This window comes from Podarcis tiliguerta (assembly GCF_965153285.1).
Source record: "Podarcis tiliguerta genome assembly, chromosome: 1".
In the NCBI taxonomy this organism is placed as follows: domain Eukaryota; kingdom Metazoa; phylum Chordata; class Lepidosauria; order Squamata; family Lacertidae; genus Podarcis; species Podarcis tiliguerta.
This window is the reverse complement of record NC_139534.1, coordinates 120,330,145-120,458,540: the sequence shown is the minus strand read 5'-3', so window position 1 is coordinate 120,458,540 and position 128,396 is coordinate 120,330,145. Positions and strand designations below refer to the sequence as shown.

At 46.9% G+C, this 128,396-nt stretch overlaps 1 protein-coding gene and 2 long non-coding RNA genes across 4 annotated transcripts; 1 reads left to right on the top strand and 2 right to left on the bottom strand.

Moving 5' to 3' along the window:
* Positions 1-25,310: 25,310 nt before the first annotated feature.
* Positions 25,311-26,668, bottom strand: LOC310672155. Its single transcript, XR_014508438.1, has 3 exons — positions 26,597-26,668; positions 25,971-26,037; positions 25,311-25,693 (listed from the first exon to the last, which is right to left on the bottom strand). It is a non-coding gene; the product is annotated as an uncharacterized lncRNA (long non-coding RNA).
* A 29,338-nt stretch (positions 26,669-56,006) lies between these two features.
* On the bottom strand, positions 56,007-109,310 carry LBHD2 (LBH domain containing 2). Of its 2 annotated transcripts, none has more exons than XM_083440671.1 (4): positions 109,063-109,310; positions 63,893-63,980; positions 59,687-59,876; positions 56,007-56,381 (listed from the first exon to the last, which is right to left on the bottom strand). In XM_083440671.1, the coding sequence occupies exons 2-4, from the start codon at positions 63,977-63,979 to the stop codon at positions 56,311-56,313; spliced, it is 348 nt and encodes a 115-aa protein (XP_083296797.1). In that variant the 5' UTR covers position 63,980; positions 109,063-109,310; the 3' UTR covers positions 56,007-56,310. The 2 variants fall into 2 exon arrangements, with proteins under 2 accessions (XP_083296797.1, XP_083296796.1); XM_083440670.1 differs by lacking the exon at positions 109,063-109,310 and adding an exon at positions 64,682-64,795.
* LOC310677732 lies at positions 64,889-65,666 on the top strand. The gene is made up of 2 exons (XR_014511387.1): positions 64,889-65,084; positions 65,202-65,666. It is a non-coding gene; the product is annotated as an uncharacterized lncRNA (long non-coding RNA).
* Positions 109,311-128,396: the final 19,086 nt, after the last annotated feature.

Genomic DNA, 128,396 nt, shown 5'->3' with positions numbered 1-128,396 from the left:
ACACGTGTGTGTGATGTCACACATGATGTCACACGTGTGTGACATCACACATGCATCCCGAAAGTTGGGCACAGGTTGGGCACCTGTGATACTGGATTTCAACACCAGGGATGCATATTTATTTTTTGTTTAATCGTTTTGACTGTGCTTGTAAGAGGAGTTGTCTTATATTCCTATTTCCTGTTTGGGTGGGGGGGGGGGAAGTATTAGTCGAAATCTGGAAATAAGAACTTATAGATATACCACACATGCTGTTATAGAATATATACGCTAAGGTTTATTTGATCTATTTGCTGATGGCAGGGTTGTAAAGAGGCAGCTGATGGAAAATATTATTGGCAATTACAGAGTAATATCAGCTAGAGATCAATTGAGAACTAACGCTACAACGGGGGTCTATCTTGGACATATCTTGTAAGGAGAGTGGGAAAGCGGTTTGGGAGATTGTATTAAATTGAATCAATTTGGTAACAATTTGTAATATTTTGGAAATTCAGTAAAATAATTGGCCAAAAAGAAAAAGAAACTATTAAACTTGGCCGCTGCCTTCTAGTAATAAGCAGCATTTGTTGCATATTGTAAGTTTCTTCACCATCTGTATCTGCTACCTATGTTGAGGATTATTAATATTAACATGGTGGCTTTTTAAAGTGCTTTCTGTTTGTTTATGCCTTTTGTTTGATACTTCACACTTAAGAGAAACTATGCCTTTCATCAGAATATAATTCTGAGACCTTATACTTTAGCCTTTCTGAATTAAAGAAACAGTAACCAAGTTAAGTTCAACATATACAGTGGTACCTCGGGTTACATACGCTTCAGGTTACATACTCCGCTAACCCAGAAATAGTACCTCGGGTTAAGAACTTTGCTTCAGGATGAGAACAGAAATTGCACGACGGTGGTGCGGTGGCAGCAGGAGGCCCCATTAGCTAAAGTGGTGCTTCAGGTTAAGAACAGACCTCCAGAACAAATTAAGTACTTAACCTGAGGTACCACTGTAGTAACCATGCAAGCTAGCATCACTATTTTAAAACAAAATATAATTAGGTTCCCCCTCCCTCCCCCTGCTATAAAAAGCCAGCCAGCCAAGATAATATGCAGTCTCCGAATTTTCTGACTAGCCCTGCTTTTGATGAAATGGCTGTGTTGTGTACATCAGTACACTTTGGTGCTATTCAATGAACTTCAGTGCACTTCTATTAAACCAACAGAGAAGGGCATGTTGATGGCTCTGGAGCATACGGGGAAAGTCCATAACTCATTGGTAGAACATCTGCTTTCTATGCAGAAGGCCAGAGGCTCGATCCTTGGTATCTCCAGGTAAGGCTGGGAATATCCCCTGGAGAGCTGCTGGCAGTCAGTGTAGACAATACTAAGCTAGATGGACAGGATACACCTTGCTTCCCCCCAACCCCTGTTTTCAGTTTAAATGAAAGTTTTAATGACCATGTCCCTTGGAATATGGGAGAAGCTCTCCCAGTCATGCTAAAGCTGTTTGCACACTGCTTAGCACACACATGAAGTTGGGGGCATTGTTGTTGTTGTTTAGTCATTTAGTCGTTTCCGATTCTTCGTGTCCCCATGGACCAGAGCACGCCAAGCACCCCTGTCTTCCACTGCCTCCCGCAGTTTGGTCAGACTCATGTTCGTATCTTCGAGGACACTGTCCAGCCATCTCGTCCTCTGTCGTCCCCTTCTCCTTGTGCCCTCAATCTTTCCCAACATCAGGGTCTTTTCCAGGCAGTCTTCTCTTCTCATGAGGTGGCCAAAGTATTGGAGCCTCAGCTTCAGGATCTGTCCTTCCAGTGAGCACTCAGGGCTGATTTCCTTAAGAATGGAGAGGTTTGATCTTCTTGCAGTCCATGGGACTCTCAAGAGTCTCCTCCAGCACCATAATTCAAAAGCATCAATTCTTCGGCGATCAGCCTTCTTTATGGTCCTGCTCTCACTTCCATACATCACTACTGGGAAAACCATGGCTTTAACTATACGGACCTTTGTTGGCAAGGTGATGTCTCTGCTTTTTAAGATGCTGTCTAGGTTTCTCATTGCTAGTTGGGGGCATGCTAGCAGATAAATAGAAATTTGCTCTTAAAGTATGATTCACAATCCGTGCATTGTTCATCAGACACATTTTATTTCTGTGGGGTTTTTCTCCAGTCTTCTCTCTCTTTTTTAAAAGAAATTATTGGAAATTTTATTTACAAAGTAGCATAAACCCCCCACACCCCAGTACAGAAATACACCCTCATTAAACATGAGCATAACATACAACAAGCATAGCATACAACAATACAAACAACCAAATAAAAGACTTCCTTTATCCTGTATCTGGCCTCCTTATTTACTTCTTATAAGCTGTTTCCTTTATGAATAATTATTAAGATTTTTCTAATTATAACTTAAATATCCACAAAGTCTCCCGCAGACATTAATCGAAACAAGTCCAGGTATGTATTTTAGGGCACTGTTTTGTGAAGTATTCTCTGCATTTCCCCCATACTTTTTGAAATTCTTGTCTAGTGTGATCTCTAATTGCCTCTGTTAATCTAGCCAGTTCAATTGTGCTGATCCTGGGGGCTAACCGAGAGGCGAGGTCCGAGTCCAGTCCGAGGTCGATGGTGCGGTATGGAGGCTGTCCGTCAAAGCTGTAGCAGGGCCCAAGGCGGGGAGTCGGGTGGGGTCAGAAACTCTGGCAGAAGAGCAGGACAGGGTGCAGACAGGAACAGGCTAGCAACAACGTTGCTCCCACAACCTGGGACTGGGGCTGGCTGGCTTTTATCTGCCCCGAGGCATAGGGCGGCCCCAGTCCACAGGTGACTCGCCTCTCCTGGCCTGGAGGTGAGCACTCCTCCTGCAGGAACTTAGTTCCCTCCGCCTCTCTGCCCTGAGCCTCTGCAGCTCAGGAGAGGCTGGAGGGTTACCGGACCCAGAAGCGACCTCCTCTTCCCCTGACGGGGCTGAGAATGGAGTACCTGCAGGCAATGGGTCCTCCATCACCTCAGGGACCAGAGCAGACTCAGCTGGTGCGTGCACCTGAGAATCCAGCACAGGTGAGGACCCTTCAGGCTCAAGCCCCAGCCCCGGCTCAGCTGGAGGCGGGGTATCCTGTGCAGGCTGGCATTCCTCAGGTTCAACCTCTGAGTCTGAATCCCAGGCCATCACACCAATATACTCTAACAGTATACTCTAACTGTTTCTCCAGACTTCTCATGGCCCTCCCTACCATAATGCACTTGACATAAACTAGTCGTCGTCGTAACTTTTGGCCAGCCTGACATTATTGATTTCTATTTTAAAAGGACAAAGCTCACTTCTGCAGCCAGTGAAGAAATCACCCACGAGGGTTATCTATATTGCCTTGTGTGTCATCCAGACAATAAAAACTAGCTATTTCCCTTCCTCCCCAAGCTAATCAATTATTGTCTAATCACCTTTAATTTAAGAACCCATCAGTACTCTGGAGGGAGCTGGTCAGGCTAACCTGGCGAGCTGGACTGACTAATAGCCCAGCGCAGAGAGTGCTTCATTTGACTCAGCCTACTTTAATAAGGAGAAGGGAAAGAGTAAGCTTTCTTGATTAGCTCATCAAGAGCCTACTTCTTGCAGTAGCTGGGGCAATTAAAGATATTGGAGGCGTTTCTATGACCGTCACTGCCATGCATTGTAAGAATGCACAAAGGAGTTTCCTGGCTGTCCCCCAGGAATGCTTGAGAAGGGGTACCACAGATGAGCAGAAAGCTCCTTTGAGGGAGAGGAACATGGGCCAATCAGGTTCTGCCCTTACATCAACAAACTCTGTGGGTTTTCTCAGTATGCATGCATAGCTCTTTTCAGGGGTGGGTGGTGTCCATTGGGACTGGCAGGGTGTAAGGCTGGAGGACAACAGTAGGTGGAGCCAGAGACAATGAACAGGCAGGCCCAGAGAATTCCGGTTTTGTCCCCTCCTACCCCTCCCTGCTGAGTCCTACATGGTCAACACTGAGTCTGAGGAGGTGCCAGGGGTGGGCGCCAAGAGCAGATCAGTAATAACTCATATGACATCAGTGACGTTGACAATTTATTTAAAGAAACAAACAGCCCGGGAGGCCAGGCCTAGTGAGCACAGCAACTCTCCCTGGTAGACCTTGCCCCAATGAGGCAGTTGAGAGGACTAAGCTTCCTCCTCCCCAGGGTCGTTCCCAAGGAATCTGAGACTCCATGAACACGTTTGTCTCTGCTCCACCCTCTTCATCCTGCTTCTGGACTTGGGAGGGGAAGGGCCAGGGGAGCTGGTCACCGCAGGCGGGGCAGACACCCTGGCTTCTTCAGCAGCCTGTCTCAGCTCAACCTCTTGGCCCTGCACCTCTCCAGCCTCTGCTTCAGCCTCTGGACTGCCCTCTGCCACAGCCTCTTCCTGCTCACTAAACCCTGTTTCCTCTTCAACTTCCAACACATCCTCCTCCTCTCAGTCTTCTCTCTCTTCTCCCTCTGACCACCAATCCCCTGGATCTAAGCCTTCTTTCTTTGGGGGTTCCCATGAGGGTTCCCCAGCTGGTGCCTCCCACTATTCCTCTTCATCCATCCAGTCTGTGACAGGAAGAGGAAGTGGGTGGCCAAGAACAACCCTCTGGACTAGATGTAAATAAGAAGGCAGGTCAGTGGTGGGTAGTTGAACGTAGACTGAGATTCGTAAGGCAGTGCCCCATTTTCTTGAAGGACCTGCCTCCAGTGGCTTCTTCTTGTGCATGCCAAATGTGTTGGGGAATGGCAGCTGGGTGCATGAGCAATGGAGAGTTCTCTGCTACCTCCTCGCGTGTCCTTTTAATGCTTGGGCAGGGTCATAGGGGGGCACCAATTCTCAGATATTGCTTGGTCCATGTCACAACCTATAGGTGCTGCAGTGTTCAGTAAAAAAGGTAAAGGTAAAGGACCCCTGGACAGTTAAGTCCAGTCAAAGGCGACTATGGGGTTGTGGTGCTCATCTTGCTTTCAGACCGAGGGAGCCAATGTTTATCCACAGACAGGTTTCCAGGTCATGTGGTCAGCATGACTAAACCACTTCTGAAACAATAGGACATTGTGATGGAAACCAGAGCACACGGAAACGCTGTTTATCCTCCCACCGCAGCCGTACCTATTTATCTACTTAGAATAGAATAGAATAGAATAGAATCATAGAGTTGGAAGAGACCACAAGGGTCATCGAGTCCAACCCCCTGCCAAGCAGGAAACACCATCAGAGCACTCCTGACATATGGCTGTCAAGCCTCTGCTTAAAGACCTCCAAAGAAGGAGACTCCACCACACTCCTTGGCAGCAAATTCCACTGTCGAACAGCTCTTACTGTCAGGAAGTTCTTCCTAATGTTTAGGTGGAATCTTCTTTCTTGTAGTTTGTATCCATTGCTCCGTGTCCGCTTCTCTGGAGCAGCAGAAAACAACCTTTCTCCCTCCTCTATGTGACATCCTTTTATATATTTGAACATGGCTATCATATCACCCCTTAACCTCCTCTTCTCCAGGCTAAACATGCCCAGCTCCCTTAGCCGATCCTCATAAGGCATTGTTTCCAGGCCTTTGACCATTTTGGTTGCCCTCCTCTGTACACGTTCTAGTTTGTCAGTGTCCTTCTTGAATTGTGGTGCCCAGAACTGGACACAGTACTCCAGGTGAGGTCTGACCAGAGCAGAATACAGTGGCACGATAACTTCCCTTGATCTAGATGCTATACTCCTATTGATGCAGCCCAGAATTGCATTGGCTTTTTTAGCTGCCGCGTCACACTGTTGGCTCATGTCAAGTTTGTGGTCAACCAAGACTCCTAGATCCTTTTCACATGTACTGCTCTCAAGCCAGGTGTCACCCATCTTGTATTTGTGCCTCTCATTTTTTTTGCCCAAGTGCAATACTTTACATTTCTCCCTGTTAAAATTCATCTTGTTTGTTTTGGCCCAGTTCTCTAATCTGTCAAGGTCGTTTTGAAGTGTGATCCTGTCTTCTGGGGTGTTAGCCACCCCTCCCAGTTTGGTGTCATCTGCAAATTTGATCAGGATGCCCTTGAGTCCATCATCCAAGTCGTTGATAAAGATGTTGAATAAGACCGGGCCCAAGACAGAACCCTGTGGCACCCCACTAGTCACTCTTCTCCAGGATGAAGAGGAACCATTGATGAGCACCCTTTGGGTCCGGTCAGTCAGCCAGTTACAAATCCGCTGAGTGGTAGCATAGTCAAGACCACATTTTACCAGCTTCTTTACAAGAATATCATGGGGCACCTTGTCAAATGCCTTGCTGAAATCAAGGTAGACTACATCCACTGCGTCAATACTTGCACTAGTATGCTTTTGAATTGCTAGGTTGGCAGGAGCTGGGACAGAGCAACGGGAGCTCACCCTGTTGCACAGATTCGAACCGCTGATCTTCCGATCGGCAAGCCCATGAGGCTCAGTGGTTTAGACCACAGCGTCACCCGCGTGTAGGGATAATGAAACTATGTGAGTGGGACCAGTGAGCTGAGGTAGTGGTAGGAATCCTCCCCACCAGATCGGTACCCTGTATCCCAGTGAGTGCCAGTCACATGGGAAAGACCAAAGTGATGGACTGCTACCCACAACACGGCCACAGTGTTGCCACAGAAGCTCTGCAACATGAGATTCCACCACCCAGAAGTGGCAGCGATGCGATGAGGTTCATCAGCATCTCAGCATAGGAAAGGACTTTTGCTTGCACACAGAAATAGTGGACTTAAAAAACCCTAAAAAAACCCTGCATTTCTGCTTCCCTTTGAGTTTGATTTGTTGCACTGGCACTGAAAGAAATGATTGACAAGTGGGAGATTACCTTTCCAGCACAGCGCACAGAAGTGTCAATCTTGTTCGTTTTCTCAGACCCATTTAACCTGCCATCAAATGGTTGAACTTCCTTCACTCTGCATCAATGGCTAAGGAGAGCAGGCCATTTTCATGCAAAGAAACATTCTTGGGGGTGGGGGGTGGGAATTATTTTTGGTTAAACAAACACACACCAGCTCTCACTTGCCATCCACTGCTAACAATCTGTTCGCATTTTTCTAAAGCTGTGATTACAGGCTTTGGGTTGTTGGGTACACAGTTCCAGAATTATTGCAAAGTACTTATCGTATGGTAGATCACAACATGACCAGGAACCTTGTCGGGATGGGAACAAAGCTTCTGCATCACTGCGCACAATTAATATAATTGCTTTGGCATAGGTGCAAAACCTGGCGGACTAAGCAGGGATTTGTAGAGCAACGCTGAATTTTCATATTTCAGGAGGGTAGGATGGTGCACCCACCAAAGTAACCCTCATGAAAAATCAAATCCCTCCCCAAGCAAAACACAGTGTCATCTTTCCCATTGGCAATTTGGCCAAGCAAGAGGAAAGGATTTAGCTATGTTTCATACTGGAGATTGCCTCTTTCGAAATTGCAGCTACCGTTTGAAGAAGGCAACCAGCAACAGGATCTTCCTGGTAAGATCTTGCCAACAGAGATGGAGAGCTACAGATGCTCCTGTGGTGAGAAGCAGCTCACCAGGTGGGGTGGAGCGGCTGTGCTGGCTTCCCAGCAAGTGGGTCTTGGTTGCCTGCTGGGAGGCGGGAAGGCAGTGGCAGGGGCTGGGAGGTCAGCATGGTGCAAATGCACCAGCAGGAGTGTTGGACTGACTCTGCTGATGTGTCCGCACCGCAGCAACCTTCCTTCCAACTGCCTTGCACCTCTCCTTTGTAGTAAGGTTACTTTATATCGGGGGGGGTCTACTCTGAGTCAAACCTAGTTGGAAACTGCCCCATGAGTCTGCTCTGAGGAGGACTAGTGTTGGATACAACCCTATATACTTAAAAAAGAAAAACAATCCTGAGATCCTTAGATCACCAAATACCTCATGGGCAGCTTTTGCAGCACCTGAGGCCTCTCTCTGTGTGCCCCTCTGAGAGGTTCAGAGGGTGGCAATGAGAAAACAGGCCTTTTCTGTGGCACAGAAGTCCACAAGGAAGTTTGCTTGATGCTGACCTCACCAGCCAAATTTTTTTTCTATTGAATGGGCAGCACTGATGGTCTCTACTGGTATCCATCCTATGTGGCAACTTTTTACTTTTAGAGGTTTCATATTTGTATTTTTGTTGATTTTTAAAAATGTATTTCATACTCTATTACTGTAATTCACTTTGGCATATCCTCATGGGCATAGCTGGGGATGGGAGGCAGCTGCCCCCCCCCCCCAATGCAGTAAATAAATAAAAATACTTAACTAAAAGTAGAAATTGTAGAAATGTTTTCTGAGCACTTGGGGTCAAAAGGAAGTAATTTAAAACAACAGTTGTTGAGACATTTCGTCCTGAATATGCTAGACCAGTGTTTCTCAAACTTGGTTCTCCAGGTGTTGTTGGACTACAACTCCCATCACCCCTAGATAGCAGGACCAGTGGTCAGGGATGATGGGAGTTGTAGTCCAACAACATCAACATTTGAGAAACACTGTGCTAGACAGAGCCAGACAGAGGATGATGACAGGTGGGGGGCCCTGCCCTGCTAACCAGCTAAATTCTGTGCTCTAATACCAAGTGGCAATAACAATAACAATTTATTATTTATGCCCCACCCATCTGGCTGGGTTTCCCCAGCCACTCTGTGCGGCTTCCAACAAAATATTAAAATACAATGGTCTGTTAAACATTATAAGCTTCCCTAAACAGGGCTGCCTTCAGATGTCTTCTAAAAGTCTGGTAGTTGTTCTTCTCTTTGACATCTGGTGGGAGGGCATTCCACAGGGCGGGTGCCACTACCGAGAAGGCCCTCTGCCGGGTTCCCTGTAACTTGGCCTCTCGCAGTGAGGGAACCGCCAGAAGGCCCTCGGAGCTGGACCTCAGTGTCCTGGCAGAACGATGGGGGTGGAGATGAGCCTTCAGATATACTGGACCGGGGCCGTTTAGGGCTTTAAAGGTCAGCACCAACACTTTGAATTGTGCTTGGAAACATACTGGGATCCAATGTAGATCTTTCAAGACCGGTGTTATGTGGTCTTGGCAGCCGCTCCCAGTCACCAGTCTAGCTGCCGCATTCTGGATTAGTTGTAATTTCCGGGTCACCTTCAAAGGTAGCCAAGGCTTTGTCTGCTTCCATTTCAGAAAACCACACCAATTAATAAAGATAACCAAGACCCAACAATCACCCCAAGGCAAAGCCAGCAAACCTGTTCCCAATCCCACCTTGCGTCGTAACCAAAACCTCTCTTGCCCTTGGGAACCGCAGAACAGAACATGCTGTTCCATTTACATGCAACTGCTAGAGACACCTTATAAATAAACAGCAATGTTGACACCATCTACTGTCCAGCATGGAGGCACAAACCACTTTGGCGGTATTCGGGCTTCACCGAGTGCCAAGAACTTCAGGATTGCTGCCAGAAAAGGGGCCATGCCAGCAGTTAATTGAATAGGCCTTCTATTTTGCAGTCTGCTAACAGCTACCCGTGCACACATAGGCAGGATTCAGGTTTTAAGCAGCGGGAAGCGTTATAGTGATTTGCCAAAATTCCCCAGGGACAAAACTCCACCACCTTATAGGTTATTTATAAGGAGTGAACAGTCCCTAGCTTCATCGTGGAATAAACATTTTTGCTCTGCTGTGGTGGGATGTGGTAAGAGATTGGAGCTCATCGTTCTGGAATGAAGGAGCTAAACAGAGAGCCGTTACCGTGTAGAGCAGGGTCGTGAATGGGGCACCTGCAGAGGCCCTCTCTGACACCCACACGGCCGCCTTCTCCAGCTGAAATTAAATTGTGCCAATAGGATAGGTTATGTGCTTCATTTCTCTCTCTGTCTTTCTCTTTGTGTGTGTGTGTGTGTGACAGAGAGCGAGAGAGCGAGAGAGCGAGAGAGAGAGCTTCTCTCATTTGCAAATCATAGATTATATTTATCTCTACTCTTCATCCTTGCCAAACTCTCAGAACTCTTGAATTAAGGAACTATGTGCCTGCATGTTGGGCGCTGAATAAAGGCAATGCTTGGAACTCCTTCGCTGTTTTTGCTTAATGAATACATGACAAAGGAATACAGTGGTGCCCCGCAAGACGAATGCCTCGCAAGACAGAAAACCCGCTAGACGAAAGGGTTTTCCGTTTTGGAGGTGCTTCGCAGGACGAATTTCTCTATGGGCTTGCTTCGCAAGACGAAAATGTCTTGTGATTCCTGGGGGTTTTTTTATGCTCCCCCCCTTTTTCTAAGGCACTAAGCTGCTAATAGCCTTTTAGCAGCTAATCCGCTAATCCCTTAAGCCTTTAATAGCCGCTAATAGCCGCTAAACCGCTAATAGCGCTAATCCGCTAATCCGCTAATGGGCTTGCTTCGCAAGACGAAAAAACCGCTAGACGAAGAGACTCACGGAACGGATTCTTTTCGTCTTGCGAGGCACCACTGTATTGCTTCCATTTCAGGTTTGCCTCGGTATGCGTTGCCCAGGTTTGCAGAGATGAAGGCAATCAGTAGTGATTTGCCCCTGCTAGAATGTTAGTATCGGTCATAGAAGATCATCGAGTTGGAAGGGACCCTGAGGGTCTTCTCGTCCAACCCCCTGCAATGCAGGAATATACAGCTATGGGGATCGAACCTGCAACCTTGGTGTTATCAACACCACACTCTAACCAACGGAGCTATCCACAGGTGCACATAGGACCAAGTAAAGGTTGGCAATCCCTGGTGTAGTGGATAGTATGCTGGTCTTCAGGGTAAGGTTTAAAATGACTGTTTCAAAGCTCCAAACTTCCTCTCGTCCTGCTGACCAGGGGAAACCAGCAAAAAATGTCTTGGACACCCAACTTGCCCCAGCCAGTGTGGCCAATGGCCAGGAATAATGGGAGCTGCAGCTCAGCAACATTTGGAGGGCTCCTGGTTTGAGGAAGGGCTACTGAACGCTGTAGTAAAGGCGAAATGCCAGCACCTGGCTAGCTTTCTAAAAGGGAGCAGATGGCACTGTGGACTAAACCACTGAGCCTCTTGGGCTTGCCGATCGGAAGGTTGGCGGTTCAAATCCGCATGATGGGCTGAGCTCCCCTTTGCTCTGTCCCAGCTTCTGCCAACCTTGCAGTTTGAAAGCACACCAATGCGAGTAGATAAATAGGTACCTCTTTGGCGGGAAGATAAACGGCATTTCTTTTTTTTAAAAAAAAGTAAAGGGACCCCTGACCATTAGGTCCAGTCATGGCTGACTCTGGGGTTGCGGCGCTCATCTCGCTTTATTGGCCGAGGGAGCCAGCGTACAGCTTCCGGGTCATGTGGCCAGCATGACTAAGCCGCTTCTGGCGAACCAGAGCAGCGCACGGAAACGCCGTTTACCTTCCCGCCGGAGCGGTACCTATTTACCTACTTGCACTTTGAGCAACGGGAGCTTACCCTTTCACGGGGATTCGAACTGCTGACCTTCTGATCGGGAAGCCCTGGACTCTGTGGTTGAACCCACAGCACCACCCGCGTCCCGCAAATGGCATTTCCATGCACTCTGGCTTCCGTCATGGTGTTCCGTTGTGCCAGAAGCGTTTAGTCATGCTGGCCGCATGACCCGGTAAGCTGTCTATGGACAAACACCGACTCCCTTGGCCTGAAAGCGAGATGAGCCCCGCAACCACATAGTCAAATTCAGCTGGACTTAACGGTCCAGGGGTCCTTTACCTTTCAGCTTAGCTTCCTAAAAATGAAGCTTTTTGTCCCCTGTAGCTAACGAACGAAGAGGGAGGAGCATTTAAGGTGGAGCTGCTTTTTCCTATCGCCTTTCATCAGATCTTGAGGGAACGTTGCCTACTCTTGTGTGTGTTCTTGCACACACACACACACGGTAGCCTGTGTGAGTTGGCATGGTAACTCCCTCTTGCTAAGTTACTAGCATATACAGTTCAGGTCCTGATCAGCAATTACAATGTCAAAAGCCTCCAGGAATGTGTGTGGAAAGTGCTGCTCGTTAAGTCGCTTAATCTCTTTAGAGGAGGGGGTAGGAATGGGTCTCATATCCCGGGAGCACCAAACAGTCCTCCATTGAAAGGAATCGCCTTTGTGAAGGACTCAGCAGGTGTGTGTGTGTGTTTGTGTGTGAAGTTATTAAGCCCCCATCGGGCCGCGCATTCATCGCTGAGAGGCGCAGGGAAAATATATCGTGAACTGCACGGCTGCGTGGGTTGCGGAGAGGCGCGCATTGCAGGCGTTTTCTGTGAACATTCACCACTGGATTCAGGCTCCTTGGGGCTTAGCCACTCTTCCTCTTGCCCAGAAGAATCACAGGAGTCGGTGGTCCTCAACTGTGGGTCAGCAGCCTGATTCTGCATGCAAACCAATGGATGGAAGAGTTTGACCTAACCATCGTACTAGGCTGTTCCTCCAATTCATACATTAGTATGGGAAAGGGTGGTGGGTGCTACAGAGATGTATGCAATCGAGTTTGTGTAGGCTTTGTCTCCTTGGAGAAAATGCTATAGATTTTTTTTTTTTTTTTGCAAAAATAAAAAAGCCCCGTTTATTTCCTTTCTCTCCCCCACCTTTTTTTTTTTTTTTTTTTTTTGCACGAACCCCGTCTCGTAATGCAAGGAGCAAGCTTAATTTCCCCCCGTGATTCATCTGATTAATGGTGCCTCCTCCTGCCAATTCTGAATGGTGAGTATTTAATCCTATTTAACTCCCGGGACTTGGTGTGTCATTAGAAGACTAAAAGGCATGATGCGCCAACCAGATGGTGATTCAAAGCGATCATGTGGGAGGCAAACAAAGGCACGCTTGCCTTTCTCTCTGCTTAATGATTATTCCATTTTCAAAGCGCCGGGGCCTCGTCCGCGCAAAGAACACGGGGCAAGGCCACCCTCCCACTGCACCGCCGTGCAGAAGCGGCGCTGGATCAAGGACGGCATGGCGTGCCTGAGGTGCGCCAAATGCAATTATCTGCTTTGCTGGCAAAGATGCTGTCCGCATCGCCAAAGGACAGAACAGCACAGAGGAGGAAATGAGACAACAAAGGCATCCCTGTTAAAATGTCCATCTGAGCACGGAAGTGTGGAGGCGGAAATCAAAAGATGAAACTCTTGCTTCTGGGCCTTTTGAATAAGAGTGTCCCAAAGCAGAAGGCTTCTGGGTTAAGAGCACAATGGTGTGGGGCAGGCGCCCCCAAACTCGGCCCTCCAGCTGTTTTGAGACTACAATTCCCATCATGCCTGACCACTGGTCCTGTTAGCTAGGGATGATGGGAGTTGTAGTCCCAAAACAGCTGGAGGGCTGAGTTTGGGGGCGCCCGGTGTGAGGATTCTCAGTGGCGTAGCAGCTCCTGCCGGAGCCCGGGGCAGACCAAAGTTGTTCAGCTCTTTGTAGGAAATAGAAGTTGTTCAGCTTTTTTTAGGGGAGCAACAAAAGTTATTGAGCTTTTCTGGGATAAATCACCAAAACTTCAGTAGCGGGCAGTGGCTCCACCCCTCTGCAAGCTGGCCAAGCTAAGGCCGTTAAGGAACAATACAGGGCCATTGAGGGCCATTGGCAATGCAAGAGAACAGCCCTTCCCCCACCCACCCCGCCCTGAGGTGTGAATAGAGAGGGGAGTGGTCTGGAAGTTTGCCAGGTAACTGGGTGTGAGGTGACATGAAAAGAGAGGCTTGTGCAAGGGTGACTGGGAAGAGGAAGGAAAGAAGGCCGGAATCCATCTTGGGCAGGTTGGCTGAAGGCTAACTGCACTGCTGTAGGGGACAAGCTCCTCTTGAAATGACCATGCTGAAAGATCTGGACTCCCTCCATGCAGACTGAAGGCGTAAATAGGTGAAGGAACCGTATTTCTTAAAGCTACGACAGTCTCTGCCGTGTCTCCATTCTCCAAAGGACCACAGACCCTGAGTGAGTGCCTGCGATCCCATGGGCTTTTGCCACTGCTCGGCTGAGAGAGGTGAAGGCACCCAACTTTTGTAACAAGACCATGTGGCCATGACTTCTCCCATCTCATTTTCCCATGGCATGTTTGCCTGTCCTGAAGCATCGCACCTGTGGGAGCTATTCTTTTGCCCCCACAACACGTGAGAAGAGTAAGTGGAGTGTTATGTACTGAGTTGAATAGGATCCAAACTGCAGCAGTCTGATTGGTCCTAGAACAATAGGATCCAAATGCAGCAGTCTGATTGGTCCTAGAACAATAGGATCCAAATGCAGCAGTCTGATTGGTCCTAGAACAATAGGATTCAGAATGCAGCAGTCTGATTGGTCCTAGAACAATGCAGCAGTATGATTGGTCGGCAGGAACCACCCAATCATGCTCCAGATAGAAGTGAATCCACAACCTGATTGGCTTACAGTAGAATTCTGGAATTAGCCAATCATGTGCAGCCCATTGTGTAAATAATGTATATAAGGCAGATACTTTGAGGGGACATTCATTCATTCCTCCTCACCACTATGAGCTGAATAAAGAACATGAAATCACTTTGCGACTCTGAAAATATTTCACTGGCGACGAATGTGAGATCCCACTGAGCTGACAGCCACACTCAGCACCGCAGCAACGCCACCTGCCACACCGCTGCCTCGCACCGTGTATCCAGGCTTCAGCTCCGGGACACAAGGAACTCAGAATGGCAACCGACAGCAGCTTCTCGCTGTTCAACCCAGCGTCTGGAGACTGGGAAGCGTACGCCTCCTGTTTCACCTTCCTCCTAGAAGCCAAAGGGGTCACCGACGAAGAAGATGCCAAGAAAAGGGCGATATTCTTCAGTGTCTGCGGAGAGGAGACATTTGAAATTGCCCGGGCTCACCTTGCACCTGAAGACGTCGCTACTGTTCCATACAAAACAATAATGGAACAGTTGAAGGGGCACTCCAGATGTTTTGGGACTACAATTCCCATCATCCCTGACCACTGGTTCTGCTAGCTAGGGATGATGGGATTTGTAGTCCCAAAAGATCTGGAGGGCCGAGTTTGCCTATGCCTGCTCTAGACAGTGGCAACTGGTGCCCTTTGGGCCTTGTGGGGCAGAATGCAGGCGCCCAAGCCAACACACCGGTGCTCACTGAACTTTCAACAGGATAATTTGGTGGTGAAATTCCACAGCCAGTTTTGTTCTGTGACTGTTGTGATAGTAGGACCTTCTGTGAAGGTTTTCTTGCCTCTCATGTGCAGCAGAGGGGTTTCTTTCCCACCTGAGATATTGAGGGAGATAGAGAAATTACCACACAGTTTGTTTTGCTGTTGTTTAGTCGTTTAGTCATGTCCGACTCTTCGTGAGCCCGTGGATCAGAGCACGCCAGGCACTCCTGTCTTCCACTGCCTCCCGCAGTTTGGTCAGACTCATGTTTGTAGCTTCGAGAACACTGTCCAACCATCTCATCCTCTGTTGTCCCCTTCTCCTTGTGAACTCAATCTTTCCCAGCATCAGGGTCTTTTCCAGGGAGTCTTCTCTTCCCGTGAGGTGGCCAAAGTATTGGAGCCTCAGCTTCGGGATCTGTCCTTCCAGTGAGCACTCAGGGCTGATTTCCTTCAGAATGGAGATATTTGATCTTCTTGCAGTCCACAGGACTCTCAAGAGTCTCCTCCAGCACCATAATTCAAAAGCATCAATTCTTCGGCGATCAGCCTTCTTTATGGTCCAGCTCTCACTTCCATACATCACTAACCACACAGTTAGCATTCATTAAACCAAACCGTCCACACAGTCCACCACTCCACCAACCGTCCTCTTCGGGCACAATCATCATGTCCTGCCCGCTCTTTTCGTGACCTCTGGTTGCCAAGGGAATATCGTGTTTCTGAGTCAAAATCTGAAGTTGTCTAGCGGCTTCAGAAATTCTCTGCTTGGAGCGATATCGCAATTTTTCAAATGAGCACCCTGCTGGCGATCTTTCCGGTGCCACATGGCTCGGGTGGCATTAATTTGGCCAAAGGACAGAAAAATGAAAGCGCTGCTATTTGCACTCTGGGCGCCCGATACTTATCTATCACAATTTGACAGCCAGGCTTCTATTTAAGGATCAGTGCTGAAGAGAACGGCATCTCTGGGGAGACTTTCTAAATGCTTGATCAAATATATATATATACGAGTTGTCACTGCAGTTTGACAAAACCTGGACCTCAAGCAGGATTTTAGGTGTTCAGCCAAGTCATGTGGCATTTCAGGGGGATCAATCCATGGCGCTTTCTCATTCTGGGAGGGTTCCTGCCACATAGATGTCTCAAGAGGGGCTTCACAGAGGCCTGTGAACATTCATCACCAGCATGTGCTAGTGCAGGATTTATCAATATGGCACCCTTCAGGTCTTCTGCTGCAGTGGCGTAGCTGGGGGGGTGCAGGGGGGGGCCGCCGCACCGGGCGCAACATCTGGGGGTTAGGGTTAGGGGGCGCAAATCCACGGGTTAGGGGGCACAAATTACTTGCCTTGCCCCAGGTGCTGACAACCCACGCTACGCCACTGTTCTGCTGGTACCTACAAAGCCTCTGAACACCCTCACAACTGCCCCCTTGGCAGGGGCGCCATCTCGTCCTCAGGATTGTGGGTGCCAGTTTAATACAGAAGGAGGAAGCTCCACAGAGGTCCATGGATTGCAGCCTGACTATATCTCACATCGGGTGGATCATGTCCATGTTAGAATATGATTTGATCATTAATAACAAAAGATTGGCAGTGGAAAAAGAACTGAGTGAGCTGGTTTGACCATGAAACCAATAATAATAATACAGTGGTACCTCGGGTTACGAACTTAATTTGTTCCGGAGCTCCGTCCTTAACCCGAAACCGTTCTTAACCTGAGGTACCACTTTAGCTAATGGGGCCTCCCGCTGCCACCATGCCGCCGCCGCGCGATTTCCATTCTCATCCTGGGGCAAAGTTCTTAACCTGAGGTACTACTTCTGGGTTAGCGGAGTTTGTAACCCGAAGTGTTTGTAACCTGAAGCGTTTGTAAGCCGAGGTACCACTGTAGTAGTAGTAGTAGTAGTAGTAATAATAATAATAATAATAATAATAATAATATCTTTTATACCCTGCCCATCTGGTTGGGTTTCCCTAGCCACTCTGGGCGGCTTACAAGATATCTAAAAACATAATAAAACATCAAACATTAAAAACTTCTCAATACAAGGCTGCCTTCAGATGTCTTCTAAAAGTCAGAAAGTTGTTTATTTCCTTGACATCTGATGGGAGGGTGTTCCACAGGGTGGCCGCCACTACCGAGAAGGCCCTCATTGTAACTTCACTTCTTGCAATGAGGGAACTAGCAAAAGACCGTTGGAGGAGGGCCTCAGTGTCCGGGCTGGGCGATGGGGGTGGATACGCTCCTTCAGGTATACTGAGCTGAGGCTACTATGATGAAACTGCTCAATTTCTCTCTTCTAGCTCACTCTTTTCTCCCTTACAATAACCTTTATTTGGTGCTTCTTTCCCCCCAACAGATGGCCGTTAATATATTTATATGCTACCCATCCCACCGGGTTGCCTCAGCCACTCCGGGAGGCTTTGAACAAATCATAAAACCACAGTAAAGCACCAAACATTTCCCTATACAGGGTTGCCTTCAGGAATGTCACCAACATTCAGGTATGATGGGAATTATAGTACAGCCCCATATGGAGGGCCACTGGCCCCCCATTCCGCTTCATCCAAGAGTGTGCCATGTTCTCTCACGACCCCCTCATAACTCTCCCACAGAAAACCTAGCACCTGAAAGTGAATGGTACCCTTTATATTTTCTTATGGCGCAATTCCAGTTACCTTCCAGGAGAATTCAGCTCTTTTGAAGCTCACACAATATGTACCACTCTGCCATTAGTGTTCCAGGAACATCTATCCGAGGTCAAGCACGGGGTGCAACATGAAGTCCTCCCCAAGGGGTATGTGTAGGATCAAACTGAAAAATCCCACTTTAGAAAACAAAACAGAAAGAGAATACAACGAAACTTGGTTCTTTTGAAATTGACATTTTAGTCACGAAGCCTGGGCAAGCAGTCAGGGTTTTAGAATGGGGGCGAGAGTGTGCAGGGGGCGACTCACGCATCAGCTCTGATGTGGTTCAAGAAGAAATGGAAAGGGATAAAAAGAGTTTTCACACACACACATCCAAAGCTTTTGTGCTGCTAGTGAGATGTTTCTAGAAGGAACTTGTGAATGGAGGGCATGCAGGCTGCAGATGTAACAGCAGCTTGCATTCTTCAGCATATTATGTCTTTGTATCTTTATTGGTATAATTTATTGTTAATTGTGAGGAGGTGTGTTAGAGGTATCGGTTTGTTGGTTGCTCGAGAGCAATCAGGCAATATGCCTCCAAAGCGTGTTCTAAGGCTTTCTTTTTTTATATATATATAATATTTATTAAATATTTTATGATTATGAAAAGAAAGACAATAAAGAAAAACAATACATAGATTCAACAAACAATTTGTCAACAGTAAAAAAGAATACAATACAACAATACAACATAAAAAACAAAAACATTTAAACACACATCCAAATGCCATATCTATATCTTTCATTTGCTTATTTCCTCGACTTCCTCGCACCTCCCTTTTTTGTATTCTAGTTCAAATTTGCTAATTCAACAAATCCTTTCCTTCTTCAATTTTTGTTCTATAATTTATCCTAAACCCGGAAGTCCTAAGGCTTTCTTATTAGTGATAAAATCTTTAGAATGCAGAGTGCCTGTATTCCGTGTCTTGCTCATTCACTGGCAGAATCTGAGAGTGGGCGGTTCTTAAACCTTCCCCGGCAGAGTAGTTTCTTGACGCCCAGTCTGCACCTCCCCTCTCTGCGCGGAGGTTTTCTGCGCAAGGAAGGCGTGGGTAACGGGGACCTCCGTCCTCCCCGCTTTGCTCCGGCAAGGTGTCCTGGCACTGCCTTGCCTCCTCTGCCTCCTGCCTCTCCTCTCCACTAGAAGTGTGGCTACCTTCCTCCGCTGAGGAAGTGCTGCTTCCCACGATCTTTGGGGGCTCTCTGTAATCATAGAATCATAGAGTTGGAAGAGACCACAAGGGCCATCGAGTCCAACCCCCTGCCAAGCAGGAAACACCAACAGAGCACTCCTGACATATGGTTGTCAAGCCTCTGCTTAAAGACCTCCAAAGAAGGAGACTCCACCACACTCCTTGGCAGCAAATTCCACTGTCGAACAGCTCTTACTGTCAGGAAGTTCTTCCTCATGTTTAGGTGGAATCTTCTTTCTTGTAGTTTGGATCCATTGCTCCGTGTCCGCTTCTCTGGAGCAGCAGAAAACAACCTTTCTCCCTCCTCTATGTGACATCCTTTTATATATTTGAACATGGCTATCATATCACCCCTTAACCTCCTCTTCTCCAGGCTAAACATGCCCAGCTCCCTTAGCCGTTCCTCATAAGGCATCGTTTCCAGGCCTTTGACCATTTTGGTTGCCCTCCTCTGGACACGTTCCAGTTTGTCAGTGTCCTTCTTGAACTGTGGTGCCCAGAACTGGACACAGTACTCCAGCTGAGGTCTGACCAGAGCAGAATACAGTGGCACTATTACTTCCCTTGATCTAGATGCTATACTCCTATTGATGCAGCCCAGAATTGCATTGGCTTTTTTAGCTGCCACGTCACACTGTTGGCTCATGTCAAGTTTGTGGTCAACCAAGACTCCTAGATCCTTTTCACATGTACTGCTCTCAAGCCAGGTGTCACCCATCTTGTATTTGTGCCTCTCATTTTTTTTGCCCAAGTGCAATACTTTACATTTCTCCCTGTTAAAGTTCATCTTGTTTGTTTTGGCCCAGTTCTCTAATCTGTCAAGGTCGTTTTGAAGTGTGATCCTGTCCTCTGGGGTGTTAGCCACCCCTCCCAGTTTGGTGTCATCTGCAAATTTGATCAGGATGCCCTTGAGTCCATCCTCCAAGTCGTTGATAAAGATGTTGAATAAGACCGGGCCCAAGACAGAACCCTGTGGCACCCCACTAGTCACTCTTCTCCAGGATGAAGAGGAACCATTGATAAGCACCCTTTGGGTTCGGTCAGTCAGCCAGTTACAAATCCACCCGGCCTTTCCCCTCTCGCCCCTGAGCCGATGGCAGTTCCCTGACAAGGTGGTTTAATGTTATTGTATACTAATGCTTTCAATTATTTTTTGTAACTATTCAAATGTTGTAATTTTTTCGTAATTAAATCACTCTCTTGATGTTGTAATGGTTTAACTGTGAGAAGGAAAACACACAAATAAATTCTGATCACTGTTGGTGGAAGCGACACATCTACCACCCCCCCACCCGAGTGTAAGAGTGGATTTTGACACTAGGAGAGGATATATTGTTTAGCTATTATCTTTCCTTGCTCACTTTAGTGAGATCAGCAGAGGACCATCCTTTGCAGCTCAAACTTTGAAGCTAAGTCCAGGTTGATTTAACCTTCTAGAAATAATAATCCAGGATGCTTTAAGGCAGACTGGATTTTCCTTGTATTAGCCCTTTCCATCCCCCTTAAAAACAATTGCACACAAATGGTTTTGTGAAAAAATAAAAGTAGTATTTACTTACATAAACTAGGTCTTGAAGAAGCAATCACAGTAGCAAAATGAAGGCAGGTTTAAAACTATTATCTAAGTTACAAAAGTACAAAATGTAAATTCGAAAATGGTGCCTGAGCTGCAGAGCTCAGACATGCACGTGTGGTCAGCTTGGAAGCATAATGAAGAAAAAGAAAGATGTCCAGGCAGGCAGGAAGTATGTAGGGCAGGCATAGGCAAACTCAGCCCTCCAGCTGTTTTGGGACTACAACTCTCATGATCCCTAGCTAACAGGACCAGTGGTCAGGGATGATGGGACTTGTAGTCCCAAAACATCTGGAGGGCCGAGTTTGCCTATGCCTGATGTAGTGTTACAGCCTCCTGCCAAGACAGGCAAGGGAAGTGATCTTACAGAGTTTTCTCTAGCAAATTTTGCAGGAAAGCTCTGTGAGCCTCAGCATCTCCATGCGCCTATATGACAAAACGTGACTTGTTAGTTTGACTGCAATAATGTCCCACACAATTTTTTTAAAATAATTTTTTATTAATTTTCAGCATATCATTTTCAACAGTAATTAAACATATTTTAACACCTTATACTATTTTTTGAGTTCCATCAATCTCATCTGTAAATTTTCCAATCTAATCACTACACACTTCCCACTTCTTAAATATTAATGTTTCAATATTTTAATGTTGTATTTTAATCTTGTTTTTAAGTTGTATTCATTCAACTTGTTTTTATTATTGCTTGTTAGCCTCCCTGAGCCTGGCCTTGGCTGGGGAGGGTGGGGTATAAATAAAAATTATTATTATTATTATTCAATTATTTTTAACTCATAACTAATATCACTATTCTTTCTCTAATTTGCAATGCTTCATACATTTTTCCTTACACAGCTTCTTGTAATCCTACTAGCGTAATTTGTTGGTTACAGTTGCTCTTCAAATAGTTCGTCTATTTCTTCCAATCTTCTGTAAATCTCTGGTCCCGCAGGTTTTGAATGCTTCCTGTTATTTTATCTAATTCTGCATAGTCCATTAATTTTGTTTGCCATTCTTCTTTCGTTGGAATCTCTTCTTGCTTCCATTTCTGGGCTAACAATACTCTTGCCGCTGTTGTTAATGTCCCACACAATTTTCAACAGGTATTGAAGCAAACTTTCAAGATGGAAAAGTTAAGCTTGCATGGCAAGAGAGGGGGTCAGATATCCTTAGCCAGTATGGCTAATGTTCAGGAATAATGGGAGTTGTAGTCCAACAGTACTTGAAAGGGCTGCATGCTCACTGCTCAACAAGGGACGCATTCACACCATAAAGTGCTATGATACCATTGTAAACAGACAAGGCGACCCCAAAGAAACCTGGGAGTGGTAGTTTGTTCAAGGTGTTGAGAGTTATTAGAAGTTCCTCATCCCCCTCCCAGAGCTACAATTCCCAGAGTTCCCTGGAAAGAGGGATTGATTGTTAAACCACTCTGGGAATTGTAGCACTGGGAAGGGACTAGGAGTTTCTTAACAACTCTCAGCACCCTCAACAAACTACAGCTCCCAGAATTCTTTGGGGGAAGCCATGACTGTTTAAAGTGGTATCATATTACAGTGGTGCCTCGCAAGACGAAATTAATTCGTTCTGTGAGTTTTTTCTTCTTGTGAATTTTTCGTCTTGCGAAGCACGGTTTCCCATAGGAAATGCATTGACGGTTTCCCATAGGAATGCATTGACGGTTTTAAGAAAAAGGCGCAAGACGTTTTCGTCTTGCGAAGCAAACCCATAGGGAAATTCGTCTTGCGAAGCAACTCAAAAAACAAAAAACTCTTTCGTCTTGCGAGGCATTCGTCTTGCGAGGCATTCGTCTTGTGAGGCACCACTGTACTTTCAAAGTGTTAATGCTGACCTTTAAAGCTCCGACTGGCCTCGGTACTGTATACATGAAGGAGCGTCTCCATCCCCATCATCCAGCCCGGACACTGAGGTCCAGCACGAATGGCCTTCTGGTGGTTCCCTCACTGCAAGAAGCAAAGCTACAGGGAACCAGGCAGAGGGCCTTCTCGGTAGTGGCACCCGCCCTGTGGAACGCCCTCCCAGCAGATGTCAAAGCGATAAACAACTATTTTACTTTTAAAAGACAACTGAAGGCAGCCCTGTTTAGGGAAGTTTTTAATGTCTGACACTGTATTGTTTTTAATATTCGGTTGGAAGCTGCCCAGAGTGGCTGGGGAAACCCAGCCAGGTGGGCAGGTTATAAAATAATAATAATAATAATAATAATAATAATAATAATAATAATAATAATATGCATGGTGTGGATGTGACCAAAGACAGGATGAAAGAAATCTGCTTTAAACATCTCTCCTTGTCAAGCAGATAGAAATTTATTTTTCTGGTGAACTTCTGAATTATGAGCAAGAATCTCCTCTACAGTAAAAATAGTTCTTATTTTCTGGGGCTGTGCTGCCTACCTACCACAGAGCAAATGCTTGGTGTTTGCCGAGTGGCAGCCAGGAAAAGGTCTGTCCTTTTTCTGAGCATGCAGAATGTAAATGTAAATAATGTCCTTTGGCAAGGAATATCTATGCAGTTTCCATTCAACATCTGTGGAGGACAGTGGTGGCGACTACTGGAAAGCACGACTGAGTGAAACGAAAGGCCACAGGCACGGACAAAGGCTTGCAAGGATCAGGCCCCGAGTAATTGGATGCATTAAAAAATAATGGTGTGCTCTGCTGAGCTGTCTTAATAGGGAACTGATGAGGGTGACATTTAGCAAAGAGACAAAAATTGATATAAAGCCTTGAATCACACAGAATATGTCTCTGTTGGAGTCCTCACCTGCTCCCCGTTTCATTCCCTAAAGCCAGCTACGCATGTGGCTTCTGTGGCTTCTATACTGACAGGTTCATTTTAAGAATCATAGAATTGTAGAGTTGGAAGGGACTTTCGAGGGTCATTTAGTCCAACGAGGGATGGCCCAAGATATGGCACCTGAGGCGGACCCCAAAATGGCGACAAGGAAGAAGGGTGAGGAAAGATCTACCTCAGGAACAAGGCGGGAAGAACAGTTTGACATCAAGATCTGCTGCCCTGGTGGATCCTGCCACCTGAGGCAGTCTCCTCACCTTGCCTCATGGTTGGACCGGCCCTGAGTCCAACGCCTGGCAATACAGGCAAGATGCAGTGTTGAATTCATGGAAGATACAGCACCATAGCCTGCCAACCAGGTACCAGCCAGATATTTTGGCCTGCAGTTTCTATCAGAGCCAGCCATCCTGTTCATGGTGCGAGCCAGCCATGCCCTTTCCCAAGCTGCACCATTTCATTCCCTTCCCCCTGTCAATAGCCAGGCATTGTTCTCTGTCCACTGAGCATGCGCAGTCTTCATTGGTCGGTCTTTGGCAGTGTCAGATTGGGGGCAGTCTGAGCAGTTCCTCACACAGGGTATCGAGCCGAGGGGGCGCAAAATTGAGAAGACCCATGATTGAGAAGATCCATTTTGGGGTGCCAAACCTTGGCCTTGCCCAGGGCGCAATACAGTGGTACCTCGGGTTACATATGCTTCAGGTTACAGACTCCGTTAACCCAGAAATAGTACCTCCAGTTAAGAACTTTGCTTCAGGATGAGAAATCGGGCTCCGGTGGTGCGGCAGCAGCTGGAGGCCCTATTAGCTAAAGTGGTGCTTCAGGTTAAGAACAGTTTCAGGTTAAGAACGGACCTCTGGAACGAATTAAGTACTTAACCTGAGGTACCACTGTATTATGTGAAAGATTACAAAACTCTGTCCCTGTTATTTGGTCCCGTCCTAGGTTTCCTTCTGCTAACCTTGTTTCTCCCTCAGATGTGGCGATGCCTTTCTTTCTAGTTCATGGATGGTGCTAATTTGATGAATAAAGGATCTTGCTATTCCTATACAGCAGAGAAGGGGAGTCTGGTCAAGTTGATGTGACTGAAGCAAAGATTCTGTTCTGAATCTGTGTATAGCATAGAGATGCATGTTATATGCTGTGCACACAACTAGATCTTTATAACACATTCCTTCCCTCAAAGAATTCTGGGTACTGTAGTTTATCCATCAGAGAGCTGCTGTTCCCAGAAAGGCTTAAAAAACTGCGGTGCCAAGAATTCTTTGAGGGGCGGGAATATGCTTATTGAAAAGCTTATTGAAAGTTGCTTGGAGTTGCTGCATGGCAAAAACGCGACCAATAAATTTAAATAATATCCCTATTGTAACTGAAGCCATGGCTGCTGCTGCTGTTGGTAGCCTTGAGGGCATTCACAGTGCGTGTATATTTGCAATTGAAATTACTGAACTGTACTTTTGCCCTTTTGTGCTGCAGGTTACGTTCCTGATTACATAATCCATACAAGTCAGGCAAACCCTTTCCCTGTTATCAGTGCTTCCATGTAGCCCTCCAGATGTCGTTCAGCTACAACCTTCCTGACCGCTGGGCCATACCCCATGGATCTGATCGGGTTACATATGCTTCAGGTTACATACGCTTCAGGTTACAGACTCCGCTAATCCAGAAATAGTACCTCGGGTTAAGAACTTTGCTTTCAGGATGAGAACAGAAATCGTGCTCCGGCGGTGGAGTGACAGCAGGAGGCCCCAGTAGCTAAAGTGGTGCTTCAGATTAAGAACAGTTTCAGGTTAAGAACAGACCTCCGGAACGAATTAAGTACTTAACCCGGGGTACCACTGTATATAGGATAGCCAAATAGAAGCTTCATGTTCAGATGCAGTCTACCTTTATTTATTTACTTCGTACAATTTATATACCTTTTGATTGTGAAAACCAACCAACCAGCCAACCAACCTACCTCAAAGTGGTTTACCACAAGAATAAAACAGTAAAAACAACAGCTACTGAAAACATTCAAATTATAATTAAAATCGGCAATGAGCTAAAAAAGACAGATGAAAGCACATGTAAAAATTATGCATAGCTGAAAAGCAGACACTATGAGCAAGTAGCAGAGAAAGTCACTAGCTTCACTTGCGAACTCCCAGAAACTTCTGAGTTTCAATTTAGGAATTGGAATAGCATAGATGAGGCCTTGGACTTCTCCAGCGAGGCTGTTCTAACGTTCTTGACATTTCCACATTGAAATTGCTCTGTCCCAGACTCTCCCCAGTCACCTTTCGGCAAGGCAACTTCTGTCTCCCCTCCAGACATTTCCAGCACTGTAATATCCTGTTGTCACGTAGCATCGGGTAGGTGTTCAAGCCCTTTAAGTGTGGGTTTCACTGACAATTTCTCAGGGTTAACAGCAGAGAAAATGAAAACAAATTCACCGTAAACCGGAGCAGTGCATGGAACTCACAGCCTCCAGATTCATCTCTGGCCAAGCAATCCCCTCGACTTGCGTGCCTCTCTCACTCCCAATTATCAGCAGGCAAAATCCCACCAGAATGTCAAGGCGGCCTTCAGCTTCAACTCCCACGTTCATTTACTAAAACACACACACTCTGCTGCCTTGCGAGATATCTTCAAGGGTGGAAAAGGCTCAAGAGTAAACCTTACACAAATCCAGAGTTCCTCAGATGGTTCGATGGCGCCTCGTAACCTTCCGGCAACTTCTGCAACCAAGCTGGTGGCAATAATAATAATAATAATAATAATAATAATAATAATAATAATAATAATAATTTATTTATATCCCACCCTCCCTGGCCAAAGCTGGGCTCATAGCGGCTAACAACAAGTAAAAATAGCACAGTGTACATAAAATCACACAGTCAATTAATTAAAATACGTTCTAAAATCAATTCAGAATCAAATTAATGGCAACCATTGGGCTAGAGTTCTGTGAGGATTGCCAAAGGAGGGGGTCAGACTGTGCCTTGGCCAAAGGCCTGGTGGAACAGCTCTGTCTTGCAGGCCCTGCAGAAAGATGTCAAGTCCCGCAGGGCCCTAGTCTCTTGCGACAGAGCGTTCCACCAGATTGGGGCTTTCCTTTAGACCACATCAGCCAGGCCAAGAGGGGAGTCTTGTCATCTGGGCAGCCCAGGACCACCGCTTGCAGTCCGGGGAGGTCACTTTGGTGCTGAAAATGCAGCAGAAACAAGGGTGGGAAAGGGAAAGGTTCAGTATCCCATCCTGCATGCAGTTGTACTTGTGGAAACCAGGCCCCTGTCCATTCTGCTAACCAAGGGGTGGGACGCTGCTGTAGTTTGGGGAAGAACTCTAGCTCATAGAGGCTTGGCCATTTGCTTAGCCTTCAGAAGGTTCAACCCCTTCCTGTTGAGAATTCCATTCCTCCTTAAAGAACAGATGTGTGGAATTGTTGCATGTCACATGTCTCTTTACATTCCAGCACAGCTTGCTGGGAACTTCAGTTTGTATGTATTGCTTTTGCTTTAGCTGTTTTCTCCAAGATGACATGAGAGAGAGGACACCATGTTTCTTTGTTCTGATTTATGTGTAATAAATCTGTAGCTGTAGCATGATTTACGCCTCACGCCTACTTCTGTGTGCGAACCACACTCTGCTAATTGCATGCCCTGGCTTTTGAACTTCGGATCGCTGATTTTACGTTGGAGCACGGACTGATGGAAGGAGACGTCCGAGCTGGGCTTGCCAGCTGGCCTCCTGGCCCCTCTGCATGTTGACACCTCCTACCTCCAGGTAGGGATGGGAACATTCCTAGCCTGCAAATTCTGGAGAGCTGATGCCAGTCTGTGTGGACAGTACTGAGCTAAATGAAGCAAGGGTTGGATTCAGGGGAAGGCCACTTCCTGTGCTCCTAATGACATTCTTAGCATCCCACACAGTTGGGCCGTTTGTTGCAGCAGGGCATGTGGACAGCATCGTGAGGTCACTGGGTCCCCTGAAAACCCTCGCTTCTCTCCACAGTCTCGAACATCCTTAGCGCCCATCATGACTTATGAAAACGTTTACCATGGTGTTTTTATCTTCACATTTGCCCTTTACAAATAATTGATATTAATCCAGCCTTTGCTGCTAGACTGCTGGCTCTGCCCAGGGATTTCTTTTCAAATTTAGCACCTGCGAGCGCCTCGGCAAGATGGGAAGAAAGTGGTGCTCTGGGGCGACCTGCCATCACCGCACCACGGAGACGGGAGATGTTTCTGTTCCTTTGATGGGACCAGAACTTCCTGCACTAATTGCTCGGCGTTTATTTCAGATGCTTTGCTCTATTGTGCCCATCTCCTATTTATACCCATCCTCTTCAATCCCTTCGTGAAGCACAATGAAAGGAGAGGTCGAGAGGACGCATTACATGAAAAGCTGTTTTCAATTGGCTTCCGCATCTCAGATGGATGAGGATAAAGGACTGCATTAAACGGGTGGGATAAATTCTGCAACTGTTATGGTGTAAGTGCGTAAGAAGAAACACAGCTGGATCAAGTCAAGGCCCATCTGGTCCAGCATTCTGTTCTCACAGTGGTCAACTCCATCCATCCATCCATCCATCCATCCATCCATCCATCCATCCTTTTGTTGGTATGCTGCCTTTCCATAGCTCAAACCATGCTCAAGGTGGCTTGTTGTTGTTTAGTTGTTTAGTCGTGTCCGACTCTTCGTGACCCCATGGACCAGAGCACGCCAGGCACTCCTGTCTTCCACTGCCTCCCGCAGTTTGGTCGAACTCATGCTGGTAGCTTTGAGAACACTGTCCAACCATCTCGTCCTCTGTTGTCCCCTTCCATTCTTAAGGAAATGAGCCCTGAGTGCTCACTGGAAGGACAGATCCTTAAGCTGAGGCTCCAATACTTTGGCTGCCTCATGAGAAGAGAAGACTCCCTGGAAAAGACCCTGATGTTGGGAAAGATGGAGGGCACAAGGAGAAGGGGACGACAGAGGATGAGATGGTTGGACAGTGTTCTCGAAGCTACCAGCATGAGTTTGACCAAACTGCGGGAGGCAGTGGGAGACAGGAGTGCCTGGCATGCTCTGGTCCTTGGGGTCATGAAGAGTCGGACACGACTAAACGACTAAATAACAACAACAGTGCCCTGAAACCCACGTTTTGTGCCACCCCACAAACTGAGTAACTGACACAGCAAACCAGGGTCACAAGTTAATGCCCCCCACCCAACTTCATACATTATTATGGTGCTGAAGTGTGAAGAGACGTGTGATGAAGAGAAAACGTGAATCACTGATATCTCCAGTTGCATCACCGCCATGATTTGTAACAGCTGGAGCTGTAACGGAAGAGGCAGGAAACCAGTGGCCATCCAGATGTTGGCGAACTCAACTCTCCCCAACCTCAGCCAGCATAGCCAGTGATTCTGGAATGATGTGAGTTGGAATCCAATAACACCCAGAGGGTCAAAGACTCTCTGCCCCTGAGCTACAGCTACTTGCAAGTAGCTGCTGTGTCACTTGAAATAATCTTGCTAGGCTGCTTGGAAATGATACACCATATATGAGATATGGAATCCTTTTGACTTACTGAGTGCGCTAGCTGTGTGTTTTTCTTAGAAATCTCTGAGGGTTCGTATAAACCCAAGCCCCTTCTCAGAACTGCGAGGCAGAGATAAAATTGAAGGAAGTAGGCTGGCAATGATATCTCTTGATTAAATGCTTGTTTGCACGATGCACCCTCAGCATTTGATCCTGGTATTCATGAGAGGTTGTTGCCATGGTGACACAAACCTGTCAATCTCGATTCATCTCCTTAACATCTTCTGTTTAAATATCACCTGTTTCAGCTGCAGTTTGCACAAGTGTCCCCCAAAGGCTCCGCTCATCAGCTTCCACAATCTCTATCTGAAATTATCTTGCTACTCAGAAAAGATTTGTAATAATAAAAAAAAGAGCTTAGATAGAAATATGCAACAGAGAGGCTGGCTGGATTCTAACTTGAAAAGGCTTTTACATATCTTTCAACAGTCATTTTAATCCTGCATTATCCTTTAAAGTAATTTCAGTTTGCCGTGAATATATGACAACAACATAACAATAAAATTATCACTAAAAAAAAAATTACAGTTAAAACCACATGTTTGTAGCTATTCTGACAAATATATGTATTTTTTGTGCACACTTTGAGCAGAAACTGCATCGCAATATTTGGAGAAGTGTGAATTTCAAAGGATGGCTGTGTTCCAATTCTTGTATTGTTTGAAAACCATGGATTAGGTAGATTCACCTTCAAATGTTAACTGAATCAATTTCTATCCCATACATCACAGGACACCTGAACTTCAGATCTCACAGCAGGAGAGGAAACTTGAGAGGTCAGAGATGGCTCATAGAATGGTAAAGGTAAAGGGACCCCTGACCATTAGGTCCAGTTGTGACCGACTCTGGGGTTGCGGCGCTCATCTCGCTTTATTGGCCGAGGGAGCCGGTGTACAGCCTCCGGGCCAGCATGACTAAGCCGCCTCTGGCGAACTAGAGCAGCACGGAAACACCGTTTACCTTCCAGCCAGAGCGGTACCTATTTATCTACTTGCACCTTGACGTGCTTTTGAACTGCTAGGTTGGCAGGAGCAGGGACTGAACAACGGGAGCTCACCCCATCGCAGGGATTCGAACCGCCGACCTTCTCATTGGCATGTCCTAAGCTCTGTGGTTTAACCCACAGCACAGTGATGAAAAAGCTTAGGATCTCTCTCTGGGAGCAGAGAGAAGAAAGTTTACTGAACTGCATAAATGAAAAAGCTGGGTATGTGTGATGGCCTGGGATTCCGATTCGGAGGATGAAACAGAGGAATCCCGGCCTGCACAGGAGTCCCCGCCTCCAGGGCCGGCTGAACTGGGGCAAGGCCTAGATGCTGAAGAGCCTGCACCTGTGGCAGTGCATCAGGAGCTGGCCCCAGGTGAAGCCCTTCTGGCCCCAGAGAGGCTTGACGACTCAGTGGCCACAGGTGAGCCTCCTCCAGGGCCCAGTAACCCTTCGGCCTCTCCTGATCTGCAGAGGTTTAGAGCAGAGAGGCGAAGGGAACTGGTTGCCCCCAGGAGGAGTGCTCGCCTTAAGGCCAGAGGAGGCGGGGCTCCTGGGGGCCGGGACCGCCCCTGGCCTTAGAAGAGGATAAAAGCCCAGTCAGCCCGGCCCCAGGTTGCGGGAGCAACGTCGTTGTTGGCTTCGGACCTTCCTGCGTTCCTGATCCCTGCTCGGCCTCCTGTTCCTGACTATCCGGTACTCCTGTTCCCTGCTCGGCCTCCTGTCCCCGACCATCCGGTGTTCCTGTTCCCCGCACAGCCTCCTGTTCCAGCGTTCCTGTTCACCGCCCGGCACTCTGCCTCGGACCTTGCCCCTCTTCGTGTGGACTCTGCTACACCCAAGGTACCTTACCCCCGGGACCAGCACAGTTTGCTCCCGCCACCTCCCGCACTCCCCCTTCGTAGGGGTGCGTTCGGGAAGAGCCAGAGGCCATGGCTGAACAGGCGGCTGCACTGGTGGCTTTGGCCCAGGAGAATCAGGCCTTGTCTCACACCGTGCAGCAGCTCAGTGCCGCGGTTGAGGCACTTCAGCAACGCTTGGAAGCCCTACCGGCTCCTGGGGCCGACGCCCCGGCTCCGGGCAAGTACCCAGTGGCTTTGCCTGAGAAATTTGATGGAGCCCCGGCCAGCTTTCCCATGTTCCTGGCCCAGGCCAAACTGTATATTCAGGGGCGAGCCCGGAACTTTCCTGACGACCGTACCAAGGTGCACTTTTTGATTAGCTTGTTAAAGGACCAGGCGGCCAAGTGGGCGTTGCCGCTACTCAGGCAAGACTCCCCCTTGCTGGCAGACTATACGGGGTTTTGCAATCGTTTGGAGGCCGCGTTCGGCAACCCCCAGAAAGAGAGTCAAGCCAACCGGGCGATTCGGCATTTGAAACAGGGCAAGTCCACGGTGGCCACATATACCACGGAGTTTCGGCTGTTGGCACAGGACTTGACCTGGAATGACTCGGCACTGCGGGACCAGTATCTCGAAGGGCTTTCGGACGAGGTACTGGACCAGTTGGCCACAATGGAACGCCCCACCACGCTGGACACTCTCATTCAACGGAGTCTACAAATAGACGACCGGTTGGAGGATCGTCGTCAGGCCCGGGGTCGCCGACACTTCCAGTTCACGGCACCAGCTTTTTCCGGCAGCCCCACGGTCACAACTGATTTAACGGAGGAGCCTATGCAGCTCGGGGCAGTGCGGCCACGCCTTTCCCCCGCAGAGAAGGCGCGGCGTCGGGATGGAAATCTCTGTCTTTACTGTGGCGGAAGTGGACACTTCGCTCGGTCCTGCCCTGAGAAACGCCAGCCGCAGGGAAACCGCCAACCCCAGTAGCTGATGGCCCTAGCTACCGGGGGTCCCAAACCGTACAGAATGGGCCCGCACCAATGGACTTGCAACATCTTATGGTTTCGGTACGTTTATACCCTCCAGGTGGGCCCTGGATCCTCACCCATGCTTTGGTAGATTCAGGGGCAACCCGCTCCTATATGGACGCTGCTTTTGCCGCCCATCATCAGGTGCCACTTCGGAACAAGCCAGTACCGGTCCAGGTGGAAGCGATTGACGGACGACTTCTGCGGTCAGGTGCCGTTACTCAGGAGACCCAGCCTCTGGTCCTGTGTCTCCAGCAGCACCGGGAGTTGCGAACTTTGGACATTGCCTCTATGCCCCGCTTCCCCCTGGTGCTAGGGATGGACTGGCTGGAAGCCCACAACGTTCAGATTGACTGGGTCAAACGGACCGTGCACTTCCCAGTCCCATGTTCCCATGCTCAATCCGGAACGCTGGCGTCCGCGCCCTCAGAGGAGGCAGCACCCACGCTCCCAGCCGTGTACCAGGACTACCAGGACGTGTTCGAGGAACGGGGGGCAGACCAGCTGCCGCCGCATCGGCCTTTTGACTGCGGCATAGACCTCCAACCCGGAGCGCCTTTACCAGTGAGTCGCTTATATTCCCTAACAGAGCCAGAGCGCGAGGCTTTGCAGGACTTCTTGCGCAAGAACCTGGAGCGTGGGTTCATTAGGCCTTCCACCTCGCCCACCGCGGCACCGGTGCTTTTTGTTAAGAAGAAATGTGGGGAACTCCGCCCTTGCCATGATTACCGAGCCCTGAACAAAATTACCGTCCCAGACCGGTACCCCTTGCCCCTTATCTCGGAGCTGCTGGAGCGGGTGCAAGGGGCACAGGTGTTCACCAAGCTGGACCTCCGGGGGGCCTACAACTTGATTCGGATCCGAGCCGGGGATGAGTGGAAGACAGCGTTTGGGACCCGGTACGGGCAGTTCGAATATTTGGTTATGCCTTTCGGTTTGTGCAACGCGCCTGCTGTGTTTCAACGCTACATCAACCACGTGTTTCAGGACTTGTTAGACAAGTACGTGGTGGTGTATTTGGATGACATACTGATTTACTCCCGTGACCCGGCCCGCCATGAGGGACATGTCCGGACCGTGCTGCAGCGCTTGCGTGAGCACCGTTTGTACGCAAAGCTCAGCAAGTGCGAGTTCCATCAGCGGACTGTGGACTTCCTTGGTCACCGGCTCTCTCCAGATGGGGTGCAAATGGACCCGGGGAAGGTGACAGCGGTTCAAGAATGGGCGGCACCCCGGAACCGCAAGGACCTACAGCGTTTCCTGGGGTTCGCCAATTACTACCGGACCTTCATCGCTGATTATGCTCATCGCACCACCCCGTTGACCCGGCTACTGCGCCCAAAGACGCCGTTTTCCTGGGACAAGGAGGCAGAGGAGGCGTTTCAGGGGTTGAAGGCCTGTTTCCAGAGGGCACCAATCTTACAACATCCTGACCCCTCTCGACCCTTTGTGGTGGAGACCGACGCTTCCAGTACGGCTCTCGGTGCCGTCTTGTCTCAACAGATTGGTCCTGAAGCGCCACTCTTACCCTGTGCCTTCTATTCCCGCCAGCTCCTACCAGCGGAGCGTAACTATACTGTGTGGGAGCGGGAACTACTGGCCATCAAGGTAGCCTTTGAGGTCTGGCGCCACCATCTTGAGGGGGCACGACATCCGGTGGAGGTGAGAACCGACCACCGGAACCTGGAGTACCTCCAGACCACCCGCAAGCTGAACCAAAGACAGATCCGGTGGGCGTTGTTCTTTTCCCGGTTCCAGTTCCGGATCCGCTACATCCCTAGCTCTCAGAATCAGAAGGCGGATGCCCTGTCCCGGAAACCTGAAGACAACGCAGACACGGTACAGCAAGCAGAACCCACCACGATCCTACCTCCGGCTGCATTCCTGGCCACCCAGGAGGCGCAGCCACTGCAGGTTCGGGTGCGGGAACAGCAGCGGGTCGACGCTTGGGCCCAGGAACGACTCCGGGAGCTGGCTGAAGGGTCCAGCCCACAGTATCCGGGGCTGGTCCTGCATCAGGGCCTTCTGCTGCACCACGGTCGTCTGTACATCCCGCCAGGGCCACTACGGCTGGAGGTTCTCCGGATGGCCCATGATGCCCCAGCAGCGGGGCACTTTGGACGGTATCGGACCACCCATCTGGTCAGTCGAGAGTTTTGGTGGCCCCGCCTGAAGGCTGACGTGGCTCGCTACGTTGCTGGTTGTGATGTCTGCCGGCGCGCTAAGGGACCTACCGGGCGACCCCCCGGCCTACTTCAGCCATTGCCAGTTCCACCGCACCCTTGGCACACGGTTTCGTTGGACTTTGTAGTGGACTTACCCTCGTCTCGTGGCTGTACCTGCCTTCTGGTTTTCTCCGACCATTTCACCAAGATGGTGCACTGCGCTCCCTGTCCATCTGTACCCACAGCCAAGGAAACTGCTCAGCTGTACCTGCAGCATGTCTTCCGCCTGCATGGCCTACCTGAGCGCGTGGTGTCCGACCGGGGCGTTCAGTTCACATCCCGGTTCTGGCAAGCACTACACCAGACCCTCGGGACGGAGGTCTGCCTCTCGTCAGCCTATCACCCACAGACCGATGGCCAGACGGAACGGGCGAACGCGGTGCTGGAGCAGTACCTCCGGTGTTACTGCAGCTACCAGCAGGATGACTGGGTCGACCACCTGGCATTGGCGGAGTTCGCCTACAATAACGCGGTGAATGCGTCCACCCAGCAGACCCCGTTCCAGGCCAGTTATGGTTATCATCCACGGCTGTTTCCAGAGGTGCTGCCGACATCCGCAGTCCCGGCGGTGACGGAGTGGCTTCAAGAGCTCCAGTCCCAGCAACAGCTTTTGGTGGAGCAACTGCACCAGGCCAAGGAAGCGTACAAGGCCCAGGCCGACCGCCACCGCCAGGTGGGGCCGGAACTTCGCGTCGGTGACCTGGTTTGGCTCTCCACTCGCCACCTCCACCCCTCTCGACCTTCGCGGAAGTTGGACGCCCGCTTCACCGGCCCGTTCCCTATCGTAGACCAAGTCTCTCCTGTGGCATTTCGTCTCCGGTTACCCGCAACCCTGAAGGTTCACCCGGTCTTCCACAGGTCCCTTTTGAGTCCGGTGGCCCCACCCGACGAGTTCCACCCGAACCGTCCCCGACCGCAGCCAGTGTTGGTTCGGGGAGAGCCTGAGTACGAGGTGGAACGCATCCTGGACTCCCGATACCGCAGGGGAAAGCTGCAGTATCTCATTGACTGGAAGGGGTACGGACCGGAGGACCGTTCCTGGGAACCTGCGGCCAACGTCCACGCACCTGCCTGCCTCCGAGAGTTCCATGCGACGTACCCCGGCAAGCCGGGTCCGGACCCTCGGTTGAGGGGGGGGCCTGGGAGGGGGGATGGTGTGATGGCCTGGGATTCCGATTCGGAGGATGAAACAGAGGAATCCCGGCCTGCACAGGAGTCCCCGCCTCCAGGGCCGGCTGAACTGGGGCAAGGCCTAGATGCTGAAGAGCCTGCACCTGTGGCAGTGCATCAGGAGCTGGCCCCAGGTGAAGCCCTTCTGGCCCCAGAGAGGCTTGACGACTCAGTGGCCACAGGTGAGCCTCCTCCAGGGCCCAGTAACCCTTCGGCCTCTCCTGATCTGCAGAGGTTTAGAGCAGAGAGGCGAAGGGAACTGGTTGCCCCCAGGAGGAGTGCTCGCCTTAAGGCCAGAGGAGGCGGGGCTCCTGGGGGCCGGGACCGCCCCTGGCCTTAGAAGAGGATAAAAGCCCAGTCAGCCCGGCCCCAGGTTGCGGGAGCAACGTCGTTGTTGGCTTCGGACCTTCCTGCGTTCCTGATCCCTGCTCGGCCTCCTGTTCCTGACTATCCGGTACTCCTGTTCCCTGCTCGGCCTCCTGTCCCCGACCATCCGGTGTTCCTGTTCCCCGCACAGCCTCCTGTTCCAGCGTTCCTGTTCACCGCCCGGCACTCTGCCTCGGACCTTGCCCCTCTTCGTGTGGACTCTGCTACACCCAAGGTACCTTACCCCCGGGACCAGCACAGTATGTTTAGCCTGGGAAAGAGGAGACTGAGAGAGAGGAGATATGATAGCTACCTTCAAATATCTGAAGGGCTGTCACATGGAAGATGGAGAAAGCTTGTTTTCTCCTGCTCTGGAGGATAGGACCAGAACCAATGGTTTCAAGTTACAAGAAAGGAGAGTCCAACTAAACATACAGAAAAACTTTCTGACAGTAAGAGCTGTTCGGCAGTGGAACAGACTCCCACAAGAGGTGGTGGACTCTCCTACCTTGGAGGTTTTTAAGCAGAGGTTGGATGGCCATCTGTCATGGATGCTTTAGCTGAGATTCCTGCATCACAGGGGGTTGGACTAGATGACCCTCAGGTCCCTTCCAACTCTTCAGTTCTATAATTCTGTGACATAGGACTGAACTGCATTGCTTGTTTGCAGTGCGTTACTTTGTTGTTTTGTTCATATACAGTGGTACCTCAGGTTAAGTACTTAATTCGTTCCGGAGGTCCGTACTTACCCTGAAACTGTTCTTAACCTGAAGCACCACTTTAGCTAATGGGGCCTCCTGCTGCTGCTGCGCTACCAGAGCCCAATTTCTGTTCTCATCCTGAAGCAAAGTTCTTAACCTGAAGCACTATTTCTGAGTTAGCGGAGTCTGTAAGCTGAAGCGTACGTAACCTGAGGTACCACTGTAATGCTTATATGTGTGTGTTTTAAGATTATCCTGCACTAAAGCTTTGAAACTCATTATTGGGGTGGAAAGCTCATTTATTCCTACACAAGATCAGGTTTAGGGATTCTGCTGAACAAGTCTAGCAATGTTAACGACTCATAGGCCACCAGAAGGCACTGCTGCGGCTGTTGCGTTCTCTGCATAGCAGGGTCTCTCTGCTAATGATTTCCACTTGGCCTGATTGAAAGGTCAGTGGCACCTCAGGCCACCTATCCTATAAGCTATCGATGGCTTCCCCCTTTTCTCTTCCGCTTATGTTTCACTCTCCTTTTCTGCAAACACCCCATTAGACACAAACAGCTATTTCTGTGCCATCAACACATCTCAGATGACTTTGCTCAGTGCAGTGTATAATTATCCAAACTGTGAAAAAGTAGGAAAAACTGATAACGGAACTCCTATGAATATGGCCGTGACAAAATGTGAGAAGGTATTTATAAACGTCGCTTGAAAAAGCAGATTTTTTTTTTAAGGTTTTGACTGGAGAGGTGAGGGAAGAAAACAGGTTCACAAGAGAGCTACTTCTCACCTGAGCACTGGCTGACCTCGAAGAGCAGCTTTTATTGATTTGTTCACCCTTCTGGACACAAACTGATGTTTCGTGAAATACATTTGGAAAGTGGACATTCTGTGCTGGTTTGTATATATATATATATATATGCTTTCGTATATATATAATATATATATAATATATATATATAATATTATATATAAAATATATAATATTTTATTAGGTTTTTTACACAAAAAAATAGAACAAAACTAAACTAAAAAAAAGTACAAAAAACATCACACAAAAAAACATTAATAAAAACAATTTCATCTTCGTAATATTTCTTTCATTTACTTATTTCCCGACTTCCCCAAACCTCCCTTCACTGTATTCCAAATCATATATTTAACCAGCAAATCCCTACCCTCTATCTTAATTAATCCTTATCTTAATTGTTACTATCTTGATATAACTTGGTCTCCTTTAAGTCTTAAAATATTAAATCTTTTAATTTTACAGCTTTTATACTAATAACCTTTTAGATTCAATCTGATGTCATTTTAACATTCATTAATCTTATAATATTTCTGTAGATAATCTTTGAATTTCTTCCAGTCTTCTTCCACCGTCTCTTCTCCCTGGTCTCTGATTCTGCCAGTCATTTCGGCCAATTCCATATAGTCCAATCTGTGCTGGTTTCACCATGCTAGAACTGTCCTTATTTACCTGGGTTGCTCCAGATTGCCAGGATACAAACCTGCTTTTGCTGGTCTGAGGTTGTCTTGTGAACATTCTTAGCATGAGTTGCGAGAATGATCATCCTTCAAGGGTTTACCTCCCTTCCCAGGATCTCTAGAGTGCATATATCAAAGGGGGGTGTGGGTGCCTCCTGTGGGCTAACACAACATCTTGCTGCTGCACCTGAAAGGGGACCGGCCTTCTCCAAATGTTGAAGTCACTTGCAAGGGCTGTGTTGTGTGTCAGGCTGTTAGGCAAGGCTTACCTTTCCCCCTTCTCTGTAGATACCAGCACAGAGCGAAAGTAGTCTTTTTCCAGCATCAGAAAGGTTTATTAAACACAGCACAAAATCCAGCATCCGTTCTTACTGTGCAGGTGCTCCCAATTGAGTTCCTCCCGCTTTCCTCTAGCTACTTCCACCTTCCTGTCTCCTAGCCACGTGATCTCTCCATCAATAAGCCTTCTGAGAGACCACCTAATCCAATCGTCTAGCTCTAAGGCTGATAGGCTGCGCACTTTCTAGTGAGGGAGAGTTAACCAGCTCTCTCCCCTCCCGTTCTTCTTCCCCTTGTTGTTCTCCTTCCGGTTCGGCCCAACTATCAGTCTCCGAACTGTGCCCCTCCACAAACCATTGCTCTAGGTCAATACTATCCTCCTGCTTGTGTGGAGCTTCAGGATCCCAGCCTTGCTCCCACCATTCCTCCTCAGAGCCAGTGTGGTGTAGTGGTTAAGAGTGGTAGTCTCGTAATCTGGGGAACCGGGTTCGCGTCTCCGCTCCTCCACATGCAGCTGCTGGGTGACCTTGGGCTAATCACACTTCTCTGAAGTCTCTCAGCCCCACTCACCTCACAGAGTGTTTGTTGTGGGGGAGGAAGGGAAAGGAGAATGTTAGCGGCTTTGAGACTCCTTCGGGTAGTGATAAAGTAGGATATCAAATCCAAACTCTTCTCTTCTTCTACCCCCCAGCCTGACCCCTGACAGCGTGTGTGTGTGTGCTTCATGTCTTGCAAAAGCATAGAGAGTGCTTAACAGCCCTGAAACTCACCTGGTGCAGAGCAAGGAAAGATCGCAGAGGCAGCCAGCACTCCCTGACCCCCGGCAGAGAAAATTCCCCCCAGGGATGGATTGCAGAATCTCTTCTACGAAGCTGCTCCTCTTTGCTTCATTTTCACCAGGAAGAAGGCCCAAGGCCTCCCAAGCGCTTTTTAGGTCAAATATTTAAAAATCTGTGGAAGGTGCACTATTGCAGAGCAAAATTACAATATACCGTAGAGATGCCAGCTTTGTATAGTTGTGTGTACAGTGCCGGATTAAACCCAGTGGAGGTTCCCAGGCAGTCAAAATCTCGGGGCTACTCTTGTGCAAGAGCTCTAGTGCAGGGGCCTGTTCACTCCATTGGAGATTCCTCCATGAACTGGATTGCACATGCGCAGACGTGATTTCTGGCACCATGGAAGCAAGTCCCCACACCACGCTGTGCCAGTTTAGTGCAGCATGCGGGGACTCGCTGAACGGGCAGCTCAGCTCAGGGGCAGCTCATGGGCCGGTTAAACAACCCCTGTGGGCCGCTTGTGGCCCATAGACCTTAGGTTGCCGACCCCTGCTCTAGTGGAATAACATTGAACTAAGAAAGCTTAATTGCAATTTTCTTTCAAGATCAAATCAATATTATTTTGATCTGTTGTCATGGGGCCCCTAAAAGGTGTGGGGCGCATAGGCCAGTGCCTACTCTGCCTTTTTGGTAATTTGGCGCTATGTGTTTATGTGGAGGGTGGGGAAAATGTTCAGGACAGTGATCTTTACTATGACAGTTGGGATATTGTGAAGTCTGTCCTTATTTTTATCTGTGAAATGTTGGAGGGTGAGTTTTAAGCCCTACCCAGGCACAACTGCATGGAAGGACATGCTGGCTGGCCTACAGGACCGGCCCTACCATTTGGCAAAGTGAATCAGGTGTTTCAGGCAGAGTGGGGAACGTATCACAAGAACAAGATGGCGGGAGGACAGAGTTGTGTGTGCCACTGACGATGTGACCTCCATCCCATAAGCTAGGCAGCTGGCCTCAGCGGGGGTGGAGGACTGTGTCCTGTTGCCTACATAGCCATGTGGAAGGAAGTATGTGGAATGGCCGGCAAGATGCCATCTTGTCCAGCGCTTCAGGCAGCAAAATGTATTGGGCTGGCTCATGCAGAATACATGCTCTGCCACTGAGTTAAGGGCCGCCCCTGCTGTTTAGGGCCAAGTTAAGCAATGAGGTTATGTGGCAAGCAATGGATGTCTTCTAGTAAACCTTAAAATGCTTCTCTGCCTATGACGGCAGCTTAGCTGGCAGAAAAACAACAATAAGTGATGCTGTGTTTTTTGTTTCTTTGTTTTTAAATCAATATATGGGCTGCCTTTCAAGGTAATTGTTGTTTCTGTAAGTGTGGCTTAAAATCTAAAACCACAATGGACAACAAAAGAAACGCCTAGCCATTATTGATCTTTCTGCTGCATTCAACTCTGTTAATCGAAATAGACGGCGGGAGAAATTTCAAATCACCAATACTGGCTTCAGACATTTACTATTGATCTGAGAAATGAGGGTCAGAGTTTACTTGGTGCTTTTAAAACATTGCAAGGAGTGAAGCAAAGTTGCATTCTGGCTCCCCCTTTTTTTTTTAAACTTTTATATTAATGTTTTGGTGCCATATTTAGCCAACAAAAACTCCCCACCTCTCCAAGAATTAGGAACAGAAATATATGCAGATGATTTAGTGCCCTTCTCTCTTTCCCAATCGGGACTTCAAAATCTCTTGGAGGTGTATCAGCACATGTTGTAAACACGAAAGCCTATCTATAAATTACTCTTAAGACCAAGATTATGATTTCTGGCAAACACAGTCCTTGGTATAAACCGTGTTTAGATCAGCAAGCATGCTCAGTGGCATAGAATGCTGGCTGACTGTTGGGGGAGACTAGGATTGGGAAATGGCAGGACGGAATGGAGTTTCATATCGAAGGGCATGGCTGGCTAAAACCCTGAACAGAAGCATTGCACACTACAGCAGCTAAGTCTAACAGATGTGATTGCAATTTCCCACTCAGCTTCTTGTTGACACTTTGCGTTTTTCAAGTCTATACCTTACAAACCTCTTAACTGCACATCATTTTAAAAGTGGGGGAGGCATAAGGTACATTGAATTTGCCCCAATTCTACTGGCGCTGACTGGAACAGAATACAGTGGTACCTCGGGTTACATATGCTTCAGGTTACATACGCTTCAGGTTACAGACTCCGCTAACCCAGAAATAGTGCTTCAGGTTAAGAACTTTGCTTCAGGATGAGAACAGAAATCATGCTCTGGCGGCACGATAGCAGCAGAAGGCCCCATTAGCTAAAGTGGTGCTTCAGGTTAAGAACAGTTTCAGGTTAAGTACGGACCTCCGGAACGAATTAAGTACTTAACCCGAGGTACCACTGTATATTTGAAATACTGTATTTCTGTGCTATTCCCTCCCCCACCCCTTAAATGAATTTCATGTGAGCGACAAACTCAGCAGTTACCGTATTTTTTGCTCTATAAGACTCACTTTTTCCCTCCTCAAAAGTAAGGGGAAATGTGTGTGCGTCTTATGGAGCGAATGCAGGCTGCGCAGCTATTCCAGAAGCCAGAACAGCAAGAGGGATTGCTACTTTCTTGCTGTTCTGGCTTCTGAGATTCAGAATATTTTTTTTTCTTGTTTTCCTCCTCCAAAAACTAGGTGCGTCTTGTGGTCTGGTGCGTCTTATAGAGCGAAAAATACGGTATTTTAAATTTTTTGTACTAGCACCACCACGTTTGAACATTTTGCCCTGAAAGTTCACACAGTGATGATGTGCTTTGGAAAGTATCATATATTCATATTAATCTGCCAGCTGCCGTTTATTCTTCAAACCTGCACTTTTTTTGCAGGAATTGCAGGCAATAAATTTCCCATGGTGAGCTTGTTCCTACACAGTCTCTAATGGCACTCCCTAATTTGCAAAGTGACAGTGCTCCATGTCATATTATCTAGTCATTACAAGGCTTACTCTGTAGTCTATTAATTTTAAACCCTCGTTCAGAATGTCAGGCACAGAAACCGCTGCTTCTTAATTTGGGGTTGGAAAAAAAAAGGCACAGGAAAGGTGTCTCAGTGAAGCAAAATACATTGACTTCTTGGATTCCTTACTGATAGGGGTGGCAACGAAATCTGATGTAGTTCATAGTTTATTTTTAATATATTTTATTAAATTTCTACAAGTTTCACATAGAATTCCAATACCAAGGTTCTCAAACACCTTGGTACTCAAACACCTTGGTTTTCAAACACAAAAAACCCAGAAGTAAGTGTTCTGATTTTTGAACATTTTTTGGAAGCCAAACATCCGATGCAGCTGTCAGCTATTGTTTCCAGGGTACCTGCACCAATCAGAAGCTGCACCTTGGTTTTCGAACATTTCAGAAGTCAAATGGACTTCTGGAACGGTTTAAGTTTGGCGTTTTGGTTTTTGCTATTTATTTTGCTTTTGAAGCTTTTTTGGTTAATTTGTTTTTGTGACTGTGTGGAACCCAGTTTGGCTACTGATTGATTGATTGATTGATTGTGTGACTGCAGAAATGGATAAAAGCCCCCCATCCAAACAATGCAGTGCAGGTAAGATTATTTTTTTAAAAACTTTTTATCATCTACAATACTGTCTTATTTATTTTATAGTACAGTGCATTGATTATTGCTTTCATTTTATGGATCAGTGGTCTCGTAAGATAGTAAAGTTCATGTTAAATTGCTGTTTTAGGGGTTGTTTTTAAAAGTCTGGAATGGATAATCCTTTTTGCATTACTTTCTATGGGAAAGTGCCCCTTGGTTTTGGAACGCTTTGGTTTTGGAGCAGACTTCTGGAACGGATTAAGTTTGAGAACCAAGGTACCACTGTACATTAAAAAATAAAAAAAATCTTTTGTTTTATCAACTTCCCATTCCATTTTCTGTGGTTGTTTTTTTTTTAAGCTTCATTACTGCACCCTGTCTTTGCCCTTTTATATCGTAACTATAATACAATGATATAAAATTATTTCTGTTCTCATAGTTCAAATCCTGATGGTGAATTCATCGTATTATAATATTTCTTTAAATAGTTTGAAAAAGGCTTCCATCCTTCCATAAATGCAGTTTGTGGGATGTGAAACACAAGAGCAGTCAAGTACAACATCCCTAGAGTGGACATAAAAGGGGATGTCTGGACCAGCCAGTCGGAACTTCCTGTTTCTCCCAGGCTGGGACAGACTTCCTGAGATATACTCGCAAAGTGATTTCATGCTCTTTATTCAGCTCATAGTGGTGAGGAGGAATGAATGCAAGTCCCCTCAAGGTATCTGCTTTATATACATTATTTACACAATGTGTTGCACATGATTGGCTAATTCTGGAATTCTACTGTAAGCCAATCAGGTTGTGGATTCACTTATATCTGGAGCATGATTGGGTGGTTCCTGCCAACCAATCATACTGCTGCATTGTTCTAGGACCAATCAGACTGCTGCATTCTGAATCCTATTGTTCTAGGACCAATCAGACTGCTGCAATTTGGATCCTATTGTTCTAGGACCAATCAGACTGCTGCAGTTTGGATCCTATTCAACTCAGTACATAACACTTCCTCTGCATGTGACTAGAGGTGGGCGTGACCTCACCTGCCCAGGTAACAAAAGAGCAGGACTGGTCAGCCATCTCTCTCTCTCTGACTACATTCGCCAAAGAAGCAACATCTGCTTAGCCTAAGATGCTCTCTTGCCTTATAGCCAAGAGAGGACAAAGGAGCTGTCTCCTTATGGGATAGTTTCCAGGTATATATTATTTTTCTAACTTAAGTCTGCTTTCTGGGATCCAATTGTGAACAGAATGTGTGAGTAAACTCTTTTTATACTTTTATAGAAGACTGTGTCATGTCTATCTTTTTATGAGGGACTAAATGGGGAATTACCAAAAGGAAAACGTATTTTAGAGGCTATAGAGAGCCTGAGCAAATGCATCCGCTGTGCAAGTTTAAAAAGGGGAATGTTACTCTGCTAAATTGTAGAACTTGTTAATACAAGTTGAAAAGGATATAATCAAACAATATATCCTCTCTTGCATCCCTGAACATTCCCACACAGTTCATATTTTAATGTCGCAAGTACTGCCCTTCAGCATTGAATATTCCAGGATCACATTCACCCAGTGCTATACCTGCTGCACTGGCTCCCGGTGGAGTACAGGATCAGGTTTAAGGTGCTGATTTTAACCTTTAAAGCCCTATACGGCCTAGAACTCTCGTACCCACGGGACCGTCTCTCCTGGTATGTCCCACAGAGGACCGTACGGTCTGCTAACAACAACACCTTGAAGATCCCGGGCCCCAGGGAAATTAGGCTGGCCTCGACTAGAGCCAGGGCCTTTTCGGCTGTGGCCCCGGCCTGGTGGAACGCTCTCCCACAAGAAACCAGGGCCCTGCAGGACAGAGCTGTTCCACCAGGCCTTTGGGCAGGATGAAGTTTGACTTACTTTCCTTTTTATAAAACAAGCTCGAAGGAGGCCCCCAACCCACTCACAGGTCCTTGTATGATCAGTGGAAACAGTTGGTCCTGGCAAGTATTAACCACTCTCAATTCCAACCAGATAATTGCCACCTGCCCACATTTTCACTTGTCTGAATTAATTCTGAGATGTATTTTAATTAATTGATGTCTTTTTATGCATATTGTGTTGTTTTTATGAAGTTAGCTGCTCTGAGCCCGGCCTCAGCCGGGGAGGGCGGGATACAAATAAATTTTTTTATTATTATTATTAACATTTCTGTTTGTTGTTTTCTTAGGTTTGTAATTGCTCTCTCTATATATGTTAACTGCACTGCGGTCTTCTTCATCCCTGAATCCTAGATGCAACTTGGCAGTCCCCACCTTGAGAGAAAGAGGTCAAAACGGCAATCGCCCTTCCCTCGCCTTCTATCACCAGCCTTCATTCTTTGCTTGCTGGCTAATGAGGCTCCTCTGAAACATTTATGACCATCTTCACACAGCCTGCAAAGTTCAGCCGGAATAAAGCTGGCAAGGAAGATGCCAAAGGAAGCTCTGGGCTCTCCGAATCCCTCAGTCTGTTGGTGGGTGTTAATGAAAGCAGCTGCGCCACGCTGGGCAAGGTGCCTTTGGTGAAGGCGTCATTGCTCAGGACTTTCTTTGTGAAATTTTAATAAGTTTATCGGGGGCTTCGGCTGTGCTTGAAAGCAGGAACTTTTCCAGCAGCGCAAGGTGCAGATGAGACTGCTGATGAGTCATGGCCGCCCCTCCATTTGTACGCCTCACTGTGCCCAAAGTGGCTAGTAAGTGGCTAACAGGATATCACATGAACGCTTTAAGAAGTATTAGAATCAAGTAGAAATAATATCTATAAAAGGGACCCCTGACCGACTCTGGGGTTGTGGCACTCAACTCGCTTTATTGGCCGAGGGAGCTGGCGTACAGCTTCCGGGTCATGTGGCCAGCATGACTAAGCCAATTCTGGTGAACCAGAGCAGCGCATGGAAACACTGTTGACCTTCCCGCTGGAGCAGTACCTATTTATCTACTTGCACTTTGACATGCTTTCGAACTGCTAGGTTGGCAGGAGCAGGGACCGAGCAATGGGAGCTCACCCTGTCGCGGGGATTCAAACCGCCGACCTTCTGATTGGCAAGTCTTAGGCTCTGTGGTTTAACCCACAGCGCCACCCGCGTACCTTATAATAATATCTATAAGTGAATACAAAACAACAACAATGCGTGCAACATCACATAAAACAATATAAATAGGTTAACCCAGTGTTTCTAAAGTTTTTAATCACTTTCAGAGCAAAAATTTGCTCGTGCCACGCTGATTTTTCACTCCTCTTTTCTGATCTTTCATATTTGTCAGAGTTAAAAATCCCTGTTCCACATCTAACCATATTCAGCAAATAAAGAATATTATTTTGATACTGTGCGGGGCCAGATTTAGGTCTGATGAGGCCCTAAGCTACTGAAGGTAATGGGGCCCTTTATATGTCCAGCTGTCCTTTGTCAGCAACAAATTGTCGCTGTTTTTTGTATTGAATATATGCTATATGGTAATTTATGGACCTAATAGGTATCTAAAGCCACTTGCATATGCAGAATGTAGGCACCCTATATATAGAAATGAGCAAACCAGTGATATTTTAGGGAGCAGGCTAGCAGGCGGGGCCCATTACTTGCATCATACACAACACAAAACACTGTTACTGTATGTAGGTTTTGTTTGTTTTTTATCTTATATTTTGGAAATGTACGTCCAGTTTTTCCCCTTTAAATTTTTTGGGGGGCCCCAAGAGAGTGGAGCCCTAAGCTATAGCTTGTTTAGCTTATACATAAATCTGGCACTGATACTGTGCTATACTATGTTATTCTGAAATGTTTAATGTTTCTTTGATTGCCCTTGAATCTTCCTGCCACATTTGTCATTCTGTTTTGCTACACCAGTGGGGCTCACTGCAGCCTTTTTGAACTACTAAGTCAACTTGTTTCTAAGACTCAGAAACCAACTCCTGAGGGATAGCTCTGTTGGTAGAGCATGAGACTCTTAATCTCAGGGTTCAAACCCTGTGTTGAGCAAAAGATTCCTGCATTGCAGACGATTGGACTAGATGATCCTCAGGATCTCTTTCAACTCCATGGTTCAAACAGACAGCTAAAGACGGGGCCTTTTCTGTGGTGGCTCTCCATTTGCGGAATGCCTTCCCCAGCGTCTCTCACCTGGTATCCATGCTGTAGCTTTTTGGTGCCAGATAGAGACCTTTTATGTTTGTTTGTTTGTTTGTTTGTTTGTGTTTGTTTGTTTGTTTCCAGGCTTTTTAGAAAACATTTTCATGCTCCTTAGAACTTTCACTCTGCTGGTATCCTCTATTGGCAATCTTATTAAAAACACAGTTTTTAATTCTCTTTTCTATTTTAGCTATTGTTTATGGTTTTAACCTTTATTCTAAACTGCCCAGAGAAGCTGGGTTCTTGGGCCTGTGGGAAAGACATGTATTGACAAATATAAAAGTGCTGTTTGAGTGAAATATCTAAACAGCCTTCCCTGAAGGGTAGAAAATGCAAAAACCGCCACAGCAAAAAGCTGGGCAACTGTTTTGTGGCAGCATCAAAGAGCTCTTTGTCCTTTAAATCCAGGTTCACCAAGCTGGGTCCCTGCAGATGTTTCAGAATACAGTTTGAATCATAGAATAGAATCATAGAATCATAGAGCTGGAAGAGACCACAAGGGCCATCGAGTCCAACCCCCTGCCAAGCAGGAAACACCATCAGAGCACTCCTGACATATGGCTGTCAAGCCTCTGCTTAAAGACCTCCAAAGAAGGAGACTCCACCACACTCCTTGGCAGCAAATTCCACTGTCGAACAGCTCTTACTGTCAGGAAGTTCTTCCTAATGTTTAGGTGGAATCGTCTTTCTTGTAGTTTGGATCCATTGCTCCGTGTCTGCTTCTCTGGAGCAGCAGAAAGCAACCTTTCTCCCTCCTCTATGTGACATCCTTTTATATATTTGAACATGGCTATCATATCACCCCTTAACCTCCTCTTCTCCAGGCTAAACATGCCCAGCTCCCTTAGCTGTTCCTCATAAGGCATCGTTTCCAGGCCTTTGACCATTTTGGTTGCCCTCCTCTGTTTGAGCTTGTCCCCAGTCGTTCCATCGGCCTTTCAACAACCTGGAGCCATCTGGATTTTTTTGACCAGCTCCCAATGACCATGCTGGCTGGGGGTGGGGGTGATGGGAGATGCAGGTAGAAACATCTGGAGGGCACCATGTTGGCAAAGCCTGATTTGTATCATCTCCCATCAGCGCTCCCATGACAAAGTCAGTCAGTAAAGCGGGGAAAATGTGTCAGGAACCAGCAGATTAAATAAGGTCTAAGGAACTCGTACCTATTTTTAGTCAGACTCCAAGTTAAATAAAGTGGCTTATTCATCGGTGAGATCCTAGATGAATTCCAAAGAGGACAAAGAGGCGTGTGTCTCAGCCCTTCCTCCCTCTCCGCCGCTGAACACACACACAGAGCTAATGTCTCCCTGCCTTGTTCCCAAAGTGATTCGGAAAGAAGTCTAAAAAAGTGATTTGCTACATCAGCACAAGGAGCTGTTTGGCTGGTTTTCTGATTACTGCATTTTTCCTCATGAAAAGGACAGGAAATGATCAAAATAGCCTTGCCTGCAAGCCAAATGACTTCACTATATATGCTTCCACATATAAGAGTCAAAGTCTTGATCAGCCCCAGAGGATGAGGAAAAAAATGTTGGTTGTGTGTTTAGACAGAAATGCTCCCACTTACCTGAGAGAGTCAGATGGGCTGTTTCTGTTCTCCTGCAGTGAAATGATCATTAGCATTGATGGGACTGTGTGGGTTGGCTTGATGGGGCAAGAAAAAACACAAGAGAAAAAGCAAGTTCACTCACTCTTTCTGACCCTGATATCTAATAGGTCCAGTAACGCTACTTTAAGGAGAGCAGGGAAGTAATATTTGGACTTTGTATTAGCTGAGCGCAAGTCACTCCCCTGCCCCCTAGCAATATCTGCAGTTTATTTTAAGTTTAAGCATAAAAGGTAAAGGTAAAGGGACCCCTGACCATTAGGTCCAGTCGCGGACGACTCTGGGGTTGCGGCGCTCATCACGCTTTACTGGCCGAGGGAGCCAGCGTACAGCTTCCGGGTCATGTGGCCAGCATGACTAAGCCGCTTCTGGTGAACCAGCGCAGTGCACGGAAACGCCGTTTACCTTCCCGCCAAAGTGGTACCTATTTATCTACTTGCACTTTGACACGCTAGGTGGGCAGGAGCAGGGACCGAGCAACAGGAGCTCACCCCGTCGCGGGGATTCGAACCGCTGACCTTCTGATCGGCAAGTCCTAAGCTCTGTGGTTTAACCCACAGCGCCACCCGCGTCCCATAAGTTTAAGTATATTAGCAGCCCAAAGTACTGCATATGTCTAATAATATGGGAGAAGCTGGTTGGTATTTTGTATGATTCATAAATTTAATTACCAGTTCATTCATTAAGGGGGGGGGGTCTAAACTGTTGTAATCCTTTTCTCTCTCTTTTTTTTAAAGAGAAGGTTAAGATTTGGGCTCTTTTCATAGGCTGTCAGAATTAATAGACTTCCTAATATGCCGGCACAATCTCATGTAGCGTGCTGATTTTGAAAAGTTTAAAAATAGGCGCATGTCCCTTATAATGGAAAGGACAAGCTCTTTTTCAATGTGTCTGAGACACCGAGACAGATTAAGAATTTGCCTTGGCTTTTTTTTTTTTTTTTAAAGAAGAACTGTGGCTTTCAGTCCCCAAATGTAGTTACCAGCGGCAGCACCAGAAAATAATAATAATAAACCGGGGTGGCAGCAAAGAAGGGGTAACCCTATTTCTAGGTGGGAGAGCTGTGCCCCACATGTTAAGATCTTTGAAAGAAAAATAACACTGTATGTCCAGGAGTCCAGCAATGCCAGTTTAGCATGTCCAGCATAGTGGGGGGGCATGGAACAGTTGCCCCAGGTGCAAAATTGTTAGGGGGCACAAAATTTCAACATCCGGTGCTGCACACTTTCTGTCAGGGGTCCAGTCCCTGGCTTGATCACACAGTAAGCGTAAAAGGAGGATTTATTGACAAAACAACAGATAGCTCTGTACGGCTCTAACACAGCCTCCCGGATCACGATGACCCTTCTGAAGATTCCTTCCAGTTACAGAATATATTGAACTTTGTCACTTTGCACCTCTTGCTTTGTTTCTGGTCTAATAGCCCTCCCCTTAGCCTACTCTTAGGAGGGATTGGCTCAGCTCCAATCTCTTCCCATTCTGACAAACTGCTTCCTTCTCTGTTTGTGCCAGTTTACACTTCTTTGAGAGTATTGGCTGGGTTGTGCCCGTTCTCAGCCATTCCCTTGTCAACTGGCATTCCAAGGGGTGGGGGAATTGGCACTAGCCGATGCTCAGCCTGCCTAGCAGTTAACCCTCTCTGTTCCTGGCTGCTTTTTCCAGCCGACTGCAAACCTTTCCTGGGAGCTGGCTCATTCATGACACTTCTGTTGCTGGGTTCTGTTGAAAACGGCTTCTCCATGGGAACCAGGAAGTGACCACTCCAGACAAAGGAACAACTCTTCTTTTCTTATCTCTGCAGCTGTGATCTCCTGGGTGATGTGGATGCTGTTAGGCAGTTGAATGGGCATGCATACTCTGTCTGTTTCTCTCCCTCCCACCCCACCTCTGTGTAGCCCTGTGTGCTGGCAACCCACACTACACCACTGCAGCAATGTGGGGAGCGTGCTCCTTTTTTTGGGGGGGGGGTGCTCTGAGGAGAGGTTGGGAGGACTCCCAGAACAGCTTGTGGGGTGAGGAAAGTGGAAATAAATCTTTTTTAAAAAGAAGATCAATTTTTTTAAAAGAAATGTTTATTATACCAGCTCATCAAATCAGCTCCATTGTAGGCTTTTTAATTGACCAAATACGTCTACAGGCCACACAATTGTTGAAGGTTATATACAGATGGCAATTTACAAAAAAATGAAAGAACTACAAAGGAGCAGGTTTCAACAATATATTATTCCATAAAATCTCCCCCCACCCTTAAAAAAAAAATGCACTGCATGTAATATACTACAAAAATATGATCAAACATCTCAAGGAGGATTTTCTTCTCATTTTTAGGTTTCTACAAAGCATTTTGATCTAGAAGCAAAAATAATAATACAGGAACCACCATTAGGTTTATCGGACAAGACAACACCACTGATAAAACAATGTGATATATGTGATTTCAATAAAAGATTTGTTTTCCTAAACAGTTTCCCCTCTTTCTCTTCTCAGTTCCTTGCACAGGATCTTACACTGCTTCTCACTGAGAGGGAGATAAAAAAAAAAGTACTTAAGCGATAAAACATTTAAGTCCTGGATCAGTACATTAACTGTGCCCCGGAGGGGTAAAATATGAGAAGGGTGTTCTGTGCCACCCTGAACGCAGGAAACTGCAAAGAAATAGATCCTATACTCATGCATTTTCTTCAGGAGAAGGGGGAAAATACATTAAGGTAAACCCATTCGAACTGAGCAGTGACTCAGGCCAATTCTGGCAAACTGGCCAAGCAATCTGAGCCTATGCATGTATGGATAGCAGGATGTGATTCCCCATTAAAAAGTCATACCCTGTCATCAACAACCAGGGCATGGGGGCTGGAGCTGGAGCAGGTGTGCTGGTGGGCAGGCAGGTAAGGTGTGCTCCACCTACCCACTCGAAGTCAGGGAGAAGTGACAGTTCTGATGCAGTTGTACATCATTACCAATTGGTTTTAGAATCATAGAATCATAGAGTTGGAAGAGACCACAAGGGCCATCGAATCCAACCCCCTGCCAAGCAGGAAACACCATCAGAGCACTCCTGACATAATAGAATCATAGAATCATAGAGTTGGAAGAGACCACAAGGGCCATCGAAGAGACCACAAGGGCCATTTTAATGGAGATTAATCTATAAACCTATGTACACTTACTTGGGAGACAGCCCTACTGAACCCAGTTGGACATCTCTCTGGGTAAACGTGTAGGTTTGCACTATGAGTCACACCACAGATTTTAACTGGATGAGGATCAGAAGCTATTAATTTGCTAAATGCATATAGCAGGGTTTTCTTTTAAGTGTTGGAGAGGAAATGCAGGCTATTTGGATTCACAAGCACTGGACTGTCCTCTTATAAAAAGGCAAAAGTAAAGGACCCCTGGACGGTTAAGTCCAGTCGAAGGCAACTATGAGGTTGTGACACTCATCTCACTTTCAGGCTGAGGGAGCCAGTGTTTGTCCACAGACAGCATTCCGGGTCATGTGGCCAGCATGACTAAACCCCTTCTGGTGCAACGAGACACCGTTAACGGAAACCAGGGTGCACAGAAACGCCATTTACCTTCCCGCCATAGCAGTACCTATTTATCTACTTGCACTGGTGTGCTTTTGAAACTGCTAGTTTGGCAGGAGCTGGGACAGAGCAACGGGAGCTCACTCCGTCGCAGGGATTTGAACTGCCGACCTTCTGATCGGCAAGCCCAAGAGGCTCAGTGGTTTAGACCACGGCGCCACCCGCGTCCCTCTTACTCTGCTCATGTTGCTGATGGTAAGCTCTTAATTTACTCTGGAAGTGAACCTCACCTAAGAAACAGCCGACTCCAGTGTCCCCCTCTTCTGAATCACGCCTCGTTTGCTAAAGTGATGCCTCCTTGAACAAGCCAAGTATCGAAAGGGAAATGGGAGTGGAGTATTGTGGAGCTTTGGAGACCCTGCTCTCAAGATTGCTAAGCAGCTCCAAGCCTCAATGCTTAAACACACCCATGGCTCCCAAGGCTGCGCCGAGATGCCTTCTTGTTGACAAGCACGGCTATATTCTCTTCTTTAAGAACAACAACGGTGTAGCACGCAAATCCAGGAAAAGACCCATGCTTTACAACTTCGCATGCCTGCAGGCGCTTCCCCAGAAAGTCACGCAACCCCTTGAAATAATGGGGAGAAGACTTAGAGGGAGGAAGATTGTTGAAATGAATGCTTCCTATGGTGGTCGCAAAAGGACGCTGGTCTTTCAAACCCCTGTACCTCCTCCTTAAGCACAGGAAGGTTGCAAATAACTTAGAGCAGGGATGGGGAACCTGTGGCCTGCCTGGCGTTACTGAACTACAACTCCCACTGTGCCTGACTAACGGCTGTGCTATGTTTGGGACGGATGGGAGTTGGAGTCTAGGGGGGGCCATGGGCTGCCCCTCCTTGGCTTAGATCATTCTTGTTTCAAGCCACATGCAAGATTGCAGAGGTTGTGCAGGGGGAAGGATGTCTTCCAAGGGTCAATACTTTGCCCCCCCCCCCCGGGAATAATGTACAATGCTTTTCCCACAGGGCGTACATGGACAACATTGGTAGTTTGAGGGATATTCTGATATGTTGTATTTCCCCATTTATTTTTGGTCAGTGCAAAGTTATTCAGAGCAACTGGTGAAAGAAAGACAGGAGAGAACTGTCAGGTACCAAGGAGGCAGCTGAACAATTACACTATAAGCTGGGGGTTCCAGATATTCTTTGGCAAAACACATTCAGCCCACAAGGTCATTTGGTGACAATAAAAATGCAAAATTCAACTGAATTTAACATATTGTTTTCCAGGACAACTTCTTTATTTTTTAAAGGGGGGGGGAGGCACACCAACCTCCAGTGCCCCCAAAATAAACCACACCTTTACACACTAAGGTTGCTTTAATGGAGAAAATGTTTCTTTCTCCTCTACTACTAAAACGTCTACTGCACAGAAGTCTTTAAGTAAGTATATTAAAATCCAGCTACTAAGAATGTATAAAAAACTGTCTTATTAAAGCATTTGTTGGTCAAATATGTCAATAAGTTCCCCATGCCCTGGGGAGAAAATGTCAAGTCCGTAAGACATTTTGGAAAGGAGCCAGGAGCAATATTAGTCTGTATCACTTACCGGTAGAAAAATCTAGAATTCGGTATAACTCCAAAGTTCGGAGACTAGAAAACCCTGGTTCTCTGAGTTTGTTCAACTGGCCTGCTTTATTCTGTTGCACAATATATAACAGAGTTTGAGCACTGTATATTCAATATAGGATGAATAGAGAAGCAGCAGCATTTTAAGAGCAGTCACAACAGGGTGAAGCCTAACTCTGTAAACTGAGTTATCCCTTAAAAAAAGAAAAAGCAGCAGATGCACATTTGTGCACATGTCTATGGACATATGTGTTAATTCTTCATCTTACTTTTAAAAAAACACAACCCCACTTAAAAACCACTATTGGGAGAGTTGGTGATGTTACAGGAACTAGCCAGTAGGTACCCTTCCATGCTAGCCTTCATCAATTCCAGCTAAAGCACTCTAAAAAAAACCTTCATATGTGGGTTTTCAAGAGAGGTGGGAGGAAAAAAACTTCATACAGAGGATTGTTATTAAACCGCCTCTGGTGGGAGGAAAAAGCTGTTTACACAGAGGACTGGAGATGTTATTAAATCGCCTGCTACACTTACAATGTCAGATATTTCTTCAGCCTTATTTTTCAGGGCCTGCCACTGAAAGTGGGGTGGCAGGGAAGCAAGTGATGCAAAAATGGGGGGAAGCATGAAAGGATGAGCGAGGAAAAGACTTTGGGTTGTGTGCAATGTTAGTCATACATAGATCTATTGAAAGGAATAGACATGACTGACTTAGGCCCATCATTTGCGGAGGAGTACATTTTCTTTAGAGTTTGATTCCCCCGTACCCAAGCACATAAAGAGTGAGCTTTGGTTTCCACCATGTCCTGGAGAACTTTGGTCATCAAAGGTTTTCAAAATATTAGATTAACAGTACATTGAGAATGAAAAGTCCTTCGTGCCGAAACAGATTATGAGGACATCAAAATGAGGGCAAGAATGAGGTGCAACTGGGCTCCTCTGTCAAAGCACACACCATACAAACCTCTATCAGCTTCACTCCAGTCAAACTGTCATGGCTTCCCTCCCAAAGAATCCTGGGAACTGTGGCTTGATGAGAGGGCTGACAATTAGGAGATTATTAGGCGTCACTCATGAAACTACACAGGACTCTTGTGCCAGCTTAAGCTTACGGTGCAGATAAGGCTGCTAGTATCAGTGGCTCTGTTCACGGCACCTGCCAATTTAGGGAACCTTTTTCAACCCAATGGCTGCATATCCTCACAGGGAACATTCAAATGGCGGTGGCGGATGGTACCAGAGGCAAAAGTCCAGTGGATATGTGACTCTTACTTTCAAATAGCAGACAACATGAGAACGGGCCTTTTCTGTGGTGGCTCCGATTGTGGAATGCTCTCCCCAGAGAGGCCTGCCTGGCACCATCATCGCATGTCTTTAGGCACCAGGAAAAACAATCCTTTTTACCCACTGAATAATCTATGGGCTGTTAAAGCTGTGGCGTAGGTGGACTGTTATTATGACTCTTTTAGTATGATCCTGTCTGTTGTTATGCTTTTTATTATGTTTTCATTATTGTGCTCTGTAAAATGTCTTCTTAATGTTGTACACCACCCTGGGATCTTTGGCAGTGTATAAATTGAATAAATAATGATGATAATAATAATAATACATTCTAGCCACACACAAAAGGCAGAGGTTTCTGCAACCACAGCTCTCTGTCTTCCATGCAGGCAAGCAAGAGGCATTGTCACAGTTCGAGCCAGGCAAAAGCACTTGAGGCGGCCACGGATCAAGGCCAGGGAGGGGTGTGGCCTGTGGGGTTAGGGGCGTGGCCTAGTGAGAGTCCCGAGGGCAGCAGGGCCAGGGAGTCCTGGAGAGACACATTCAACCCCCGGGGCCTGAGGTTTTCCGCCCCCTGTACTAATGCCTCAGACCTGGCCACACACACGCACAAAACCCTCAGCAGACTAAATAGTCAAAATAAGACATTATGGTGTGAGGGACAGTACTAATTAGGCAAAAGATGCACCCCTTACCTGTTCCAGCCAGTCTTGAGACCCCAAAAATGTATGTAAAAAAGTCAGCAGGGTGTATATATCTATAACTATATATGTGTGTGTAGATATATATATTTGTATATTTAAAATGTCATAAAAATAGCAACAATATTTCCTATCAACACCCTGGAGTAAATTCGACCTTGATGTAAATAGCAGCAATTGCTCCCCTGGTTTGGCAGGGGGCGGGGGGGCGCTCAGTTACACCACGGCAGAATTTGGACCACGAGAGCATCGTTTGCACAAGTTGTAAGCAAAGCCCAGCCAACCAAACTAACACAGAACTGATTCGATTCACAAGCACTGGTGAACACCTAGTAAATGCACACTGATAAAGAACTCCTTAAACTTTTGTTTCGTTGTCTTTAAAATACGCTGCGTCAGTAAAAGGCTGGGTCATTTCGATTTCCACACAAAAAGAGAGTTTGGGCAACGGGATTAAGTATATTTCCCTTGTTCTGCGCCACTTAAAAGGCAGTCCTAAATATTCTATATAGCCCAAATTCAAAAGTTAAGCTCGTGTCTCTATACAAAAAAAAAAAAAGGTACAAAGTCAAATGGTGCCATTATATTACATCAATTATCCATAATATCACAGTGCTAGTTTTTAAATGGCTAAGAGAAGAGAGGCTTAATAGATTTAAAGAGTTCTGTAGCCATGCAAACCCTTTATGCATTGCCACGGATTGCTGATCGTAGCCTTACTCAAACAAGGCAATTTCATTTAAAAGTGCTAACTGCAACAAATTCAGCTTGCTCATGTTTAGTTTACATGTTTCGTGTTTACTTTAATAATCACTGGAATGTATTTCCGCAATGCGATCCGCTTCCTCCCAAAGGAGATTTAAATGATATGAACGCCAGCCTGAAAAGGTAAACTTTTTGAAAGGAACAGTTCTAAAGCCTACAAATTCCTGGTCACGTACTAACTTAATTTTTTTTTTTAAGGAAAAAAAACCCTTTTGCAATTTTTAAATAGATCACTCTGACATGTCTTCAGAATATGCTAGCTTTCTGATTAAGTTCACACCAAATCTCCGACTTCTGGCCCACTGAATGAAGTTCCTCAGTCATCACCCTCAGTTCTGGTTTCACTGGATTCTGTACTGTCTCCCATGTCCTGATGTGGCGAAGCACCTGGAGGAGAAAACATTCACTGGCTGTTTAGTTTCAGATGAACTTTCACTCGTTTGCAACATTCAGCCGCCTGAAGCAGTCCCCATTTCATGCTAAGATCAACACTCTTGCAGCACTGTCAAGATACCAGTCCTTGACTTTATCTACCCCTTTCTCTTTTTTGAATTAATCCATTTGTTTTTTAAAAGTGCCAATAGAACAAAAGGGAGGGGGTATAAAAAATGTAAAGTGTCACCCCCGGGAAGGAAAAAAGTACAAAGATACAGCTCCAAAGGGATATTAATACTCATGTCATCTACTCCTTTTTCAGCCTCTTCATAGGAACACAGAAAGCTGTCTTATATGGAGACCTCATCTGCACAACACACTTAAATCAACATCATAGTACAGTCATACCTTGGGTTATAGACGCTTCAGGTTGCATTTTTTTGGGTTACGGACGCGCCGAAACCCGCAAGTACCGGAATGGGTTACTTCCGGGTTTCGGCAGGTGCGCATGTGCAGAAGCATGAAATCACAACCCACACATGCGCAGACGCACCGCTGCGGGTTGCAAACGCTGTGGGTCCGAATGTGCATCCCGCATGGATCACGTTTGCAACCCGAGCGTCCACTGTACATTGGTACCTCCGGTTGTGAACGGGATCCATTCCAGAGGTCTGGCTGGATCCTGAGGTTTCCGCAAACCGAGGATCACTGTTCTGCACATGTGTGCAGCGGCAGACCGCTTCTGCACATGCGCACGTGGTGAAACCCAGTCCGATACTTCCGGGTGTGCCGCTTTTGTAACATGAAGTTTACGTAACCAGAGGGTTACGTAAGCCGAGGTGCTGCTGTGCTCTAAAACAGTCATGGCTTCCCCTAAGGAATCCTGGGAAGTTCGTTTGTCAGCGGCACTGAGCGTTGTTAGGAGACCACCCTAATCCCCATGAGAAATTGCAATTCCCAAAATGGCTTGATATGTCAGAGTGGTGCATAAGCGCATCCTTGCAAAGAGAGAAGTCAAGAAATGGTGAAATGAACATTCTTGTCTTGCACCTGCAGCTCAAGGTCACGAGCTCAATGAACTTATGAGGTGTGTCAGAGGCAAATAACTGCGCTAAGGAGAGTATAAGTGGTCTTGTGTTATCAACAATCTGTGGGATGGAACCTAACCTTCCTGTGTTGGATCGCTGCTGTGAGGGTGCTTTGCTGGAAACACTTCATTGCTCTATTCTGCAAGCTGCCAGTCTGGAATGAGAGGCAGATTGAGGTATGACCCCTTTCTACTACAGTCCTGAATGTGTTTAACTACACAAGCGATTGAAACCTCTGAGGACCTTAGGAATGCTAGAGAACTGTTCTTCTACTAAAGGTAAAGGGATCCCTGACTATTAGGTCCAGTCGTGACCAACTCTGGGGTTGCGGCGCTCATCTCGCTTTATTGGCCGAGGGAGCCGGCGTACAGCTTCCGGGTCATGTGGCCAGCATGACTAAGCCGCTTCTGGCGAACCAGAGCAGCGCACGGAAACGCCGTTTACCTTCCCGCCGGAGCGGTACCTATTTATCTACTTGCACTTTGACGTGCTTTCTAACTCCTAGGTTGGCAGGAGCAGGGACTGAGCAACGGGAGCTCACCCTGTCGCGGGGATTTGGACCGTCGACCTTCTGATCGGCAAGTCCTAGGCTCTGTGGTTTAACCCACAGCGCCACCCGCGTCCCTTGAGTTCTTCTACTACCTGTCAGTAAAAATATACTGTTGCTGACCTTACTCAACTATCTGGCATATTTTCTTCTACAAGCAACGTCCTCTGTTCAATGCATAGCTGTCAACTTTTCCCTTTTCTTGTGAGGAATCCTATTCGGAATAAGGGAATTTCCCTTAAAAAAAGGGAAACATTGACAGCTATGGTTCAATGACACAATTCGGTGTGGAGCTGTCTGCGCTCTGCTCATGCCGTAACACAACGATGAATTCCTCTTCCCAGGAAAGTCTGGGAACTTTAGCTCTGTGGGAAGCCATGGCTGTTTAAAGTGGCATGTCACAGCCTTATAGCAATATACAGTGCAGATGGGGCCTTCCTCAGAGCACCAGTTAATCTACCTCAGCAAGGTTGCCAGAAGTCAACAAAGCTTTCTAGGAAAGCACTCTGGCGATTGTCAAAGGGATGAACCAGAGTGGAGATGCTTCATCCTGCTGTATCCTTTTCAGAGGGGGGCAGGCTTCTCCTTGGAAATATTGGGGGGGCTGCCCCCCCAGATGGTGCCCCTGCAGGGAGGCCTCTAAAAGAAGGTGGGGAAACTTGGAGAAGACACTTCTGCATTCCCACGGTCTTCAGATAAGCAGCTTGGAGGGTGACACAGAACGGAGGCCTCACAGCTCTCAAAGAGCTGGGAAGGGACGTCAGGAAATCGGCAGATTATACACACAGTCCCTGTGGCTTCAGAGGCAAAGGGGCATGTGGGATTCTGAGAGGAGCCAGGAGGGTTGCTCTTCTTCCTCCCCGATGAAGAGCAGGGCCTCTTGCGCCCAAGGAAAGAGCAAGAATGAATTCCAGTCGCCCTCTGAGGGTGGTAAAAGAGGTTCCGTAACATTTCGTGACTCACGAGGTGCAAAGCAAGTTCCATGGCACTTCGTGTCTCTGAGGGGCAAAGAAAGAACCAGTCCTATGACAGCAGGGTAGCTCAGTCAGGAAGAGCATGGCACTCTTAATCTCAGGGTTGTGGGTTTGAGCGCCATGTTGGGCAAAATATTCCTACATTGCAAGGGGTTGGACTAGATGACTCTTGTGGTCCTTTCCAACTCTATGATTATGTTACTTTAGTACTTCAGTACAGTGGTACCTCGGGTTAAGGACTTAATTCGTTCCGGAGGTCTGTTCTTAACCTGAAGCTGTTCTTAACCTGAAGCACCACTTTAGTTAATGGGGCCTCCTGCTGCTGCCGCGCCACCACTGCGCGATTTCTGTACTCATCCTGAAGCAAAGTTCTTAACCTGAGGTAATATTTCTGGGTTAGTGGAGTCTGTAACCTGAAGCGAATGTAACCCGAGGTACCACTGTACTCTGAAGGGTGAAGAAAGAAGCTTTGCTCTATAAAAGGCGACCTATGAATACAGCCAACCAACCAACTAATCAATGCAGCAACTAGGGGCAGTATTTAGGGACAGTCAATGAAGAGGCACCAGCTTGCCATATTCTTCTCCTGGAGATGTTGCACAACAGTGAGCTGGTATATAGACATGGCATACCCTTCCGCCATTTTGAAAGTATTGTTTCAGGCTCCCCTCCCACCCCCTGGCAGAGGTTAAATTAAATGACCCATACTTTCAAGATCCATTTTCTGCTGTTGAGCCCTCTGCGCAGCGAGAGCCTTCTTGTCCTCCATGGATTTCAGATCGTCCGGTGGCCAGCGAAGCTCTCCACTTTCAACATCCCCCGTCTCGGATGGCTCCACCACAATGGAGGGTAATCTTTTCGACAGCTTGGGGTACTTTTCGTGTGCCTCTGGAAAAGCCTAAGGTGATATTTCATTTCGTTTTTTACATTATTTATTGTTTTTTGACATTTCTCAACAGAGAGCAAGGGGCAGGCAAGTTTGGCTCTCGGGTGCATCGACCCGCTAGAGAATTCATCAGGACATGCCCTATGAAAATGAAGGTGAACTACATAAAAGCAAGAGGGTTGACCTTGTGCAGCTCCTGTTCAGCTCAAGGAGGCGCACGGAGGAGAATTTTCTGTGGATCATGCTCCATATTAATGAGTGGAAGTTGAGAACCATTTGCATTTTCTGCTTTACACACCAAAAGGATTTGGAATGGGTGAAGACAAAAGCAAAGATTCATTAACAAGCTGATTTTCCAAATTTCAAAAAAGAAGAAAGGTCTTAACATCACCTAAATGTAAAGGTAAAGGACCCCTGACAGTTAAGTCCAGCCGTGAACAACTCTGGGGTTGTGGCGTTCATCTCACTTTACTGGCCGTGGGAGCTGACGTTTGTCCACAGACAGTTTTTCCGGGTCATGTGGCCAGCATGACTAAGCCGCTTCTGGTGAAACCAGAGCAGCGCATGGAAACGCCGTTTACCTTCCCACCGGAGTGGTACCTATTTATCTACTTGCAGTTTGATGTGCTTTCTAACTCCTAGGTTGGCAGGAGCTGGGACCGAGTAACGGGAGCTCACCCTGTTGTGAGGATTCAAACCACCGACCTTCCGATCAGCAAGCCCTAACAACACCTACTTTTAAAATAAATAAATACCTATTTGTGGAAGGGGCAGCTTCTTCATGACCAGTAGGTTTGAATGCAATGTCTTCCTGTGGCTGTATGCCTTGTTGAGGAAGTTATTTTACTGGAGAGTAATCTGGAGGAGAGTGGATTTAACTGGTAAAGGTTTGTTTTCTCAATTTGGATGTGGAGTGCTTTTCACTCAAGGATGAACACGTCGGCTTGTAACATGCCAGAACATTGAGAAAATGAGTTTTAAAGAAAACCTTCCTTGCACCCATGTGGTTGCCTCTCTACAAATTAATGATTTGAAGCCGTTCTCATTGGAACGAGAGCCAGGGGTCCCTCCACCCACAACCTCCACGTTGCCTGCTGGCTAAAGTAGTTGCCGACCAGACATGGTTGCCATGGAGGCAATTGAAAAGGAAAAACGGTTTAACATTCACACTCGGTCTCTGGTAACAAAAGGCAACGTTTGCACTACTAAATCAAGACCTTCATCTTCAACCCTTTGTGCTTTACTAGCGGTGCTGCGTTATGAGTTATTCATGGTTTCTTGGGGCAACAGTTGTTTGCTGTGAGGCGTTGCTATCGACGCCTCATCATTCTGGGGAAGAATATGGCGCAATGCAAACAACAACAACTGGCGTTTAATAACCCACTGTGAAAATGCGTGACAATCCCCAACCCAAAGCACGGTGTATGCTCAATTAACAAATATATTTTGGTAGGTGCAGAGAGGATTGCCAGAGAGCCAAATGATTGGCTGGAAATATAAGAAGAGCCTGCTAGAACATCAGTTCCAGCATCCTGTTCTGACAGTGGCCAAGTAGAAGACTCTTGTAAGCCAGCATTCCGACAGTGGAAGTAGCAAATACTTGAAATGGATCCATCAGTATCAATAGGAATGGTTGAATCCATTGATTCAAGTTGATGACTAATGTAAGTCCACAGATCTCAATGAGGGGTCTACCCCGAGTAGGACTTATTTAGATACGACACTCTGTCCCAGGCCACCACCATTATATGCTTTCTCATTCATCTCGGTGCTGTCAATGCCACTTGTCGGATCATATTATTCAGGAGAATGAATGCAGCTCTGCAAGGGAAAAGATGCCTCATTCATTCGAGCACATTTCTGGCCTCAGCCCTGAATAAATATGTGTCGTCTGCCTGACCACCTGTTGAGTGGCAATGGTAGCTATTCTCAATCTCAGAGCTGCCTATGCAGTTAGCAAGAATCCTTTTTTTTTTAAGTGCAACACTCAAAATGATAAAAGCTCGTTCTGTTGTGAAGGACTACATGAGTCCTCTATACCCAAGTACCACTGAAGGAGAGAACCGTAAGAAGAAGAAAAACACTTAGCAAGTTAATATGTCTGTGTGGGTGTACATGTTCTGTTGCACTAAGTTCCAGAAACTTGGTGGATCGTGACATTTACTTGTAGTTCTTGAGTTTCTTCCGAGGTTTAGAGGAACTGGTCAGAAATATTTGAAGGTCTATCAGTAAATTTCAAGTCCTCCTGACAGCTCTCAGCAAAATGTCATCTTCATTCTCATCACTTGCTGGCAGAAGAAATTTGCCACGCACCATGGGCGTATAAATGTTAAACCTCAATACATTCATGACAATTCCCAGTAGGCTGCCTAAACTCTTAAGAATTACCAGTAAATATAAACCACAATCCAAGTTCTGACATTTACTATAACTAACACATATTGAGAAGAATTCACACAGTAGGCATAGGAATTGTTACCAGTAATATCAGAGGCGTGAAGAAACATGTGATATTCTAGCATCAGACATAATTCCCCAAAAGATGCCATCCAGATCTGTGGCAACATCTGGGTAAGAAGTGCTCATACCTTTCGTACCTTGTTCCAAACCCCAAATTAATTAAAAACTTAAATCTCTAAGAACTGCAATGCTCTACACTCAGTTGGGCTTAAATTCTGAGTAGACATGCTTAGCATGGTAGCAGTGCAATTCTACATTCATTTAATTTGGTGTAAGTTCCACTGTGTATAATAGGATTTACACTGAGTTCCAAACGAGGATCCTTATTTATTCATTCATTTACTGAACATGCACTGGCTGTGGCTGATGTCGTCCAAAACATCTGGAGAACATCAGGTTAATGGAAGGCTTCCAGAAAGGCATAAATTATTCTAAAGACCTGTATGTCACTTTAAAGACATTAAGACTGCAATCCTATGCACACTTACCTAAAGGTAAGTCCTATTGGACACAATGCAACCTACCCCTGAGTAGGATTAGACTTAAAAGGCCATTTGGGGAACAACTTGGGATGCCTATGGATTGTTCTGGCGGCATCATTCTCACCTTATTATTTTGCATGTTAAAAAGGTAAAGAGGCCCCTGACCATTAGGTCCAGTCGTGGCCGACTCTGGGGTTGCGGCGCTCATCTCGCTTTATTGGTAATGTGGCCAGCATGACTAACCCGCTTCTGGTGAATCACAGCAGCGAATGGAAATGCCGTTTACCTTCCTGCCGGAGCGGTACCTATTGATCTACTTGCACTTTGACATGCTTTCGAACTGCTAGGTTGGCAGGAGCAGGGACCGAGCAACAGGAGCTCACCCCATCGCAGGGATTCGAACCGCCAACCTTCTGATCGGCAAGTCCTAGGCTCTGTGGTTTAACCCACAGCGCCACCCGCGCCCCTCATTTTGCATGTTAATCCCCTGTAAATGGACGCCAGCCAGGACAGAGAGCAGCTCTCCAGTCTCTAAAGCAGAGGTCCAAAAACAGCTGTCCAACAACGCTGCAGCCAGAACGGGGTACCCATTCCAAGTGTTGACCATTCCAATGCATAAATCGGAACTGGGTAACCTGCGGCCCTCCAGATGTTCTGGACTATGATTCCTATCATCCCTGACCATTGAAAGAGGCTGATGGGAGTTGGAGTCCAACACCTGAAAGGCCACAGGTTCCCTATCCCTGCTGTAGATCCTGGGTATACCTTTTCAGTTTTATGCACTTAACTGATGACAGGTCCAAGTGGCTGCACACCTGACTGCTCTGCCTGGGCTATGATGAAACATTGTTAGCTGCCATTGAAGCCGACATGAATTTTGCCCAAGGCTTCAAAGTAACAGCAAAAGAAGGAAAGAAGAAAGCCAGTCTCCTACTCCTTATAAAACTTTTTTAAAAAGAATTCTATTTATATATACAGTGTACCTGTACCCTTCTCAGTGGTTCCAGGAAGCTAAACACTTTTGACAAACATTAAATAGATAAAATGAGTTGGCTGTCGCATGGTGTGTAATTTGCCTACATTTACCTGGCTGGAGGTGCCTCCTTCTTCCTCAGGCTGGCTCAAGGTAAATTCCTCCATAACAGGTTCGCGTGTGTTCATCACCTCCGTCATGCTGCAATTAGGAGAGGTTTGGATGAATTCCATACACAATTTAAAAATCTACATCGAGGGATGGCCAAATGTGTCAACGCTGGTTTCTTTCCGCCTCTCATTTTCCCAGTCTTAAGTTCAGCTTGCCACATTTCTACATCATTTCCCATTATATAAAAAAACCCAACAACTCACAAAAATAATTGCTTTTGCACATTTTGTTATGCAGCTCTCCCCAGTTTACACATAGTTGCAAGTACTTGCACCTAATGCATCATAACGCTGTATGCAAAATTTCCCCATGTATATACATTTTTCTAAACATTTTTTAAAAATACAAAATTTGGAGAGGTGAATATTTCAGGAACTGTGAAACTGATGGGTTCACATTAAAGTAAGAACGGAGTTGAATTTCCTGCCCCGATATACATACACATTACAAAACTCTGTGCCCCTTTATAATTTATATATCTATATTTACACTATACAAGTGAAGTAACCTTTGACACTCGAGGTGCATATTTTTGGATGCTACTCTATTCTTGAGGCTATAATTTGTTTCGAACTGTTAGTAATGTTGTACGTTCAACGGTTGTGTCCCACCCTTAGATCTCAGGGCGAAGAGTGAGCAATCAATCAATCAATCATCACCAGCAGAATAATAATAACTGTAGATCCATTTAATGGAACTGTGGGGGAAACTGTTCAGCACAGAATAAATACCTTGCAGCAATGCGATTGAACCGCCCTGCTCACAGCTCTGCCAGATGGTTGCTCCTCTGTCTGGGTTCTGTTATGCAAAGCTCTTTAAGAATCCTACCCTTATGAGGTATGCATGGAATTCATAGGCGCGCTGATGCTATTCTAGGGTGTTTTGAGGTTCTGCCCAACGGAACAGCCTGGAGCAATTGTTTCATGAAACAGGTGAACTGTCATTCTCTCCCCCCCCCCCCGGCCTCATTCACTTCATTACAAGGGAACACATTCGGGGTTAAGTTTGCCAACACCTGTCTCCTTCCCCACCTGCTCTGGCGCCCTTCCAGAAAGCGGTAATGACCTCAGTGAGACGTGAATTCTGGGCTAAGGACAATTGTACACAGTCGATGTGGACTTAATCTGAGTCAAGGTCAAGTCTATAAAAATGTTTTAGAAGTGTTGCTGATAGGCAATGTTCTGCCTTACCACGCCAAACATATTGTTATCGTCACCCACATTATTAGGGTCTCTTTTTTGTCCTCACCAGCCTTTTTCAACTGCTCCACCAACATATGACTTCAGCCCTATCCACCACCAATACGTGGCCCCAACAGATGACCCCCCCAAGGGAATGCAGCTGTCAACTCTTACGCTAGGAAAGAGATTACATGGACGATGCTTCTTTGAAACATATGCTTTTACTGTGTCCCACACTTACTAAGTTTCGGGAGAAAGTTCTGGACGCTTGTAAGATTTTCAGAGGTGAATATGCTCTTGAACTAGATACCCATTGTATGGAAATTGACAACGGGACAGAGAAAATGGATTCTACCACACCCTAACGGGATGGCATGCCAACATGGGCAACAAATGAGCAGACACCTTATAGACACAGACTTTCTTTGGATAAACACAATGCTATTTGGAATGAGTTGTCACATAATATATTAGGTTATCAAAAAGTATATGTGTATTAGGATAATAAGAACATACATATCGGTATATTAACGTATGGTAATGTAACACCATTGTTTCTTTTTTCATTCTCACTCACTTTCTTCTTTTTCTCACTCGGTCTTCTCATAGATGAAATTCTCTTAACAAAATATTAATAAAAATATTGAAATAAAAATAAATAAATCAAAGGTTCCCTTGCTGTAGCTGAACCTCGGGAGCAGAGGAGAACCAGGGGGAGGACTACCATTCCCCCTACGCCAGAGGTGGAGACCCTCTGCCTTCTGGGCTTTCCATTTGGCCTGTCAGGCCACTTTGCCCAAGTCACACCCACCTGCCCTACACCATAAGAACATAAGAAGAGCCCCCTGGATCAGGCCAATGGCCCACCCATCATCCTCGAGAGCCAGTGTGGTGTAGTGGTTAAGAGTGGTAGTCTCGGAATCTGGGGAACCGGGTTCGCGTCTCCGCTCCTCCACATGCAGCTGCTGGGTGACCTTGGGCCAGTCACACTTCTCTGAAGTCTCTCAGCCCCACTCACCTCACAGAGTGTTTGTTGTGGGGGAGGAAGGGAAAGGAGAATGTTAGCCGCTTTGAGACTCCTTAAAGGGAGTGAAAGGCAGGATATCAAATCCAAACTCCTCCTCCTCCTCCTCCTCTTCTTCTTCTTCTTTTCTCACAGTGGCCTACCAGATGCCTGTGGGAAACCCGTTAGCAGGACTTGAGCACAAGGGCGATTCTCCCCTCTTGTGGTTTCCAGCAGCGGTGTACCTTGGTAATACGGCACCCTGTGCAAGGCCAATATTTGGCACCCCCTAAGCCCCCTCTCTGCGGGATGCGGGTGGCGCTGTGGGTTAAACCACAGAGCCTAGGACTTGCCAATCAGAAGGTTGGCGGTTCGAATCCCCGCAACGGGGTGAACACCCGTGGTTCGGTCCCTGCTCCTGCCAACCTAGCAGTTTGAAAGCACGTCATAGTGCAAGTAGATAAACAGGTACCACTCCGGCGGGAAGGTAAACGGCGTTTCCATGCGCTGCTCTGGTTTGCCAGAAGCAGCTTAGTCATGCTGGCCACATGACCCGGAAGCTGTACACTGGCTCCCTTGGCCAATAAAGCGAGAGGCCTATGCAAAATGCTGGGCAAGATAAGAGCTCTGAAAGGAAGAAGAAGAAGAGTTTGGATTTTATATCCTGCTTTATCACTACCCTAAGGAGTCTCAAAGTGGCTAACAATCTCCTTTCCCTTCCTCCCCCACAACAGACACTCTGTGAGGTAAGTGAGGCAGAGAGATTTCAGAGAAGTGTGACTGGCCCAAGGTCACCCAGCACTGCATGTGGAGGAACGGGGAAGTGAACCCAGTTCACCAGATTACGAGTCCACTGCTCTTAACCACTACACCACACTGGCTCTCAAGGGTCTTCTGAAGACACGTGTGGGCAAAGAATAAAAATTAAAATAAATCACACTATGACAGGTGTCTGGCTCCACCCGCCTGTCAAATGCGGCCCACAAGGTGTGTGGGGGAGATAGCTACCTGGCCCTTTGGCCAGATTCATTCCTCCTCCTGCCCTACCCAAACCTTCAAGTTGTCCCTCATTCAGAACCAAAACAGCAGGCGTTCATGTGTATCCGTAATCATAAGAGTTACCAAGCCCCACAATTTTTACTCCCACCCTCCACCCACTCTCCTGAGCAATACTCTGCACTGGTGAGTTTCTAATGTGGGGGAAAATCATTTTGATTCCGAAGGCCAATGTTTTCAGGACAAATAATAATTACTGTCAAGCCTCGCGGGCTGCTCACCATGTTGATATGCATCCAGTTCATTGCCACGGACTCTGTGAAGCATATCATTAGGAGATTTAGGCCAAGGTGTCAGCAGGATGCTAATGATATCCAGCTCTACTTCTCTGTAACATCTGAATCAAGAGAGGCTGTGTGCATGTCCTAAGCTGGTGCCTGGATGCAATCATAGGTCTGATATGGGCTAATAAACTGGGCCTGAATCCTGATCATACGAGCTACCTTTTAGATCAGGAATAGGCAAACTCACCCCTCCAGATGTTTTGGGACTACAACTCCCATCACCCCTAGCTAACAGGACCAGTGGTCAGGGATGATGGGAATTGTAGTCCCGAAACATCCGGCGGGCTGAGTTTGCCTGTGCCTGCTATGGATAGTCAATTCCCAGGTCTGGAAACTGGATTGTACACTAATTCTAGATGGGGCTGAGCTGCCTGTAAAGGAGAAGGTGTGCTCTGAGATCCTTAACTGTCATTACAAGCCCAGGTGACCTCACAGCACCAACTGCCAACTTCAACCAACTACAATGATTTCTGGGCAGGGAGAGGGCCATGCATTATAGAACCATCTAGTACAACCCCTGGCAATGTGGGAATCTCAGCTCAAGCATCCATGACAGATGGCCATCCATTGGTAACTTCACAATTAAGATGACTGCAATGTACACGGACAAGAGGGCTTTTCCAGATCTCCTAACTCAGCTCTTTTAGTTGAAGATGCCCAAGGCTGAATCTGAACCTTCTACATCCAAAGCAAGTGTCCTGCCACTGAGCAATGGTTGTACCCCCAATTGGAGCACAGGGGTTATGTTTCAGGGGCCCGTGAGTATAAGTGAAATTACGTACAGTGAGGAGCACCCTCTAAACTGGTGTTTCTCAAACGTTTCCCGACCTTGTTTCCTTCCTGTGGCCCCCCGTCCTACCAGTAGAAAGGTAACTATTTAAATGTTTTGTTTGTAAATAGAACATGCTTTGTTTTTATATTTTTATAATTTATACAAAATACAATTACATAAAAATTTATACTTTTAAGTATTTCTCAGTCAATGTGACCCTTGATGACCAGAAACAAACTTTTTTATATCTGGTTCTATTGCTGTGAGGGATAACCGGAGATCACTTCTGTTCATTATGTTAAGGCGATTCCGTGTTAGGCTGAATAAATAAATTCACATGACTGAAACCTCATTCTCCCAAATACAAAATGCCATGAATGTTTTCTTTTCTTGGTCACTTCTCTCTTTTCTTCACTTCTCACTTTCCTCTAGTCTGTGGCCCCCTAATCTTGTGCTATGTGCCCCCCATTTACACAATTGTCACCTGTGCCCCCCTTAAGATATCCTGGGGGCTCCCAGGGGGCCATATGGCTCCTGGTTGAGAAATGCTGCTCTAAAGACCCTCCCTGCAACACACTCTCCAATCCAGACCAAAAATGTTGTTGTTTAGTCGTTCAGTCGTGTCCGACTCTTCGTGACCCCATGGACCAGAGAACGCCAGGCACTTCTGTCTTCCACTGCCACCCGCAGTTTGGTCAGATTCATGTTTGTAGCTTCGAGAACACTGTCTAACCATCTCGTCCTCTGTCGTCCTCTTCTCCTTGTGCCCTCCATCTTTCCCAACATCAGGGTCTTTTCCAGTGAGTCTTGTCTTCTCATGAGGTGGCCAAAGTATTGGAGCCTCAGCTTCACGATCTGTCCTTCCAGTGAGCACTCAGGGCTGATTTCCTTAAGAATGGATGCGTTTGATCTTCTTGCAGTCCATGGGACTCTCAAGAGTCTCCTCCAGCACCATAATTCAAAAGCGTCAATTCTTCGGCGATCAGCCTTCTAGACCAAAAATACTATATCCAAAAATATCCACAACTAGAATTAAAGCTCTGGGGCTAGGAGGATGGAGGACAGGCAAGAAAGCAGCTGCTGGACTGCCACGCACGTCAGCTGTTAGGCGGGGAGGCTGAGCAGCTGAAACAAGACTTGCTGCACCTCCAGTCTCTTTGGGACTTACTCCTGCCTCATTGATGTCCTCTTCCGGCCCTTAGGATGGTCTCCTTGCAAGCCACGAGGACCGTCCAGCTCTCTCCCACCATTTCCGAGTTTAATTATCTCCCATTGCCGTGCATATGTGCTACATCGTGTGAGTCTAGCAAGCGTAAGTGGAGAATCGCCTGTACCATTTTTAAACACAGGCCTAAAAACATCCACGAACCTCTAAGCCAGATGCAGCCTATCTGCAATGTATGGCGGATCTCCAGTGTCTCGAAAAGTCTCCTGCATTGCCAAGTATCAAGAGACTGCAGAAATAAAAGGGCCCACCCCCCAAAAAGAAGAGGAGGAGGAGGAAGGGGGAAGAAATTGAGATGCAATACATCGCTGGCAAACTGCGTTCACTTGTCTGGGACACTGCGACAAGGGGCAACGCCACTGGGAGTAAGTTAGTACTGCTTTAAGGAGGAGGCACTAACTTTCCAAGGGCGAAAAACCTCATGAGCAGACTAGATCGGGGGGCTGTAATGAGATGCTACTGGCATCCCAGCTGCTCGCCACGGGACCTATCCCTCAAGAAACAGCTGCTGCAGACATGCCCAGAATTAGGAAAGACAAATGGCTCCGTCTGGGAGGGGGCAAGCGGAGAATGTTGCATGCCACAGCCACAACAGATGCCTGAATGAATCAGCTTCTGTGCTGATTAAATTAGACCATTCTCCTCTCTCTTCCCTGCTTCCGTTGCACGTAAAGGGGGGATTTTGTGGCGCAAGATGGCAGGACTGGTTATACTTTATGCCATTCTGGGGCGGGGGGACAGAAAACCAGAAACATGGCAGAGGATCAGGTTTGATCTAGGAGGAATTAAAAACGGCTCACGAACTCCACACAGAAGTGCTTGCCCGAGGGAAGAGGCGAGGTGGGCAAGGAGCGCGGGAGTAGATAATGCCGCCTGCAAGAGCAGCAAGGCTTAAATATCGAGGTATCTCCTGAAAAATACTCCGCAGAAATACTGCTAATGGGGAGGGATTGCACCTGCCCATTCATTCAGTTGCAAGATAACAAATGGGCTCCGGGCTAAGAATTCTTTATAGCTGACTGTCAGTCACCAGGAGATTCAAAATCCCTGAGGATGGGGAGGCACGCAGGGACTGAAGCCACTGTCCTAGACTGAGGTCAAACCATAAGATGCCTCCCTTATAGTCCACAAGGGAGATGGGAAGCAGTGGGGGGAGAGCTCTCGGACAACTGGCAGAATAAAAAATGATGCGCACAGGATGCTTGGGAGCTGGCGGTTTCTGGCTAGTGTGGTCTCCAGGAAATCCAGATTGTTGCAACTTGGCACTGCGGCTTGGGGGGAAACATTGGCAGGGAGAATTTAATTGCTTCGGGAGCAGAGAAATGTGGTGTGCATAGCAGCGTGTAGTAATGTGAGGGCTGAATTTTCAAAACCAAAGATTTTAAAATAAATAAATGATTTAAATATGTAAGGTGTTGGTCTTCCTGACCACTGATGTCAGGGGTAAAGGTAAGGTAAGGTGAAGGACCCCTGGACCGGTTAAGTCCAGTCAAAGGCGACTATGGGGTTGCGGTGCTCATCTTGCTTTCAGGCCGAGGGAGCCGGCATTTGTCCACAGACAGCTTTCCGGGTCATGTGGCCAGCATGACTAAAGAAGAAGAAGAAGAAGAAGAGTTTGGACGTCATATCCCGCATTATCACTACCCGAAGGAGTCTCAAAGCGGCTAACATTCTCCTTTCCCTTCCTTCCCCACAACAAGCACCCTGTGAGGTGAGTGGGGCTGAGAGACTTCAAAGAAGTGTGACTGGCCCAAGGTCACCCAGCAGCTGCATGTGGAGGAGCGGAGACGCGAACCCGGTTCACCAGATTACGAGTCCACCGCTCTTAACCACTACACCACACTGGCTCTCTGCTTGTGGCACAACGGAACACCATGACAGAAACCAGAGTGCATGGAAACGCCGTTTACCTTCCCGTCGCAGTGGTACCTATTTATCTACTTGCACTGGTGTGCTTTCGAACTGCTAGGTTGGCAGGAGCTGGGACAGAGCAACGGGAGCTCACTCTGTTGCGGGGTTTCAAACCACCAACACTCCGTTGGCAAGCCCAAGAAGTTTGGTGGATTAGACCACAGCGCCATCCAATGTCAGGGGTGGATCTGTAGCGACTCCACAGTGACAAATGCCACTCCGCAGATGTGCAACGGACATCTTTCCTTTGTCGTCTTTTTAACATGTTGCAAGGATGGCTTTCAAAATCAGGGCCCAGGATTGAATTCCGGCAAACAAGAGCCCCAGCTGCACATGGAAAGCAAAGGTTTAAAATATGGTGGCATTTCTGGAAGCTACTTTGGAAGGGCTGTGGCTCAGTGGTAGAGGATATGCTTTGCCTGCGCAAAGTCACGGGGTCAGTCTTAAAGAGCCACTCTCTCAGTGGTTTGGTTCGCACAGCAGACTAAGCCAAACATCAGCTTAGCAAGACTGTGCAAGCTCCTCAGTGGTCTTCTTTTGCTGCCATGCCACACTAAACCAAGGTTTGTTTTAGTGTGCCATCCCAACTGAGGCTCGTGGTGAAGCTCTCTCCTCATCGACCATGAGTTGTAACAAACCTGGCTGGTTCTAATTTTCTCTCCGCAATTGCTGCAGCAGGCATCAAAAACGTGTGCTGAATAGTCTGCCTTTGGGGGGGGGGACTACAGAGAAAATCATGAATATATACAGGCTACCCCTATTTTGTGCCCATTCAAAGAATGTGCAGCCATGCACAAGTAGGCTGTGGGCCATTTTCGGACCTGGAAGAGGGAGGAATGGGGGTGGAACAGGGGCAGGGTATGGGCACAGTGGGGCAGACTTAAGCATGCTCTGCTGACATGCACAATCACCCAGAATGCAACCCCCATGCAAAGCAGAGGTTGCCTGTATGCAGTGCTTTTTTCCTGGGGGTACGCAGGGGTACGCATACCCCTAAACATTTTGTGAATCTTTGTGCTTTTGTCCATTTACTGTATTTATTTTTCCCGATTTGAACTATAAAATGGTGATTTTCTTGAGTTAAAATGAGAGTACCCCTGGTTCCTCATATAGAACCTGGTTCCTCATATAGAAGCTGGCAGCATAATGTTGACCATGCTTCTTTCAGGCATATGTCCTGCTGTGTCCTGTAGTGCCTTCTTTTAGGTCAATAATTACTCTTCTTGTAAACTTTAGTTTACAAGAAATCCTTGATCTTCGCGGATGTTCCCACACTTTTAAATTATATTCCTGCGATGTGAGGACTAACAGATGGGCAACAGAAGTGAATCCTGAGAGCCCTTATGGCTTCAAAGAGACTTACACTTCAAGGCTGGAAGGATAAACACTCCCCATCCATTTCTCAGTAGACTGAAAATCTCACTGCCCTTTCTGCATCTTGTAATAGCCAATATCTGGATTTCAATTTGGACGTATGGACCGCTTATACGAAGTCAGGAATGACAGATTATTTATATTGTTAATGTCAGCTGATGATGTTTTCATTTTTTGATGTTTCATATTTGTAATAATAATAATAATAATAATAATAATAATAATAATAATAATGCATATGCTAGCACCACTTGATCCATCATGGTTTGAAGGTTGATGGCATTATGCAGAAATAGCCCATGTTCCTGTCCTTTCTAGGGTTGCCATATTTTAAAAAGTGAAAATCCAGACAGAAAAGTCATTGAGCTTTTTTCCCTACAAAATCTCCCCCATTCCCAAATATAGTTTTTACCAATGTCACCCAAAAAAAATATCAAAAAATCAACACTTCCGATATGGGTCTGGTTTTCCCATACATTTTTGCCACTTTTCGAAAATTTCGCCCAGATGCCATTTTCGACAGATGAATCTCAGCTATATCCAGGAAATCCCAGATGTGTGGCAGCCCTAGTCCTTTCTGGACTGTACCACTTTGGCACAGGAAGTGAATGGTTCAGCTCCCCACAATAAAACAGTGCATGTGAAAAGGTTGCATATTGGCAGTGCAGTTAGAAGAAGACAATTCGGGGGGGGGCAGGTTTCAGGGTTCATATTATTTTTTATTCTCACAACAAAGTGCATAAGGCAGGTTAAGCTGAGGAAGAGGCTGTGTTCGGACTGTGTGCCAAACCATAGTTTCTAAAAACAAACCATTGGCTCACACTATGAAAGGGAGTAGTGAGGCCTACCTCAGTCAAGGGCCTACCTCAGTCAGGGTTCCACGATCCAGGGAAGCCTGCAAAGGACAAAGGAAATGTGCCACCTCAGACAGTCACGCCAATTCATGGATGGCAGAGGAAGAGCTGAGGGGTCAACCATAGGACCAAGGCAAAAAGCACAGCCCCACAGGTCTCTTCTGCTAACTTTGCCTATTTGCATGAGAAGAGAGTGATTTTCTGCTTTTGTGTATGGCTTATCCAACCTTAATTAATGTTTCTGGTCTAAGGCACGGTGAAATGGAAGTCAGTTTTGGTTCTGAAATCTCTTTATTAAGCTTCCTGTAACTGGCAATATCACCGAAGAATTGATGCTTTTGAATTATGGTGCTGGAGGAGACTCCTGAGAGTCCCATGGACTGCAAGAAGATCAAACCTCTCCATTCTGAAGGAAATCAGCCCTGAGTGCTCACTGGAAGGACAGATCCTGAAGCTGAGGCTTCAATACTTTGGCCACCTCGTGAGAAGAGAAGACTCCCTGGAAAAGACCCTGATGTTGGGAAAGATTGAGGGCACTAGGAGAAGGGGACGACAGAGGATGAGATGGTTGGACAATGTTCTCGAAGCTACCAGCATGAGTTTGACCAAACTGCGGGAGGCAGTGGAAGACAGGAGTGTCTAGCGTGCTCTGGTCCATGGGGTCACGAAGAGTCGGACACGTCTAAACGACTAAACAACAACAACAAACTGGCAACAAAGAGACAGAAACCTAAGAATTAGAGAAAATTTAAACAGATATTCTGAAATCATCATTAAGTGCTGTCAGAAGGCCACCAAACTTCATCCATAATGAACTCAGTCAATATGAGATGATTCGCTAGATGTAAAATTAATCTTTCACCCAGGCCGCATTTCACTGTCCAATGTTGTGCAAATTTCTTCCTGTCTTTGTCTAAAATTTTAAACACTAATTGCTCATGCACAATAAAACATTTCCCATTTTAATGGCACTTTTTACCATCTCTCACATTACTATTAAATGCTAAAATTGCCAGTAATAAATAGTAGCCATAGCAATGGAAATGAAAACAATAAATAGTGCCTAATGAAGCAAAGGACTGAGTTCTCCTTCGATGGATGAGCTGCTCATATGCAGCCTTTATTGTCTTCTAGCAGGGAACTTTTGGGACATTTTTACTTACCTGAGACTAGTTAAACTGGAATGCAAAAATATTTTTTATAACTGATTTTTTCTTTCTTTTGGTGAGGGGGGGGGGTCACTTTGGAAGAGGAGCTTTGGAAAGGTCAGCAGTGGGCCTGGCGAGGTTTCTGCACTCCTTAGCCATGTGTAGCTTCAGATGTTAAAACAGGACACCTCCCTCCATGGCACAGACCTGGATTTAAACCCATGGATCTGCTGCCATTGAGCCTTGTCCGGAAAGGAAAAATGGTTGCTATGCTATTCAGTGAAAGCAAGTATCTTCAAAGTCTTCTAGCACGGACCTGTGGTCTTGTTCAGAATATGCGCTTGGTAGACAGCTCTCACTTGGGAAGTGAAACTATCCCATATAGTTACATAAGAACATAATGTAAGAACATAAGAACAGCCTGCAGAGTCAGGTCAATAGCCCATGAAGTCCAGCACCCTGGTCTCACAGTAGTCAACCAGGAAACAAGCGAGCAGAACTTGAGCACAAGAGCAACACTCTCCCCTCCTGTCATTTCCAGCAACCAATGTTCAGAAGCATTGGTGCCTCCAGCACTGGAGGTAGAGTAAAAGGTAAGAAAGGTAAAGGTAAAGGACCCCTGGACGGTTAAGTCCAGTCAAAGGCAACTATGAGGTGTGTGGCGCTCATCTCACTCTCAGGCTGAAGGAGCTGGCGTTTGTCCACAAACAGCTTTTCCGGGTCATGTGGCCAGCAAGACTAAACCGCTTCTGGTGCACGGAGGACCGTGACGAGTGCCAGAGCACATGGAAATTCCGTTTACCTTCCCGCCGCAGCGGTACCTATTTATCTACTTGCACTGGTGTGCTTTTGAACTGCTAGGTTGGCAGGAGCTAGGAGAGAGCAACAGGAGCTCACTCCGTTGCGGGGTTTCGAACCGCTGACCTTCCGATCAGCAAACCCAAGAGGCTCAGTGGTTTAGACCACAGCGTCATAGGTAGAATTTGGTCATCTTGGCTAGTAGCCATCCATAGCCCTTTCCTCCATGAATTTGTCTAATCCTTGGTAGTTTGTTGAAGCTACCAAGTGTTTGCACAATAACATAGATAGATGCAGCTTTCTTGTTCTGCCAGTGAACCATCTATGGCCACCCGTGGTCTTCTGTCATGGATGCTTTAGCTGAGATTCCTGCATTGCAGGAAGTTGGACTAGATGAACCTTGGCGATGCCTTCCAACTCTATGATTCTATGATTCTGCGACCCCACAAAGGCGCTATTTCTTTTCTATGAGAAGGAGCTGGGACGTGGGAGGCGCTGTGGGTTAAACCACAGAGCCTAGGACTTGCCGATCAGAAGGTTGGCGGTTCGAATCCCTGCGACGGGGTGAGCTCCCGTTGCTCGGTCCCTGCTCCTGCCAACCTAGCAGTTCGAAAGCACGTCAAAGTGCAAGTAGATAAATAGGTACTGCTCTGGCGGGAAGGTAAACAGTGTTTCCACGCGCTGCTCTGGTTCGCCAGAAGCGGCTTAGTCATGCTGGCCACATGACCTGGAAGCTGTACGCCGGCTCCCTCAGCCAGTAAAGCGAGATGAATGCCGCAACCCCAAAGTCGGTCACGACTGGACCTAATGGCCAGGGGTCCCTTTACCCTTTACCTTTTATGAAAAGGAGCTAAGTTTGCAACTGGGTACAAATGCTCTCAAGAGTGCAGTCTGCCAGGAGGACACATGATCTAATTTTGAGAATTTAAACCACACATGAAGCAGTTTTGGGGGGGGGTTGTTTTTTAAAAAATTAATATTATTTTTTTACAAAAACAGGAAGAGGAGGTTGAGCACATGCTAACAGCCACAGCATCTGAGCATAAATATCACATTTACCTTCCAAGCACATGAATGGATGCTGTCTCCAGAAAAACCTATGCCTGCTGCCAATGTTCGCTTTGGGGAGGAAGTGTTTGTGCAAAGTGCGTCAAACACTCGACGTATCTGAAAATGACAACCTTGGAGTGAATCAGAGGATGTAGCGAAAGTGAGGAAGCTTGGAGAAATGGCAAGGAAGGATGAGTGTGACGAACGTGATGGACAGGGAGAGAAGAAAGTCCTGTGTTGGAAGTTTCATACAATTCCAACGCCAAGAAGAAAACCAAATGCCAGTTCCGGTGTAAAAATTTGCTGGGACCAACCAACTCTCCTTTCTTGAGTAGAAATGATATCGTCACCTTATCTTTGTGAAGGCTTACCTGGCAAAGCTATTTTGGGTGATGCTGAGTAGTCTGCAATACCTGGGGTGTCTCCACCCAAAAGCTGAATCATCATAGGGAGGTAAGAAGCTACCTATGGTGAAAAAGTGGCCTCGGCCCAATATACCTGAAGGAGCATCTCCACCCCCATTGTTCAGCCCAGACGCTGAGGTCCAGCACCTAGGGTCTTCTAGCGGTTCCCTCACTGCGAGAAGTGAGGTTACAGGGAACCAGGCAGAGGGCCTTTTCGGTAGTGGCGCCTGCCCTGTGGAACACCCTCCCATCAGATTTCAAGGAAACAAACAACTATACTGGGTCTAAGATGGGAGTCTCTCCCAGACTTACCAGGAGATGTCATGGATCAAACCTGGGACACTGCTAAAATGAAGTGAGTTTCAGGTAACAAGGAATAAGGTGCTGGTTGGTGTATGTACAAGAGGTTCAAGACTCCGCTCAATTCTGTTAATCCATTTCCTGGGCTCAGAACTTTTAAGTTCTTAAGTGTATGGCTTTTGCAACAGACTCGAGCTGGCGGATTTGGAGATTCTGGTTGAAAGAAAATGAAGTCCATCTCACAAGGCCTAAACAATTCCCACCCCTGATCTAAACAATTATTAAAACGGACAAGGATAGCCCCCCTTGCCAAAAGCACATACTAAATTGGAACAAAATGAAATAACACCAGTAGCTAGGAAACTGAACCGATAAGACAAAGCAAGCAAAGAACAGAATGGTTTTTTTTTTATTAAAAAAAAGACAATGCAGTAAATCAAATTAATTCCACCCCCCAAAAAACAACTTTGAGTAAGCAAGACAGACTTTGCCTGGAGCCTAAAAGATAAGAAAGAAGGTGTGAGATTACCCTTTCAGTGGGTGGGTAGTTCTCAAGCATTAAACATTGCTTACTTGGTAGATACTCCTACTTTTAATTTTTCAATATTCCACATCGATCTCCCAGCCCATGGATATAAATATGGTTCTCTAACCCCAGCAGGCTGGGAGTTACAGATGGAAGTGGACGGCAGGTGACAACGGGTTTGGCATCCCTCCTCCCACCGGCTGTGTCTCCCCTCTGTGATAGGAATTTTATGGTATTAGATATATGGTAATGTTCATAACTGCACATACACAGATCAACACAGGAAGACCAACCTGGAACCATTTTGATTCCTAAACTGACCAAATCCTTTCTCTGCAAGGTTAAACTGGAAAAGCCTCCCCATTGTCTCTTTCCTCACAAATCTTGTCTCAAGGATATGTCTGTTTGAATAAGGTGTGAGCCTGTGACCTGGCCCAGGAAATAAGTATTTTACCACTACAAAAGAATGGCCAGGCACCCCAGGCAATCCAATCAAGTAACTTGCCAGACAGGAGATAAACTGTGCCAAGGAGAAAAACAACATTTAAATTTCTGATGTAGGTGGGATGTATCTGAGGGGTGGTCTTAGGTTACACCCCTTCTGTGATGTATGCATAATGTTTCTGGGGGTGGTCTTGATCTACAGGATGGGAATTTCAAAGTCTTTATAAGCCCTTGCACAGCAATTTTGGGGGTCCTCTTCCTCTCCTGTGTGTGAGGGGAGTACCCTGTTGCAACAGATCAATAAAGATCAAGCTTACTAGCTGCTTTGCTTCTCAATATTCTCTGGTTGGCCTCTGTTATTTTCTCCTACCAATAGGGAACCTATGTAAGGACTCTATATGGGCTCTTGGATACCCCATAAGGGAAAAGGGCATATTTTTATTTACAACACCTCCAAGTCACCCCTGGTGCTGCTTCCCCTCATAGCCTTTCCAGCCCAGGTTCCCTCACACGAGGGCCACAGAACAGCTTATCGCTGCCACATGGGTACTGAATAAGCCCAGTTTTATTTCCCCCTTGTAGAATTACAGCAGGGCCTTGCTTCTTCGAAGTCCCCGCATTCTGAAAAGTACGTGAAAAGCCGCAGTCATGAAAGCTGCTCAGCACACACGCTCTGCTTCTCCCCACCCCCAAGGAATCCTTTGCCAAAAGTATTTTTATGCCAGCCACAGCTATTTCCTCAGACGCAGAAAAGGCGTTTTCGCCAAAGTGAATAGCAGCAGTTTGCGCGCTGCGTGTCCTCCGGTGACTTGGATCCCAGCCCAAGCGATTAAACAAACCTTCTTGTTTAGGAACCCCTTCTTTTGCCAGGATTCATAATAGCAGATTAACGACACACTGATTTCATTCAAAGAGGGTGATTAGGCAAAATTGTCCCTTGTCTTCTAATGCCTATTCCTTGACCAAGCCCCGGGCCCATTAGCGTGAGAGAGAGAGAGAGCACACACACAGGCAGCATTCGGGTTGTGCGAGTGCACAGCAATTACCTCTGTGTTTCCAAGCTAATATTAATAATCCTGTTCCTCCTAACACAACCCCCCCCCCCCGCCACCGCCCCCAACTCACTTCCAGAATTCGGCTGAAAGCTCCAGGCAATTTCACCCAATTATCAAATCAAAGACGATGACATCTTTCCTCCTTGTGAAATTCATCACCCAGTTCAAGTTGCTTACATCTGTTTTGAAAATGAGACCAGGGACAGTAGCCCTGGGAGAAAGCTTTCTGCTCATGATATCAGCACCCGCCAAAATTCTGCCTAGTCCAGTTGACCTCATGTTGCTCTGTGAAAAGGCAAGCAGTTACAAAAGCTGCTATTGTGCATGGTACAATCTATCTGGATGAGAATACGTAAGAACATAGGAACCTTCTCCATGAAGCCAGTAGTCCATGCAGCAACTTCCTGTTTTCACAGTGGTCAACCAGAGGTCTATGGGAATTCCACAAACAGGACCTGATTTGTGGTTCCCAGAGACTGGCGTTCACCCATGGTAGAACATGGTCATTGCGACTAGCAGCCACTGATATCATTATCCCCCATTAATCAGCTTTTAAAGGATGATACCTGAAGGAGTGTCTCCACCCCCATCGTTCAGCCCGGACACTGAGGTCCAGCACCGAGGGCCTTCTGGTGGTTCCCTTACCATGAGAAGTGAGGAAACATGGAACCAGACAGGGGGCCTTCTTGGTAGTATCACAGACCCCATGGAACACTCTCCCATCAGATGTCAAACAGATAAATAACTATATGACTTTTAGAAGGCAGCCCTGTATAGGGAAGTTTTTGATGCTTGATCTTTTGCTGTGTTTGATGTTTTCATTTGTTGGAAGCTGCCCAGAGTGGTTGCGGCAACCAAGTCAGATGGGTGGTATAAAATTATTATTATTATTATTGCCATCCAAGTTGGTGATAACCACTACGTTCTGTGGGAGTGAATTCCATAAACCAGGCGTTTTGGTGTTCAACATTTTGGTGCTGACCTTTAAAAGCCCTAAATGGCCTTGGCCCAGTATAACTGAAGGAGTATACACCGCCATCGTTCAGCCTGGACACTGAGGTCCAGCTCCGAGGGCCTTTTGGCGGTTCCCTCCCTGCGAGAAGTGAGGTTAGAGGGAGCCAAGCAGAGGGCCTTCTCAGTAGTGGCGCCCGCCCTGTGGAACGCCCTCCCATCTGATGTCAAGGAAATAAACAACTATCTGCCAAGTCTTAATTGTCTTATTTGTCTTTTGTCGCAGGCATTCACCCCATTTGTTTCCCACCCTACTGTCAAGGATCTGAAAGCAGCATTCATGTGTTACCTCATTTCACCCTTACGCCAGTTTTTTATGGTAGGATAGACTGAATAGCCAAAGGTCTCCCCATCAGCTTCATAGCCGAGTGTGGATATGAATTCAGGCCTCTCTAATCCCCATAGAGGCTCTTGCAGTACAAGTGCTGAATTAGTCTGTTCTCTGGCTCACTCTGATCCAGTGTGGTGATCCTTATCTGCTGTGTGCTGAGTGCTTCTCTGTGGTTACTCTCTCAGGAGGGATGGGTGGGCAGATATGAACATTTAGCACTTCGGAAGGTTCCTGAAACCAACGGTGGCAATGATATAAAATGTGTAAAATTATTCTCCGAACACGACCCAGCAGAGATAAATTCTCCCTCGTGTGGGGGATCCTGCTTAAAACCTCCCACTCCTTTTTGGATTCAAATCTCTTCTCTCTTCCTCCCTTCTCTCTCCTAAGCAACTGGGGAAAGCGAGGAATGTCAGGGACTACAAATTAGAGAGTTGTTTTCTATTCTCTGTTTCCAGAAGCCGCTCTTGTCTCCTCCCACCCACGCTGTGCTTGAGTTCCCCCTGGTTTCTATACGGCCGGAGATACCTTCCTCCACACAGATGTGTAGATTAGCTCTAATGATGTTGGTTTTATCTCCAAAAGCCAAGGAGATAAAGCAACTTATTGATGTGAAGATTCAGACGTCTCCGAACGGAGCACACTGCATGTTCTAGAGAGCGAAAGGAAGTGGGAGGCTGCTCTTTCTGGATAATATGGGGGGGGGATCCTACAAATCTTCAGGGGGTTGGAAAATGCCTTTAATAGACAAAGCCATCTCTTTCCGCAGTAGAGAAAACAGAAGAGGCTTTCTACAGCACACTTTGTAAATACAAATATAAATGCCACATGTATTTCCAAGGGCATGTACACACTGGGTGGTGTGCGTTCAAGTGCTGGATGCAAGGCACCTTTTTGGGGTGCTGTACATCTCCATGTCCCCCCTGTCCCCAACTATTTGTTGAAGTGAATTCTGCTGGAAGGGTTACAAAATCTATTCCCCGGGATATCTCAGTCGGCAGAGCATGAGACTCTTAATCTGAAGGTTGTGGGTTGCGGTTCGAATCCCCGCAACGGAGTGAGCTGCCATTGCTCTGTCCCAGCTCCTGCCAACCTAGCAGTTTGAAAGCATGCCAGTGCAAGTAGATAAATAGATACTGCTGCGGAGGGGAAGGTAAATGGTGTTTCTGTGCGTTCTGGTTTCTGTCACGGTGTTCCATTGTGCCAGAAGCGGTTTAGTCATGCTGGCCACATGACCCGGAAAGCTGTCTATGGACAAACACCGGTTCCCTCAGCCTGAAAGCGAGGTGAGCACAGCAACCCTGTAGTCACCTTTGACTGGACTTAACCGTCCAGGGGTCCTTTACCTTTACCTGCACTTCCCAAACGCTTGATAGCTACCTGTATATGCAGAGGGGCCTCTTTCAGGTCTTTTCTTTTGGGGTCAGGCCTACCAACATTGCAGGGCTAACCATGCTTAACTTGCCTATGAATGAAATGGGCACAATATTAAGCAGTTCAGCAACTTAGCCTCCTCTGTATACCTATAGATACCCTATGCTTATCAGTATATCGACACACAAATTCATTGAACAACTTGCCAGGGGTGAATGGTGAGGAGATTTCACCCCTCCCATATCCAAGAATCTGCTGGTGTTCTCTGCTGATTCTCCAGAGAGGAGGGGGCGGTTTCTGCTCTCTACTTATTCCGCTCCAGCCTCACATCAGAGAGAGAGAGACCGAGTGTTAGAGAGAGATCGTGTGTATAGATAAGGTTGCTGCTAAGAGCAGCTGCAGACACTCAGTGCAGTTCAGCATTTTTCGTTTAGACCTCATTTAGCTCTGTATATAGTTGTGTATTATAGTTGTAGATAGAATAAAGAAGATATTCTACAGAGCTGCTCTCCGAGTCGTTTATGCTCTGCTGTACTCTGCTATAGTCTGCTGTGCGACGACTGTCTTCTTGTGGAAGTGAATCCGGTGCTCACAACTCTAAGCTGTGAGTCCACAGCACTTTGACCTGTTCCTGTGCAGAAGGTGGTCTCTGGAAGTGCTACCCAGCTCGCCTAGCCCAGTCGGGGCTGAAGTGAATGAGTCCAGTCGGTGGCACTGGCTCAAGGGCGATGCTGACAGATGGGTCCTTCATTGGTTACGATTGTCGCCATCTTGCGTTGGAGGTGCTCAGATTCTCCAAGTCTATAAGGACAAACTAGAAGCAGAATTTTTGAGGTGGATTCTCATGAAGGCGTTCTTGCCAGCCAACTCGAAGCGTTTCCCCCTCGATTTAGTTTATTGAAGAGGGATCCATATTTTCAATAGCTCTAACTTTTGTTTGCTTCAGAAAAAGCTTTTACTGCCCCTGATTTCCAAACAATGCCTTTATCTTCTTCGGAGGGAAAGAATGAAAGGATTCTCCAATATGCAGCAGATACATGTTTGGAGTACTGGGGAGGTAGAAGATACAGTAGAAGATACCTTTTGCATTGTACCTTGTATAGACATCTCAGAGCTTGCCTTTTGGGATACTTTTTGAGATCTGCAGAAGGTTGGAGCCTGACTGATATTACTTGTGATCTACTGGATGTTGGGAAATTTCCATTCCACGTTAAGGAGTAGACATGGAACTGTTAGGTGTCACATGTCTGTTTACATTCCAGCACTGTTTTGCTGGTGTTAGCGGAACTTCTGCTGTGTTAATCCTTTTGCTTTTGACTCTCTCACCGAGAAGACAAAGAGAGAGACATGTTTCTTTGTCCTGATTTATGATTAATAAATCCATATTTGTAGTATGCTTCCACAAGCCTCACACCTATTCTGTGTGCGCAGTTTGCTCTGCTGATATAGTGTGCCCTGGCTTTGAAGCCCAGGTCGCTGATTTACGTCGGAGCAGAGGCGATGGGTCTTTGCAGCGGGACGGCTGGAAGGAGAGGACCCAGATGGGGCTGGCCAGCTGGCCTTGCAGCCCTCTGCATGCCGACAGACAGAGCACGATAATGATAACAATAATTTTATTCTTTGTACCTCACCCATTTGACTGGGTTGCCCCAGCAACTCTGGGCGGCCTCCAACAAATTAAAACACAGTAAGACATCAAATGTTAAAAACTTCCCTATACAGGGCTTTGATGCTTTTGAATTATGGTGCTGGAGGAGACTCTTGAGAGTCCCATGGACTGCAAGAAGATCAAACCTCTCCATTCTGAAGGAAATCAGCCCTGAGTGCTCACTGGGAGGACAGATCGTGAAGCTGAGGCTCCAGTACTTTGGCCACCTCATGAGAAGAGAAGACTCCCTGGAAAAGACCCTGATGTTGGGAAAGATGGAGGGCACAAGGAGAAGGGGACGACAGAGGATGAGATGGTTGGATAGTGTTCTCGAAGCTACCAGCATGAGTTTAACCAAACTGCGGGAGGCAATGGAAGACAGGAGTGCCTGGCGTGCTCTGGTCCATGGGGTCACGAAGCGTTGGACACGACTAAACCACAACATACAGGACTGCCCTCACATATCTTCTAAAAGTCAGATAGTTGTTTATTTCCTTGACATCTGATGGGAGGGCGTTCCACAGGGCGGGCGCCACTACCGAGAAGGCCCTTTGCCTGGTTCCCTGTAACCTCAGTTCTTGCAGTGAAGGAACTGCCAGAAGGCCCTTAGAGCTGGACCTCAGTATTCAGGCTGAACGATGGGGGTGGAGATGCTCCTTCAGGCTACAATACAAACAAAGTGGCCAGATTCGCAATAGCAGCTCAAGAAAATCGCCACAATTTTCTAAACATGTACGTCGTGGATTGCAAGGAGGACCATTCACAATAGTGTTTTGTTCTAAATGTTTGGTGCGTGTTCAGCCTATATAAACAGAACACTCTGAGGCAATTCTAACTAGACTTCCAACAAATGAAAAACCACTCATCCATCATTCATGCTTATCTCCATTCATGCTGCAAAAACCTGGGTGTAGCACTCTTAACTTCTAGACTTTAAAATGCAGAGCTACCTAAGAACTTAAGTGAAGAGGTTTTTATCTCATCGTCATTATTCGGAGACAACAAGCGATACGTGGGGAAAAGAATTTGGGGGCATTTCAGGACTGAAGGCAAATACTAGACTGCAGGAGCCACAGTGGAAAGCTGCATGTATATGTGAGGTAAAACTAGGTCACCACAAAAATAAGGCTGAAATTATTTTTGGGGGGGGGGGGAGGAAATCAGACTAGTGAAGAAGTGTGACTTACAGGGTCTACTAGAACCTCAAGGTCTACCTCAACTGGAGTTCAGGAGGAAAGACACATCCCTAGAATTTTAGCTGGTAATTAGACAGCTTAAGAGGGGGTTGGTTAAGTGCTCTGTGCATTTTCCTAAATATAAATAAATAAATAAGGTGCTTTTGAACATGTGGCTCAAATATATAAAAGGATGTCACATAGAGGAGGGAGAAAGGTTGTTTTCTGCTGCTCCAGAGAAGCGGACACGGAGCAATGGATCCAAACTACAAGAAAGAAGATTCCACCTAAACATTAGGAAGAACTTCCTGACAGTAAGAGCTGTTTGACAGTGGAATTTGCTGCCAAGGAGTGTGGTGGAGTCTCCTTCTTTGGAGGTCTTTAAGCAGAGGCTTGACAACCATATGTCAGGAGTGCTCTGATGGTGTTTCCTGCTTGGCAGGGGGTTGGACTCGATGGCCCTTGCAGTCTCTTCCAACTCTATGATTCTATGATTCTATGAAATACATGGCTCAAAATTGTTAACAGTTTCTGAAAAATGCACTCCTCACTTTCTGCTCCTCCTCACAAACTTTCTTCATTTCAGTAGCCTAGTTTGCAGGGGTCACACTGGAGTGAAAAAACTTGCAGATATACCACAAATTGCCCAGGGATCTAACACTAAATCCCAACCATCTACCTGCCCACACCTGGACTGGCCTACTTACTGAAATGAATGTCCACTTTGAATGTCCACTTTGATGCGGAATCAGTTTTTTTCATTGTTGATTGCTATTGGAAATGGCTGAAAAGTAGCTACCCCTTGACAGTGCAATGGGTTGTGGTCAATGTTGGCCATACAGAGGCCCTGTTGGTGGTGGCTCCACTGGGGGTTGCCTGGTTGGCTGTGAAACGGTCTTCTTGGTGGTATCCCCCACATTGGTGGAATGCCCTCCCTAGTGAGGTGCCTCAGTCTCCCAGCATGGGACCATTCCTGTTACCCAGGCATTTGATGGCTGAAAGTTCTATGCATGGAAACCCTGAAATTACTAGCTTGAGAGCAAGTCATTAATTTTAGGTTTAAACTTTTTTTTAGTGGTTTTAATTGCATCCGTATTGATATGGTTTCCACCCTGGGCTCCTTTGCAGGAAAGTGTATAAAGCAGTATAAAGAAGTATAAAGCAATTACAAACTAATACTAATAATACTCATGGTAAAGATATTCATGGGCACGAATAACTTAGGTCATCTAATTTCAGTGAGTCTACTCTGAGTGACACTTAGTTCAATACAACCCATAGTCTCCATATTTGGGGGCGAGTACCTCCTTTTCTTTCTAAATTAGTTTTTCGAACGTTTAAACATGTCAGCAAGGCAAACTGTCTCTCTTTCTTATCGGTACAACAACAATCAGAAAAACCCAACATGTTTGAAACTAATCTTGTAATTTTCCTTTGCTGCATCAGCCTTAACTGCTGTTTATGTTAACTGCCACTGTCATAATCTTCTCGCCCACAGTCTCATCCGGCTCAAGGCTTTGTCTGAGCACAAGACACGTTGGCGCAAGGACCCTTCGTGTCCTTAAAAAGCTGGTTCATGCCCATAAACAGATGAACAAGGAACTTGAAGGCAACCCATAGGCATTGGGTTGGCCACTGTGAGAACAGGATACTAGATGAGAGAGACCTTTGGTCTATCCAGCAGGGCTCTTCTGAGGCTATTGTGCACACTCCAAATTAAGAACATAATGCTAAGTCAAACTACGGCTTCGTGTGAATGAACACAGGGTGTGTTGCAAGCGTTGGAATGCAACTCAGCTTGTACTGGAGGCTGTTGAGTCCGCATGGGGAGAAAGCATATAGAGAGACAAACCTCCAAGCTTCCTAGGCCGTCCTTTCACCCATACCCTCCAACATTTTGAAGCCAAATTCCAGGACGCCATTTTCCCAGATGCCATCTTCCCATTTTTTATTGCGTGAGGATTGCGGCCATTTTGATTGCACACTGCAGCTCACCCCCCCCCACACACAAACAAAAAAACACATTTCAAGGGTGCAGCGTCCAGAAACATGCAATTTGGGGTGCCACACAAGATAATAGCCTCAAAAATGTTTTTTTTTCGGGGGGGGGGGATTCATGCAAGATCACAGGGAACATGACAGAGGGCCTTCTCAGTAGTGGCCCCCTCCCTGTGGAACAATCTGCCTTCAGATGTCAAGGAAATAAACAACTACCTGACTTTTAGAAGACATCTGAAGGCAGTCCAGTTTAGGGAAGTTTTTAAGGAATGATGTTTTTATTATATTTCTAGATATGTTGTAAGCCACCCAGAGTGGCTAGGGAAATCCAACAAGATGGGCAGGGTACCTTTGGAGAGGAAGCGTCTGAGAACAAAGACAAGGCACAGCTCTTTGTATTGTCACCTTAGTTAGCTTTCAGGCTGCATGTTTACCCTGCGCACATATTCCAAGAGACTCCTTGAGGTCACAGTGGCGATGCTCCTACCCCAATTAGCAATAATATTAATGATAATAATAATTTTTTATGTATACCCCGCCCTTCCCAGTTCAAAAGCTGGGCTCAGCGTGGCTCACAACAAATTTAAAACACTTAATTATAAAAGCAGCATAAAATACACTAGACAAAGAAGAAGAAGAAGAGGAGGAGGAGGAGGAGGAGGAGTAGTTTGGATTTGATATCCCGCTTTATCACTACCCAAAGGAGTCTCAAAGAGTCTGATATTCTCCTTTCCCTTCCTTCCCCACAAAAAACACTCTGTGAGGTGAGTGGGGCTGAGAGGCTTCAAAGAAGTGTGACTGGCCCAAGGTCACCCAGCAGCTGCAAGTGGAGTAGCGGAGATGCGAACCTGGTTCACCAGATTACGAGTCTATCGCTTACACCACACTGGCTCATGAGTAACAATAAAATTCAAAATTCAGAAATCAGAAATCAATTTAATTCTGCTGCTGGCGCACTTGCTGCGAGCTAAGTTGCAGCTTGACTTAGAGCTCGCAGCCAAGTGCGTCGCCAAAAGCTGGGCTTGCGATTTGCCTTGCTCCAGACGAATCATGAGCTGCAGCCAAGGTTTGTTCTGGGAAAAGTTTGTTCTGGGAAAAAGTTCACCCTTTTTGTCTGGAGGAGATAAACCATGAGTCCAGGTTCAAACATGCTACATTAAACAGTGGCCTAGCTCACTACAGCACAGGATCCGGGGGGGGGGGGGAGGGGAAGAGTGCAGCAACTGCGATCTCCCTTTTTGGAACCATAGCATTTGCGCTGAGCCATAGTTTGCCTTACCATGCCACCTGAACCAGTGAAATGTCTTGCGCTCAAAACAAAACAATGGACCGGATGCAATTTCAAGCTGCCTGATCAACAAAAGGGCTAATCATGTATTGGCAATATTTATGAAACACTATCAATTGTTTCATAATTCATAAACAAAAGCCATATAATACGTGAAAGAAGTCACAAATGCTTAGAATGGTGTGTGACCACAAAGAAACAATTGAATTTGCTGGGATAATGAACTGTAGTACACTTTTGAGTGAGAGCTGATCCGCAATCACCTTATGTACCTTTGGGGACTGTTAACTTGCTGATGAAGAAATATTGTTAAAGCAGTTCATTATGCCAGAAGAACTGTTCTGTTTGCCGTTTGTTGCTGCTGTGCTTACAGCACCACCCGCCTCCAGTTCATTCTCAACCAAACTTTGATATAGATATTAACCTCGGAAAGGCTTTCTGCCTCAACTTCAGTGCTTCTTTGTGGTTACACACCATTCTAAGCATTCCTGTTGTTGGAATATTTATTTGACTTCTATTAGTTTGTGACTTCTTGGTTTTCGTTTATGAATTAAGAAACGATAGTGTTTCAGAAATATTGCCCAAGTGGTACCTCTGGTTGGGAACGGGATCTGTTCCGGAGGCCCGTTTGCAACCTGAAAAGAACGCAACCCGCGTCTGTGTGTCTGCGAGTGCGCCATTTTGCGTGTCTGCGCATGCGCGAGCCGCAAAACCCGGAAGTAACCCATTCTGTTACTTCCAGGTCGCTGTGGGACGCAACTTGAAAATGCGCAACCTGAAGCAAATGTAACATGAGGTATGACTGTATGTTATTAGCCCACGTGTTGCCTTTTGTTGATCAGATTGTTTTGTGTTGTAACACAGGGGATTTTCTTTGTCTGTACAGTGGTACCTCAGGTTAAGTACTTAATTCGTTCCGGAGGTCCGTTCTTAACCTGAAACTGTTCTTAACCTGAAGCACCACTTTAGCTAATGGGGCCTCCTGCTGCTGCCGCGCTGCCGGAGCAAGATTTCTGTTCTCATCCTGAAGCAAAGTTCTTAACCTGAGGTAATATTTCTGGGTTAGCGGAGTCTGTAACCTGAAGCGTATGTAATCTGAAGCGTATGTACCACTGTAATAAAGGCAGCCTCACAACAGGGGATGAAAAACCCCATTCTCCATTGAGCTGAACATGGCAACTTCTAGGATGTTCTTTCTTACGCTAACCTGAGTGTTGTCCCAAAAACGTATCTCTTCTGCAATTCTTTTATAGTTAGCATGCATCTTTCGCTACCATTACTGGACTAAGTTATATCTCGATTAACTTAGGATTTCTCTCAACATTCAAGGGTGAATAAACATTTTAAGTGCAGAAGAAGAAGTGGTTGAACAAGCCCCCCCCCCCTTTGCACTGGTAAAGGTAAAGGACCCCTGACGGTTAAGTCCAGTCGCAAACGACTCATACATATATTTTATTTCCTGGTTCCCAAGTTCCTAGCATGCCATGGAAGAAGAATCATCAACATCATTTTCTCCTTCACTGGAGATTTTTTAACAGACGTTGGATGTCCATCTGCCAGAGATTCTTTAGCTTTGATTCCTGCATTGCAAAGGTTTGGGCTAGATGGCCCTTGCGTTCATTTCCAATGCTACCATTTTATTATTCTATGACTGCGCTGCCTTTTTCAGTACTTACAGGGAGCTGGTGGCAGACATGATCCTAGTTCCTCCACCACCATCTCCTCTTCATTTCATTTTAATTCTGGACAGGGTTTTAGAAATGCGAATGTTCCCAATCCGTCAGACAGAGACGCATGCTGCTCACTGTTCTTTACTGAGCTTGAAGTGCAACGACCAAATGTCTGTACATGGTTTCCCCCCGAGCAGAAGGCTGTGTGGGCAAGTCTTTCGGAACATAAGCAAGGACCAGACAATTGTCAAGACAGGGGAGGGAAATAAAATGTGGGGAGGGGGGAGAAAAAGAAGCACAAGAGACTCCAAAATGTCTGCTCCCCCCCCTCTCTCCTGTCCATACCCCTGACCAGCAAATAATGTTCCAGTTCGTTCATCCCACACAGTTAAGCTACAGAGGCAAATTATTTACGGCAAGAAAAGAGCAAATTACTATATTTTTCTGTGCATAAAACGATGCTTTTTGCTAAAAAAAAAATTAGGCAAAAGTTGGGTGTTGTCTTATACAGTGGTACCTCGGGTTACATACGCTTCAGGTTACATACGCTTCAGGTTACATACGCTTCAGGTTACATACGCTTCATGTTACAGACTCCGCTAACCCAGAAATATTACCTCAGGTTAAGAACTTTGCTTCAGGATGAGAACAGAAATCATGCTCCAGCGGCGTGGCAGCAGCAGGAGGCCCCATTAGCTAAAGTGGTGCTTCAGGTTAAGAACAGTTTCAGGTTAAGTACGGACCTCCTGAACGAATTAAGTACTTAACCCGAGATACCACTGTACACGGATAGTGGATGCAGAGGGGAGATGTGTGATTAATGGCAGCAGCAAGCAGGACATCAGCAGCGGTGACTGGGCAGGTGATTGGTGGCTGCAGCAAGGTCTGATGGTGATTGGCTGCGGCTGCGGCAACTGGGCAGGCGATTGGTGGCTGTGGTGAGGCAGGCAGGTGATTGTCGGCTGTGGCAAGTGGGCGGGTGGGCTGTTGGTGGCGGTGAGCGGGCAGACAATTGGTGGCTGTGGCGAAGTGTGCGATTGGCAGTGGCTGTGGCAAGCGATCAGCAGTGGCAGGCAGGCAGGTGAGTGACTGGCGGAAGTGACCTTCTCTCCCCCCCCCCCCAAAAAAAAAGCTAAATAACTTAATTCTTAATTTTGGGTTTAAAAAAATAGGGGTCGTCTTATACATGGGAGCGTCTTATGCACGGAAAAATACGGTATGTTCACTGGTGATACATACTTCTAAAAGCTTGGGGCACAAACTGGCTGAAGTTCAGTACAGTGGTACCTCGGGTTAAGAACTTAATTCATTCTGTAGGTCCGTTCTTAACCTGAAACTGTTCTTAACCTGAGGTACCACTTTAGCTAATGGGGCCTCCTGCTGCCGCTGTGCGATTTCTGTTCTCATCCTGAAGCAAAGTTCTTAACCAGAGGTACTATTTCTGGGTTAGCGGAGTCTGTAACCTGAAGCGTCTGTAACCTGAGGTACCACTGTACAGTGGTGCCTCACAAGACGAAAAGAATCCGTTCCGCGAGTCTCTTCGTCTAGCGGTTTTTTCGTCTTGCGAAGCAACCCTATTAGCGGATTAGTGGATTAGCGGATTAGCGGATTAGCGCTATTAGCGGCTATTAAAGGTTTAAGGGATTAGCGGATTAGCTGCTAAAAGGCTATTAGCAGCTTAGTGCCTTAGAAAAAGGGGGTGGGGAGCGGAAAAAAAACGCAGGAACTCGCAAGACATTTTCGTCTTGCGAAGCAAGCCCATAGGAAATTTGTTTTGCGAAGCACCTCCAAAACGGGAAACCCTTTCGTCTAGCAGGTTTTCCGTCTTGCGAGGCATTCATCTTGTGGGGCACCACTGTACTTCCATCTCCCATTGAAGTACTGAAATCTTTGACTGGGTTGTGTCCTTGGCGTCTACAACAATGGGCAATGAAATATAATCAGACTTCTAAGTGGTTTAAGAAGTAAAAAGGCCAAATTCACAAGCATTAAAATATAAACATCCATATCCAAAATACCATATTTACTCGAATCTAATGCTTACCTTTTGAGGCCAAATTACACTGCGAAAATTAAGGTGTGCATTAGATTCAATGGCACTTTTGACTCGAGTAAATATAGCTTACAATAAAACAATCCCATTAAGACAATACAGCGAGTAGAACAAGAGACTCGGGTCGAGAGACCAGTGTAAACAGGTGTGTCTTCAAAAGCCGGCGGAATGCCAATAGAGATGACGCCTCGTATTTCAGCAGGGAGTACTGAAATTTTCTAGACTACTGGAAAATTTCCAGAATACTGGTGTCACTAGTGAAAAGACCGCTTCCGTATCAAACGTGTAGGATTGCACTGTAAGGCTGTAATCCTATGTGCACAATTCCTTTGGAATAAGCCTCATGCAATCCAATGAAATGGTTGGAACGGATGGAGGGGAGGGGTGGTGCTCAATATATGGCCACCTGGCCACCAATGTTAACTGGGATGTCAGGGGGTGGTATGGTAGCAAGGTTAGGACAGTTTGGTCACAAAGATTGGCTCTGCTGGTGCAACTGAGCCACCACGACCTCTCTGCCTTCTGCCCCACCATCCAGATATGAAGGAGCAACATCACTGCTGGGAGGAGATCTTCACAGCAGCCACCACTGCTGGGAGATGTCCTCTCCACCAGCCATTCCTCCTACCCAGGAAATATGCATACTGTGGTTGTTAGAATTCCTGATCTATGATTGCAGTCATGGGATTGTTGTCTATCACATGATGGTGTATGTTTTGACCCCACAGAGTGGGAAGTGACAAAGACAGGATGTTTCTGTTACTGTGTTCCGTGAAGTGGGACTGTTGTCCTTTGTTCTTTTTCTCTTTGCTGTCTGTTGCTAGAGAGAGAGGGAGCCATGTTGCAGTGCTCCGTGTGTGTTTATATGTAAATAAAGTAGATTAGCCAAAATGCTGAGTTGCTGAGGTCTGTCACGCAAGGTGCGAAGACTCTGCGGATCCCTAAGTGTGGCGGTGGCGGTGTCGCTGAGATGTTCGGGCTGAAGAAAGCTTTTGAAGCTCCCGAAAGAAAGACCAGGAGGGAGAGAACATGCCAGTCGGGCATGTGTCTCTGCCAGGGTCCTACTCAAGTGTAGGCTGAACTCCTGACAGTGGAACCTCCGGTTGCGGACGGGATTCATTCCGGAGCTCCAGTTGGATCCTGAGGTTTTCACAACTGGAGGTGCCTGTTCTGCGCATGCGCATGGCGCGGTAGAGTGCTTCTGCACATGTGCACGTGGCAAAACGCAGAAAAATACTTCCAGGTTTGCCGCGTGCGTAGTCCGAAGGATATGTAACCAGAGGTGCTCGTAAGTAGAGGTACCACTGTATTACGCTTACTCCTTTCACTTCCACCAGCACAGACCATGAGAAGCACCATATAGTTGCACGAAAATGCAGAACTTTATTAAGTCAGCAAGAACCAGAAAATAAGTAGCATTGGTCAAGACAGCATGCCGCACGTGGGTGCCGTCGCATCGTTGTTGACCATGTGCAATTCAGAACGCAGACCAACTTGGACCAACATTGTGAGTCACCTAATAAACAAACGCCAAAAGCAGAGAGCATTTTATGGCAGCGACAAAAATAATATTGAATATGGGTAGGCAATATTCACTCAGCTCTAGCAGGAAGACAGGCAAAGAGACAGATGGGTTAGAGTGCAATTCACTAAAATTTAATGGGACATCTGTCAATCATTGCAATTAACTACAGACTGAACCCACAGATTACAGTTATAATAGGTACTCTCTGTTCTATGGGAGTTTATTTCGAACAATGTATGTATGGTTAGGTTTGTACCGTTATAAGGAATTGGTGGATGTCTTCTTGTGATTTCATTTCTCTTCTCTTCTTTCTTTTTTTTACAAAAAGCTAAAATCAATTTAAACTCAGCTTCCAATGTACTAAGGATTGCCACAGAGCAATGTAATGTAGTGTCTCGGAAGTTAGTTCAGTTGCACAGAAAAGGCTGCACTCGACCACAGGGTGAAAAAGAAAAGAAATTGTTAGTGAACAAAAAAAATACCCAGCCCTGTGGATTGCAAAGCAAGAAACTGTAGCCCATGTGCTGAAGGTAAATGTAAAAGAAAGGAAATGAACTGAAAATAACAGGCCTGCCACCATTAGATTATTGCAACTTGATGTGTGGTTTTAAGGTCATGATCCTGAACTTCATTTGGCATTGGGAGTCCTAGGGAAATGGTTTTTGCTTTTGCTTTTTGGTGTAGCTTTATCATGAAACAAGGACCCATGCCTTATCTCCCCCGCCACTTTTCTTTGATAGAATTCTTTTTTAAAGTTTCAAAAGTAGTTAGACAATGCCCTGCCCTGGAAGAAATAGGAAGCTGATTTCTACCAGACCACACTATAAACAGTATATAAATACTTTCATAAATAAATAAATGCGAAGTAGGAATTCGTTTGATTAATTTGGTAGGGTTTATGCACACACACACACACCCATGCCAGAGAGACGGATGGAGAGACTGAGAAGTGTCTCTGAGCATGAACAGATTGCCCTTCCTCACCAGCCAAACCCCATCTCATTCTCAAGCTTTCCTCGTAAGAAAGGTGCCTTTCCATTGCAGATGTTCTGTTTACAGGCTGTGGGCAAAGACAGAAGCTGTGACAAGAAGACGCACAACTTTTCCAAATTCAAACCAGTCCATGAGCACATGTGAAATATGACAAAGGACACCAGGCTTGATTTGCTTAATGGCCTGCCAGAAGTACGAGGCCTACTGAGCAGCGCAGAACTTGGATGCCCTATGCAAAGGAGGCCCAGCGGTTGCTACGGTAACAGGACAAAGTACTGCCACACAGGAGACTGGCACTTGTGCTCCTATCTTCCCCTCGAAAATTATCAGGAGTTATTTGTTTGCTTATCTTTATCCTTATTTATTGGGAGAATTTATATATTGACCTGCGCAGGTTCATAAGCAAACAGCAAAAGAACTAAAAGTGCCTATACATACAACACAGTCACATCATCATCGCACAATAAAACATTCTGTGTTTAAGAAGTACGTGAAAAATAATTCCAAAGTCTGGGAGGCTAAGAAGGCTTTTTGCCTAGAGGATATCCCATTGCAAGTCTGGCTTGTGGGTTTCTCATATGTATTCAGTTCGTCGCTGTAAGAACAGGACAGTGGACGACTTGGGCCTTTTGCCTGATCCAGCCAGGCTCAGCAGCTGAAAAGGCCCTTACTCTGGTCCCCGCTTGCTTTATCTCTAAGGTAAAGGTAAAGAGACCCCTGACCATTAGGTCCAGTCGTGGCCGACTCTGGGGTTGCGGCGCTCATCTCGCTTTATTGGCCGAGGGAGCCAGCGTACAGCTTCCGGGTCATGTGGCCAGCATGACTAAGCCGCTTCTGGCGAACCAGAGCAGCAAGGAAACACCATTTACCTTCCCACTGGAGCAGTACCTATTTATCTACTTGCACTTTGGACGTGCTTTCGAACTGCTAGGTTGGCAGGAGCAGGGACAGAGCAACGGGAGCTCACCCCGTCGCGGGGATTCGAACCGCCGACCTTCTGATCGGCAAGTCCTAGGCTCTGTGGTTTAACCCACAGCGCCACCTGCGTCCCGCTTTATCTCTAGCCTTCTTCTAATCCAGGAGAGGATCATTGGAGAGGATCTCAGCAACGAGCATGCCAGCTTGGTCGCCTCTCCCTTCCATTGCCGTTGCCGTCCATGAGCTGAAGGCCACCTGTCAGAAGCACGGATCCTCCAGGACTTGTAGATGTTCTCTCTGCAATGGAGAACTCTGGGAAATAAGAGTTCTGCATAGTGAAGGAATCCACCACGAGTGAAAGCTGACTCCCTGCAACTCACAGAAGTGATGGGGACCAGGGATTCCTGAATTTCGAGAACACCAGAAGCAGGTTTCAGATGACAGGGGCACCAGAGAAGGACTTCTTCTACAGAAGATCTAAATAGCCAGGATGTTGGACGTTCCTCATGGTACCTGAATCCCTAGCCATGCTAAGGCTTTAAACATCAGAAAGGAGACTAGAATCATCCTCAACAAACAGCGTTTGAAGAAGCAGACACCATTGATTTGCCACCTGGCTTGTTTTGTACTTATTCTGACAACTCCCCTCCCTGCTCTTACATCTCCCACAACAGTTTCTTTTAAGTAGGTTTCCTTGCATAAATCAATTAGCACATGTAAATGAGCATGCATGCCTGAAGGGGGGGTTGCGGAGGCGTCACCACCCCACTGCCCATTTCCTCTAGGAAGGATGGCAACTTATATCCACAAGTCAGCTTGGCATGCCCAGAATTGGACCCATGATTCTTGAATCCCAGGCGAAGTTTGAAAAAAACTCTCAGTAGAAAGGAGCTAAAGGTGAGAGAGACAAATAGCGCATGATTAGACAAAATTGGCAGGATGGCTTATTTTTCAATTCCTCCACTCTAGGCATCGTTCGGTGCCAGTTTCCTGTAGGGCTTAAGCTGGGAATAATGAGCATAAGGTAAGATAGTGAATGCAAACCTTCTTCAGAAATTCAACTCCAACCCACAACAAAAGTTTGAAATGTTGGGTGGGGGGTAACACTGGCAGCCATGTATTAAAAAAAGAAAAAGATTTATATTCCGCCCTTCATAATAAGATCTCAGGGCAGTTCACAGAATCCATAGCCTTCCACGTATTGGGACCTCAGCTTGTTCAGTTTCAAGATGGGCACACACAGCCCCATCGTTCTGCCCGGACACTGAGGTCCAGCGCTGAGGGCCTTCTGGCGGATCCCTCACTGCGAGAAGCCAAGTTACAGGGAACCAGGCAGAGGGCCTTCTCGGTAGTGGCACCCGCCCTGTGGAACACCCTCCCACCAGATGTCAAAGAGAACAACTACCAGACTTTTAGAAGACATCTGACGGCAGCCCTGTTTAGGGAAGCTTTTAATGTTTGATGCATTACTGTATTTTAATATTTTGTTGGAAGCCGTCCAGAGTGGCTGGGGAAGCCCAGCCAGATGGGCAGGGTATTATTATTATTATTATTATTATTATTAACATTAATAACAACAACAACAATAATAGTAATAAAGTCCTGTGGTTGGCGCCTTGGTATTGGAGATTGCATCTAACCAACTATCTGTCCCAGCTGAAAAGGCGATGGGTCCAGCAGCTCAGAGGCAGAGCAAACGAACTCTGAGATCTTCAGCAAAATTCCCAGCATGCCCAATTAAAATATCCCCATTAGCAGAGCTTAAGTTGCATGTCCAAGGAGGCCACGCTGAGCTGGAGAGTTATCAAGGTCTATCTAATCTGCTTCCAGCGTGGCCTGACTCATACATTTATGTAAGGCACCGTCATACATCCATGTAGAAAAACATAAAGTGGGCTCATCAGTTGCACATGTTAATTCATTTGAATCTGTGTTAAATAGTTTAGCTGCATGGTGGGGGTGTGCATGCAAAACGACTGTTGCTTAACAGAACCCACAGGCAGCGTCCTCTGTACCCATAATATTGACTCCAAAATCAGCCGTCTAGGATCTGTTTTGCTTTCGGGGGTGTGTGTCGGGGGCAGGAATCGGTTCTCAAAAGGCTGTGCTGTGTGACATTTTTTCCCTTTCTTCCCACCAAGCACTGAATGTCTTGCTCGCCAAGCTCAGGGACATAAAACGCTGCCTTTGTCCAGGTTATGTGTAGGCGGGCAACACACAAGTTTCCTTGCTCCCTTCCTCCACCTCCGCTTCAAGGCACTTCAGTCGAGAAAACTGTTCTTTCAATCCCTGGCTTCTGTCAAACGATTTATCACTCAATGGTGGCAAATTAAGGGATGGCTTTGTAAGTGCAGGTAAATAGGGACTTAAGAGTAGGGGCCCTCCACTCCCCAGGTGTGGCAGCTGCTAAGTGGGAAGGCTGGAGACCGAAGTCAACAAGACAATAAGAGCCCATGCATTGCATAAAGGAGGTCCCAGTTTTATCCCCAACATCTTCAGGTCAGGCTGGGGAGGACTCTGGTCAGACAATACTGAGCTGGATATACCAATGGTCTGAATCAGTGGCTGTGTTCATCTCCGCCAAGCTAAGCAGTTGGCTCCTTACCTCTCTCGCCCTGACCTAGCCACTGTGATCCACGCGACGGTCACCTCCAGACTGGATTATTGTAACTTGTTCTACGTGCCCTTGAGACTGACCCAGAAACTGCAGCGGGTGCAGAATGCCGCGGTGAGACTCCTTACGGGGTTCTCACTGCGGGATCACATTCACCCGGTGCTATACCAGCTGCACTGGCTCCCGGTGGAGTACAGGATCAGGTTTAAGGTGCTGCTTTTAACCTTTAAAGCCCAATATGGCCCAGGACCCTCGTACCTACGGGACCACCTCTCCTGCTATGTCCCACGGAGGACCTTGCGGTCTTCAAATAAAAACATCTTGGAGATCCTGGGCCACGGGGAGGTTAGGCTGGCCTCAACCAGAGCCAGGGCTTTTTCGGCCGTGGTTCTGATCTGGTGGCACGCTCTGTCACAAGAGACTAGAGCCCTGCAGGACTTGACATCTTTCCGCAGGGCCTGGAAGACAGAGCTGTTCCACCAGGCCTTTGGCCAAGGCACAGTCTGACCCCCTCCTTTGGCAGTCCTCACAGAACTCTAGCCCAATGGTTGCCATTAATCTGATTTGAACTGATTTTATAATGAAATGATTTTAGAAAGTTGTATCATTTTATTGTTGTTAGCTGCTCTGAGCCCGGCTTCAGCTGGAAAGGGCGGGATATAAATAAAATATTATTATTATGCTAAGTCGTGGCACGTGGTTTGTTTAAACCAGGGGCAGCCAACGTGGTACCTTCCAGACTATATTTTTATTTATTTAGGAATTTATTTGCTGCTTGCATTTTAAGAGAGGGGAGGATCTCTAAGTGACCTACAACATATCTTAACACGTCATCGATAAAGACCAAGTACAATAAAATCCCACATTGTAAAACACCTTACGAATTAGGGCATCGTCTTAAGACTCAGGACAAACACTGCACATCGAAAACAGCTACAAAGATACAATGAAAATCCCACGTTTTGAATCATTACCAGCTAGACAAAATACCCACTTGCTAAACATCAAAATAAAGGGTTACAGATGAAAATCAACAAAACAGAAATCTTTTGTGGGGCTCCAACTCCAGTCATCCCTGACCATTGGGGATAGCTCAGTTGGAAGAGTGTGAGGCTCTGAATCTTTGGGTTGTGGGTTTCATGTTGGGTGAAAGATTCCAGGGGGCTGGACTAAGTGTCCCTCATGGTCCCTTCCAACTATGAGTCTATGATTCATTGGCCATGCTGATGAGACCTGGAGTCCAGCAACACCTGGAGAGTTGCACATTGACTAACACTGGTTTAAACCAGGGTTCAAAATTCGCCAAGGCACAAGGCGCACTTCACACCAAGTGAAGATGCCTGGGCGCCAGGATGGCGTCTGACGTTGTCACCATCTGGAGGTGCATGCCTTGGATCTCGACTGTTTTCACACACTAGCAACACATCCTGTATAATTCTACCTGTTATATTTTAGCTGCACAATCTGAATGAAATTCAGGAACCAAAAGTATTGAAGTTGTACTGACTTTTGAGCCGTCTGGCTGAAAAACGGCAACTAGGCATTCCATTTTGGTGACTGTAACCCTGGTTTAAGGAGCCATTCGGCGCCTAGTTTATATATCTGAATTTCTAACCATGGTTTAAACCATGATGTCGCACGGCTGAGCTCTCGAGTGCTCCCATTCCACTTTTCCCTTAGCCCATCCAGGAGTAAGTCTGGACTTAGCATGACACCCAAACCAACATTCATGGTTTGTTACTCTCCAAGCAGCAATGTGAAGCCAAGGTTTGTTCTTGGCTTCCCGCTGGTTGTGGCTTTCTGAGAGAGGCAAAGCCCCAATGCTGGTTCAGACAGCCGGTGGGTTGTTTGTTTGTTTGTTTCCAGTTGGAGGAAGAGAATCGTGCAAAGAGGAGCCCTTGAACTGCATGCACCAACATGCAACTCTTGCACATTGTGGTTTAAGCAAACCACCCACCTTGGCTCAGCATTACATGCAAACACAGCCAGTGTAAGGTGTCTTCCTATGTCCTAACAGTGGTTGTGTGGTACCAACCGCAACTGTCTCATCTCAAGAACAGCGGCATCAGCGAGTTGTGCATGTTTTGGTGCTGTTACTAAACTCCGCAAAACAACCGCCGGAGATAACGGGGGGGGGGGGGGGAGAAGAAAAGTGTGTGCTCATCCCAGCCAGCAATAGCTCAATCACACTCCCTTAATGGCATGAAAATAACAATTCCTAAAACCACTCCAAAATATAGAAAATGGGTTTTCACTGCTTATGTCCAGCAGAATCAAAACTATTGCAACTCCCCTAAGCCTGTTAGCATACAGGGGAAATGCTAGCTTTTCTCCTAACATGAGGAGGTGAAAATGCAAGCAAGTACAGTGGTACCTCGGGTTAAGTACTTAATTCATTCCGGAGGTCCATTCTTAACCTGAAACCGTTCTTAACCTGAAGCACCACTTTAGCTAATGGGGCCTCCCGCTGCTGCCGCGCCGCAGGATGTTCTCATCCTGAAGCAAAATTCTTAACCTGAAGCACTATTTCTGGGTTAGCGGAGTTTGAAACCTGAAGCGTATGTAACCTGAGGTACCACTGTATCTGTGCAAATTAACAGGAACATTCTTACGGTGCTTTTTCTACCTGGCAGTCAGTCTCCGGGATTCATAGAATCATGGCCAGCCAACCTCTGCTTAAAAACCTCAAAGAAGGATATTCCACCACTTCTTCTGGGAGTCTGTTCCACTGCTGAACAGCTCTTACTGCCAGAAAGTTCTTCTGAATGTTTAGTTGGAATCTCCTTTTTTGCAACTTGTAGCCATTGGTTCAAGTCCTACCCTCCAGAGCAGGAGAAAACAAGCTTGCTCCCTCCTCCATATGACAGCCCTTAAGGTATTTGAAGATGGCTATCACATCTCCTCTTAGTCCCCTTTTTTCCAGGTGAAACATACCCAGGTCCTTCCAGTGCTCCTCATAAGGCTTAGTTTCCAGACCGTTGATCATCTTGGTTGCCCTCCGCTGCACACCTTCCAGCTTGTCAACATCCTTCTTAAATTGTGGTGCCCAGAATTGGACACAGGATTCCAGCTGTGGTAGTATTACTTCCCTTGATCTGGACACTATACTTCTGTTGATGCAGCCTAGAATAGCATTAGCTTTTCTTGCTGCTGCATCACACTGTTGACTCATGTTCAGCTTGTGGTCCACCAAGACCCCTAGATCCTTTTCACATGTACTGCTAGTAAGCCAGAAGTCCCCCACCCTAAATTTCTGCATCTGGTTCTTCCTGCCTAAGTGCAGAACCTTACATTTGTCCCTACTGCAATTCATTTTGTTAGCTTGTGCCAATTTCTCCAATCTGTTAAGGTCATTTTGAATTCTGGTTCTGTCTTCTGCAGCATTAGCTACCCCTCCCAGTTCGGTGTCATCTGCAAATTTGATGAGAATCCCCTCACTTCCTTCATCCGAGTCATTTATAAAGACATTGGACAACAAGGGGCCCAGGAAAGAACCCTGCGGGACCCCCCTTATCACTTTTTTCCAGGATGACGAGGAACCATTAATGAGTAACCTTCGGCTTTGGTCAGTCAACCAGCTAGCTACAAATCCACCTAACAGTTACCTCGCTCAACCCACGTCTTACCAGCTTCCTCGCGAGAATATCACAGGGGCACTTTGTCAAAACAGGGAGAAAGTTCATACCTTCAACCAGAAATGAACGTTGCTGCCAGTTTTACAGGGCATAGTGGATTCATTATTTCTATAAATGTAATTGTAGGTGTGAAATTTGCCAACCTGATGGGAAAATGTCAGAAGGCGGGGGTGAGGCTTGCTTTTTTTTTCCACACCACCAGGTTAACTGCAAGGGAGAAAGAGAGCGCTGCTGGGCTGACTAAATTTGGAGCCTTTGGAGTTTCTGAAGAATTGGGAAAAGGTGGAACAAATGAACGCTAAACATAGATGCCGTGGTAATTTGCCAGGTTCCATTTGTGACATAGTTGTGGTGGTGCCCCTAGTGCGGTAAAAAAAATATTCCCCAAACCTTCCTTGTACCCATTTCTACCCAGTTTACTTTCATTTGTGGGAAGGATCAGCAGTTAAGATGCCTAAACTCCTGTACACAGTGCTTTTTCCTGGGGGGATATGCATACCCTAAACATTTTGTGAATCTAAGCTTGGCCTCATTGAGGGGCAGTATTTCAATATGAGGAGGAAAATGAAGGTAAAGGTAAAGGGACCCCTGACCATTAGGTCCAGTTGTGGCTGACCCTGGGGTTGCGGTACTCATCTTGCTTTACTGGCCGAGGGAGCCGGTGTACAGCTTCTGGGTCATGTGGCCAGCATGACTAAGCCGCTCCTGGCTAACCAGAGCAGTGCACAGAAACGCTGTTTACCTTCCTGCCAGAGCGGTACCTACTTATCTACTTGCACTGCATGCTTTCGAACTGCTGGGTTGGCACGAGCTGGGACCGAACAATGGGAGCTCACCCCATCACGGGGATTCGAACCGCCGACCTTCTGATTGGCAAGCCCTTGGCTCTGTGGTTTAGACCACAGCGCCACCCACGTCCCTAAACATTTTTTTTAGAAAGAAAAAAAGCACTGCCTGTACATACCAAGTAGAGAAGAGTGGGAGGGGAAAGAGGCAGGATGTACACACAAGAGCATCATTTAAACCCAGGTGCATCTCTGCATGGCACTGCTTTCAACGGGATACACACGCAAGCTAATCGACTGCTGTAATGCATGTCAGTTTGTGCAGCTGCTGGTTTTTTGGAAGAAGGGAAGGAAGCCAAGAATAGTGCTAGGTCTGGGAGGGTGAAAGCGGGCACATTGCTAGGGGGGCATGTTAGGGGGTGGCAAGATTACTGCCTTGTTGCAGAAAGTGCTGCCCTGTTACCCACCTGGAAGTGTGCAGCTGAAGCGGCTTCTGGGGCGGCATTTCTTAGCGCCACTAAATTGGATTCTCAGTTTGGCTCCCCACCCCGAACCGCAGCAGGTAGACTAAAGAAGAATGCACAGCCTTTCTAGCAAGGACTAACACCAGATTGCATGGGAGGGGGGCAACCCTGCTGCTTATCAGTGTTGATTATGGCAAACAGCCAACATGCTGCCCCGCTGCTTTATCCCCCGGCACCTCTCTGCGGAAGCCCCGGTGCAACTGGTGGGGCTCAACTCTGAGCGCCTGACTTCTAGACCGTGCAAACTGCCCCCTCATCCTGCCCCCAACCAGCAGCAGAGTTATGCTTTGGCAGCTAGGGCAGAGGCCATCCTCAGCTTGGCTGTGTGGCCACAGCAGGCAGTTCACTGGGCTCGAGGCTGGGAAAAGCAAGGCGCAGTCGGTTTCAAGAACTGCGTGTCTATGCTTATGGGCAGGACCCATCAGTACCAGCGCTCAAGGTGGCACCTGGCGGGAGCTTCACAGGGGAGGAGAGGAGTGAACAGAGCTCCCTGCCAGCAGCAGCAGCAGCAGTGTCAGGCAGTGCCTGGCTGGGCCACTGAAACCAGCTAGAGAGGCTGAGAGCGGGCGCTACAAACTCGCAGGCTGCGCTGGTGATGCTGTTCCTCCGGGGGGCACTATTGCCGCTCCATCACTTCCTCCTCCTGGCAGGCTCCTGCCATCGCCGCTGCTTCCTTAGCAGCCCACTAGAGGGCCGCCTGGAGCACAGCCTGGTGAGTCTTGGCAAAACGGGGACCAAATGGGAAGCTGGGCAAAAAAACCCTGTTCCCTTTGTCTGTCTGTCCGTCTGCCCCCCCCCCCCAGGGCTCTTGAGCAAAACTGGGGTGGGGGCTTTTGAAAGAGTGAACAGAAATGGAATGTGGGGGGATCAAGAGAGAGAGAGATTTCTTGTATAATAAATAAATAAATAATAATAATAATAATACAGTAATAATATTTTGGTAGCTTCTAGTTTAGGAGCCACTTCTGCACCATGCAAATGCATCAATCAGCATTTGCACACACACACACATATATACACATATATACATATATACATATATACATATATACATATATACACATACTGCATGTTGCAGGTGGCAATTTAGTGCCACTGCCACAAATAAGAAGCGCCCCCCCCCCGCGAGTTCACAATGGGGGTGGAGTGGAGGGATGGGGGCGGCAGTGCTGCTTTTACCACCTGCAGCAAGATTTACAGCTCTGCCCCTGGCCAAGTACCCCTGCAAACTCAGAGGTTGTTCAGAAAAGCAGAAATATCAGAGACACGGTGTGGAATTTCCAAAGACATGCACTGAGAACACAAAGTGAGCCACAGCAAGAAACTCGAGAGAAGTAAAAGCTTCAGGTTTCTCACATTCCTCGCATACAAAGATCCATCTTTTAAACACTGCTGTCATTCATCGAGGATGTTTGGGCAGCACATTTCCTCGATGCCACAACAGAGACTTTTTTCCAGAGCAACCACCATTATTGCCAAACACTTTGCTTAATATTCTCTCCCACTGCCACCCCCCCTCCCCCCCCCAAAAAAATCACTCCTTGCACATCATTTCTTGCTGGCAGTACATTCTAACAAATACAATGCATGTGGAATGGTGGTGGAGAACATACTTGTCATGCACTTGCAGGCACTTTGGTACAGGTGGGAAAGATGAGCTCTGAAACCCTAGAGAATGGCTGCCAGCCAGAGTGGACACTACTGGCCTAGATCAGGCATAGGCAAACTCGGCCCTCCTGAAGTTTTGGGACTACAGCTCCCATCATCTCTAGCTAACAGGTCAGGGATAATGGGAATTGTAGTCTCAAAAACATCTGGGGGGTCGAGTCTGCCTATACCTGGCCTAGCTGGACCGAACGCTCTGACTTGTTGTAAGGGAGTTTTATGTGCTTGTATTTGTTCTTTCAGATATTATGTGCTCAAGGTACACAAGCACTTACAGGAAGGAGCACAATGCCTTTTCCAAGCAGCCGTAATACAATGCACAGGAATCTGCGCCCACTCTTTTTCTGCTTTCACAAGGCTAAGGAAGAGGCGGGTGTGCAATTTGCAAAGTACCGATGCTAAACAATGGCTCAAAAAAGATGCGGCTGGAAGGATGCTACTAGCAGCATCCCTAACTTTTACACCAGCCTTCGCCAGCCAGGTATTCTCCAGATATTTTTTTTTAGGCTACGGTGTGGCTGTGCTGGTTGGGGCTGAAAAATTTATACAGGCTGGAGTTGAAGCCAAATGCCCTACAGGGTTGCTGAAGGCTGTTTTACATGTCCCCCCATCGCCATCCTGGTGAACAGAGCATTGGCCTTAAACCTGAAAGACGTGGTACTGGAATCTGCCACATCACATTGTGGACTATTTCACCCATGTACGTTTTTAGGTGCTTGCACTGAAACCGAACGTGCCTGAGAGCAAACCCCTTGCTTACAAACCCATACATCACACAAATACAGAGAATCAGAATTGCAATGGGGGGGGGGGGCTTTTGGGTATGTTCAGCAGCCAGCCCAGCTTTGCAGCTGCAGAATGCGTTCCAATAGTTCTGTAGGCAAATCCTTCGCTTTGAGACTTGGTTCGCCTTCCGGGGGCTCCTGAGCTGGGACACGCAAGACAAGCTGATAATTATAGTTACAACTTCTCTGTGCTCGGTTTGCAAGTACTATGAAAACTATCAATAATGGCAAATTGGAGACATGCAATTATTTCATTGATGTTCACGCAGACAGCAGTTGCTCCCTCCGACACTTACAGAAGCCAGTTTGCTATTACCGTCATTTTTGTTCCCTTTTGGGTTGTCTGTTGCAAATCTTTACCATTTCTCTCTTTCCGCTTCATGCAACACACAGGATGTTTCGTGACTGAGGGCGAAAAGCTGCAGATTGTAGATTAGACTACGATTCCATATACCCATCTTATTTCCACAAATAAAAGGTTGCACTTAAAAACTGGATCTAGGAGCTACAAGTGTTTTCATTCTTCCTCTCTCCTTCCCATTTTGCTCCTCCGTGCTGCAGGCTGCAATCCTAAACATACTTTTCTGGAACTAAGCCCTGTTGAGCTAAATTCTATTTGCTTCTGAATAGACATGTATTGGACAGCACTGCCAGTTCCCGGCTGGCGATGCCGCGTGCCAGTGAATTCTTGTTAGCAAACTGACGCTGAAATCTTAACTTTCTCCTAAAACCTTTCACCACTGCTCTACATAAGACACAAACCCCTATGATAGACCAGAGGAAGGCATCACCCTGGTTTAAGTTCTGGGAAAGTAAGAGCTAGAAGAGAAATTACCAGATCCTCCGATTTAACTCCCCAAAGAAAATCCCCGACTGCAAAAATGATCCTAACTCACAAGTTTAACAGCTACTGTTGTTCTGATTCCATCATGCATGTGTGGTGCTAGTTCTGCTGTTGATACTTAACCTTGGTTCTTTACCAATTTCCTTCATATCCTCTCCACTTATTCCTCTCCCCCCCCCACCCCACCTCAGTCTTGACATTCTGCATTCTCGGCTGCACGTCTTCCTACTGCCACCAATCTGTGCTTGCCAAAACGGTAAGTGTTTGACTTCCCTGGGCATAGCTCAGTTGGTTAGAGCGTGGTGCCGATAATGCCAAGGTTGCAGGTTTGATCCCCATGTGGGATAACTGCACATTCCTGCATTGCGGGGGGGTGGACTAAATGATCCTTGGGATCCCTTCCAATTCTATGACTTTTTGGATCTACTCTCTCTCCCCCCCCTTTATTCTTACATTCACCAACTCAAGCCGGGTGCAAAAGATATATAGTACAAACCCCCTGTTTATCCTGCATCCAGGCATCTCCCATTGCTGGTTTGGGAAGCATAGCTCAGTCATTATGAGCATGAGACACATAATCTCAGGGTTCTGGGTTCGAATGTCGGGCAAAAAATTCCTGCATTGCAGGGGGTTGGGCAAGATGACCCGTGGGATCCCTCCTAGTGTTTTGACACTCTCTCCACCCCACCCTTCAAACCAGCTTCAATCCAATTAAGAAAAACAATGTCCCAACTGCCTCTGAACACCTTCCTGAGCTCAGGAACAAGTTTGGGGAACCAGAACTGAAGAGGGCTCACTCGTCCTTTTGCACAAAAGTCACAATCCTGCTCCAGTTTGCTCCTCTGAGCACTTCCGGACAAAGGGTGGCTATTTAAGGAGCATTCCTTCTGATTTGTTTGTGCAGAGGTAAGAGGACCCATGGCGTCAAAGTTCCCCCACGCCTGCCAGTAAATGTTCCCATCACTTTCCTTATCGCAAGAAGCCTGATCTGTTCAGGAAAGCAGGTCTGTTGCACAAGACTTCCTAATCAACGCCCATGGAGAGACCTGGATTTGCCAGTATATGGCTGAATCCCACCCAAAAATAGCAGCCAGTCCAGAAGAGCTCTTTGTTTCTTTAAAGGGGGAAAAGGGCACCTTCTTTTTCCTGCTGTTGCTGATGCTAATCAGTCGAAAGTCAGCAGCCCTTGACAATCTACTGCAAAACACGCAGAGATCTCCCAGTACAGCCCAATCTACCTTCTGCCCACCCCTGGAGTAGGGTCTACTGGAAGCGAGGGCTTGCTTGGATTTAAAGGCATTTGCTGAGAAAGCTCCTGGCAGCCTCCAGGTTAGCTCTCCTGAACCTATGCACAGTTTTCTACACAGTTCCTTCAAATTTCTACACCTTACATCAGCCCAGACTCAGCTCTCGCCCTTGTGCTCCCCAGTCACCTGCCCCCGTGCTTGTTCTGAAGCAGAGGTTTGGATGCCCGCCCCATCCTGAATGCTGTGGTTGAGATTCCTGCATTGCAGGGGGCTGGACTAGATGTCCTTCAGGGGTCCCTTCCAACTCTACAATGCTGTGATTCTTCTGCTTCTACCTCATCCCTTCCACCGCCTCACCTCTGTTCCTTCCACCCCTCAAGCCGCCATCCAAAGCATGCTTTCTTGGAAGACAGCCCCGGTAAAATCAACAGGGCTTGCTTTGAAGTAAATGTGGCTTACAGCCTACTCTTTTTGCTCCCCATCTCTGCTTTTTCCTTCTGCACTGTAACACTTCCACACAGCCCTCCTCCAAAGGCCACTGCCAGAGAGGGCCAACAGCTCAGGGTTGTTGTTGTTGCTGCTGCTGCTGTTTTTAAAGGGCCAGACAAACATCTGAAGGTAACCTTATCAGAGACAGGTGAACCAGAATATCCATATCTAAAGGATAGCTCTGGTGAAGGGAGGCTACAGCTCTTGCCCCTCTGTCCTGCCTATGAGCTTCCCAGGAGCAAATGTTGGGAGACCCCTGACATTTGATCAGGCAGTGGGATCATTATATCATACCTGCCTTATAGCGGGTCTAAGTATCACCTACACTGGCTGGCAGCAGCTCTCTGGGGTCTCAGGCAGGCTTCTCTCCAAGCCCCACCTGGAGATGCTGAGGAATGAACCTGGGACCTTCTGCATGCCAAGCACCAGGGCATTTCTTCAGGAGGAACTCACAGGAACTCAGTGCCGGCACCTCTCAGGTGGGTACCATGGCCATTCTAAGAGAACGCAGGCGATTGCATTCATGGTGAGTTCCGGCCCCTCTTTTTAGAGAAAAATAGCACTGCCAGGCACAGCTACCGCTTTGCCCTCCAGCTATGTCTGCATAGCTCAGTTGGTTAGAGCATGGGGCTGATAATGCCAAGGTTGCAGGTTCGATCCCCATCGATCCCCATATGGGACAACTGCATATTCTTGCATTGAAGTGGGTTGGACTAGATGACCCTCAGGGTCCCTTCCAACTCTATGAATGCCTCTTTTCCTGCCTCCTTTCCAGCTCCTCAACTGTAACCCGCTTTTTCCTGCCCGGCTCATCTTGCCTCCGGATCCACAGCTGTCAACTTTTCCCTTTTCTTGCGAGGAATCCTATTAGGAATACGGGAATTTCCCTTTAAAAAGGGGAAACGTTGGCAGCTATGCGGATCCCTCCCTTCTGCCTCCCCCTGCCTCGGGTCCCAGCACCCTTTCCCTCCCGGTCCCCCTTGTCCCCCTCCCTTGCCCCTCCCCACCGCTCCCCCTTCTTCCTGCGCCCTCGGAAGCCGGGACGGCATCCTTCCTTCGTACCCGGCCACCGCGATCCCCCTTTTCCTGGGGCGGGGAGAGACGTCTCCGCTGCCCTGGCAAGTCCGGCGCAATCCACGCGGCTCTTGCGCTTACCTGTCCGCGGCGCAAAGATCCGAGGCGCTGCTGCCGCCGCCGCCGTCGCAGCTGCTGCTTCTCCTCCTCCTCCGCGCGCGCGCAGCCGAGGCGGAAAGAATCGGCCAGGCAGCTTTAGGAGGCGCGGGGCGGCGATCCAAGCGCGGGGCGCGCAGCCTTCCGGAGCAGCGAAGCCAGCGGGAGACGACGACTCAGCACGCGCAGCACCGGGCACCGCGCAAAGCTGGCAGCCGCTGCGCCTCGATCGTGGCACGCGAAGCAGCGCGGAGACTTCCAGGAAAGGGGGCGGAGTGGAGAGCTGGGGCGGAGGAGAGGCGAGCAAACCCCACCCTCGGGCTGGGGTGGGGGGAGAGCTGTGCGCGGCGGCGAGCCCTCGGGCGAGCGGCAGCCCCACGTCGGGCCAGGGGTTGGGTTCCTCCCTTGGCGATCCCGGCGCGCCCTCTTCCTCTCCACCCGACGCCGTCTCTTGCCGGGCGCTGCGTTGCGAGTGCGGACGAGGCTGCTGGGGTTGGCGAAGTTCCCCGACGCTGGAGACTGAAAGAAGGCACCCACGCCCCCCTCTCTCTCCGGGAGCAGAGGGCTCTCGATGGCCTTACCTTTCCTGCCCCGACCTGGCCACAGGGATCCATGCGACGGTCACCTCCAGGCTTGACTACTGTAATTCGCTCTACGCGGGGCTGCCCTTGAAGCTGTCCCAGAAACTCCAGCGGGTGCAGAATGCTGCAGCGAGGCTCCTCACGGGGTCTTTGCCATGGGAGCATATTCACCCAGTGCTTTTCAAGCTGCACTGGCTCCCAGTGGAGTACAGGGTCAGGTTCAAGGTGCTGCTTTTGACCTTTAAAGCCCTTCACGACCTAGGACCCTCATACCTACAGGACCGCCTCTCCTGGTATGCCCCACGGAGAGCCTCAAGGTCCATAAATAGCAGCACCCTAGTGGTCCCGGGCCCTAAGGAAGTTAGATTGGCTTCAACCAGAGCCAGGGCCTTTTCAACACTGGCTCCGGCCTGGTGGAACGCTCTGTCTCATGAGACCAGGGTCCTGCGGGATCTGATTTCTTTCCGCAGGGCCTGTAAGACAGAGTTGTTCCACCTGGCCTTTGGCTTAGAATCAACTTGATTCCCTCCCCCTCTTTCTTTTTCCTTTCTCCTCCTGTGATGAGGCCACATTTCAATATTTTAATGTTGTATTTTAATCTTGTTTTTAAGTTGTATTCATTCAACTTGTTTTTATTATTGCTTGTTAGCCGCTCTGAGCCCGGCCTTGGCTGGGGAGGGCGGGGTATAAATAAAAATTATTATTATTATTACTGCCCTGAGACCTCCGGGTATAAGGCGGTATATAAACCCAATAAATATAATAATACTGCTAGCCCCGACAGCTCGGCTCCGCCACCGCAGTTGGGGGCAGCAAGAGCCGCTTCACCGTGGAGCAGGCTCCCAGGATAGGGGCTGTGGGCTCTCCTTCCTGTGAGGTTTCCAAACGGGTTGGTTGGCCATCTGCCATGGACGGCCTAGTTCAGGTGCCTGTAGTGCGGGGTCGACTAGATGACTCTGGGTGCCCCTTCCAACTGTCCATTTCTGTGATCGCAGCCGATTCCTAGGGGCCGAGGTCCCTTCGCCCGCGCCCCTCAAGGTTGATTGGCATTGGCATTCAGATGGGGTGGGAGTGCCGTGATGGATTATGTGGGGCGGGTCTTCCTTGGGCGACCCCCCAATATTTTATTCAAGTTGGCATCCCTGTCTGTGTTTCTATGAATACCAGTGGCTGGAAACCACAGGAGGGGAGAGCAGGCCTCGACTATGGTAATACAGTTGTACCTTGGGTTACAGACGCTTCAGCTTACAGACTCCACTAACCCAGAAAGAGTACCTCAGGTTAAGAACTTTACTTCAGGATGAGAACAGAAATTGCACGGTGGTGGCAAAGCAGCAGGAGGCCCCATTAGCTAAAGTGGTACCTCAGGTTAAAAACAGTTAAGAACGGACCTCCAGAACGAATTAAGTTCTTAACCCGAGGTACCACTGTATGTTAGGATGCAGGTGGTGCTGTGGGTTAAACCACAGAGCCTAGGACTTGCCGATCAGAAGGTCGGCGGTTCGAATCCCCGCGAGGGGGTGAGCTCCTGTTGCTCGGTCCCTGCTCCTGCCAACCTAGCAGTTCAAAAGCACATCAAAGTGCAAGTAGATAAATAGGTACCACTCCGGTGGGAAGTTAAACGGCATTTTGGTGCGCTGGTCTGGTTCCACAGAAGCGGCTTAGTCATGCTGGCCACATGACCCGGAAGCTGTACGCCGGCTCCCTCGGCCAATAAAGTGAGATGAGCGCCGCAACCCCAGAGTCGGCCACGACTGGACCTAATGGTCAGGGGTCCCCTTTACCCTTTACTTTACCTCCCTACTGAGGTGCGTTTGTCACCATCATTTTATAGTTTTAAGACACAACTTTATCAGGAAATAGACCTACTGCTATTAGTAATTGTTCTTTCGTGATTTGATATGTATTTTTAAGGGTTATGTTATTTTGTACATTTTTAAAAATCTGTCTTGCAAAACATGTGCACACACACACACACACACACACGGCTTGTGCAAAGTGTGGTGTAACATTTAAAGTAAGCAAAATAAAATATTAGAAAACAAGTCAAATGCTAAGCAGTTGAATCCTACCAGGAAGGAGCCGGCCTTTCCTCCAAAAGGCCAGAAAAGAGAGGGATCGGTCTGGATCTTCTCGGTGGGATCCATTCCACGTTCTCGAGGCGATTGCCGTGAGCGCTGCCGTGCTCCCCCTACGGAAGCATTTGTTCAGAGTCTATATTAAGGACCTCTTTTCACAGAACTGTTTTGATTAGGGAGAGAGTTAATCTGAAAGCACTTTGCGACACACTAAGCAGAGAAATTAGTAATATTAATAATGACTGGGCTAAAGTGGACTAGCAATTTGAAGTCAGGGCGGGTGTCAGGATCCTTGCTGAATTCCAGGACAAGCAGCACACACCTAAGCACGCAGTGCTTGTAAGTTTGTCACACAGTTTGGTTATCGTCGTTTAACCATTCATAGGTGCAGTGCATGTAACTCTTTGTCCCATCATGACCCCAGTAAGAATCCGCCCCATTTATGTCAATGGAAACTTCCATCCCATTGCAAATTGGTGGTGTGCAAAAGGCTGTGTGCAAACAGGACAATGGGGGGGGGCAAAGAGTTAAAGCAGGGGTCACCAAAGTTTTTTAGCAGGGGGCCGGTCCACTGTCCCTCAGACCTTGTGGGGGGCCAGACTATATTGGGGGGGGGGAATGCATTTTAAATAAAAGGACACATTCTACTCATGGAAAAACATGCTGATTCCTGGACCATCCGCAGGCCAGATTTAGAAGATGATTGGGCCGGATCCGGCCCCTGGGCCTTAGTTTGCCTACCCATGACTTAGTGGGTACTGAAGTCAGAATCTTAAATTATCAGCTTATTCCATTTTGGTTTTTCTCAGTTTTCCAATCCAGTTCACCCAATTTCCACATCAGTTTGCAAACTTTAAGGGGGGAAATAATGAAAATTTATGAACATTTCTCTTAATACACGTATTCATTCTAATCTGAACATTTTTTGCAAGCCTAAGGTAATGCATTTGTGTACATCATATGGGTGATGTACACTTCCCCCTAATACAGGGGTCAGCAAACTGTTTCAGCAGGGGGCTGGTCCACCGTCCCTCAGACCTTGTGGGGGGCCAGACTATATTTTTTGGGGAAAATGAACGAATTCCTATGCCCCACAAATAACCCAGAGATGCATTTTAAATAAAAGGACACATTCTACTCATGTAAAAACACGCTGATTCCCGGACCATCTGTGGGCCGGATTTAGAAGGCAATTGGGCCGGATTCGGCCCCCGGGCCTTAGTTTGCCTACCCATGAGTTAAAACAACCCTCCCTCCTATATGCATTTTTGTGTGTTTTTCTATAATTTTTATTAAATTTTCTGATTTACATTTTAGAATATTCATTTAAATAACCTCAAAATATCAATGACTGCCCTTTTGCTCTTTGCATGGTTCATTTTGCATAACATAAATCTCTGCATATTTTATACATACTAAACCATTCACTGGGGACGCGGGTGGCGCTGTGGGTTAAACCACAGAGCCTAGGACTTGCCGATCAGAAGGTCGGCAGCTCGAATCCCCGCGACGGGGTGAGCTCCCGTTGCTCGGTCCCAGCTCCTGCCAACCTAGCAGTTCGAAAGCACGTTAAAGTGCAAGTAGATAAATAGGTACCGCTCTGGCGGAAAGGTAAACAGTGTTTCCATGCGCTGCTCTGGTTCACCAGAAGTGGCTTAGTCATGCTGGTCACATGACCCGGAAGCTGTACACCTGCTCCCTTGGTCAGTAAAGCAAGATGAGCGCCACAACCCCACTGGAGCTAATGGTCAGATGTCCCTTTACCTTTAAACCATTCAGTATTCCATTATTACATCCATCAAAACTTATTTACACTGTTGAATTTATCTTAATGCTGCCCATGTTTTCAAATGTACACAATTTCCCCCATATATTCAATAAACATTTCCCAATCTTCTTTAAATGTACCTCCTATATGCATTTGGATCTGCAGGTCTAGAGTTCCGATCCTGTGTACGTTTACTTCGGAGTAAGCCACCCAGCAACCCAGCAAAGCTTGCTTCTGAGTAAACAACATCCCACAGCACAGGACCCAGGATCGAAGAACTCTGGTCTTGAAAATTTCCCAGGCTCCTCTGCAGCATGTGGCAGTTCTATTGCAGAGGTACAGATAATTAGATGTGGGAATGGTTTCCTGAGCTGAAGCCAGAAAGTTTGAAAACAACTTCTTTAGATTTAAACCTCCGGTATTAGAAATAATCGAGATGTCATTTGAAAAAGAAACCTCTGAGGACAAAACTCAACCTGAGTAAGGATTCTAACAGACTAAACGGATTTTGGAGACATTTCGCTAGAATACCATGACATTTCCACCACATCTGGTGGACTGCCTTCCTATTTATTCAAGTCTTAAGATATTTGCATATTTTTCTCTTTTTAAAAATAAATAAAAATAAATCTACCCATCACACAGAGGATGACGTTACTTAAGACATCCAAACAAACCCATTATTACAAATCAAGTCTGCTGCCTTTATGCAAGAAGACCTTCAGCTTCAGAACTGACAGTCAACGTTCAGTTTGTAGGTACAGAAAAGGCCTAGTAAAATATTGTCTTTTCATGCAAATAAATCCCACGTTCAGTTCCGGGCACGTCCAGGAAGGACTGGGGATGTTCCTTGCCTGAAATCCTAGAGAGCCACAGCTGGAGGGGATCCAAAAATGTCAATATTACACATTAATGAAGCTCAAATTCAGGGCCACAAAACAGTGCAGGCATGTGTTGCTCCCTCACCACAACAAGGGGGCGGGGAAGGCAACTATATCGGCCTCTACTGTACTTGCTCACACAGAGACGATCTTTGTGCCTCTTCTTTGTGTTGGGATACTGCCAGGGAGACATAGTCCATCTTGACTCCACGTCGTCTCCGGACGCCCATCGATCTCCCACAGACACGCAGTACCAGCAATTAGCGACATGAGCTCCAGAAATAGCTTGCCATATTTCAGAACTGATGCACGCTCTATCAGCACTGTTCACACAGCGAAAGATGCACACAGGAGAGCATTATTTCCAAGTTTATTCAGCGTTGATCAGAACAAAGAAAAACATGACTGCCTGCTTGAGAGTTCCGGCAGAGAGAGAGAGAGAAACGAAAGCAAAGACACAACATAAACATCCTGTGAAAACAGGAAATACGCAGACTCTGTGACTCAAAGCCTGCTCCCTTTTAAGGTGGAGCGGAAATATCCTAACACTTTGTTCAGAACAGATGGGAAGGTGGGTGTCGAATTGTGGCATTCAATGAAATGTGGCATATTTAAAGGAAAGAGGCTAAGCCACGTGTGCAGCCTGGGAGTCATTTTGGACTCACAGCTGTCCATGGAGGCACAGGTCAATTCTGTGTCCAGGGCAGCTGTTTATCAGCTCCATCTGGTACACAGGCTGAGACCCTATCTGCCCGTGGACTGTCCTACCAGAGTGGTGCATGCTCTGGTTATCTCCCGCTTGGACTACTGCAATGCACTCTATGTGGGGCTACCTTTGAAGGTGACCTGGAAACTAAAACTAATCCAGAATGCGGCAGCTAGACTGGTGACTGGGAGCGGCCGCCAAGACCACATAACACCAGTCTTGTAAGACCCACACTGGCTCCCAGTATGTTTCCGAGCACAATTCAAAGTGTTGGTGCTGACCTTTAAAGCCCTAAACAGCCTCGGTCCAGTATATCTGAAGGAGCGTCTCCACCCCCATCATTCAGCCTGCACACTGAGGTCCAGTGCCAAGAGCTTTCTGGGGGTTCCCTCGCTGCGAGAAGCAACGCTACAGGGAACCAGGTGGAGGGCCTTCTCGGTAGTAGCACCCGCCCTATGGCACGCCCTCCCACCAGATGTCAAAGAGAGCAACAATTACCAGACTTTTAGAAGACATTTGAAGGCAGCCCAGGGAAGCTTTTATTGTTTAATAGATTATTGTATTTTAATATTCTGTTGAAAGCTGTCCAGAGTGGCTGGGGAAACCATGCCAGCTGGGTGGGGTATAAATAATTTTATTATTATTATTATTATTATTATTATTATTATTATTATTATTATTATAGCCAATGCAAACAGGAAGTAAGCAGGAAAAGCAATAAGTCTCTTGTGCATTATGGATATTTGGGGCGACATTTACGGAGACTGTTCACAGGTGCCATTGGAGGTACTGGCAGGTTGCTGAGGTGGCAATCCCTGCTGTAAAGATAGCTGAAATATGGAGTCGAGAGTGGATTTCATGCTCTTTATTCAGCTCATAGTGGTAAGAAGGAATGGAAGTTCCCACAGTTTGTCTGCCTTATATACTTTATTTACACAATGGGCCCCACGTGATTGGCTAATTCCGGGATTCTCCTGTAGGCCAATTAGGTTGAGGATTCCCTTCCACCTGGAGCTGGATTGGGTGGCTCCTGTGGACCAATCAGACTGCTGCATTCTGAATCCTATTGTTCCAGGACCAATAAGACTGCTGCATTTTGGATCCTATTCAACCCAGTACATAACACCAACCGTATGTTGAAATGGGCATTCTGCCTCCTCTTTGGGAACAGCCAGTGTGGCAGAGTGGAGAATGTGGGACTGGGGGGGATGCAGGTTCAAATCTGCTCAGCCATTAAACTCCCTGGATGACTTCTCTTCAGCTGTGTCTCAGCTGAACCTGTTTTACAAGGTGGTTGCTAAGCTATAAGGGCATTATCCCATTGTAAGTACAGATTCTGCGCTTTCAGAGGTTGCTCTGTTTTCCAGGCAATGGTCTGGGTGCTGAGCATATGTTTGGAGACACTGGCTGATCTCCTTGGAGTTGCTCAGGATGTTGATGTCCATCGACTATGAAGGGCTTAAATCATGGCGCATTCAGTCATAAAAGGTAAAGGGACCCCTGACCATTAGGTCCAGTCGTGGCTGACTCTGGGATTGCAGCGCTCATCTCGCTTTACTGGCTGAGGGAGCCAGCGTACAGCTTCCGGGTCATGTGGCCAGCATGACTAAGCTGCTTCTGGCGAACCAGAGTAGCACATAGAAACGCCGTTTACCTTCCCGCCGGAGTGGTACCTGTTTATCTACTTGCACTTTGAGGTGCTTTCGAACTGCTAGGTTGGCAGGAGCAGGGACCGAGCAATGGGAGCTCACCCTGTTGTGGGGATTCGAACCGCTGACCTTCTGATCAGCGAGTCCTAGGCTCTGTGGTTTAACCCACAGCGCCACCCGCGTCCCATTCAGTCATAACCAGTGTTATTTTTCTAGAATAAAAGGTCCTGAACTCATCGTGAAGCCCTCCCTCATTCTCATATAATGGCAATGGTGCCCACATGAGAGGTGCTGGAACTGAGCTTTGGCGAGTTCCAGCTGGAAAAAAAGCCCTGGATATAACATTGTGGACTCCATCTCTTGCAACTTTTAATGAGTTTACCCAGCCACCCCTTTTCCATGCATTTGAAACTGATTAAAATAGTAAAGTGGCCCCTTACCCATTATCAAAAAAAGAGGATCACAGGTTTCCATTAAAAAATGCACATGGTAATTTATATGTCCAGATGCAGATGAAAAATAACTACTATAGCGTGATTAGAAAGTGGGGAAGACTGTGACCAGGGGCATTTCCAGACAATCTGAGTATTGAGCGTTCATCATCATTTGCTCGCAGGGAGATTAGGTGATGTTGGCTGTTTAATGAAGATTCATCATCCTGATTTGTTTGTGGAGAGGTTAGATGATGCTGTCTCTCTCTTCTTTTTTTTAAAATAAAATTTATTAGATATTTTATAATTATAAGAAGAAAAACAGTAAAGAAAAACAATGCATAAATTCAACAAACAATACATCAACAATAAAAAAGAGGGGGGGAAACAATATAATACAACAATACACCATAAAAAAGACAAAAGAAAACAAAAACACACATCCAAATTTTATATCTAAATCTTTCATTAGCTTATTTCCTCGACTTCCTCGCACCTCCCTTTTTTGTATTCTAGTTCAAATTATCTGATTCAACAAATCCTTTCCCTTCTCTTCAATTTTTATTCTATAATTTATCCTGTCACAGTTTAACTTTAAATTTCCCACTTTAACACATTAACACTTAATATTCATATAATTCTTAATAACCCTTCTGCTAAAACCATATAGCTTCAGATGATGCTGTCTCAAAGCAAGTGCTACCCCATCCTTTTTGGTGCATTTCCCCCTCACTCGCTTTCTGCAAAGCAAACACAAAACCCGATCTATTGGAGAAATGAGTTTGTTGTGCAAGACTTCCCAGTCAACTATAACTGTGCAACCTGAATTTGCCAGAATGTGACTGTATCCCCCCACCCCAGTCTGCTGTCCATCTGCCTACAGTTGATGTGATTTCAAGAACCACTTGATCTCCCGTTTTCGGATTATTGATCTTTAAGCCAGACCCAGACTGTCAATAGAGAACTTCTCAAAATTTAGGCCAGTCCTCTGTAACATAGGACACATGGCCACATTAGTCCATAGGGGTCAGATTAAGAGATTTGGAAGAGAGAGCCTACTCTTCAGTAGCAGAGTTAAGCACAATGATGATTGATTGAAGCACGTTAAAACTTTGTTAGATTTGTATCTACCTTTAAACAAATGTCTGCCATGAAAATACTTAGGCTAGAATAAATCACAGACACTTAGCCTTGCATATGTGAATGTTTTACTCACCAAGTTTTCAGCAAACAAATTTCCATCCTCTGGCAGAAAAATAAAGAAGAATACAGTTCCAAACAACTTTTAAAAGAAAATAACTTGTTTTCCTTACAAAAAGGATAATACAATCTTTGGGTTAGCAAAGATACAGGCTTTAAAATCTTCTTTAGAGAGATTCAGTTCACTTGCCAGGGAACTATGGCTGCATGGCTCCTTACTTGCTTGTTCCAGGAAGCACAAAGAGAGAGAGAGAAAGGGGGTGGCAGCAGAGGCTGCTGAGAACCTGCTAAGCCACACCCACATTGGCAACTTGAGCGCAGGGCTCAGGTTAACCCTTTCATGCACACAAGTGTGAGTCAGTAACCGTACGTTACAATGGTTATCCCTAGAGTGTGTCTGCCTGTGAAATCTTCTTTGTGATTTTGTGCTGCTCTATAATGCCATCCTGAACTCTTGGGGGGGAAGGGTAGGACATACATTTAGCAATAAATACAAAAATAGCTTTAAGCACCAGATCATGGGTTAATGTGCTGCTGGTCTATGCGCCTTAAACATTTTATTGCTCATTTTATGTGAGTGACATTAAAAAAAGAAAAAAACATATACCTCAAGAGAATAACAAAAAGGTAACTTGATAAAAAAAAAAGCAAGGTGATGTCTCTACTTTTTTTTTAAAAAAAGTAGAAACATCACCTTGCCAACAAAGATCCGTATAGTAAAAGCTATGGTTTTCCCGGTAGTGATGTATGGAAGTGAGAGCTGGACCATAAAGAAGGCTGATCGCCGAAGAATTGACGCTTTTGAATTATGGTGCTGGAGGAGACTCTTGAGAGTCCCATGGACTGCAAGAAGATCAAACGCATCCATTCTTAAGGAAATCAGCCCTGAGTGCTCACTGGAAGGACAGATCGTGAAGCTGAGGCTCCAATACTTTGGCCACCTCATGAGAAGAGAACACTCCCTGGAAAAGACCCTGATGTTGGGAAAGATGGAGGGCACAAGGAGAAGGGGACGACAGAGGACGAGATGGTTAGACAGTGTTCTCGAAGCTACAAACATGAATCTGACCAAACTGCGGGTGGCAGTGGAAGACAGGAGTGCCTGGCGTGCTCTGGTCCATGGGGTCACGAAGAGTCGGACACGACTGAACGACTAAACAACAACAACAACAACTTGATAAATTTTAAATACAAACATGACAAATAATCATTCCATTTTCCTGGAAGCTGACCCATCATTGGAGTGCAATAAATGTTGAGTAGTGCAGGCCTGAAGCTACAAACAGGAAATTCAGCCGGCAAATTAGCCACCGTATAAAAGCATCACTTTCTAGAAGTGCAAATGTTGTGGGCCAAAGTAAATGGAAGTTGAAAAGCCTGGAAACCACCTAAGAATGAGCCTGTAGCAGGAATGGTGTTGTTTGTGCACCTGGAAGACAATGTATGACCTTAGACTTGAGAGTGCCTCCTAGGACATCATTGTATGTTACAGATCCACACCTGGATTCCCAGCAGGGCTGCTTCTTTTTTCCAGCCAGAGCACACCTGAGTGCAGTTCCGACACCTCTCAGGTGGGTACCATTGCAGGCTGGCACTCCCCTTAACTGCTTCTTGCCATTATGTGCTAGTTATCTCCCGCTTGGACTACTGCTGACATTTAAAGTCACTTCGACAGCTCTGAAGCTGTGTCCAGGGCAGCTGTTTACCAGCTCCATCTGGTACGCAGGCTGAGACCCTACCTGCCCACAGACTGTCTTGCCAGAGTGGTACATGCTCTGGTTATCTCCCGCTTGGACTACTGCAATGCGCTCTACGTGGGGCTACCTTTGAAGGTGACTCGGAAACTGCAATTAATCCAGAATGCGGCAGCTAGACTGGTGACTGGGAGCGGCCACTGAGACCACATAACATCAGTCTTGAAAGACGTACATTGACCCCCCAGTCTGTTTCCGAGCACAATTCAAAGTGTTGGTGCTAACCTTTAAAGCCCTAAACGGCCTCGGACCAGCATACCTGAAGGAGCATCTCCACCCCCATCGTCCAGCCCGGACACTGAGATCCAGCGCCGAGGGTCTTCTGTTGGTTCCCTCGCTGCAAGAAGTGAGGTTACAGGGAACCAGGCAGAGAGCCTTCTTGGTAGTGGCGCCTGCCCTGTGGAACGCCCTCCCAGCAGATGTCAAGACAATAAACAACTATTTTACTTTTAAAAGCCAACCTGTTTAGGGAAGTTTTTAATGTTTGATGTTTTATTGTGTTTTTAATATTCTGCTGGAAGCCGCCCAGAGTGGCTGGGGAAACCCAGCCAGGTGGGCGGGGTATAAATTATTATTAGTATTATTACTACTACTATTATTATTAGTATTAGTATTATTATGAGTAGCCCAAGATGAACATTTCAAGTCAGAACGGAAGCTGCCCATATGTCCCGTGACTCAGAAAAGTCAGCGAACCCTGGTGTAATCAATACTGAGTTGGATAGATCAATGGTTTAACTTGTGCTACGTCCACACCACATCTTTAAAGCACTCCAGACTCCTGGCAACTGTCGTTTCTTTTTCTTTTTTTAATAAATTTTTATTGTTAAAATAATTCAACATTAATACACATACAAACATACATTTCATACAACATACCTACATACATACAACATACCTACAGTCAATCCCACAGATAATTCCCATCACCATCCACCACCCCTCACCCTTTGTGTTAGACTTCCAATCTACTCAATTGCAATTTCTTTCCACTTCTATTACTTTCTTTCACACACCTTTAACCTAATTTCATACTTCTTTTTCTATTACACATTGTTATCCATCTTATTTAGTATTCCAATATTTTAAACGAAACTTGTTTATTCTAATAGGAGTTCTGATTTTTCGATATAGTTTTGCAAGTATCTTTTAAACACCTTCCAGTCCCTGTCTGCCTTCTCTTTTGAGATCCTTCCAATTTCTCCCATTGTTTTGGATATATTGTAGTACTCCAATAATTTGGCAAACCACTCTATCTTTGTTGGTACAGTACCACTTTTCCAATTTTTCGCAATCAATAGCCTTACGGCTACTGGGCAACTGTAGTTTCTTAAGGGTGCTGGGAGTCGTAGCTCTGCGATGGGCAAACTACAGTTCCCAAGTTTTTTTCGGGAGGCAGATGAGATTTAAAGGAATGACACATATGCAACCTCTCTATTCTGTGTCGTTTGAGATGGTCCTGTTTGCAAGTTTCCCCACAGACTCCTTTTCCACCCTGGAGCAAAACGGTGTTATTCGCTTCAGCTCTGAGGACGCTTTAAGATTTGGCCCCTCTCCGGGTTCAGCCTTCAATGAAGCTGCATCTGGGTTTGTTGTGCAAGGGAGAAGTGGGGAAAGAAGGAGGCAGGGCTGCATTGTTTTGGCCTTCCGGCCCACAAACTGAGCTTACACTGGCAACGGATGTGGGTGTCACCTCGTAGCTCTCAGCAAATCGACGTGACTTTTAGAGCTGCATGGCTCTGTAAGCAATCTGTACCGCTCTCGCTGCCAGCCCGTTTCCTTGTAGGTGGTGGTGGTGGAAAGCTGGGAATAATGTGCTTGCTTTCACACTGTATCCCAACAGCTTGTAATTCAATGCTGGCAAATACACAGGAGCCCGTTGACCTTTTCTTCTAGCATGCAAATACTAGGGGGGCAGGAGGGGGGCACACAGCCAGAATACACACACACACACACACACACCAGCAGTTCCCAAACTTTGCCCCCCATGGATCACTTGGAAATTGCTGAAAGTTTTTGCAGACCACTTAATTATTATTTCCCCCCTGCTCGTTAATCGCAGTTGCAATGCACTGTGCTAAATGCTGCTGGGCCATCTTCAATTATATTTGCATTGCTTCTTTATATTTATATTATATTTGCATTCTTATCATGCAACCTACTGTGTTGCCGTTTGAATTCCATAGAATCCAAATTAGAAGTACTTCTTATATAAGACACATCGTGGACCACATGAATAGAAGCTTGCGGACCACGGGTGATCGGAAGGCAACCCTTGCCATCGACTGCAAGGACCAGTTCATATAGTTGGCAGGATCAAGCAGTGAAGCTTTTCCTGAGTAATAGGATGCAGGGAAGGACTGCGTCTTTGCACTCCTGTGGGAAAAGAACTCTCCGCCTCACGTGCAAAAAATTAGCATGGCAGGGAGAAGGGAGAAGCTGATTCCTGTTTCCTGAAATGCCAGAATTCATATGCAGTAGTTTGCTTGCTTGCTTGCTTGCTTTAAACCTGGGAGCATTCTAACATGCACCGTAATGCCTGCAGCCCGAAATAATAGAACCGTGGAATTGTAGAGTTGGAAGGGACCACAAAGGTCATCTAGTCCAACCCCCTGCAATGCATGAATCTTTTGCCCAGTGTGGGGTTTGGACCCACGACCCTGAGATTAGGGGTCTTGCGCTCTACCGACTGATGGCGGTAGTTAAGAAAAAGCTTTTGAATGTGCAGACTGGGTTTATCTGGTTTATTGTGGCAATGGTCTTGCCTTTTTTCAGCTGATATTAGGTTTATGCAGTAACACCTGGAAAAATTAGAAGCAACCTCATTAAACCATCCAGTTCTCCCCCTCCCCCATGTACTCATATGCACTTTTTGCAGGCATGTGTATAGCAAGAGATGCCAAATTTTGACAAATCTAGATGGCATCTGATGTTATTATCAAGCCCTGTTCTTGTTGCTGCTGCAGCTATTCTTGTCTGTTCTGAAACAATGTTCACAAAACGCTCTGGATTTAGAGGGTTCTCTCTCGCTCTCCTGTGTGTTTAAAAAATCTGGGCTACTTTGCTTGACTGAAACTGTTAATACATAGCTGTCAACGTTTCCCTTTTTTAAAGGGAAATTCCCTTATTCCGAATAGGATTCCTCGCAAGAAAAGGGAACAGTTGACAGCTATGTGTTACTGACTTAGGGTGAAATTAGGTGTGATAGAGAAAATGCACGTTGCTGTAGTTCGGTGAAAAGGCAACTGCCTTGCATGCAGAACGTCCCAGGTTCAATTCTTGGCATCTTCCAGTAGAGCTGGGATTGTCCCCAGCCTGAAACCTGCACAACTGCTGCCTGTCCTGGTCTATATTACTAGGCTAGCTGGGACAGTGATCCAATTAGGTGCAAGGCAGCTCACAGGTGTCGAGTTGCACCCAACATTGGGGGGGGGGGGGCTGACCAGGCCTCCTCCCAATGCGACATTCATGTGCCAAGCCATGCTGGTCCACACAACGTCTCCTGATGCTGCACAGTACATGACGACATGCCGCCAGGCCTCCTCAAGGTTGGGGGAAGAGGTTGAGCCCCGTCCCAGCGGACATTGTGGGGGCAGTAGAGGCCTCAGCCCCAAAGAGTTGGCACACCTGAGTTGGCAGATTCCTCTTTTCCTCTCTTTCTGTTTCTCTCTCTCTCTCTCTCTCTCTGTGTGTGTGTGTTTTAAATACAGGTAATATCAGAAGACACCAATGATGAGGAAGTCAGAGCTGGGGTGACCGGGAAAAGAGGACACCCCCTGCTACTTTCACAACTGTCTCAATTCCTTCTTGGCTGCTGCCACCAGAGGAGAAAGTGGCCACCCTGGCTATAGTTGATAAAACTGTGACACTGTACTCAGCAGCCAATGAGACAGGGCCTCAAAAACGGGGGGGGGGGGGAGAGAAGGGAAAGGGCCAGAATTCCTTTGCATGCAGAAGGTCCCAGTTTCAGTCTGCAGTTTCTCTAGGTGACACTGCGGAAAGGCTGCTGCCTGAAACTCTGGAAAGCTTCTGCCAGTCAGTGTAGACAACACTGAGCTAGATAGGCCAGCGGTCTGATTCATTATAGAGCAGCTTTCTACCTTCCTAAAGGTCCTTAGTTTTCTTTTAAAGCTGGCACTGAATTACTATTAAGGTAGATGCGGATTCAGGGCTGTGCAACTGGTTCTACTGCACCGGGCGCCAACCCGAGAGGGCACTGCCGGGCATTTCAGCTATAGCATAGTTACTGAATTGAGCAGAACAGAAGGCGAGGGGCCATAGGGCTGTCCAATTTTGGCCCTGCACAGGGCGCCGCTGAAATCTGAAAGACCAAAGACCTCGGTACCTGAAGGAGCGTCTCCACCCCCATCATTCTGCCCAGACACTGAGGTCTAGCGCCGAGGGACTTCTGGCGGTTACCTCACTGCGAGAAGCTAAGCTACAGGGAACCAGGCAGAGGGCCTTCTTGGTAGTGGCACCCGCCCTGTGGAACGCCCTCCCACCAGATGTCAAAGAGATAAACAACTACCTGACATTCAGAAGACATCTGAAGGCAGCCCTGTTCAGGGAAGTTTTTAGTGTGTGACATTTTAATGTATATTTAATCTTTGTTGGAAGCCACCCAGAGTGGCTGGGGGGACCCAGCCAGATGGGCGGGGTACAAATAATAAATTACTATTACTGTTACCCGGTTTAAGGAACGGGTTTTGTTTTATTTTGCTCCACAACTCATCTCGGACTGCTCTCTAGTTGCTCACTGTCAATGGGGGGGGGGGGGGCTCTCCTTTTTACAAAACAAATTGAAACCTTTTAGCAGCTTAGCATCTAATGCAGGGCAATAATTACCCAACAAACCATGAACTCTGCCAATCACTGGAGGAGGCCGGGCGATTTACAGCTTACCAAAGAACAGATGCAAGCGTTGCCTTTTCGTCTTGCTGCTTAATGCCTCTCTAATAGGCCCCCTTGGAATCCATGTTGTTTTCAAACTGTTCCCCCCTCCTCACCCTCTTAAATGGAGTTTTAAGTCGTCTCTCCAAGTGCACTGCATACAAAGGGAGATTCAAACGACTCTGGAAAGCTGGAGGTGGTGGGGGGGAGCTGTTTGAGATAATAGTTTTAGGTACCACAGGATGGGACAGATTCTGACTTTCTTTCAAACAAATGCATTGTTAGAAGTTGCGGGGGTCAGTCTGATGATGCCCTGGGTAGCCCTTTGTTGTTGTTATTTAGTCATTTAGTTGCATCCGACTCTTCATGACCCCAAGGACCAGAGCATGCCAGGGACTCCTGTCTTCCACTGTCTCCCGCAGTTTGGTCAAACTCATGTTATTAGCTTCGACAACTCTGTCCAACCATCTCGTCCTCTGTCGTCCCCTTCTCCTTGTGCCCTCCATCTTTCCCAGCATCAGGGTCTTTTCCAGGGAGTCTTCTCTTCTCATGAGGTGGCCAAAGTCTTGGAGCCTCAGCTTCACGATCTGTCCTTCCAGTGAGCACTCAGGGCTGATTTCCTTCAGAATGGAGAGGTTTGATCTTCTTGCAGTCCACGGGACTCTCAAGAGTCTCCTCCAGCACCATAATTCAAAAGCATCAATTCTTCGATGATCAGCCTTCTTTATGGTCACCCTTACAAACTGTCAAATTGTACCTGTGAGGGTAGCATAGGGGGAAGCCTGACAACTAGTCCCTTTGTCAAGGTAATGGCTTTAGGTGGCCAGTTATGTGCTCATCAGCATCTCAAAGAATGAGCCAAGTGATGATGATCCCCAGGAAAAGGGTTAGGCATTTTCCTGAACTCCCCTGGGAAGGAGAACAGTAGCCAGAGTTGCTGTTGTTGCTGTTGTGTGTGCTGGAAGCTGGCAGAGTGTTATGTACTGAGTTGAATAGGATTCAGAATGCAGCAGTCTGATTGGTCCACAGGAGCCACCCAATCCAGCTCCAGGTGGAAGTGAATTCACAACCTGATTGGCCTACAGGAGAATCCCGGAAATAGCCAATCACGTGGGGCCCATTGTGTAAATAATGTATATAAAGCAGACGTTTTGGGGGAACTTCCATTCCTCCTCACCACTATGAGCTGAATAAAGAGCATGAAATCCACTCTATACAGTCTATACAGTGGTACCTCGGGTTACATACGCTTCAGGTTACAGACTCCGCTAACCCAGAAATAGTACCTCGGGTTAAGAACTTTGCTTCAGGATGCGAATAGAAATCACGTGGCGGCAGCGTAGTGGCAGCGGGAGGCCCCATTAGCTAAAGTAGTGCTTCAAGTTAAGAAGTTTCAGGTTAAGAACAGACCTCCGGAATGAATTAAGTACTTAACCCGAGGTACCACTGTATAAGGGCAGCCACACCTTTGTTCTGAGTCCTCCTCCTCTCTCCTGAGTGTGGGGGAGCACCCTGTTGCAACAGTCAATAAAAATCAAGCTTACTAGCTGCTTTGCTTCTCAATATTCTCTGGCTGGCCTCTGTTATTTTCTCCTACTGATAGACAACCTAAGAAAGGACTCTATACAGGCTCTTGGGTACCTCATAAGGGAAAAGGAGCAGTTTCTATTCTTATAACAGTCCCGTCTGCTCATTCCACCCAAGCCTGTCTTCGCATGCAGGCGAAGTCCTTAACTCACCAAAGGTTTGAGACCCAACAGCTACCATCACCTTCTTTACAGCCTCAATTATTACGCACAATAAATGTGCACAAGCTCCACGTCAGCTTTAATTGTGAATTTGCTGGCATGGGATTGAATCCTGCCCCCAAATAGCATGGGTCTGGAAGTGCCAGCAGTTGAAGTCTTCCACACCCACTGCTCCCTTGAACTGGGACTTGAAAGAGGCCAATCCAGGCAAAGAGACACATCTGAACTCTCTGTCAGTTAGCAGATATTTCTTGATGGCTTTCTTTTTCTCTGAGCTCCGGAGCAGGAATGTTGCCTGGATACCTCCGGCACTTTTTAACAGGCTGCAGAAGGGATGCTTGCCTTCAGCTCCCCGAAGCAGATCAAAGCCTGCCGAAAGCGGGAGAGATTTCTCTATGCCTGTTTCCACCATAGCTCAGGTGAATCACTAAAACGTATTATTAATTCCCTTTGCTCCTTGAATTAACCTTGGAATACCCCTGGAGGCATGTGTCACTTCGCACCAGGGAGGAAGAGACAGAGCGATGGGGTCATCGGAGCTGTGTTTGCTAAAGAGCAGAACAGCTTAATTAGTATTAGCACCTTGCCAGCCAAGAATGATGCCTACCCATCGCTAATAGAGAGGCTACAGGTCCGCATAGAATGTGCATATACTAATTTACATGTGTAGATGCAGATTTAGAAAGAATTACTGTAATTTAAATGGAAATACAGGGGAGAATAAACGTAATGGAAAATAAATAAATGGAGCACAGAGAGAGGAAGCGCCATGGCGCATCTGCCCCAGAGAAACCGGACACCTTCATCTGCCCCAGATGCAACAAAACATGTCTCTCCTGTATCGGCCTCTGCAGCCACAGCAGGCTTTACCTCTTCCAACGGTTTGACTTCACCCACAAAGGCACATTCTTCCATCGTCCCCCAAGGCAGTCGGATGCCAACACAACACAATACACACCTCACCATCATTGGAAAGACTGAACCCTGGCACCTTCTGATTTTTGACTGCGGCAGCAAAAAGAGAAAAATTAAAGTAAGCAGACTGATGGGATGTGTAATGGTTCTAGGGGTTGCTCGTGCGTAAGTTGCTGCCACTCCTGGCTAGGTTACCTGGTTGAACCCTTTCTGTCTGGACAGCCTCAAGTTCCGTGGCTGCCTCAGTCGCTGGCAGAATCCGTCAGTGGGCGTTTCTTGAACCTTTTCCAGCATAAAAACTGTTTGACGCCCAGTCTTCTCCTACTCTCCCTGTGCGGACGTCTTCTGCGCAGAGAGGGTGTGGGCAGCGGGGTACCCGTACTCTCTCCGCTGGTCTCCGGCGAGGAGTCCTGGAGCCACCTCTCCGATTCCCCCATCTGCCCTCTTCTCCACTGGTGTTACGCTGATTTCCTTCCCCAGCGGATGGGCTGCCTCTCTCCCTACTGGGACCCTCTCCGGCATCCCTCTGGAGCCTTCTCTCCGCCTCCAGCTCCGATGGCAGTTCCCTGACAGGATGTAACTTTTGCTCTGCTTTTAACTTCTCTAAGGGTAATCCTTGGAATAGATCACAACAATCCTGTGAGGTAGGTTAGGCTGAAGGACTGCAAATGGCCCAAAATCACCCAGGGAGCTTCATAGCTGAGTAGAGATTCAAACC

Coding starts and splice junctions, on each gene's coding strand:
- LBHD2 (XM_083440671.1), bottom strand. CDS start 63,979: ATGACGGAGGTGATGAACACACGCGAACCTGTTATGGAGGAATTTACC. Junction 59,877..63,892: donor AAGGAGGCACCTCCAGCCAG/GTAAATGTAGGC, acceptor ATATCACCTTAG/GCTTTTCCAGAGGCACACGA. Junction 56,382..59,686: donor GCAGAAAATGGATCTTGAAA/GTATGGGTCATT, acceptor TTTCTCCTCCAG/GTGCTTCGCCACATCAGGAC.